Raw genomic sequence first — 142,464 nt, forward strand, 5'->3', positions numbered from 1 at the left:
GTAATCATCAAAATTAAACGAAATAAACATTTGAAATATATGAGTTTGTATGTAATGTATGAATATAATATACAAGTTTCACTTTTTAAATGGAATTACTGAAATCAATCTACTTTTTCATGATATTCTAATTTTATGACCAGCACCTGTAATAAACACCATTTCACCTTACACTACTAAAATATTACTTGTTGCTGTGTATTGTCTTGATAAATCCTCTAAAAAACATTTAATAGTCAGTCCTCAGTAGAATATTCTCTAAACTCTTAAACTTGTTTATGATGTGTCATTTTAATTATTTATTGCTGATGCTGTTTTCTTGATTTAATTTTATGTTTGTAATTAAACCTTAAAGCCAAAATTTAATTTTCTCCTTATTCTGGATAAACGTTACGACAAAGGTTTCCCAGTGATGAACAAATTTCATCCTTCTGTTGTTGAGATCTGATAAATTAATTCCCAGATTGAACTCCCCATTTGTTACATATACTACAATTTCAAACCAAAAACATTAAAAAAAAAACATATTTAGCACAGTTTTCAGGAAAGCAGATTGTCTTTTTAGGTGATTAATAACTGCTGACGTGGGTCTTTAAGTCCTGTATGTATAAATATATCGCTGTTGGCTTGTTGAATTGGCCTTTTTCCCCTTAAATGATATAAATGAGTAACGATTTGTTTTGTGACTGTTCTTAGAAATACGGCACAATACAAAAATGCTCAGTGTGTCAAAATTTTGCCCTTGAGTGTACAGCAACTGTGGAAGAAAAGATTAATGTGACCCTTCGCTGAATAAAAAGGGACACTCTGGTGTGTCTGAGTGTTTGTTTTACTGTAGGGAAATAATGACTCATATGGAGAGTCTAGTGAGACAATGAGGGCCGCTGGAGGATATCGCTCTGCATGTGTAAGCGCGCGCGTGTGTGTGTTTGAGTGCTGACTGAGGGAATGTTACAGAGCAATGAGAGGGAACCAGGCCAACTGCCACCAGAGTGCTGGCGGTAAATTTGGACGGACTGTCACAGCAGCTAGATTCATGTCCATGTCGCCTGCTTCCCCTGTTGCTCTCCAGTGCAAACAGTCTGGATGATCAGTGTGTAAGTGTGCGTGTGTGTTTGTGTGTGTTCACTGGCCTAACCGTGACATCAGTATAGCCTTATAGCCAGATGGTAATGATGCCCCGGTGCTTTCCATGTGGAACAGACACGCTGACATGTGAGCGCGGTGGATGTGAAGCAACAATGAGCAGTGACAGGACCAAAGCTTCTGCTGTCACCGCTGGACACAGCACGGACAGGCTGACAACACACACACGAATACACTTATTTTAGATTTTTGACACAATCAGTGAATTAAATGACTCGTTGAAATGTGATACAGTTGCCACTGAGCTGGGTTTTTTTTTTGTTTCTTTTTATTCCATTCACGTCTTCACTTTTCATAAGTCAGTTGCAAGTCTTTGAATCCTGACCTTTAAAATGAAACGTTCTCCAAACATTTTCCCTTCAGAGTTGTGTCACTGTCATTTTTTGTTCTGAGATTTTACCAGGTCAAAAGCTTCATTGTTTCTGCTTTTAAATTCCTAGTTGTTTTTTTGAAAGATAAAAGGCAGATTCAGTTTTCTTTTTTTTTTTTTAAACCAGATTGAAAACGCACATTGAAAGTGGTTTCTGTAATTGCTTTTCTTGCCTAGCAGAAGTGAATTGACCCATTAGCGATGAGAAAACCAAGCAGATGAGCGGGGCGCAGGGGGAACTTGATGTGATCATGCTAAAAGCATGGCTGTAATAATGGGGGAGGGACGGGGGAAGACAGACACACACACATTCACTTATTGAACCACCGTCTTGAAGCTCAGCCTGAAGATCATCTATGACACTTTTGATGAAATAAAATATATATTTTCAACATGTCAATAAGCTCCTATATGGTGATCTCATAAGTTCGGTTGGTATTAAAAGATGAATCACTACCACACAAAGATAATTTGCTGAAAGAAAAACACATCAACAGTTATTGGGGTAAACACATGTTTTGCTTATTGCAGCAGCCCCCCCCCCCAGCAATCGAATGGGATAAAAATCATTAGTGCTATTTTCAAGGACAAATGAAAAATTCAGCTTAAGGCTCGAACATTTTTTTTTACAAATAAAATAAAATAAAGAACATCTATAAAAAGTCTGATTTGGTCAATGTTAAAGTACTGAAAAAGCATTATTAGCTAGTTTCTGTGATCTACATAACTCCTGATTACCTGACTCCATACAAAGCAGGGTGATCGTGTAATTCCTGTCTGTTTGCAAAATATCTTATGAACCAGTGGACAGATTTGAACAATATACTCAGAAAGCAATCACTGGATGTACCTCTGCAACTGATTAACTTGAGGAGTCAACCCAATTCAAGACGTTTTCCACAGCTAATCGACCATGGTAAACACAAAAATGAATATGTCTCAGTCAATTTTACAGATACTGAGCTAAAATTTGGTGTGGTAGTATCTGGGAGTCATGCCCATCACATACTTTGAGCGCTAAAAGATCACTATCTGTATAACCCTAGTATGTGTGCTTCCTTCTACTGTTGCAACAACACATCTTCATTGTACTGATCCTTACCTTCAGCTTCATTCTCCGCAGAAATTTAAATACATTCTGGGTGTTTAGTTCACACAGTCAAGCACTAAGATTTACCTTTCACCATGAAAATGCATTTAAACTCTAAGTAGTGTTTAAACATTTTGCTTTACAACATGCTCACAACAACACAACCTTATTATTATTTAAACTCGTCAACACAATCAGTTTTTATTATATGGGAGTTTTGTGTCCCCTTCTCATCTCTTCATGTTTACTTTCCTCTTTATAAGCTGTTTTTATTGCTACTCAAGGGGATAAAATTAAACACCTTGAGAAAGAGGGTTTCTACTCTCTCTGACAGTTTGGAAAAGAGAATTGCTTCAAGTTTTAACATCGAGTCACAAGTCAAGACAGGTGTATGTAGACAAATCAAGCTGTCTTTCTGACAGAAAATCGACAAAGCACTGAAGAGCCCTTTATTTCAGTATCTTGTCCAAATACATCTCAACAACAGAAAGCTTGCAACTCATATGGTGATAAAAGAAACAATCATGGATCGGCTGATCGGATTTCTTACTTTGAAGGAGTTCAGAGGGAATGTTTCAGAATCTGCCGATTAGACTGAAGGTCTTAGTGCTCAATTCTGATTTTTTTTTCTCAAATCTGATTTTTTTGCGTGGTCGTTCACATTACATTTTAAATGCAACTTCCATCAAATTCCAGTGTAAACAGTCTCCAGATCCTAAAATGGCCCACAGATCCTTCTCCTTCATGCACAGGAGAAGATATGACATCACACTCCACATGCTGTGATTACTGAAGTAAATATGGTCGCTGTGAGTGTTAGCATGTGTGTATTGATTCTGAAGCTGCTGTCCAATCGGAGCCAACTGTACATCCAAATGGTAAAAGATAAAAGAAGACGGGGAAGAAAATGAGCGTAAATGTTAACAATGACCTTCTTTTGCGCTGTGGCTGCTTTCTCTATTCAGAGGCATGTGTGGATGCAGAGTCAGAGTGGTGAAACTTATCTTCCTTTAATTTGATGCAAAAGTCAGATGAGATGCAACATGAACAATCACACTGCGGTCGCTTTGAAAAACACTGGATATCTATCTGATTCAGTGCCAGAAACTGAAAGACCCGGGACAGATATAAAAAAAAATCTGATACGTCATGTTCAAACTGCCATAAAAAATTCAATATGTATTGCATAGGAGCAAAAAAATTGGAATTGGGTTGCAGTTGCCTGTAATGTGAATGTAGTCTTAACCAGCTCCACAAGGCTAAGGCGTTGCAGAGATGATGATTATCTCAGCTTTTTAGAGCTGGAAAGGCCTGTCTTGTTGTTTTATAACGCATATAGGATTGAATATTTCCTCCTGTTAATGCTCAAAATGTATGCCAAAAAGTAAGGAAGGAGTGAAATGAGATTTGCCCTAAAATGAAAAAACACAGCAATAAGTAATTCTATTTTTTATGTGTCTAAGGGTTTACAAGCTGATTTGTGCACATTTGATACTAAAGGTTTGTTCAAACTAACAGCATTCAGTAAGGTGAGCTAAAAAAATAGTAATCACAGAGTGTACTGAATGTTGCTCCATGTTTTGTTGTTTAGGCTTGTGTTTCTTTGTGCTTTTTATTCATGTTGCATCAGAGCAAATCCTCCTGGAATGACCTGAGACCTTGACTCAGAAGGAAAGGACCATGTCTCTGTGTGGACTGACTGAATGAGTGTGTGTGTGTGTGTGTGTGTGTTAGTTCAGGCTTTGTTTTTCCTATTCAACAATGGGCCACTGCAGGATGCACCAGGTGCAGGAAACACATAAATGGGTTAGGGAGACCTGAACACTTTGCCAGATTGCTCCCTGCTCTCGTTTATACCTTTTTAATTACCAAAAATTTCTAACTTTGTTGCAATCTTGATTAATTGTTATTCTCATCAGCCTTCCCTCAGTGCATCTGTTTGTGAGCTAAAAAATGAATTGGTGAATCAAAGGGACACAGCCCTTCCACCCACCACCCCTTAAAAAAACCAAACAAAGTGTGACATTTTAAATGTAGCATCTCCACAAAACTTAAAATCCTTTTTAGAAGTTCATTCAAAAGATGTGCGACTCACGATTACTGTGACATGGAGTAGAGTGCCCCCTCTGCTGAATAAACTCAACACCTCCACGAACAGATTTGTCTCCAGAGAAAACTGATGGGAAAGCATTCACAAGAAAACAGAGAAGAGGAAAGAGGCTTTACTCCGGTAAACATTGTCTGAAGTGATGTGCAGTGAGATAGAAGAGGAAAAAATAGAGGCTGCTGTCTAAGACAATCTCTCTCCCCTCCTTTTGGCTTCTCCTTCTCTCTCGATCTGAGCAGGCACTAAATAATTTAAGGCTTTACAGTTCAGCCTGCGATAAAGTCAACCAAACAGCTGAAGCTCCGACTGAAACAGAAGGAGAAGAAGGTAGACACAACTCTGCTCAATTTCTGACTCTTTTGTGTGAAAAGGACAGATTGTGCTCATCGTCTTCAAAAACAAAAAAAAAGAGGACAGTTCTTTTAGATTAAACTTTCAGAGAAAATGTAATGTTAGCTTTTGATGTCTCAATTGTATGCTGTCATTCACAAGAATTTTTTTCTTCCTGCTTGTGTGTGTTCCTGAAAACCGACAAAAAGTATTTTCTTATAACACAATACACGCACAGGCTTTCCAATCAACATTTAACCATTTTAATAACGAGGTAATAATGATCTTTGTGGAGAAAATTGTTTCCTATTTAGTCCAAATACAGAATGTAAGGGAAGATATTGACCTTCAGTACAAGCGATCTTAACTCTATTGGATTATTATTCACATTGTGTCAATGCTGTTGAAGGAGTTTGATTAATTTGTTTTTCTTTGTAGACAAGATTGGCTTTGTAGAATATATAGTTTGTACAGTGACATCATCAAGTCTGTATTTTTTGCCATGTTGTAGCCAACAGCTATGTCCATTTAGCATAGTGTTATACATAGTTGGTCCTGCACATATTATTCTTGGAGTGAGACCATAGTGCTGTACTAGAAATTGAGTTCTGATGTTTGAGCCCAGACTGTGAGCCACGGACAAACTGAGCCTCACAAACCTTGTCGAGCCCTCAGTGTGTCCGGACCTCATACTTTAGGATTGAGGCAGTCAGGAGGTACTTTCACAAAACAGTTCCGTGAGATGGCCGCAAATTCAAGACCGTCTTTATGCGGCCTCCGACCGTTTTTAAATCATAGATGGAGCCGCCCACGTCTGACATAGAAGTGAGCTTTCAGAAATGAAGTGAGCATAGCGGAACTCAAGAGCAGCATGGAGCAGGACTCAGCTGCGTTGATGTGGAGCGTGACCAATGTCTCTCTCATATTGTTTTCAAATTAGGATGAATTAACTCTGCTAAGTGATTCTCTTTGTGGTTAAATACGTTTTTAGACCAAGTTGTGCATCATCATCAGTCTTCCCTCTGTAAGAAATCTGTTTGTTGTTGTTTAATCCCGTGACCAGGTGGTCGTACAGACCAGATGTCATCACTTCATCACATTATTGAGCTGCAAAGCCGACTTACCTTTTCACATGTCGACCACTCTGTTTCTATCTCCCTTCATGGCACAAGGCCGCATCAGACGTGAATTGGCTTGAATCCCCTTGCCGCCTCGGTCCATTCAGAAATCCCACCAATGTGGCCAGAAGGCGTCGAAGTCCTGGCCTGAGGTGTTTTGTGAAAGAGCCTTGGGTCACATATAAGCACATTTGGTGAGTAGCTCAGCTCAGACTAAAGTCTCATTTTTATGAAGCATTTTTTGTGAGCTATTGCAAGTGTTTGTGTTTAGAATCAACACGTTATGAGCCCTTTGTGCCATCTTTAATATAAACGCCATGACATCTTTGGGGGCTCGTCCGGGATTGGAATTTGTGTTTTATTGTAAAATTAGTGGCGATCAACAAAGCCGTACATTTGAAGGTTTATGAAAGACTGTTTTTAAATATTTCTTAGTGTGGCAAAAAAGATAAAACATAGATCATATAGGACATTTGATTAAAATTGACAAAGCATCAATCAGGAAAAAAAACATAAAAAAAAAAAACAAAGAGAAAGAAAAAGATTGAAAACTAAACGATTGTTGACATCACAGGAACAAACCTCTTAACTGGGCAGGGTGGCTGTCTGAGTATAGGCACACAATGAATATTTCATTTTACAATTTGTATAACTTTGTCTTTGTCTTTGTAACATTTGGCCAGATATTTAATATTTAACTCCCTCACATCCCTAACTCATAGCCATCAATAATAATTTATTTACATGCAATCGTACATTTTACATTGAAGGTCAGCAAAAAAGAAAAAAAATAAATAAATGTGTTAAACATCTGGCTGGGTTTCTACCTCAGTAAGAAACCAGGCAGAGGAATAGAGGCGGGAAAATACTAACCTCTTATTACGGAAGAAAATTAATTATCTTGCCGCATTTAAGAAATCTGTCTACTGCGAAAAACCAAACAAAACAAAGATTATACATTTTTTATTTTTTAAGTATTAGCTGTGCATTTTGAACATGTGTATGTGGCGTGACCAAAAGAAGTGAAGTGTGAAGGAAGCAGACAGACTGACAGGGAGAGAGAGATTAGCTGTGATAGCAGGCTAACATGTGTTTGACCTCCTGGGTGGCTGTAAGCAGCAGATAAGCTAAAGACTTGATTGTCTGAGGACCTCTGCAGACTCACGCTGTAATTAGTTCATTTATCTGAACATGTAAGGATAGAATTTACACAAACCTCTTCTCTGTGCTCTAGTGACCCACAGGAGTCCAGACTCTTGACCAGAAATCTCTGCACAATTAGCCAAAGCGGCCATTTGGCTCTTTTCCCCAACCTCTCATTTCACTTTATTATAAATGCAAGCCGGTCAGGCGGGCATTATAAATACAATTAAAAAAAAAAAAAAGTGGTGTCATCAGAAGTCTAGATTTTTGAATGCCTAAACTCAGGAGGAGGAGGGAGGCAGTTAAACGTTATCAATACTGACTCCATCATGAAGCTTGTGTTTGAAAGTCAGGAAGACAGAGTCACAGCTAATCAGGGTTTCCACCTTCAGCAGCTGGCAGGAGCTGTATTGAATTTGGCAGCCTGAAACGAACCAGAGCACCAGGAAGCCAATGGCAGAGAAACACAGCTGCCCGAGAGCAACACAGCAGGAGCTCTGGGTTCATTTATCCGCTGCAAACACATCACAAGGGCACCACGCTCCTCTGTAGGCTCTTACAACAATAACGAGAACAAAATTGAGAGCTTTTTGTAGTCGTTGTATTTGCTAATTGGTGCTTCAGAATTACAAACAACATACTACAACTGATAAAATGTAAAACAGTATGTGAAATATAAATAACATGCATAACTTGTATAGGCTGTGAATTATGGATAAATGGTCAAAATAAAAGAAATTACAGAAAAAGTGAAGTATTGTGTAACCCTTTATGTTCATAAGTAATTTGTAAAGTCCCATAAGAGGTTGCGTTTACCGGGAAACCCAAATTTAGGCAGAAAGTTGAGAGAAATAAATATTTAAAACAAAACTAAAGGGGAAGAAAGATTCAAACTCTGTGCAGAGTGAGATGAAATAAATAATTGCTGACAAGGAACAGCAAAAACACTTTAAACTATATTTATACACTGACAGTATAATGATTGACTACAGAGCAGGTGTAACAATCAAAATTTAGGACCACGTGTGCAAAAGGGATCGAACAGAAAGCAAACCAACAGATCAGGAAAAGAGAAGGAAAAAATCCTCAAAACCAAAACACTGAACCTTTTCTACAGAGCCTGCCGAGTGCCAGAGATTGAAATAGAGATGGAAGTTGTGGAAAATCTGTGCAGTTTAAGGAATTGTGCACACAGCTTTGCAATAACATCTGTGTTCATGTGCAGCAGGTAATGATGCTTCAGATATTCTGGAAACGTTGCTCGTTCCTTGTATGAATGGGGAAACTGATGTTAACACAACAAAATGCAGGAAGTGAAACAAGGGTTTAGGGACTGTACTAATTCTAACATCCAGTTATGTTATTTAGTACTAATATTAGTTTTGTTTGTGGTTTCACCGAAATCACATTAAACACATTTCAATCAGATTTTTGTCTCCTGTTACTGTCATTCTAACAGGTAAATTGGAGAAACATACATTTGTGTAATCTAGGAAATTTTAATTCTTGTGTTACATTACTGATGGTTTCTAAATTGTCCAGTTTGGAGTATTACTTGTTTTGATAAAAAAATTAGGTTGTGGTGTTATTTTCTGCTATCAGGTGAAGGTGACGTTTGTGTTTTTACAGTGGCTGACTATTTGTTTAGAAAGAAATAAAATGATGTCTGTTAGCAAATCTGTGCACACATTTCTTAAAAGAACATATTATCATGACATCTGTCTTTATTTTGACACCTGTCATGTCCGTTATATCTTACCAAGGGTTCTTGTGTGCTTGATGATCAGGCACTTGTGTTTCCAGGAGCCTAACTCTACGAAATGGTCACATAGTCTAGTTTAGGTATGATCTTATTCTAGGCCCCTGCTTAAAACCCTTCCTTAAGGTTTTTATGGTGGATATACATTATCATCAACATCTTGCTTCAGGTATTAATTCTCAATAAAATGTAAATATGGGTTTTTTTCATTTTTTCCAGTGTTAACAAGATCATGCAAAACGTACCAAGCAGAAATTCATTTAACACTGTCAACACTGCTGTTGGAGTGGATGCACTTTTTCACTTTCTTCTTGTTTGTTGTCCTCTTTGGCATCACAGACCATTAGATCACCAAAAACAGTCATTTCAGATAACATGTCATAGTCTTGCTTTGGTTATTACCATGTTTAATTTTATTTCAAACCTGTAGCCAGGACACATTCTAAGCTACAGCATCATTCCTCATAAATAAGCTGCAGGTTTTGTAGCTTCTTCTGTTCTTATTTTGAAGCTGCAAGGCCAAACACATCCTGGAGCTCTGAGCTGCACAGACAGAAATGAAATCAGCTTAATATATTTTATTAGAATGTACTTAACAAAGTGACAGCAGCTTTTCTTCATATTAAAAACTAGAAGACTCCATCAATCTCCTGTGTCAGCAAAAGTGGTTTGTGCATCAACAAATTAAAATTGACATTCATCGTGCCTCCCACAATATGCACCCCCACCCTTACTTTGTTAAATTTCACATTAGTTTGTTTTATATTATGGCAATAAGTTTGAATCAAAGGACATGTCTCACTGCTGGATAGTATGTAAGAAGATGAGCGGGTGATGAGTTACAGAAACATGACTACTGGCTCGCTGGGCGTGCTCACAGCTAAAATAGAATGTAGTAAGAGATAGAAAGATGGCCAGACAATGTTTGTGCATGCAGCGTAGTATTTTTAGATCAGTGTGTTTGGATGAAATCCCAGAGGATGTCTCAGTGCACTTACAGAGCCCAGATTAATGAGAGACGCTGCAGAGTCCCTACAAAAGGACAAAGAATTGTGTAAACATTTCTCACAAATTAAAGAAAACTCAACGAGGTAACCAAGAACAAGGAAAAGGTAGCTAACTTAGCCTTTAAAAAGATGTTTTTTAAAAAAATAAGGTTGTTAGCAGTATTTATGAACAGTCAGTCAGTCTTAAACTTTTGATCAGCTGAAAAAATCATGTTTGAGTGTAAATGCAGTTTTCAATTAAATCCCCGCTCAAAAGTTTTTGTCTCTTACGCTGATTTCTTCTTTTAACATTGTGAAGCTCTACTTAGAACCTTCTTAAGATCCAATAGTGCAAAATGCAAATTCTTGCAATTTTTTGACTGGTCTTAAGATTTTGATCAGGAGTGTATGTGGATGTGATTGGACCATATGTTAGTTGGCCAAGCCCTCCAGCATCTGCACCATGAATACTGCATTTTTGTAAGTAAAGTAGACGCTACTTACCTGTCACCATTGTTTACTATGGTTTGCTCTTCTTTCAACATGTACAGCACAAATAGACTATTGCATTGTGTGTAGGAGTTTTTGCCTCCTAGTTCTCCTTCCTCTGAATGTCTGTAGCACTCTTTCAAACTACGTTTTAAACCAAAAACCAACCAAAACCCCACAACATACACCTCTACCGATGCAGTCCTCCCTTGCTGTTGTTGATAATAGTGAGTGCTATGAGCCTAAGCGATGAGGCGGATCCTCAGTGTTGCACAAAAACATGTACATTTTTATAGTGCCTTCATAGAGGGACCAACAGTCTTCATAACCTTCAGGGAGTCCTTTTAACAGCTTGGTCTGAAAGCTCCTGTTCTCAGGAGAAGTCAAGCTAACAGCCACTCAGAGCAATTCAAGAGCAACTTTTTGTCATCTAAAAGTAGTTCAACCAATTTATTCACAAAACACAGTGAAATTGAGAAGGTAACAAATCAAAGGCAATACATATTTTCTGGGGAGATAAAAGGATATCTTTATAAACCAGATCCTACAGAGTCAGATTGAACCCTGGCAATATTAGGACATGTTAGCGTAGCATCACAAACTTTAATGCAAAAGCGATGGTGTAAAAAATACTTGGAAGGAGTTTTGGATAAAAATCGACCACACATTTATTTTGTTTGTTGTTAATTAACACGACCGTTCCAGATCAAACCTAAAAATCTTTGAAAAGTTTTAGTAGGATTTGTTTCAAATGCTATTACTACCCTTTAGTGTTCCTTTGGGGAAAATTGACCCAATTAAACCTAATATAAATACATTTTTATGGTCCCATATTTAGCATGTCATAAAATAATGCATTCCTTTCAGTTGTAGTTTTTTTTTTTTAACTTTATTCCTCCACTCATTTGACAAAAAACCCAAACAAAAATGAGCTCTGTGGCTAAAAGCATCTGAACTTTTTCAGGTTGTCTGAAAACAGGGCCACCTGATCGGATACCACAGGTGGTGGGGGTCGGAGGGTGGATGGTCTTTGCAAAACTCCAGACATGAGTTTTTTCGGATTGGTGGAAAATTCCATTGGGGCATCATAAGGCAGGAGCAATGCCACTTTGTAAATAAATAAATAAAAACAGGGGAAAGCTTCATGGTCCAAAAACCTGGACTTAGAATTTTTCTGGAATGTTAAAAAAAACAAACAAACAAACAAAAAAAAGAATTGTGGAGTTTTGTCAAATTAAAGATCCTTAGCTAAAATTTAAAAAAGTAATTTAAAATTGATATATTTCAGGCTGATATGACTTCAAAAGCCTAGTTTATGGTGGAAAAACATTATTAATAAATAATATCTTTTTAGCAGTTATGCAAGGTGGTCAATTTTTTTCTTCCCAGGAACAGTTATTGCAATAAAGTAAAGAACCTTCAGAAGGTTAAGCATCCACAATGTTTAATTAAAAAAAATAAAAAACGTTTATGTCCATAGAATATTGCTCTTATTGGTCTGCTTGAAACAGCTTTATAAATCCCTCTCCATTTTTCCAAACAGAAATCACTGAGATCATAGTCTACAGCAGGGAAGATACTAACTGCTAATAAGTACTCATTTCTACTCCAAAAAATTAGAAACAAGTGTCTTAAAAAAGCCAGTAGTAGCTAGTAGTATTTGAGACAAACCTGCTATAAACGACACAAAGAACTGTGGCATCAGCAGCTTGTGATTTACATCAAATCAGCTGGATTAAACTGCCTTTTCTCACTTATCATGAATAATTTTAGAGTTGCTGCTGCTGCTGCTTTGTGAACAGATGTTGGGACAGTGTCCCCGTTTAGTCCACAACAGCATTATGCAGCATGGAACTCTTAAATGAGCTGACATGGTCCTTCGAGGAGATAAGTATGGAGAAATTCCCCACATTACTGTTTATCATGCTGTTAAAGAAAGCTGACGGTTGCTGTTTCTGTAAACACTTACCAACACGACACAGCCTAATGCTGCTGAATAAGATTATAAAGAGCTCACTCGCCTCCCTTCTCTGCCTCTGACAAGAAGTAAATAAGTGTGCAAAACTTCCAAATGCCCACGCTAACCAGCTTTGTGAATTCCCGGTTTCTGGCCAACATGGCCCACTGCTGAGAAATGATAATAATCCTCTGTGTTGACTTTGCTGAGATGTCTTCATCTTAAGGGCTCTGTAAGCAAAGAAAACATAAGCAAATGTAAACCTGCAAAGGGTGTATTTACAGGAAGGATTTGAAACAGGCTCAGATGATTTTAATCAGAGGAATGGCCATCAAGTCTGCCATTCCAGAGAAATACAATCACATCTGGGTCCTATTTAATTACTTAATTAGCTATTTCTATATAAAAGACCAAATTTACAGGGCAGATACTATATATGAGCTCTCATCTTCTGCCTAATTAATCCCTAATTAGCCATTAATTATCTGATTATCTCATTTAGTCTGTGTGACATTGGTGTATGTGTCAACTCATTGAATGACAAGTTTGCTCTAATTAAAGCCAATAAAGCCGTTTACAGTGAGGCGGGAGCAATAGATATTCATGAGACTGAATTAATCTGCAATAAAGACATAAATTCCCACCAGTGTTGAGAATCTGTTCTGATGTGACGCTGGTTCTCCCATCAGTACGGAAGCACTTCTGCCTGCGGCTGGACAGGACGTGTCCATCTGCCTTAAATGGCTATAAAGACGGCGCAATGTGATACCACACAGTTTGTAATTACCTCTGGGTGAGCACACAGGGATGATTTCAGCCATATCCGGAAGGTTTTTGACGCAGTTTTCTGCTTGTCTAAAGTGGAGACTTGCAGCTTAACAAATAAGAAAGATGGCGGTCGTGTCACTGAATGTCTTGGGAAGTCTGTTCATGAAGGGAAACGAGGCGTCTGGGGTGTACTTGAAGTGAAAATTTAAGGAGGAACGCGGTAAAGATTCATGTTGCTTGAGTAGGATTTCAACCTAATTATTTTGATCCATCCACATGTCTTTCAGCCCTGGCTTGTTGTATTTCCACTAAGGTCTGAGGTTCATCCAAAAACAGTGGTTAGGAAAGTAAAGCAGTGTTTTACAGGAATGAAGTTTTAACCTCTGACTCTTCCATGAAGCTGCCTGGATGGAGCCCTAATCAGACAAACACAGCAGCAGCTGCCTCGGTTCTTGCATTCAGATTTCTAATAGGATTGTCATAAAGAATGCTGCGGATGCTCAACAAATCAGAAATATTTAGTGATTTCTCATTAAAAAGCTCCACCTCAAAGGTTCTAGGTAGTTTCCAAAGTATTACTTTCTGCCAGGGTTGTTTTCTGAGATAAATGATTACCCAGGTAATCTGTTTTGGCCCTGGTTCCTGCAATCAAAAAAGAGGGGGGTAAAAAAAACAATAAAAACAAAACAAAACCCAGGAAGCGATTCCTGCAATGGAAATGTGCCTTGCGATGAATGAGTTAGAAAGGTACAAGGTGGACGTAAAATGGTGGAAATATTCAACCAGTCAGACACATTTATTGGTCCCCCATCACCCTAAATGTTCCAGGTAGTTTCAAAAGTACTACCTCCCTACAAGGGTTTTTTTCTGGGATAGAATTTCTTTTCCCTAAACTGTGTTTTGAACCTGATTCCTGCTGAGGAGAGGCCTCACAAAAAGACCCTGGTTTCTGGAATTTGTCAGTTCAACAGATTACAAGCCAAATGTTTTTCAGAATTTGTGTTAATTTGATGAAACCTTAGGGAGACTACGACCAAACGTTGAGAAATCTGAATAACCCAAAGCAGTCAAGTTGAATGCCTTTGACATCAATAGTAATGAATTTCAGTAAAACACACCCAGTTTGCAGTTCTGAATTGTGTTAAAGACTAGAGAGCAGTTCTGCAAGGTTGACTTGAATGTAATTATTACAATAACACACCAACGCATAACCAGATTCTACCATTTATTACACATATTACATTCTTAAATAAAAATGCTCCACTTAACAGGTCTTGCATAGATATCTTACAATACCAATTTAGAAAAGAATTATGAAACAGACCAGTAACAAAAATAAATTTTTCTTCTTCCTTAATAAAGAACATTACCATACTAACATCATATAATACAAATAATATTTTAAACACTTTGTACAGCAAAAAATCCAAAGTGAAACAAGAGAACTGAAAAATCAAAGAAATGACAATGACAGAAAGTTTGGGATGTGGGGTCATGGTTTATGAATGTGGCGTTGATATGAACCGTATCAGAGTTATAGAGCCCCTGTTGAATGTCTGAGAAGGGTGGTATGATGATAAACACACATTAGCTTGATTTTTTTTGTCTTTTTTCACTTTTTGAAATGTCTATCAAACCAAGAACACACATTGATAGATGTGATCAGTGTACACACACACACTGGATCATTAAAAGATAGTAAAATTCCTCTAGTTCGAATGAAAGTGTTGGTTCTTCTTATACATACATGACTAAAGGATTGGCACCAAATTAATTTTAGTTAGTGTCATTGTAAATTTTTTCATTGTGAAGGTTTTCTTCTTTTGTTGATCAGATTGAACCAAAAAGGTCTACAGCTTTTGTTTGGTTCTCGTGCTGAAAGAAATTTTTGAATGTTGTCTGAGTGTCGTTTTAACCAACATGTTAGTAGACATCAAAGTTGCACATTACTCAGTTTGTACATTTATTTTATAACAATTTAAAAAAAACTGCTGTTTTTGTTTAATATTGAAAATGTACACGAGACAGGATTATAAGTAAGCGAATAATAATGATAAAATAAATAAAATAAGGAAGCTGCTTATAAATAAACTAAAAGAATCCAGATTTTTTTCATGATGAGATCTTTTTAAGGCTTAGCTCTGACATTATCGACAAACTAACTGAGTGCAGCCAAGACTTAAGTGAACTGTTGCTGTCTTTAAACAACTACAATCTCAAAAATTGCATAACAGTTCATGCAAATGCTATTTTGTAAACCTAGTACCACTTCTGATGCAGCCTGGAGCACTTCCTGCTGGAATATCAAAAAATGTCATGTTTTGCATTTAATGCCACAATAACAAAAGTGGTATAAAGGTTTACAAAATAGTTTTTGCCTAAATTGCTATCAAATTTGGATTTGGTCTTGGCCCCACTTGGACTAGCTGTTAGCTCATCAATCTGGTCAGAGTTAAATGTTATTTCTTCAAACTGCGACTGTTTAAAGAGATATCTACAGCAGGTAATATATTGTGTATAACCTTTCTACAAAACCCCACTTCCAAAGAGCTGAACTACCCATTTATCAATAAGCTGAAGACGTTCTAATGAAGGATATTCAAAAAATAAAATGCATTGCATGAAGAGACTGAAAGTAGTTTCCAATACAGAGTGTGATGACCATTACATTATTTCATTTGTATAAAAAAAGCAAGCCTATGATCCATAAAATCTAAATTTCTGAATGCATGGTTTCTAATGTGGTGCAGCTTGAACTTAATATTAACTAGCACAATTCCATTTTCTAATGTTTTTGATCGAAAATAATCTCCAACACTGGTTTAGTGTTTCACAAAATGTTTCAGCAAAGGCAGACACTTCGATACCAATCCAATTTTCACATACTGTTAGGCAGAAAAAGCCAGAATAATAAAAAAAGAAGCACAAATCAGAGAAAGAGCACCTTCAGGCATAAAGACACAAAAAGTTAGACCAACTGTATCGATTGTGGAAATTTAGCTGACACTTTGAAAAGTTACTGCAGTCCAAAAAAACTGCTTGGAGCTCCCAAGCTGCGTAGCTCCTGAGAAAACTCTTGGAAACAGCTGGATAAATAAACATATAATGGGCCACAGAGGGCTCTGATGGTTGTGGTTTGGGTGGAGAGGGTTTAGTGTGGGTAAAGTTGAAACGTACAGACAAAAAGTGAAGGGTTAAATGTGTGAATCTTCCTATATAATGACACATAGAGCATGAACGAACACAGTAGTTACAGAGTCACTCCAGGATGCCAGTGATACCAAGAAGCATTGAAAGTTTTCTTTTTTCTCAGGGCGATGGTGGTGAAAAGAATATTTCACCAGGGGGGTAAATAGATGCTTCAGTCAGATTCTTGGTAGCAAAGGGCATCCTGGTGGTGTAACAAATGTTAAGTGGATAATTTGACAGAGTGCTCAAACAGACTATGCTAGCAGTGCGCGCACAGGAAGAGTGCAATAGCTAATAATGATCACGTAGTGCAATGGTTGCAAGAACTAAAGCAGATCTATAGAAATGTCTGAGACAGTGCTGTCACCACATATGGTTAATTTCACACAGAGTGGTCAGCAAGTAAGATCCCACGCTATTTACAAAAGCTGCCAGAGGTGACAATCTTTCTTCAGTACAATATGGTGGAATGCTGTGGAAACAAAACTTGGTCCCTCAGAGGAAACAACACATCGGGGCCACAGAAGGATGACTAAAGGCCGTTTTCTCTATGGGTTTGAAGGCGTGAGTCTGAATGTAAGTGATTGCTAGCTTCTAAACCAGATGGTCTGCTTTGGCTCTTGTTTGCTGATTTTAGAGCCTGTTTTATGGACGCAATTTGCAAGTACAGCTTAAATGCAGATTGCAGGCTTCTAACGAACAAACAATGGTCAATTGCCATTTTGGTTCACTACGTTTGTGCCACAGTAATATTATAGAATTCCTTCAAGAATCTTTTAAACTTTATATATGATGCTTGTATTTTTAGAATGTTGGATCAATAAAGCCAAGCATATGTAAAGGTAACAAAGCTGGACTAAATTTAGGGTCCTTAGAACTTCGGAATTCATCTGTGACCAAATTCATGTGGATTACTGTATGATTTGTGTTTTTGCACCTGAGACAGAGTTTTTATGACACAATCCCACATTCAGACTGACCCTCCAGAGTGCAAACCCTTTCAGAAAATGATCTTCCTCTCAACCCTTAATCCACGACATTATTGAAGTTCGACTACTGTTGATAATCTAACATGAGTTTAAGATTTCTGACTTCAGCCCCACATTTAACTTTGAAACAAGACAATGCGGTTCGCAGTATGCTAACAGGCTAACTTAAACTAAAGCTACTTTCCCTCCTCCTTTAGCGGCTCCCACCACTTTGCTGGGCACTCTATACGACAATGAAAACATTATTTTACATTTGTGAGCAATGAGTTCAGCTCCGGCTGAGACTGAGGAGAATGTTTCTGAGGCATGAAGAGTCAGAGCATGTCCATAATTAAGGATTTACTGGGATGGACATGTAAAAAAAAAAACAAAACAATAAAACCCTTTCCTTTTATCTTCCATCTTCCACCCATCACTTCTCTCCTGCATCTTTGCCACTCAGATCTTCCTACTACATCTACAACATTCACAGCAGTTAACTTAGAAATATGCAAATCTTTGGGCAAAATGGTAAAAGTGTGCGTTCAGCATTCCTGCAGCTGACAACTGCTGTGGACAGAAAGGGAGGGGTGGGGTGGGGATGGAGGGACGGAAGAGAATATTGGTAATTTATCTGTAGTCCATGAGATAAAATGCACTATAAGGTTTAAGAATTTTATATTCATGTGCATGAACAATTTTCCAATCCGTTTAAAGATAATTTAGCCTTTTTTATTGTCTCCTGGTGTTTCTATGTGCTAACAAGGCTTTCTATTTATACTAGATCTTTCCACTGGGTATGAACAGCTGCAATCAGTGTGGCTCAAGGTCCCTGTGGTTTTTTCTTCCCTTTTTTTCCTACCTCAGACCACTCCATTTCCCCTTGACCCAGAGCTATCTCATTAGCTCAACTACAGCTAGCGAGGAGGACCCGGGAGTTTTAATGCTAATCGGAGCCGAGGGATGGCAGCTAGGCGGCCCGGAGGAGCCCGAGAGACGACGGGGGACCTGCAGCAACGCTGTGACAGAAAACCTGCTTTGACAGGCTGGGAGACAGCAAGCGAACCAAATGTGAAACTGTATCTGAAGTGACTCTGATATCTGTCAGACGTCATGGGAGAGATTTTCATTTACGGAGAGAATGACTGAGTTTTAGTTGCTTACTTTTGGCTAGGGCTCAATTTATGATGTCACATTAGGGTCACTCAGAAAAAAAAAAAAATCGAGGAGGAAGAATGTTTTTTTTGTTTTGCTAATTTAAAGATTAAAGTGGAAATGTTGAGAAAAAAGTTGAAATTAAGTTGTCATTTTAAGAGAAATCAAAAAACAAACCATCATTAGCACAAAGACTTACAATTATTATAAATTTTGTAGTAACTTTATACTTCAGGATTGGTTTTAATAATAGCAACAACAAAAAAACAAAACAAAAAACTATGACATATACACAACTGTACAGAACTTGTAAATACATTCTCAAAAATTGTAGCTATCAAAGTAGGAGTTTTACTGGAGAGAAATACCTTTGAATAGTTTGAAGTCAACACTAAAGTGTATATGTCATATTCTTTGAGACTCTTATTGTGAAAGACCAAAGGAAGTTCGATGAATTCTGCTGCCGTGGCAGTGTGGCAGTAATAAACTGCACCTTGGACTGGTTCAAGAAAATGCTTTGTGTTGTTATTTTGTAGTTTCTTTAAAACATGTCCACTGTAACCCTCGGCTACAATAATAATAAGAAAACACGGAACGGATAAAGTTGAGTTTGGAAGCACAATGGGGTTCACTTCTTCTGACTTAAGGGTGAGTTACTATTTTGACTTAATTTTCAACATTTCAGCTTTAATCTTTTCAATTTATTCACATAAACAGTCTTCTTCATCAAGTTGCCCTAAATAAGCCATCATAGTAATTTACTGAAATGAGACTAGCTCTTGAAACTGAAAGCAAACTTTTCTTGGTTTCCATATAATTGTATAAATATTTAAACAAATATTGTGATTAATGTCAATTCCTCTGAGAAAACTGAACATAATGCAAGCGAATTTCTCTTTTTTAAGTCAGTCAGCTATGTGACCTGTATGAATGCATGGATAAATGAAGGGTCAGAACAAAAACCAAATAAAAACATCATTATTTCAAGAAAAGAAAAAAGAAATCCAACACCAATGGGTTTATTTTACTTCTCCCCCACATAGTTGCGCCCTTATTTTGAAGTTAAAAATCAGTACTGAATTACCACTCAATGGCTGCTGTTCTCACAGTATGCTTAATGGAGATAGACATTTCCGGACACAACACACATTTATGCCATTAAAAGCCTCACAGAAGTGCAACAATCTGCATTTGTCTATGATTGTACGCCTTGTGTACGAGGCCTTGCTTCTACATCTCTTTGCAGGAATGACATTGCATCATCCAGAGTGATAAAAAATACCCAACAACACTTGAGTTTGTGTTGGTTAAATAAAAAAAAAACATGAGCTGCTTTTTCAGAAAGTACAGGAAAAATATTTACACCCTCTTTCAAATCCAAGTTTTCTTTTGTCAAAATCTAAAGTTCAGTATCTTATAGAGGTGATCACACAGAATGAATAGTTAACCAAGCACTGCACATGGATGCTAATTAACCTTTAAATTTCAGTGGAAGCAGTAATAGTGCACACAGTTTGTCCAATCACTAATTTAGTGCATTTGCCTGATTTAGATCTAGTAAAGACCACGTTGTTGTGTTATAGAACCTCAGTCTTGAATGGGGGTGTACTTACTTTTTACTCTGTATTCAGCAAAAGGACAGAGTTAGTAGAGACAGCTGCCGTTAGAAACACAAGACTCATATGTAGGCGGTGTCCCGCTGATCTCCTCTGACAGAGGAGACTCTGCCCGTGGCTAAAGGGCAGTTCCACGCTGGAGGTTTTTGGTATCGATTGTTCAAAAGCTGCACCATATACCCCCCATTGAGGGGAACATTTTCACTGTTTCACCTAATGAATGCTGGCAAGGCCAACTGGCACAATGACTTGGCATGCTGAGATGAGAAATCCACCACCAGCTTCAGGAACCTGCACCTCACCCAACTGCATCAGCGAGTAGCAGCGAGCGTTGGACTGTTTGCGTGTGCTACGGGGCATGTAGGTGTTGGTGGGCGGATGGAGCAGGCGTGAGAGCGTTGGCGTTTAATGCCCTGATTGCAAATAGGTTTTCTTTTTTCTTTTCCTGCAACCATTGAGCAAAGGAAGCCGGCACTGAGAATGTATGTTTGAGTTTTCTCTCATCTATCTTTCTATCTTTTTTTTTTCCACTTTCATCAGTATTAATGACATTCAGGTCACAGGAAAAAAAAAAGTACTTGTTTTTATAAATGCATGAAGTAATGATTTAAAAACCCAGCAGGTGATTCAACAAACATTACTATTTATCTTCATGACAAAGAAAAGTGTTAGATATTCGGTGACAAGTGGCCTCATTGTTGCATATTTTGCAGTTGTCCACACTGTTTGAGCGAGCTGCTAGTTTCATCATTTTTAGCAAGCTTAAAAATGATAGGAAAAATTTTTTGCTTCACTTCCATAAATGAATTCCGTTATTGCAACAATTCTGTTGAAAATATTGTGCAAAAATGGCATAATTAGAAAAGCTGGAACATCACAGGGGTGTGTGGGGCTTAAATCTTCAAAATATCCTAAAATATAACCTCAACCGCTCAGAGGCTCTACATACAAATTTAAAACTCTTTTAAAATGAGATGAAACTCATTAAAAGTTTTTTTTCTTGTAAGCAATGTTTCACAGAAATGAATTTTATTTCTGATGAAACTAGGTAAATAAATACTTTCTATGCCTATATTTTTAAAGTTTGCCTGCAAAGGGGCATATGCATTTTGGATGGAAATTTTTCACTTTGTGACCCAAAGATTAAAACTGCCCAGTTGCAGTACTAGTGGAGTATAATTTCACTGATACATTTAGGTTTTGAGAGCATAGTGATAGTGCAGATCTTTTAAAAAGAGGCTCTATGGAATGTTATAAATTTCCACATTTTTAATTTGTTGCAAATAGCTCTGAACAGCCTCAGTTTGGAGAAATAAAGGTTACTTCAGACTAACGAGGTAGCAGTTAATTTGAGCAGATCAAGGTCAAAGTGGATCCTAGAACAACTCCAAGTGCTATATGATTTTAATATTTTACAAACCTCTACACCATGTCACTATCATATTACATGGGTTTTTTCACAGAATTCTCCAATTATTTGCAAGCGAAATAGTGGCAGCAGCAGCTAGCTGTCTGGAATGATTTTTTCTGTTGGACTAACCATGTAATGTCATTGAAAGCAATGTAAAGATTTATAAAAACAAGCATTTGCTCAAACCACTCTAAAACTTTAAAGATTGGAGCCGTTTTTGTACTTGGCTTCATTTGGACTAGCTGGTAGCTCGTCAATCAGGTCAGAATTAATATTTCTCCAAATGGAGGTTGCTCAAAGAGCTATCTAAAACAGATAAGATATTTTGTTTATAATCTCTCCATAGAACCCCACTTAAAAAAAAGAGCTATCATTTCAATGTTATTTGTTGAACCAAAACTGGAGTTTTCAGTAGCAGGTCGTTGTGGTAGCATGAAGTAACAAGAAAACAACTTATAATACTAATTACAGTCAAGTAAACAACATTATTTAGAGTTAACATCAATATTCAAGCCCATTTTGTCCTTTTTTTATGTTACTGTGACTAAAAATCTGATTTACCAATTAAAATGAAGCAGCTGTGCATATGCTTCCCGCTGCAAACTCATTGTACTGTAATTTTTTTTTATCGTTTAAAATTTTCAACTGCTTCATCTTAGCTGATTTCTGATAGAAACACTGACTAATACATTCTGTTGTAATCAGCAATGAGTTCTGAAGTTTAAAAAAAAAAGGATTAAATATGAGGTGCAAACATTAGCGTGAGTTATGTGGGTGATTGTTGGAACCAAGAACAAGCTGATTTCTCACTTCAAAGGATTTGGAATCGTTTGTTACCTCCAGCCGAGAGCTAAGATACTCTTCTACTAAACAACAGTTGCTAAATTCCTACTGTGAAAGAAGATTTGGGAGCAGAACATATAATTCCACAAAGGCTGTGCATGTATGTGTGTGTGTGTGTGTGTGTGTGCGTGCTCAGGAGCTGGAGTGTTTGCAGGAAAGCTGCCATGCAGTGTTTTGTTTTCCAACTCTGCTCATTAGTTTAGTAATTATTTTTTTATTTCTTATGAGTCTTATCTTGAAAAAGCCTGTAAGCATAAGAACTGTGTGTGTGTTGGTGTATGTGTTTGTGTGTGTTAACGAAAGTGTGTGCTTGTTTTGTATGCAAAGTGTAAAGTGAGAAAGAACTGTTTTTTATTGTATTTTTGAGTCTTTTATAATTTTTTTTTGCGTGGTTCTTTTTTTTTTTCCTTATTTACCACTGTAGAAAAAAAGCACAGATAACGTAAAAAAACAGGTAAGTGCAATTAATGGATACAAAAACAAGCAAAACCCACAGGTCTTTGTGACTGTATCTGTTCAGAACCAACACACAGATGTCGGTTGGCATCTTTAGTCCCACGTGAAGAACCAAAAAGCAGCTCTTCCAACTCAGATCTCACCCTGCAGTGCTGCCAGGAAGATGGGATCTTAGAGTTTGTGAAAACACACACAGATGATTTTCAGAATAAAAGACCTATAAAAAAAAGAGAAGAAAAAGTTTGCCAGTTTATAAATCAGTCCTCTTGACCGGTGGAGTGTCAGGAGGTCATCCCAGGGTTTAGTTATGTAGCTGCATTTGGTTGCAGGAGCAGAAAGAGAAGCACAGAAATATGCTTTTATGTGAGTCCAAATAGAACACAAATCTTTATTTTTTTCTAGGACTTGATTCTGTTTTTGTTCCCATCTATTGGTTGCTGCTAAACTGCAGATGCAGAGTCAGTGCACATGGGGATAAAAAGACCAACAACGCTCCGCTTCTCTTCCCACACATTCTGGTAAAAGTCAACTTAGATTTTCAGTTTTTTTGTCTCTTTTCCTCAAACACATTTCAGTGAGTTTTAAGACATTTTCTCTAAGAGAGAAAAGCACAAAGTGTCATTCTTTTTGATAACAACAATAAGAAGAATTATTGTTCTTTAAGTAGAAAAAAAAAAAGGAAGAAAGTGTCGCTGCGCATTTTCTGTCCGTTGGCCTGCTGGGGCGGCAGGCGTCTCTGTGAAGGTGGGAGATGCAAATGCCCTCTAGAGGAGAGCCTGAGAGCTGCAGCAGCATCCACTGACCAAGGTCCCACAGGCGCCCTGAAACACCCGGCGTCCAGCCCTGGGTTCGATTGTCAGCCATGCTAGGAGTCGATCCATAGGGTCTCCCTCCTGCAGATGCTGCATTGTTGTTTTCTTCACATAGATTACAGAAGCTGAGTGCGGCAGATGGTGGTTTCTTATGTTCCATGTATGAAAAACGGCAACAACGTAGAAACAAAAAGAGTTGAGTATTCAAAAGCACTGTAAAGCACTAAGAGTTGACTAAATGGATATTAACGCTTTTCCCACATGACTATCTCCTCACCAACATGACTCAATAATGTAAGCAGACTGAATACAGAGAAAGAAAAAACGGCGGTACAATGTTTCATCAAACTATTTAAGTGTGGATTGGCAGTGTCCAAAGCCCAAAAGCTGCATGAGAACAGCCAGGGTTCACCGGGATGATGGGTTAAAAGATAGATGTGTGAAGTGTTTACTGTTGCAAATGTGAATGTGTAATTTTAAAGAAAAACAACAATCTAGCTACTCCTCATTTCCTTCCTTCTCCCCTCTGCAATGGTTGCTTTTGTGCAGCCATTTTTCTGAAAGAGATGAACAGTTTGTAGCATGACTACCCGTCCCTCTGTCCTTTGACTCCTCCTCTTTACTCCACCCTTCCCACTCTTCTTTTCTCCCCTCAAATGTGCCTCTTCATGTGCAATGCCAGGTGGTCCGATCGAGAGAAACACCTGCAGAGAAGCAGAGAAACCACGTGTAAAGTTCTTATTTAGCATCCAGATTATGCATTATATATTTAGAACAAATTCAAAAAACACTACAGAAGAAGCAGGATCTAAAAAGAAGTCATATAAAAATGCCATCCATCCATCCATCCATCCATCCATCCATCCATCCATCCATCCATCCATCCATCCATCCATCCATCCATCCATCCATCCATCCATCCATCCATCCATCCATCCATCCATCCATCCATCCATCCATCCATCCATCCATCCATCCATCCATCCATCCGGTTGCAAAGTCAGCAGGTCAGGAAGAGAAGCTCAGACATCCCTCTCCCCAGCGACATTCCCCAGCTCATCCTGTGGAATCCTGAGGCCATAGAGACTATATCATCCCTACAGCGGGTTCTGTGTATGCTCAGGGATCTCCTACCAGAATGATTTCCACAAAACACCTCCAAGGAGAGGAAACCAGTAGGCATCATATGCACAAATCACCTTAGTTGCCTCAATTCAATGCAGAGGAACAGTGGCTCTACTCCAAGCTTCTTCCAAATGACCAAGATTCTATCCCAATCTCTAAACGTGAGCCTGGCAATCTTCCAGTGAAAGCTAATTTTATCAGCCTGTATTCAGAATTTCATTCTTTTGGTCATGATCCATATTTTATGTTCTAAGGTGAGGGTTGAAATGTGGATGGACCAGTAAACAGAGTTTTCCTGTTGGCACAGCTCCTTCTTTGCTAAAACAGACCAAATTAAAGTCTTCATTTCTGCAGACTAAGCCCCAATCCAACAGTTTATCTCTCACGCCACCCTCCCATCACTCATGAACGAGATACCAACATTAAATTAAATTCCTTCAGCCCCTCATCCCCAACCCAGAGAAAGCAATATATCTTTTACAATTAAGAATCATGGCCTTGGGTTTGGAGGAGCTGTCACCCACCCTGGCAGCTTCACACTCAACAGCAAATCACTTCATTGCATGCTGAAGATCAAGGTTTGGTGACACGAAACCTTCTGCCAAACACAAAAACGAGACCCTGAGATTACCAAACCAGACACCCTCCTTTTCACGACTGCATCTTGAGAGCCTAACCATGAGCGCCACAATCAGGATTAGAGACAAATGGCAGCCATGGCAATGTTCAACCTGCACCAGAAACAAGCTCAACTTTCTTCTGGGAAAGAAAACAGAACACTAGCTTTGGGTGTACAGGGACTAGATAGTCTGCAAGAGTGTACCGCATACTCCTACAGCACCCTTGCTCTCATCCTCCACAGAAACCTTTGAGGGACAGTCTTATATCTTCTCTAGGTATATTGAACACGTGTGGACAGTACAATGATCTCTCCATGACACCCTTCAGCAACTCTGATCTACTGTTTCATGACCCAGGAGAAAGCCACACTGGTCCTCCTCGGTTTAAGGTTTGACAATCAATTGGAGCCTCTTTTCGAATGCCCCAGGGTGAACTTCTCCTAGGACCCTTGATAGCTGGCGCACACTCTTTTCTTTACTCCCTCTTTTCAAAAATTTGTCATCATCACTCCAGTCTGCCATTCCAAAAGCATTGTCCTGGCCTTCCATGTGACATTGAATAAACATGTCAACCACAACACCATCTCAAGGAGTTACTGTTGCCCTGCTGCAGGAAAGTCTTCTAACTACCACTGCCAGGGCAGTGGACTCATCTTTCCCTGATTTCACAGATTAGTAGAAAGCTTGAAGAGCTCCTCAAAGTGTTTATTGCACTGCTTGACAACATTCCCACTAATTCCATATAATTTTTAGCTTTAAATCTCCAAAATCCAATGCTTCTTAAACTTCTCAATGGCAATATGCTGAAAATAGTTGACACTTCCAGCTGCCAAAACACTGCAACTCTATGTATATGACACGTTCCACACTGTTGGTCCTTCTAAAAAGACTTCAAGATTTTGTGTACTGGTTATATATATTACAAGCACAGGGGTTTATTTTTGGTAAGCACGAATGTAGACTTCATCTGCTCTGACTTCATTTGAAAAGGTAAAGTGTGCCTACTTGTCTCTTACAGCTCTTTCCCTTTAAACAATGAAACAGCTGTAAAATACAATTAAGCCCATTTATTTAGTGCTTTAGATAAATGTTAGAGTATGTCATACCTCTTTAGAGGCCTACCTCTTTGCACATACAGTTTTAGGGATATTTACTTAATATTTTAATTTTGTATGCAGCTACTAAAACTCTGTGATTTACTATCATTGAAACAGGATTTTGTATAAACAGACAAATGAATTACCTGAATGATATGTATTAATTAGTCAGTCAACAAATAATTCAATTAAAAATTCTGTTGCAAGCTTTTAAAAATATTTGAGTCATTTGTCTTTAGGTGTATCTTGATTTATTTCCCCCCAACTTCTCAACATGTAAAGAGCTCTACTTTATGTTTTAATATTTAACTATTTATTCTTCTGTGATTTGATTTAAATTTCAGGGCATTTCATTTCACAAAGCGGTTGAAAATGGGCTTCTGGTAAGAGGAGGCTAAAATCTACCGTGGCAATCTCGTAACAGCAAAAAATGACAGTCACTTCAGTTTCAAACTACTAAATTTAAGCTGTCCACTTTCATCATGTCACACTAGAAGAATGAAGATCTAAAGAGGAATAAAGTCCAATTCAGCCTCGGTGATTTCCTAAACACGACTCAGTCATGACCATAAATCAAAGCCAGACCTCCACAGCTCTGCAGCCATACCTTCAGCTCAGAGTAAAATACAGCTGGAGAGACTAATTAGATATGCAGTGTGAACATGGAGACTAATGCAGACAGGATGGCACAGCTCTCTCCATGCTGGCCCATTTAACTCAGTACCAACTGCACCTGACGACATAAAACCAGGTGATGGGTTTAAAATAAGACTCCCAAAGTCACGAGTACTTCGCTTTTATTACTTGCACTTTATGGGTTGTGAGTGAACTAAAGCTGAACATTCACAATAATATTCTGCACAAATGATGTGACTAAAAGAGTGTGGGTGAAAAAAAAAGGAAAATTAAAAATTGAATTTGCCACAGGCCTAATTCATTATTAATTAGTCCAGACTGGTTTTTTGTGTGTTTTTGTGAGTGTTCATGTGCTTAGGCAGGCTGTTGTTTAATTCTGATACAAATAGACACACAGATAAATACTAAATAAAAGTACAATTTTGAGTTTAAAGGCTGCTTCTGCTGTGAACAGTTCTCCCCATTTCAGCCTTTAGATGCTTCAGGGAATCCTGTAAGTACAATACCACTGGGTAACACTTCACACTGAGCTGCTTTAAACCACCAGCCCACTGAAATTTGAACAAGAAATCAAATTCAACTAAGACTTAAAGCAGAACTCTGACAGAACGGATTTGCTACCAAAAAAATTGCATCAGAACATTGAGGGAAGTATTGTTATGTGAACTCAGCAGGTACGGTGTTGAGTACCAGAGAAAATGAAGAGAGTGGAAGTGTGCAAAGGTGAGCACGTGTTTAAAAATTGCTTCTGTAAATCAAACTGGACATAAAGTCCTATTTCTCTCATTTACTGTTTATTGCAAAAGGAGTCTGAAAGCAGCATCTGAACACAGATGCTAACAGATTCGGAGAAAAGGGTCTCTGTTGTTCTGTGTTGTTTGCAAGCAGTCGTTGAAAATTGAGGCTTTGGTTTGGCCTGAGAAGTGTTAAATATGTTTATTACTGAATACATTCAAATCCAAAGCTCAGCCTCTAGGGAGCCCTGTGCTCTTTTAAAATATTAAAGATTAAGCTTTAAAAAAAATACAACTATAAACCTATTGGTTGACATTTCTAATGATAATTTGGAATGAAAATTTGGAGTTAATTTATGCACAGGATTGCAATGCTGTGCAAAAGTTTTAAAACACCCCAAAGTCCTTCATACTTTCCTTTCAAGTGGAGGAAATGTCAGGTCTAAAAACAACCCACATCTACAGCAGATGAACAGTATTTGAAAATCATGACTTTAAGAACTAAGAAAAACATCCAGACCTGACAGAGATGCATCATTTTTCAGCTGATCCTCTATTGTAGACCGGGTTTTTAGCTAATAACTCTTTGGATATCACCTTGTTGGTGCTTACATACTGTTTTATGTGTCAAAATGAACCAGCTTAGGAACTAAATATAAATTGTGTGTTTGTGACAGACTGATGGTAAGAAAGTGCCTGAAAATCCAATTTAAAATGGGTTCTTCATTAAGTTGTCTGTTTTGTTTAAATATAACACTTCTGAAAATGGTCAGGTACTGGACTGAATATGAGTAAAAAAAAGCCAAAGTCAAAATTCAAAGAAAAACTCTGAAAGACCTAAGAAAGGGATGACTGAAAAGTTTTGAGTTTTGCTGACATTTTTGCCTCTAACCTTCTATCTGAATTTTTTTTAAAATAAATTCTTAGTATATTTTTCCAAAAAAAACGCTAAATTTGACTGTCCAATAACACACATCCCTCTTTATTAAGGCCCATTAATTAGATAAGTGTAGATAAGCTTATAATACTAATGCCAATATCAAGTTGCAATTAAACTTGGCAAGCAAAAGATTAATAACTGTTCTAATAATATAATTATGTTCAGGTTTTGTTAAGGCACCGATGAGTGCTCAGGTCTTGGAACACTGCTAAGATAAAAACAAAATGATTAACAAGACAAAGGAAAGAGACTTGTTTCTGTTTGCGGTGTTTCAGAGAGCGCAGTAAGGTTTTCTGAATGCTAGCTGAAAACACATGTTGTAGCTCTTGGACGTGTTAATTCCCACAGAATCTCACAGTAAACATGGCGAGTGTGTAGAAATGATCTCTGCTCTTTGTTCTCTGTGTTTTCCTTTGGCCCTTTAGCGGGCCATGTGGTACCTACTGTACACCTTCACTGATCTCTGCTCAAGTGTGGGGGTGGACAGATGGCCGTGCCAGCTACTCTGTCACTGTTGGGGGGCGTAGCAGCCAGTCCAGCTGGTAACCCTACCACCAGCCTCACGCCCCTCCTGTTAAACCCCCCTCTCTCACACACACATTTCCTCCTTAAGCTTAAAACTCTCCTTTTTCCTTCTGCCTTTTTTATTTTTTTACTTCTGGTCCTCCACCCTCAAGCTCTATGGAAACATCAGGGGGTCTTTGCTTGATTAGTCAGAATTAATAACATACTCCCACCTCTGCGTGTGTGTTTGAGTGTGTGCCTATATCCCCTGGAGAAATTGTGTCAGATTGAACAATTTATCAAATGTTAACTTCTCCATGGCTGTCACTTTTTTTTTTTTTTCCATTCTCATGGTAATATTTGGAGGACTCCACCCACCACAGATGTGTGGATGGGTTTGTGTGTGTGCAAAGATGAGTGTGCTTGTCGACTACTGTACAAATCTAGGAGCCTGCTGGCATATGTTGTTCACTTTTTAAAAATGCCTTGTATTCTTTGAACACACAAAAACCAAAAACCCTAAAAGGGAACTGTAAGAAATATGAAAAAAAGAGTTGCCAAAACAGCTTGCAGTCATTTTAAGGTCTAAGGTCAATTATCATTGTAATTCAGGACAAACCTAACAGTTACACAAAGTAACTTTGACCAGAATTTGACCAGAAGAATTGACAAAGAACCACTGAAAAGAAAAACCTCCTCCAAACTGAGGTTGTTTAAGGAGCCATCTACAACAGGTTAGATATTATTCATTTACAACTTTTTCACAGAGCCCCTATTCAGTTTCTTTAATGTTTTTAGTTCTTTTTTTATTTTTACATAGACTTCAGCTGCTGACTTTATTATTTTTCAGTTCCAGCAGAGTGTCAAGATGTGCATAAATTTTAATGCACAATGAAAGGAAGGCAGAGTCTAAGTTGTGCTTACACAACTGAACCTTAGTGCCATTGTGTATCTAAACACCGTACCTTTGTCTGGACGTTTATTCTTGTGGTCCTGCGTGACGTTGCATGAGATCATCTTTTTGTTACCGTGTGCTCCAGAAAGTCCTGACTCTCAGCCTGGACAAGAAGCTTTCAGCAGGTTTCTTGGGGGTTAATGTCTTAAACCAAAACTAGACCTACAACAGCCAATTACAGTCTCTCTTAAGTAAAAGTGCGTGTATGAGATTAATTTGGAAGGTGATGCAGGCCCACACATCCACACACACGCACACACACAGAGAAAGAGTGTGTGTGTTCAAGTAGAGCTGGCATCTGGTGCCACTCAATTAGCTGCGACCTGCTTGCCAATAGCCAGAATCCATTTAACAGGGGCATGAGTAAGCACACACATACAAATTGCACACACACACACTCTCTCTTGCTACCTTAAGGAGCAAAACTCCAACAGCGACAGTGTGACCAAAAACAGACTCCCAACCATCTCTGGCTTTGGTCTATCAGGTTTTCAGTTTGTCTTTAGTTTATAAGATGCACACCCCTTCGTCTGCTTGGACTTTGCTTTCGTCAAGCTGCACAGGATGTGAGTCAGTGAAACACACACGTTGGCGCAGGATCAGTTGGCAAAACCCTCTATCGCCAAGCAGATAAAATGCATTGAGAGTCAATAAATTTCAGGTGGGTTTCTGAGGAGAAACATATCCTGCTTGTACATCTCTCTTTACTCTGTGATTTAAATTCATTTGGAAGAACAAACTTAATTTAAGGTAACACCATTCCTTATCATTAAACCGACTAAGCCACACACTGCAGTGTTAAATCTTTATTATCTTCCCAGAAACAAAACTCAAATTCTGTACAGCTGCTAAAGCGGCAAAGAATCTCAACATGCGTCCTTTCTAAACTTTTAAATATGAATAATGTGCAGAATTTTGTTTATGTTTGTGTTTGTTTAAGGGTGCTGAATTTCCTTATGCATAACAAATGAGATGACATTTGTTGTAGATCATTACAGTCTCTGAGCACCACATGAAGATTGATGCTGGAAGAAAAACGTTGTTTTATTTATCATTTTTTAGAGACACTGACTGATATCCTGCTGTTCTGAAGGCATTAAGAACCAATGTTCTGAGGCAGTTTTTAAAGATGAAAAAGTTGTTGTAGCACAGCAATATTAAGGCTGATTGTTACAATAAATCTATAGCTTTAATGAGAGAGCATGCAAAATGAATTACAACCTTTTAGCCTTATTTAATAAGTCAGTTTGACCGTGTTTTATTTTATTTCCTCAATAAAACATCTTGGTAATTAACACAAAAACTGTAAGCAGAAAAGGTCTATTCAAAAATGCTTAATTTAGAGCCCATCCATAATAATTACAATATTTTTAAAGAGCATATAAGACCGTGTTTTGATGCCAGAAAACCTGCAATTTTTTTAAGTCAAACTATAAATAAATCACAACTGAGCTTTTCACTTGTTTGAAACAAATAAGTAATTTTAAAACCTACTTTTCTAACACACCGACACCCGTAGTGGACAGGCCTTCATTAAACAAAACTGTCCTGTAATTATAGCTGATTTTGAAAAAAATTGTAGTTGATTATTACAGAGTTTGGGATGTGTTGTAGACAGAAAAGACCATTCCAATGGGAACATGCTGAATCAATGTATAGCTGTTTATTGCAGCAACACAGTAGAGGATGGAGGAGTCAGGAATGGTATTTTTCTCAAGGATCCAGCTTAACTCCCCTCACCGTCAGAAGAGCTCTACCCAAGCTGCAGGTGAGGATACAGCGACCAGGACGAGCTGCTGCTTCAGCCCGAGGGGGACTGAGCAGAGGATGAAGGAATAAAGCCTCTCACAGCCATGTGGAGGAAATCAAGTATATTGCTGTTTTGTGGAGTTGTGGGTCCTGTCCTGGGATTAGCCTCTTATTTCTACAGAGTTGAAACGAAAGGATCTGGCTGCTTAATTTGGCCGCACGGTTTGCCATGGAGCTCAGTGTTCGCAGCTGCAGTTCAGATCAGCTGAATGGCTTCAAGCTCTGCAGCCATCAGTAGCATCTGCTGATGGTTTTTGGTTAAAATGTGAGAAAAGCAAAAATGTAAATGGAGATAAAACACATTGGTTGGAAGAAATATCTGGTACATTGTAAATGGGACCTGTGTAATCCAAGTCAACTCATTCATGATCAATCATACTCTTGTAAAAACAGAAAAAGGAGATGCGTCAATAAAACCAAAGCTTACTCATTTGAGCTAATTAGCCACTAATTCAGATTTATTTACTGGCAGTTTAGAAACTAGCAACCAGTGAGTTACTAAACTAGTACATAACTAACCTCCAGCAGTTTTAAATGTTCATCTGTTTTGATAATAATTAATATTTAAAACAACTTGATAGATAGCAAGCTGTATGTGTCACTAGCTTGCAAGTCAGTCAAATGACAATTAGCTCCAAACTCAAGAAGCCAACAGTGACAAATTCTCCAAGGTTACTTTGACAAAGTTACAAGATTTTTTTTTTGTTTGTTTTCACACTGGCTTTTGCAACTTTTTCTTGTCAAATCAGGCTGAACACAATGTCATCCATGCTCAGGTAATGAGTTACAAAGTTCCAACTCAATCCTCATCCTGAATAACAAAAAAACTAGATTTGTTGTGCTCCGTCAAATGCTGCCAAATACTCCTTGAATGGATTGTAGTAAACCTTCATTCACTTCAGGTCATACAAAAATGGTATATATTATTGAGAACTAATCCTTATGTACAATAAATGGCATTCATAAAAAGTTATACATAAATACAGTATATCAAAAGTTTGTCAATTTAGTCAAAATTTCATGAATAATCTAATTAATCAATGAGAAAAAAATCAGGCCATGATGGTGCAGTTCAAGAAGGTCATCAGTTTGAAAGCGTGGGTTTTCTCCTGGGGTTAAAAGGAGATTTTGAACTAACTTTAGGTGTGTGTGTGTTGTGTTGTTTGTCTTGTATGCTTCCATGTTCGCTCTGCAAGGAACTGGCAACCTGTTCAGGGAGTACCACTTCTATAACCTGCTAAAGACAGGCACAACAATCCCTACTCTCCCCTTTGTGACCTTGAGCAGGATTAAGCAGGGACAAAAAAATGAATGAATAATGAAAGAAATTCCAGACCAGCAACTTTAAAAAGGAAGCCAATTAGTGACAAAAGTTCTATAACTGTAATATTGTATAAATGAGTTATTTTTAACTTAAGTGGTCTTGATGACCTTGCCATAAAAAATGAACTACAAAGCATGCTGCCTGTCCACATCAGGCAGCAATTATATCTAAGATTTGTATTTATTTTACCCTCAGTGTGCTTCTAAATGTATGAGTCACAATGGATAAGACACATTTCTTGGAAACCTTTTTATAAAACTTACTTCTTTGGTTTGGATAGCAAAAATCAAGCATTTAATTTCCTCACTGTTGAAGCATTTCCATAAGTATTTATACAGCTCTCATTAAGAATTCAACACTGTGTTAGTGTAGGGTAACCATTGATCCTTGCCATGTTAAAGGGCATGAATGCCCTACAAATGCAAAGTGTGTCTTGTGTTTGTAGTAGTTTTAGTGTACATGAGGATGCCTGTGTGTTCACCTGTCGCAGTGGTTGCACTTGAATGGCTTTGCTCCGGTGTGTTTGCGGTAGTGTCGTGTCAACTCGTCACTGCGAGCAAAGCGCCATTCGCAGCCTTCCCATGAGCACTTGTAGGGCTTCTCACCTGAGACAGAGCCAGAGAAAAAAGGGGAGAAAGAGGAGAAGGTGTCACATTTTATTACAATTTCTACATCTAATTTCACACGTCTAAACTACAGCTGTTCGCTAATATATAGGTTACCACCCCTTGTTTTTTTTTGGTTTTTTGTTTTTTTTCCCAAGCACACACACAGCCCAGGGGCGCCCAGGCAGAGCAGTTTTAACACAACAGCCATTTTAATGAGCCAACACAGTCAATTAGCTGTAAATGAAGTCTTTCAGCACTGCAGCATGTTAATTCATAATCCCAAATTCACCCTGAAATGAATCTCGTTTTGTTCCCTCTATTACCACACCTCCACCCATCAGTACACATGCTCAAACACACACACACACACACACCCGGAGGTGGGGTGGGGGTGGGGGGGCTCTGAAATGTAAATGAAGTTTCATCCTCCGGTTCACCAGATGGGAGAAGAGATGGTCTATTGTTCTCAGCCTGTAGTTATCTCGCCATGATAGAAAGCCTTCCAGCTGTGTGTGTGTGTTTAGTTCGAGATGTGTGTGTGGAGTGCAAGAGCAGACTGCCTTCAGATGGGACCTGATAATGTCTCACTGTGTAAAATGCTTGTATTAGTGTGGGTTTCCCTTTGTGTGTATGGGCGTGTGTGGGAGGGTGGGGAGGGGGGAAGCAGAGACAGGAGCAAATCAGTCCTTGAAACAAGATCTTATGTAAAGAACCCAAACCGTAACTAATAAAGAAGAAAACCATAAGTTGTAAAGAATCCTTTGTTTTACGTTTCTACAGTTTTTTATGTTGGGGATAAGTTTAAAAAAGGCCTTCAGTTCTATTTTCAAAGAGTAAACTGAGCTCAGATACAATGGGAGCTGATAAGACTTTGGATGTTCACTCTGCACTCTGAGGGGGTCTGAGTAAAAAGTCCTGTGGGAGCAAGGGACTCACTGGGTGAAAAAGAGACACTTTCTAAAAGTAATGGCACACGATACTTAATTGAGTCACACTTTTTGATGTATGTTTTGTATGCTTTTTCAAGGCTGTGGAAGAAGTTATAAACAAAAAATGTGATGGAAACTGATGAATAAGGTGCTTATGCATTGGCACCCTTAATTACCTAAAAATATAGTTTTTGAAAATCTACAACTAAACCAAAGTATAAATCATCCACTAAATACCATCTTGGCATTGCAAAAAAACAGCAGTGTTGCCTCAGGAACTGGTGAGAAGATATTTCAGAACGCCCACTTTGCAAAGTTTAACTTCTTAGCATCTTTTTGAAAAGAAAAAAGAACATACCTAATTGGCCAAAGCTGCTTTTTATTACATGTTTATACATCGGTATGTGGCAGAAGCTCAATTATTATTTAAATCTGTCTAATTTCAAATAATAAAACACAGGCCTTTGTTTATAGTTAACTTAAAAAAACAGTTTAAACCTAACTATAGACCCCTGCTGTGCCTGTCCATGAACTTGGGGTGGTTTCTATAATTGGGGTCTTAATGGCTCTTAAGTGAGAGTAAAACAGCAGCTTTCAGTCAGTTAGCCAGATGTCCCAGCAGCCCGTCTTCTACTGTCAGAATAAAAATGCAGAAATTTACAGATAAAAGCACCTAATGTGGAGTCTGAAGTATTGCAACATATGTTGGAAACCCAGGCATTTTAAAAGGAGGTGTTTTTTCCCCAGCTCTTTATTTATTATCTGGAATTTAACTTTTCCTACTGAAAAGACAGAAAGAGCCAGTATAATTCATCAGCGTTGACAGGGACTATGCATAAAATGTGTTTTGGACATCTTACTTCTAAATCCCACAACTGGCTTGTTGCACAGACCGTTTGTCATCTAATCCACGAGCCGCAATATCAGCTTACCCTCACATATATCGAGCATTTCAGCTCTGTGACTACCTCACTTGGTGGCTAAAAGATATAACAGCAGCAGGTTAAATTCAACCCCCAATGCCACCTTGGTCCTTCTATAAATCACACTGAGACAGAAAGAGGACATCTTAGGCTCGACTGAAGTGTTTTATGAAAAGGAGCTATAGATTCAAAGTGATCACTGATGTCATCCTAAACAAATAGCAGTCATGCCAAAGAGTGTTGGTGAGATAATTTAATTCTCTTTTTTTGTGTATGTGTCACAGCACTATAATGATAATTGTAATATTTTAAAATCCCTTAATATCTTCCTAAAACACAATTACTTCTACCAAACCCTACCATTGTCCATTGTAAATGCTGTTGGAACAAGAGACTCACTTACTTCTTGTGGGTTGGAGAAAAAAGATAAAAAATAAAAAGAGAAACGCAGAAATAAAACCTTAACAACAGGAAAAAGTAACAACATGAGTGCTGTAAAATTACAATGCCTTGATTCCACACTTAAACCATGATACAAGAATACACCATCCAGAAAAAACTGCACCTTCACATGGACTGAGACACTCTGACAGAAAGGTGATGCAACGACACGTAAAAGATGATGTTCAACAGGGACATCCCGCTATGACTGATGCCCTCTTCCTCTTTATTTCCTCACAGTTTGCTGGCTTCTTTGATCGCAGTCGACTTTTATCCACAGACACAACATGACTGCAGTTGCTCTCGGACTAAATGAATTCTGAATCACGAGCTGAGCTCCCCAGGATTTCCATATTTAAATTCTCCAGTTGAATCTCATGCAGTCAGTAGCTTACATTCACAATGGGGATCCTGGTTTTATTGGCATCTTATTGTGCACATCAAGTGACGATCAGTTTATCTTCCACCTCTCTGACAGCTTCAGTTGTGTTTGTGTATACAGTTCTGGATGAAAGACAGTATTATAGGAACTTAGGAGGGAGACTTTAATTCTGTTGCACTGCTAACTGTGTATTTGTGTTGTGCTTTGAATATTTCAAAAGACACTGATGTTCTCATGATAAATGGTAAGCAGCATTAAACTGCTTAAGGGGAACTTAAACATTTTAAAAGCATTACTTAAAATCTGTTGCTATGTGCACTTACAGACACTCTTATGTTTGGACATGGCGTTTGTTATGGACAAACTGTGATTAGCACAGAAGTCCAATAACAGAACACCAATCCGGTTCAGATCAGTGAGCCCATTCCTCTCAGTCACACCCCTCCAGGATACACTGTTGTTACCCACATGGATATTGCAGTCCCCCAGCAGAATGATGGAGTCCCCCACTGGAGCACCTTCCAGCACTCCCATTTAGGACTCCAATAAGGATAGGTATATTGAACTGCCGTCCAGTGCATGGACACAAAAAACAGTTAGAGCCCGTCCTCCCACCCGAAGGCACAGGGAAGCTACCCTCTAATCTATGAGGGAAAAATTCAGCACACAGGTGCCAAGCCGCTAGTTATAAGTACTAGCCCACCACCTCTCATCATGGGCAACTCCAAAAAAAAAAAAGAATAAGGTCCAGTCCTTCTCAAGGTGATGGGTTCCAGAACCCAAGCTGTGTGTTGTTGTGAGCCCAACGACATCTAGTTGGTACCTCTCAACTTTACACACAAGCTCAGGCTCCTTCCCCACCAGAGAGAAAAAAGCCAGATTCTGTAAACCAGGGTCAGAGCGCCAAGCCTTTGGCTGCTGTCCACAAAACATTGTACCTGACCTGTATGACCCTCCTGCAGGAGGTGGGCCCACAGGAGGCCATGTAGCTTCAAGCTCCTTGTTTTTTTTTTCAGTCCATACAAGTGTTGTGAATGCATGCCATTTCATTGTTGTGTTGTTGTTTTTTTTCTTTTCTTTTTTTTTTTTGGAAAGAAACAAAGTACTTTAGCTTACCTATAATGATACAGAGAGAAGGTGGTTTTTTGTGAAAATTTTACATTCTTCAGCAAAAAAAATAAGATTCTCTGTGATTCTACAGCAGATTACTTAGAGCTGTGTAACATCACCCATGTTCAGCTGCACTATCTGCAAGTGTGAATCCTCCTACTCACTTTACAAAGTCCTCCTCACACAGGACTGATATTTTCCGTGTTCAATAGCAAACCACTTGGCAGCTTATCATTTAGGAGAAACGCAGTTTTTAACCTATGCATGTTTGTGATAAAGGGTATGAGTGGGGGGCGCAGGTGCCAGACAGGCGGCCGTTTCACACCCGTCTTGAGTAATTGGCTACAAAACCCTATCTTTCCTCAATAGAAACCCACACACAGCTACACACCATAAGACACACACTGTTGGAGGAATGAAGCAAGGCCAGCTCAGGCCTAACGCCACGGCAACCATGACGCCAGCCAATTATAGCACAGCAAAGCAGGGATGCATGATAAAGTCACCTAGCAACTGAGAGAAAGAGAGAAGGGGGGGGGGGTGTTGAGGGGTGGTGAGAGACAGAGAGAGATTAACAGGCATGGACAATCTACCAGCCACCGACCAATTATGGAAGAGTGGGATGCAGTTGCTTGGCAACCCAAACTAAATAAGCATTTAGAGGAGAGAGCAGGGGGTAGTAGAGGGGTATGAAGGAGCATTCAGGTGTGGGGGGAGATCAGCAAGGTGTTATCCTGACTCCATATGAGGTCGAAGTGGTACATGCTGTTTAGTGGTAGCAGGGTGAGGACTGAGGTCTTGGAAAGTCAGACACAAAACTGAACGATCATCACAGCGTTTAAACCTGTGAGCTACTTCCCAAGGATTATAATAACCAGCAGTTTTGCAATCTCCCACGCCAGACTTTTAAAGTCAAAGTCTCACTCCCTTTTTTCCCCCCTGTTGTCCTAGGCCTGGTGTCTACCTCCAGCAGTCAGTGGGCGGGTGATGGGGGTACACCCTGTTCAGATCACCAGTCCATCTCAGGGCGGACACAGAGACACACTCACACCTAAGGCCTATTTAGAATCATCAGTTTACCTAATGTGCATTTTTTTTGGACTATTGGGGAAAAAACAACACCTGCCCACCCTTCATGGGGTTGAGCCATCATGTCATTGCCTGTGTCTGCTCGTTTATTTGTCTGTTGTGTTAGCAAAATATGTCATCTATAACTAATTAACCTTTGGAGCTAATTAACCTTAGAAAATGCACAAATGACTATAACCTAGTTATTTTTACAGCAAATGAGCTAAGATTTGGCATTGTAGGAGAGAAGTTTTGGTTGTGACTTTATCTCTGATTTACCATAAAAAAATGTTTAGAAAATGTAAAAAATTGTAATGTGTTGAATTAAAAAAAAACAAATTTCCAAATTTTGATCTCGACAACATTAAAGCCTGAAAGTAAGCATCAAAAACAGTGTGTTGTTAAAAGACAGAGTATAGTTTACTTTTACTTTGTTTGTACATTTGGTGCAAACCTAGAAAATAAAACTTTAATAATTAATGAGCAGTGTGCTCCTATTTTAACTGCAAAAGAGCTACACAGAAAACTTAAACCTTACTGTAAGACAAGATTTGAAAAAAAAGAGAAAAAATATAATAAACAACAGGTTCATGAGCAGGTTTACTTGTAAATGTGTGTTAGTGTCCAAGCTGGGTCTGATCATGTGCTGTTAGCAAGCAAACTAACTGATTGTGTTTGATTCATTAATAATTTAATATTTTGCAGACTTAATAGTGTGTACTATTACTTACATGTCAGTGCCAGAAAACCACAATCTATAAATGAATGGCAAAATACTGAACCAGGAATCTGGAAGATGTTTGTTGGAAGCTACAAAATGCATCTGGTAAAAGTGCACCACACCGAGGGACATTGAGTCATCATCATATGTGCTGTGAGTGTACATTAGAAGTTGTGCATATCATTTTGACCTTGTGCTGATGTCAGAAAGTGGCACATGAACAGGAGCATGTTTTCCTTTCAAAAATGTAAGTTGATCAATCATTTTAACCTTGAGAGAGAACAGTAAAAAGAGATAATTGAAGGTGCAAAATTGCAGTCATTCATGTTCAGTATAAGTGGATATAAACTTTAAACAAGAACTATAATCAGGTGGTTTTCCCTGAGCAGGTTGTGAGTTGCCAGCACACTAAGCTCACAGCTAAGACTTCTGACAGGCACTTCTTTCAAAACAGCCCACGGATTCTGCTGCCTTGGGTGCCAAGTATGTAGTTAAGTATATTATTTTGGACTGCTGCTCAAATAACAAGATATGATTAATAGCAATCCACTGCTTTTAGAGATCCAACTCCATCCAAGAAAGGATAAAAAATACAACAACTCTGGCTCAGACTCAAAAGAGCTCTGAATTGGGAGATTTAATGAAATAATTTCTACATCTATTAATGTTACAACTCATCCTTAATTGAAGATCTTCAAGTGAGCAAATCCTTAAATCTAATCAGCATCTCAAAGAAACTGTTTTCAACGCAAACACGGGGATATAATTACCAACCTAATGTGGTTTAGCAGCACATGCGCCATGCAGACGCTGACAGACATGAATATAATGATGCTTCTAATGGCCTCTGGTGTGCACTGTGTTACAGTAAGTGTGCTGAGACTGTACAGGCTTTCTGCAGCTGCTCCTCCCTGTAGGCTCTGCAACGTTAATCCCTGTCTACATGTATGTTCAATGATTTATGGTCATAATAACCCAAAAAGAGGATTAAGCTAATTAAACCACAGCACTGTGCTTGTAATGAACACATCGGGAGGGAATACGACACCCCCAACATTTATGCCACACACACTCAGAATGAGGAGGCTGCAGGGTCTTTAGAGCGTCTGAATTTTTTCTTTTTTTTTTTTAGGATATGATTTCACCTTTAAAAGCTAATCGTTTCTTAGCATGACTCGGCTGTTGAATCATCCGAAGATTAAAGATATTGGAGGTGGCAGTCATGGTCCCACATGACTAGCTTCTTTTTCTGGATTAGGTATAATAAAAAAAAGCTGCTGGAGTTGGTTTTCCCAGCTATTCCAGGTGCAACCTTGGAGAGTAAAGCTACACTTAAAGTCGTGCAATAGTAGCTGGGATCACATAAGCCTGTAACACGTTGGATTAATGATGCCAAAGTTGCCAGTATTAATAGAGTAGATGTCTGCAGGCTACGTACTGTGAACCTGGTGAGACTGCTAACACTGGATGATGACAACTGGAGGACATGAAATGCATTAGATGCTGTAAATTGATGGTGTGGTTAAAGCTAAAGTTGAATAATGCTGGCTTTAGGCAGTGCAAGTGTGCCCATGCCGCATGCTGCAGATAAGTGATGGATTCAGGCTAAAATCTTTAATCCAGGAGGTATTCCGACTTCTAATCAGATCAGTGGGTTTCTAAGAATGAACAAATTACCGTTTCCTGTCACATTAAAAGAAGTGTGCTGCTGTAGGTGGTAACTGTGACTCCAAACAGCCTCTTTTATAAATGATCCAAACATACATTTTCATACAGAAAAGTGTATCCTCGTGCAATTTTTTTGTGATTTTGCTATGTGTTTTATAGATATCAACTTCAATATAGCAGCACTGCCAGCAAAAACATGCCCTGATAGTTTTCAACAAGGCAGCTAAACAGTTTGAATCACAGAACGAGCATATGTTTCCAGTGGTAAGGAACAAACTTGTTTTGTTTACCTGCTGTATGTTGTGATTAATAATAATTAACATACTGCAAACTTACTGACAAGAGAAAGTTAAGCTCCCCAAATGAGTGGCAGAAAGGAAATGAACATGCATATGTTATGATGTCATGTGACTGTATTGCGATAATTACAACATCAGATCAAATGAATAGTAGAGTGGCAGTACGGTGACACTGCTGGTCCCATGTCATTAGTAGTGTGGCAACCCATCAGGCCTGGATACAAGCAGTATTTTGATGGGGAACAGAGTTATAAAGACATATCTTCTTCTGTGGCAAGTCGGCCCACAGTTGTTGTAACTGGCCCTTGAGATCTTTGCAGATTTGCACTGGATTAGAATTGATGTCCAAACTGATCTCATGCATGTTTGATTAGGGGAAAAACCAGGGGACCTGGCTGGCTTCTAGAAGACCTTAACATGAAGCAGGCAGTCCATAGACACACACGATCTCACTGACATAGCACTGTGCTGTCAAGTTCTCCTAAATCAATACCACAACTGATGTTAATCATACCTTATGGCTCTTCACACCATGATGTCAGGAGTAAAGTCAGTATGTCTCTTCAAAACATTGGCAGGATTTGTCCTATCTCCTTTGCACCAGCATACATGACGGTCATCAGTGGTAATGCAGAACTAAGATTTATTGCTGAATATGATGCTACCATTCATCATAAATTCATGTCTCCTAGTTAAAGTACAACTCCAAACAGAACTTTGCATGGGTTGGTGAACCCGTAATTTGTAGAAAAACAGTACGGGATGACATGAGGTGATGTGAACAGATAACAGATGCAGATATCATGGTGTTCTGTAAAGCTTGGCCTAAAATACAACATTTCACCCTGGGTGAGGTCTGTCTTAGGTGGCTGAATCCTTCACAAAGTGTTTGAGTTCCCTCAAACACCCACTCCTTTCATGATGCCACCACGTATGCTAGACGATGTGCCAGCTCCTTACAAAATAGGTATTGCTGGACTGTGTTTGTACTAAATTACATCTAATCACAGCATTTTCTCTGGGTGCCTAACATTTTTGTCATTAAGTGTATTTTAACATATTCAACAGAACTGTTCTGATGTAATAACCAATTATAAGAAAATAGACTTTTAAGTCAGTTTCTCTCTATTGCAAACACAACATTTCAAGGTTTAATTCAACACTGCCTACATTGGTCAACGCCACCTTTGCTCGTGTCTTTTTCACCATTCCAAAGCCTGTCTCCACATCCTGAGAGCTTATAGCTTCTGCCCCTGCACACATTAGCCTGGTCTGTGTTCTGTCTAAGGGTCACTGAGAGGGCAGCAGCAGAAAGACGCTAAACCTGCTCATCAGACCCAGTTGGACAGAGTTGAATTGGTAAAGTCATTTACCAGAACTCTATCAATCATCGGGCAATTACTGACGCAGAACCTTTTGACCCTTAGCTGGTACCAAGCCTGAGATAAATAGTTCTGGAGGATAATCTGAGAAGCAAGCATTGAGTCTCTTGAAGGAACTGAAACAATCAATGTTTTCCTTACAAATTTATCCACCAGCTTCCAGCAGCTCACATGGATAAGCAACTTTTGGTTTACATATATAATGTTAGACCAGAGCCAGAGACTTTATTAAACACTTATATAAGTATATCCATTAAGTCACATGGGCATCATATCATTAAGTTTAATGCTGATGCCCTGATAGGAACACACCGCATTTCTTGTTTGAAGGGTTTTGGCTTTCATTGGTGACAGAATGTTTGGCTATAAACTTCTTGCCTTCCATATATATTTTTTTCTACCACATCACCCTAAAACTACAAGACTGAGGAGAGAACATTGCAATTTGCAAAACTGTTTAAAGACAGACATTAAATAATTACAGTGCGCTTCATCAGGACAAGGTTTTATGTTCCAAGCTGCACATTTTATGAACAACAGAGCCTCAGGTGTTCAAAGAAAATAAAAGTCCTCTGGTGGGTGATGTGAAAATCCTTAATGTATACCTGAAAAGCAGCACCATAATCACCGTATCGTTTAGAATTTGAAATGGTGGGAATCATTAACGACATCAGCATTCTGTCTTTTAATGAAGGCATAAAGAATTTTACCTGTGTGGGTCCTCTGATGTGCCTTCAGATGTGAGCTCTTGGTGTAAACCTTCCTGCAGCCATTAAACTGGCACCTGTGGACTCTCTTCTTGTTCTCAGGAACATCTCCTCCCAGACTTCCCCCACCTCCCTGCTCGCTGTCGCTCAGGGCTCCTCCTCGGCTTGGCGGGGAAGGTAATGCTCGGGCTGCCACCACTTTAGCCGCTCCTAATCCAACCTTCTTTGCCACCAGTTTGAGCGTTAATGTACCGTCTGCCGTTGCCGTGAGCGTTTGTGTGGGTTTGATAAGGTGCCGGCCAAGCTCTGGAGATGATGGCGGTGTTAGGGATGTGACAGCTGCACTGAGCTGCGCTGCACTGACTCCTCCGAGTATCTGGTCCTTTGTTGTAACATTTTCAGTCCCAGCTACTGCTTGACTCCTGCTTGGGTTAGGGACCTGGAGGATTTTGGCCTGGACCTTTGGGAGGGCTACAAGTAGCGGAGGTGGGCTGGGCTGGTCTGGGAGGCTGGGGAGGAGTGGGTCCATCAGGTCTTCATCGCTGTCACCACCCTGCATAAAGGCCGGCGTTAGGAGGCAGTCAAGCTCCTCGTCAAAGAGGTCTGAGAGTCGCTTGGGCTCTGTCTGAAGATACCTCTCCAACTCTAGACATGTCTGCAGGAGAAAAGCACACCAGCAGTCAAACAACACAATTTTAATATTTGATTTTCAAGAGAAAGAACACTCAGAGCTTGTCAATGAAAAATTCTCATTTGTACCTCATTTTATTTGATGCCAATCAATTTCCTCTTTTATTAACCTTTTAGCCACAAATAAAATTTACTGGCTGTAGGATGAAAATAAAAAGACGCGCAAAAATGTGAAAAGTAGATCTATTGTTGGTTTGGTTTCTCGGGCACAAAGTGATAATGGGCATGGGGAAATAAGGATGCTACATTATATTTTGTGAAAAGCTCTATAATTCAATTCCACACAGAGATACAAAGAAATAATGCACACTTTTTAAAATCTCAGATTTTCTCACCAAAAACCCTGTCAACGTGATGGGAGATGCGAGAGCAGCAAAAAATGTTTGTTTTTAAAAAATAACTGTAGTAGTGTGGGTGTGGCCTGGATGCTGGTTGAAAGATAAAGTATATATATTAGAATATTTATCATTTTTAAGTAGCCATATGAGATTAGTTTGGAAAGACAAAAACAACAACTTGAAACTTCTGTAACTGAGAAAACATTCTCAAATGACTCAAAGGAAACCTGAAATTTAGGTAAAGTGGCATTTTCCGGTTTTCTTCTTCAATTGTGGTTAAAATTTCATCAAGTTTAGTAATTTAAGTTAAACCAAAAAAGGATAACTGATATAAATATCTATCTATCTATCTATCTATCTATCTATCTATCTATATATATATCTATATATATATATCTATATATATATAGATATATATACTAAAAATGTTTTTTCCAGACCAAAGAATAGCCATCTTATATGTAAAATGTACATCGTAAATTAACAACCATGCACCATTTTACCACTGCTCTCCCAGTTTTCTTTTAGTTTTAGTAACGACTGTATACATTTTCTAATTCTCTGTGGTTTACCTCATGTGACTGATGTTAGCATGTCAAGAAAACTATGCCTCATACAGTCTCTCATCACATCTGTATACTCACTGGTTTCCCAGTCTATCTAAACTCCGAGAGCAGCTGTGGGGCGTTATATTTCTCTGCAGCTTCTGACCAAGTCACCTGGCACACAGCAGTCCTGTGAGAGGAGGGATTTACTCAGTGATTGATTGCCGCTGCCTGGCCGAGCTCTCCGGAGCCCTGAACTGTGGAGGCCTTGCCTGTTTCCCTTTGCTCAGCCAAATCAACCAGCCATGGAAGTTAGATGGAGAGACAGACGAAGTGAGGTGACAGAAGGAAAGCAAAAGAAAGAAGAAAGATAATGGAAAAAATAAAAATAGATACAGAAATTATTAATTTATCCAGGCACAAAAAGAAACCTGTGTATTTTTTTACTTGTTGGCAGCAGCTTAGCGTCGCCACAGTTGTCGCTCTGCTGGCCTTCAGCGCCTTTGGCCAAGGGCACCAGCATCATCACCTCAAGGGATCTGAGCCAAGAAACCTTCCCGTGACTAACCCAATTTTATAACCTCAAGTGTACGTTTGCCTCTCTAAACCTTTATATTTTCTGTAACTCCCACTGGCGCTCAGTTGAACAACACTTTTAAGGTCTACAAAGAATTGTTTGTTTCAGCCTTGTTCCTTCTTTGAGTTTTCCACCCATAATATCAGATATGATCAAAATTCTGTCTAGTGCCTGCAGCAACTTTTGACAACTTTGGTGTAAAAGAATAAAAGTAAAGTTTGCACAAATGTCTAATAAAGATGTACATTGAAATCCATATTAAAAGTTTAAAGAGTGACTGTGATACTTTAAAGAAATGTAGAAATGAAAGTAAAACAGGCATTTGAACATAGCCCTTAGTATGTTAAAACATTGCTTTGAATAAATGTATTTACATCTGAGTTAAACATTTTAATGTACTTTAGGCCTTGCCTACACTACTACTACTACTACTACTTTTTTTCTCATCTACATCCTAATAAAAACATTGAAATACCCATGCCACACAATGTCAATTAGTCCACATTAACGATATACCAAAAATTAAAAAAGAACAAGTTTAGCCTGGTTATAAATACTTCTAAAACTTGTTTTAACTTCCTTTAGTAACCATTTGAGCATGATCAAAGTTTGACAACAACGGGATCAAAGTTAAATAAGACACCCAGTATTCCTTTAACCCATATTTGTTTGGGTTTCTGGGGCACATAGTAAAAGTGGGCATTCCCAAAAAAGGCTTCCACATCATTGTTTCAGAAAAGCTGCGTATATAAAGTATACAAGGATCCACCTAAAAACCACCTTTTACAAATATATTTTTCCCACCAAAAACTGTGTTTGTGTATGGATGAGAGATACAGACACAGCAGAAAATCACAGTTTTAAAAAAAAATATCTAAGTAGTGTGTACAGGGCCTTGGCATGGGATTCATAGCCACTTATTGCTGCTCTCCTACTTGACAAATGTCGGTTCGGAACCGCTAGGTGCCCCTGTTCCAACATCAGAATCCTCAGAGGTTGAATTAATAACGATATAAATGTGTGTCAGATCGGCAGCGTTTAATCCTTCAGAGAGTTTTTATGTTTTGAGTTGGGACACTGAGTTGGGGGGTGTGGCCAACAGCAGCTTATTTGTATAATAGTGACGTAGCCCTAAAACCGCTCAAAACAGGCAGAACTGATCAGGTGAAATCTTATTATCTGAGAATGATTTTGTGTATTAAATTTAATGAAGATGTTTTGTATAGCCCACAGACCTAGCCTAACTTGTTGATGGAAGCATAATAGGTCCACTTTAAAACTGAAATCAACAGACAATATTCACTAAAATGTGTTTCTCTTTTATTGTTTGACAGAGAACACATTAGGGCTCAAGACACCTCAGGCCGGGACGTAGATGCTTTTTGGCCGTCTCGGTGTGATTTCTGAATGGACAGAGGCGGTGAAGGGGGTCAAAGCCAACCCACTCCTGTTGAGCCTTTGTGCCACGAAGCGAGGTAGTAACACAGCTGAAACAATCGACATTAGAAAGGAAAAGCCATCTTTGCGGCTCAATAATGTGATGAAGTGATGCTATATGGTTTGTGTGACCATCAAGTTGCTGAATTAAACAACAAATAGGCTAGGGGAAGATCAATGATGATGCACAGCAACTTTGCATTTAGCTTTAAAAAAAGTTAAACTGCAAAGAAGAGCGTTAAACTGAGTTAATTCGTCATGTTTTGGAAAGGATATTTAATGTGTTACGTTCCTCGTCAACGCAGCTGAGATCTGCTTCATATCTGTGAGGGACCTGGCTCCGTCTGTGATTTATGAATGATCAGAAGCAGCACGAAGTTGGACTGGTCTGTGCGGCCATTTCGCAGAACTGCTTTGTGATAAGAGCCTATTGACTAACCATGAACTGCTACCTCACCCATCATAAATCCTCTGCATTTACACTCTTCAGCACACATTTACACACAGCTGTTTGAAAAGTTTATTTGCCAACTAAAATAAAACAAGATTGATCTAAGTCAGACGGTAATTTGCTACATTCTGTTGAATGGATAAAAAGCACTAACTGGGACACCGAGCACCATTGTTCCTGTTTCACTGCACCAGGCTCCCGATAATGTGATTAGGGTAACTATTCTTTGCCAGTTTCACAGCAGTTTACAACCCACCTTTTCTACCCATTTATTATCATTTCTAAACCAGAATTTGAAACATTTATGACTACCAGCAAAAAGATCTTATCTCATCGCTGTTAATGCTGAAAATCTGCACATAAATGCAGTTAATTATTAATGACAGGCTGTAAAAAACAATTTTTACGAGTTCCGTAGGAGTGAACATAAAATACAATGAGTATCAGAACAACTGGCCAAAGAGGGCACTTTGAAGTCAATAGTGATACATTGCCTCTGGTTTATTTTTGCATGTCCTGTTGGTCTCAAGCAAAACAAAAATAAAAAGTCAGATTGCTTTATAATCAGGCCTTAGTAGTACTGGATCAGAAATCAGTATAGCATCATCATTGGAATATACTCACCTAATATAGGTTTTGATAATTTAATTGTGCTGTGTGATGTTCAACTTGTTTCTATTATCCAAATGCTATATATTTTCTAAATTAGTTGTTGTGTACATGGGTAGTAAGTATTTAAATGTACTTTATCTTTACCGGCCCAGAAAATTAGACAAATCAGGAAATTAGCCAAAGGTTTAATTGGGCACTTTAGATCTTTAAATATTATGTGCATTGTTCCTTTGAATACACTAAACTTGAAGGATATGTTACAGTTTGGAGTCAAGTATCCTCGTTCTGCTTTAATATTCAAAGATATAGTTAGCAGAATCTAGGCCTGTTTTAGACTTCAGATTGATTGTTTGGACCTTTTATGTAAATTAGTTTCCAGTACTAAACAGTTTAAGTAGCGTACTAGAATGTAAAACATTTTACAGGTGTTGTCGGGCTTATTTGGCTCACATTTGATTGGCATAGCAGTTTATGTTTTACTATTACTTTTCCTGATTAGCTAGGTATATACTGTAGAAGTTTTTTTTTGTCTTTGCTATTTTAGTATATAGGTATGGCCGACATGTAGATGAACACTATGTTCATGTAATGTTCGACTGATAACATGAGATAGACAGGTTTCATTAATAACTTTTCTGAATTTGTGTTAAAAGTACATATCATAACTGAAGGACAGCACCAGTCAAAACTGTCCATGAGGAAGATAGTTAACCATACACTCCAACCCCTAAGCGCTGTGTCGGTGTGTGTTTAATAACAAGTCAGTCACTCAGACATATGGGGTCACAGTGTTACAGCCTACAGAGTAAGTGTTTATTATTAGCTCTTCAACAAGGCAGGTTCACCCATTCATAAAGTTTATTTTTATTCTACACACTGATGACACATTCCAATCAAATACTCAAATTCTTGGGGTAATGCAAATATTATGATCAAGAACACTGAATGGAGCTGCTTGATTCAGTCACATGAAATAAAACTAGCATTCTTTGAAGGAATATATATATTGCATGCTGCCTTTCATGCCAAAGTTTTAAACAGAGATCTCACAAGATCAGTTAGTGCTCAGAATATGTGTTAGGGATGACGCTCAGCTTCTACCATACCAAATCTTAGCTTAATATCTGTAAAACTGACTGACCATGTTTATGTTTGCAAGGCTGATTAGTTCATCCTTATCTTTAATGGAAGTATATTCAATGACTATTTTCTTATTGTTTCATTAAAATCTGTCCACTGGTTCATGAGATATTTTGCTAACAGAGAGACAATTGAACACACAAGGACTACATGACTGCCTACCTTTCATGCCAGCGGGTGATAATAATGCGGCTAAAAGTGACATTTAAAACCAAAAGTCCGACTGAATAATAAAAAAAACATGTCTAATAAAAATGTAAAGAAAAATGTCTGTGCTAGATCATTTCTGTATGTCTTTAAAATAAATAATTACTTACTTTTTTTCAAGATTTATTTACTACATAGATTTATTTATTTATGGACATGGACACAGTAATTGGTTTGGACTTTTATCTACTTATTTAATGTGTAATATGATGACCTTTCATGAAGCAGGAATATGTAGATGCAGCTTTATTTTAATTAGTACACAAGGAGACTCTCTGTGGGCATGGCCACCCCAAGCCACCTCTTGGCTCCAGCCCTGGAGATCTTATCCACTTTTGTTTTGACAGTTAGCTCTCAAAAATATTAGTCCTTACTGTTTGATCTTAAACTGTCATCATTCTGGTCTGCATCCGTGTCCATTCAGCCCGTTCTAAAACCTCCCCAGCTCTGCTTCTGTCTGACAGCTCATCTCTGCCTTCACTGTATCCTCTTGGAAAGTGAATTTCCTGGCCAAAGGCCTTTGGCAGCTGAATGTTTTCACCCTGATCCCCAGGCTCTTTCTAGCTCTACCACTGAAGCAAAATGCAGCTATTATACAAATGTTTGGGGGGGAGTTCTGGTCTTTATCTACAGCTGGTTGACTCTGTTCATTCAGACAGGCCAGTTCTGCAGCTTTGCTCGCCTTCATTGATGGGACAAACCATACGTTTCGTCTCTACATCTGCTGAATGAAGATAAGATGAACTTCTTTTCCCTCCTTTTCTCCTTTTTCATATCTCCTAAGAATGCGCATTAGCATATGAATATAAATCAAGGATATTTCTTATTGGCGTACACTGCTCCATACGAAAATGTAAAAATGAAAAACATGAATGTACCAATGTTTTTAGATAAGTCATACTAGGGCTGTGAAGAGAGCCTGCTGAATCTTTTGTCCAGGCGACTGCTTTGTTTTGTTAGGACTTATGTTCCTTTCATTAACTGAAGGATATTACACAGTATCTAGTCTAATATACAAGAAATGAAAAAAAAAGCTATTGAGTTTGAGGTTGTTCTCAAAGTAATGGACCTGAAATTTAATAGTTAAGATGACTTATTAAAAGTCAAACAATCTGGAGTCAAAGTAATAAAAGCTTCCTTAGAGGACTTGGTAGTTTGTTGATCCCTCATTACAACAGGCTTCTCCAGATGTTGGGAAGGATTTACAGTAAACCCAGCGTCAAAGTGGTTTAGTTTTAGACTTCTCAACATAAGATGATCTTAGACTAAAACTCTGGCATGAAAGGCCTTTAATTTTAATACGCATCATTATTTATGTATTTTTTTCCTACTTCTGTGTTGCAGCTGATATTAAAAAGTTTCCAGAAGTAAAACCAAAAGTTTCCTTTTTGATCATGTGCAATATGATGTCAAAAACTGTTGTAGTTCTCCTTTAAGGGCCTCAGAAGAATAACTTTTGCCTACAGTAGTAAATATGTTCTATACATAATTCATCACTCTCAGACACAACTGCAGCACCATGAGTATTATTGTGCTTTGATACACTAAATACACTCTCTGTCAGTGATTTCTGGAAGAATACCGAACCATTGTTTTAACTTGGACTAGAAAATATAAATAGAAACGTCTCTGTGTCTCCTGGCGGGGGCTGGACTGATGCTGAGGATTGTAGGAGGAGGGTGGGGAGGACAGGGTAGAGGGAGCCCGAGGCTGTGATAGAGGAGCGAGCGCCAATCAAGCCCAACGACCAGCGGTGAACGCTCCGGCTCTGACTTCATGGGTATGACCTTCTCCTTCGTGTGTTTCTCCTACACACCATAAATATCAGGTAACAATGACATGTTGGGCCTGCGGCACAGATATGTGTCTGTGTGTGTTCGCCATATTGTTGGAGTCCAAAACACTTGAGTATTGTGTGGATCCTAGATGTTTAAAGGGCTTTGTGAGGGTTATGACTTAGTTCTAGGGTAGAATTAAGTTATTGTGGAGGTCTGAAATTCACGTCCCCATATGGATAAGACTACAGAGATGTCTGTGTGTATGAGAGTGTGTGTGGCTCCTGGCCTGGCTAACAGATCAGACTGATAGCATGTGTAGAGCTCACCTCCTGTTACCCTCCTCAGTCTCATACCATATGGAGAAAGGTCAAATCAAATAACACACACACACACACACACACACACTCACAGTGGATTTAGACACTGCAATGGATGGGAAACTCTCCTTCTTGCATCATCAGTGCAATAAATTCTGCCTAACTCAGTTAAAGACCGAACTAAACCATTTAAGGTCCAACTAAAAACCCCAACAAACAAACTCGATGACTGAAGGTCAAACTGAAGTTCAGACAGAATTTTGTGTTTGATCCAAGATGGTGAAATCACACCAGCTTTTATCTTCTTTCATCATGATGATTCACAGCCACATACAACTACAGTAGGCATTCTTTTTCTTACCTAAATGCTCTTTGTGATAAAGTATTATTAGACTAAACTTCCGTTCAAATAATAAATAGCATTGAGATCTATCAATATTGTTGTAAATGTGAACCTCATGTCAGCGCAATTTTAATTATTATATAACCCTTTACAAACAACACAAGCTTCACCAAAGTGCTGAACAGCAAAGATTTAAACTAAATGAACTGCAATAAAATTATATCTCAAAACACCAGGGCTGACGGCAGCAATAATTAATAAAACAAGCAAACAAAGTAGTAAAAGATTTCCATATAATACTGTAGAAGCACAATAAATAAAATTGAAGTTGGCTCTAGTTGAGTCAAACGCCAGTGAGTAGAAGTGGGTCTTTAATGGAGAGATAAACTATTCCACCAAATAGGACTGCAAAGATGCAACCACCTTTACTTTTATATTTGGATATTACAACACCTAAGATAATCTAACGCTTTGACCTCTGTTTCTGATAAACTTTGATGTAACAGATCCTGAACCTAAGATGGAGCCAGACCATTAAAAGCCACAAAAGCTAAAATCCTAACACAATACCCTAAAAGCAACCCTGTAACAGACAGGAAGATAGCAGAGTGAAGGCAACATTGCAGATAATGCTCCTGTTTTCTTGCATCTGTTACGAGACAAGAAGCAGAACTTTGTAACAGCTGCAGATGATACAAAGAGGACTGAGCTATGCCCTTATACGAGGAATTTACAATAATCTATACCAGTGGGAATATGTGCCTCTTACAACCGGTCTTTCTCTACCCTACTGACACGCAAATTCGCATATTGATGAAACTGGTCTAAGTTCAGGAGGAAGTGTATTTAAGAAGTAAGGTAGCATCCGCAGGTGAATTCATTGTATGTAAACTGACAGCGCAGCCACGCAGCATGTTGACTCCTCTTTAAAGACATCTCACAGCACAAATCTACTCATATAGATCAGTAAACGTTTTACATTTGTAAACATGCTCATCAAAAAAGCAGACCAGGTCAAGATGCATGATATGCAACACACATGACAAATTAGAAACAATTGTGAAACAATGGGTGTACAGGAATTATGATAGGCGGGTAGGAAGATTGGAGGGTCTAGGTACAAAGTGATAAGAACTGCAGAAATGGCAGCCAAAAATAAACTCTTTTACTCACTTAATTATTACTTGAAAACCAAATTCATCCCTATATCCACGTAAATGGCAGCTTGAACAACATGATCTACGCAGACCCAACACTAATTTATCTTGTTAAATACCTGCTCAAAAACATTCCAGTCGATAGCATGATGAATAACCAGGTTAAAAACTCATTTAGATGTTCGATTTTTTTAAACAAAGCAGTGCATTAGTGTTTCTTTACTTTGCACGCAAGAACAGATTTTCTCAGGAGTTGCCTTATTTGTCAAAAAAAAAAAAAAAAGAAATAAACTAAAAAGATAAAGTTGGCTGCAGCACAGGGGTGGTGCATATTTGGATTTATATCCACGGTAAGATGAGATCCAGGCCTGCTCCTGTGGGTCTCTGGATGCATTTAACATAACATTAAGTGTGATTGGGTGCCCAGTTTTCCTTGAGAACGTGTACTAGAGGAGTTTGTGCTTATCTCCAAAATATAGTGGAGTCAAACTCTTCATTTAGAAGTGGGGTTCTGTGGAATAAGTATGAATGTTTTTTTGTTTTTTTATCTTACCTGTTGTAAATAGCTCTTTGAATGACGTCTGTTTGGATAAATATAATTTATTTTTGACCAGATGAACAGACTCATCTGGATGATTACATGATCTATTCTCGTTTCTTTGAAATATTTTGATACGGTGATTGTTGCCCTGAGATGACCTGTTTTAATGGAGGTTTCTGTGAAACAGCTAAGGTTCTTACAGCCCCACTTAGCCGACTGCATCACTCCCAGTTGATCAGTGAACTACTAATGAATAATAGGTTTTGAGAGTTTCAAATGTTGAATAGCCTATTATATACCAAAGTCCATCAAAAGCAACAATAATAATTTTACAACAATATCTTATCCACCTGTTGATCTTTTCAGTGTAGCTGAAGACAGCCGACCTGCTCTAGCTATGGCTCCTACGTAAATCCCTCTGAGGCCCCGCCATCCCTAAATCTGGGGGAAAATCTAAAGAAAATGCCCTCTGGCTAAACCTTCAAATCTGATTGGTTGATCAAACTACCTGGAGTTACTCTGTGATCTGTTTTAATGGTCAGGGACTTGTGTAAAAGTAACTGAAAAAACACGTTTTTGCAACTGAACTGAGTTGTTTATCAAGTTTAAATGAGCTGTAGAAAATTATACGAAGGTTTTCAACAAAAAAGAATAGTAGGATGTACTCAAGTGCTACAGCAGACATTAATTACATCCTGACTGTTGTTTTTTTTAATATTGTGGCAAGTTCACATAGATTTCCCAATTATAACTTATCACAAAATCAACAGTATGGGTGTCTTTTTTTTTATTCAACTCATGTATAAATAAAAAAGTATTTCATTTTTCTGTTAGGAGGACTATTCTTTTATAATCTCAACATCATCAAATTATTAGCCAAACAAGAGCTACAGAAAAACAAACAAACATGCTGCTCATAAGCAACCACAACCTTTAAAGACAAGTTGACAAACTGTGAATGAGCGAGTATATCTTTAACAAGGACATTTCATTAACAGTTCCCATTTTGAGGGTAGTTTCTGTATGATTATACGAGAAGCAGTTTTAGATGCAGTGTTTTGCAACTGATTGCAAAGAAAATAATGAAATAATTTCAAACGGGAGAGCTGCACAGCTCAATAGTTCAGATTTTGAAAAGTGGGGTTCTGTGCAACAGGTTAGGGACAATTAATATGTTATCTGTTGTAAAAAGCTCTTTGAACAACCTCCATTTGGAGAAATAAAGTCTAAACTTGATCAAACTGACGAGTGAACAGTTAGTCAGAAGTAGGCTAAGACCAAAGTCAATAGATGGCATCTTAAAACAACTCCAGTCTCAAACATTTCACAGCGGCTTGTGCAAACACTGTTTAAGAAACGTTCACATTGCCAGAATCCTGTTGTTATTTGCAAACAAAAATAGCAGCAGCAGGAGGTAGCTGTAGCACCTTCGCTGGATCCTGTGGCACTTCATGCAAGAATATTAATGTTTCTGCCAGAACAACTATGTAAAGCAAATCTGACAGAGTTGTAAAGGTTTATATTATAGTGTTTAGATGGACCTTCCTGAAATGTTTGAGGCTGAAGCTGTTTTAAGACAATAGCAATCCATTATAGTTTGGGCGCAGCTTAAACTAGTTCTTAGCTCATCATTTGGATTAGAAATAAACTCCTTTGCTGCAAACTGATTTCGTACAAGAGGCTATCTACAGCAGGTAAGATATTAGTTGTCCATAACTTGTTCACCAAATTCCACTTTAAAATCTTTGAATTGTCCTTTTAGGTTCAAAAAAGAAATAATATATCTTAAGACTACACTGCTACATTTTCAGGAAGAGCCAAATGTTATTTTTTAAGTGGTAGAAAAAGTGAATAATGGCACAACTCTATCAAGCACTGGGCAATATAGTTTTTTTATTGTTTTGTGCTTTTTTTAACAGTGCCTTTTATGTTCAATAGTAATTTATTTCTACATGTAACGGTGTACAGTGAGATGGTGAAAGTTATTTCATGTTTGACGAGCTGTTGAAAGCTGACTATAAACACAAAAAAAAAAAAAAAAAAGAAATGATCTCATTCTGCATCTTCTCTGTTTTTTTCTTCTTCTTCTCCATGTGAGTACTGGATTAAATATTTTATCTAAAATAGCTGCCAGTGTTGAGCGGGCCCCTGCCTCTGTGTGTGTCCTCGGCCTGCTGGGGTCCATTAATAATGAATGCAGAGTGCACAGGGCTCTGGATGGGAGCGCTAAGAGCTTTTGACAAACAAAGGATGATGGAGGACGGAGCTCCACAAACAAAGTGAAGTGGATTCAGCAGGGGAAGCACCGTCTGTGTTTACATGCAAACTGTTATGTGACTATTACCAGCACTGCCATTAGGACAACGATGAAATTAAGCCATTTACATGATTGTGTGAAGTGACACTTTTTATAAGCGTCTGCTTCATGTTTGGTTATTGCCATGTAAATGGCTGCTTGAACAACATGATCTACGCAGACCGGACACTGATTTATCCTGTTAAATACCCGCTCAAAAACATTCCAGTCGATACCATGATGAATAACCAGGTTAAAAACTCATTTAGGTGTTCGATTTTTTTTTTTTAAAACAAAGCATCGTTTCAGTGTTTATTTGTTTTTTACTTCGAACACAAGAACAACTTTTCTGAGGAGTTGCTTTATTTGTTAAAAAATGAAATAAATTAAGATGACAAGGCTGACTGGAGCACAGGGGTGATACATATTTGGATTTGTATCCAAGGTAAGATGAGATCCAGGTCTGGTACTGTGGGACTCTGAAAAGGAAAACTGGGCACCCAATCACACTTAATGTTAAATACATCCAATTTAACATTAAGTGTGATTGGGTGCCCAGTTTTCCTTGAGAACGTGTACTAAAATAAATTGTGCTCATCTCCAAAATATAGTAGAGCCAAAGTCCCCATTTAGTTCTGTGGAATAAGTATGAACATTTTCTTATCTAATCTGTTAAAAATAGCTCTTTGAATGACATCTGTGTGGATAAATATAATTAATTTCTGACCAGATGAACAGACTGGAGCTGACACCAAAGCAGATTTCTTCATTGCAGTGCAAATAGTGGCATCGACAGTTAGCTGTAGCACTTTCAGTGGAGACTGGGGCAGGTCTGACAGGAATATTGAAATACTTCTGTATTTTTGTCACTGTAGGTCTAAAGCACAAATGGATCTTTAAAAACAAAACAAAACAAACAAACAAAAAAAAATGTTAAACAACTGATAAATATCCTAAAACAATAAAATACAGTTATGGTAAAATGTCACATATTCTGTTCACTTTGAATAACCAACACCCAGATCTTTTATTTTTGCTTATTTTGCATGAAGCTTTTTAAAATGAATAAATGTATCTGTTAACGTCTACATCTTCCTTTCACTCATCACACAAATGAGGACTAAGAGAATTCAAAGGCTTTATAATGACTTTTTTTTATCTTGATTTATATAAAGTTCTGTAACCACTTTTTATTTCCTATGAACCTTCTCTGTAGCAGAACAGACAACTGATGATTGTAATTAGATTCTCTCACACCTCTGCAGAAAGCCTCCTTATGCTCGTCTCATTCTTTCTAACCCTTTCTATTTTGTTGCTGTCTCTTGCTATCTGTATGTATTAGAATTTGTTTATTTCCCTCTGCTTTATGCAGCTTTTGCTTCAAATTATGTTTTTTTTTCCTTGTTGCTCTTTTTGTTCAAATAGGTCCTAATTAAAGTCTTTTGGCTTGCATAAACTGCTCTTTGAAGCCGTACCTCTTGATGGATCTCGCTTTCTCCACACTGAGGGCTCTGATGGCTAATTAAGCACTCAAAAGAAAAGGCAAAAAGAGGCTCTTTTATTCAGTTAATTTGCTGATGTGGATGTGTACACAGAGGGTGTGTATGTTTGTGAGAGCGAGAAGAGCATAATGACTTTTAACTGATGTGTGTGAATATGAGAAGCCTGATGGTTGGGAGTGTGTACATATCAAACAGGAGCAGCTGGCCTCAGAGCTGCAGAGAACATGTGTGTTTGGTGCTTGTTAGAGTCGTTTTCTGTGCAGATTACTGCAGCGGAGTCACACCAACTCACGTCTGCAGACCCTGTGATCTGATTACGTCTGAAACCAACTTGCATTAAAAATATCCTGAACTTTATTAAACTTTACTTAGAAAAATCATTACTTCCAACATAATGTTAGGCCCACCACAATATGTTATGCTCTGACTCAGTGCAGAAAATGCTCAATTTTGAAGGTTCAAAATAACATTTGCAGTGTAATTTGTTCAACTACTTAGATTTTTCTTAAAAAATATATGATGAACAAAAACATTTCATCCAGAAAGTGAACATACCAGAAAAAAATGACAAACACGTAAACACAAATTTTAATTAAAAAATAACATTTATTGAAGGAATGTCTATTGCCTGCCGCCTTGCATGTTAAAGTTTTAAACAAAGATCTTGTGTTACCACTTGGTAGTATGTGCTGGGGATGACTCTCAGCTACTACCACCCCAAGCTCTTGCTCAAAATCTGTAAATGAGACTGAGTTATAGCTATATGTAAGTGTGTTTGTTAAGGTTGTGGTGACCATCCTGATTTAGGTTGACTCCAAATGTTAATAATTTGTAGCCTAATGATTAGTTTCTGATTGTTTCATTACAATCTGACCAGTGGTTCATTAGATATTTTGCTAACAAACAAACAAACGAGCACACACAGACACAGTCTTTTATGGTGGCAGGTAGTAATGGGATTATTTGATGAATTCATTAAAATGTCTGTTTTCATTCATTCAGTACAGTTCAGTTATTTATCATACATAGTGCCAATCCACAACAAAAGTCACTTCAAAGCACAAGACAACAAAATAAGTCTATTCGAGTCAGATTCAAATCCAATTGCAGTAAAACCCAATCCAATTCTCAACAAGAGGCATTTACATACAGTGCATTGTGAGTCAGTCTTCACTTTGTTGCAATTCCATGTCCTGAGCAAACATGGTGGTGAAAGTGGAAAGGAATGACTCCCTTTCAACAGAAACCTCTACTATGTTAGTTTTCCAGGCGTGTACTTACAACCAATACTGTTATTCATACAAAGCCTGATTTACACTAAATACAGGTTAACCTTTGAATATCTATCACTCTGTCCATCCATTTTCCAAAGCTTACCAAGGTCAACAGCTTAAACAGAGACTGAGCTGCTGACTAGACCTCCCTCTACCCATCTATCTCTTCCAGATCATCTGAGGCATTCCCAGACTAACTGAGAAATATAATCTGTCCAGCAACTCTTCTCTGAAGTCTACTCCAAGTAAGAGAAGTTGGAAACACCTCACTCAGAAGGTGTTCCCTCCATGAGGAGGAAAACACTTTGTCACGGTGCTGGGGTTAGAGTGTTAGACTGTATGAGTGAAGCCCAAATGTTTTGTTGTCTGGAGCAAGGAGTCTCTGCCTTGGTGATTACAAAACCAAGGTCTAAGATACTTTGCCCAGACAAGGGATACAAGTGTTAAAACTTTGAATATCTCACTGCTGATAATCTGACTCCAAGGGGTTCATTATTTATCTGCCATCATTTTTATACTTTGAAGTTATCAGAGCTTGAAAAACAGCAACAGCTAAGAAGTTTCAGAAGATGGGGTGTTGAAGGGGACCTTCTTTGAACAAGTCAGGATAGGTCTGTGGGCTATACAAAACATGTTCATTACATTTAATACACACAATCATTCTCAGATGTTGAGATTTAACCTGATCAGTTCTGCCTGTTTTCAGCTCATTTCAGAATGAGCAGTTTTAGGGCTGCATCACTATTTTGCAAATAAGCTGCTGCTAGCCACGCATCCCCAACTCAGTGTCCTGTCTCAAAACATAAAAAATCACTGAAGGATTAAACGCTGCAGATCTGACGCACATTTATATCGTTATTAATTCAAACTCTGAGGATTCTGACTTTGGGATAGGCGCTTAGTGGTTATAACCGATATTTGTCGAGTCTGCCACCAGCAATCAGCAGGTCCAAACCCAAAAAGTGTCCGGACGGCCGCCTGATAAAGATCAGTTTTATTTTTTTTCCAACTTTTCTTTTTTTTTATTACCATAGTTCTAATGTTAGTTTAGGCAAACCTGCCGTGACTTTACCAGAGACGTGTTTCTGGGACAGGTGAGCTGTTTAAACTACAACTTTCTTTGGCGATATCGCGGGGACGTTGCCATCAAAAATAAAATGAAGCTACAGCTCTGTTCTTCATGACTGGCAGAACATGCATGGACACATGTTCTTAATTCAAGCCGACAACAGAACATTTTCCTTTTCCAGCATACATTGTTCAGCGGTAAAAACTGCAATGTAATGAAGTGGGTGGAGCTACACTTGAGTTGTTAGGTGAAGGCCTAATTCGGCGCAACAAGGTTTTTGAAACGGGTTGTTTTGCAAACACCAGAAAACATTTACTTATTGTCAAAAAATGGCTGGGTGTTGTTGTTTTTTTGCACTTGGTCTGTTTCTAAAAGCAGTAGATACCCTAATGGAAGTACAAAAACATGCAGGGAGTAAATTTTGCATAAAAGGTCCCCTTTAAAATGCATTTTGCTGTGTCGTGGAACTCAGCAGCAAAGATAATCCAGCCTAAAAACACTGTGAGCTCCTGGACAGATGGTATTCTTAGAGACACCAGTTTGTACCATTCACATGCTCTGTCGTGTTCCCAGAGATATCTGTTGCTATCATTCCCTCAAGACCAAAACCATCTGATGTTTTATTACAATCAAACTACAGCAGACTTCTCTTTGATGCTGCCAGTGTAGTTAGCTTGGTTTTATTCATCTTTTACTGCAGTGATGGAGTTGTATAAGCAGTTTAATATAATTCAAAACTCAGCTTAGAAAAGAAGAATACTTCACAAAATGAATGAGTATTCAGAATTTCAGATTTTTCCCACTTTTGAATATATGAAATGCTAAAACAAGAATGTGTACAAGATGATGTTGGATAATTATAAAGAACTGAACAGTCATAATGTTGTTGATCAAAACTGCAAAAGTGTACATGGAAATGTTTTCTGCATTATTGACTGATTATGTTATGTCTGTAAAAAGATTTTCCCTTGTAACGTAAAAGGACAGTTCAGATCTTTTTAAGTTAAAAAATGTTATAAACAATTAATATATTACCTGTTGTAGATAGCTCTTTGAATTAATTTAATTTGGGAAAATAGAGTTTAATTCTGACTAGATTGAGGATTTTGTGGGTAATCCTAGCAGGGCCAAGACCAAAGTGGATTTTAACATAGAATTTTGTAGTTATTTGCTACAGCAGCCGCTAGCTGTAGCACTTCAGGTGCAGTCTTTGTCACTTCCGGCAGGAATATCAGAAAATTTCTGCTGGATTAATGGTGGAATACTATATTGACAGGGATATAAAGATTTATAATTTAACATTCTTCTAAGTGGCTGTCAAATGTTTGAGTTTAAAGTTGTTTTGAGATGTTAGTGATCCTCTTTAGCCTTTAGTTTTTTAGAATTAGATAGAATTAAACTCTATTTCTTCAACCTGACGTTGTTCAAAGAGTTATCTTCAAGTGAGACAGTAATTGCTTATAACCTTTCTGCAAAACCCCATTTCAGAAAACTGAACTATTGCTTTTAACAACTTTAGGTCTCGACTAATCTGCTCTCATAATCAATCTTTCCCGTACATATCCTTTCAAGCGCGCCTAATTATTACTGAACAATAACAATGAATCTATAGGATTTCTCAGGTTATTCTAGCTCAGTGATTCCCAGACTGGGAATTGGGACCACACTATCTTTGATTTGTAGAAATCAATTTAAATTTAAAAATAACTATCAACACATAATTTTACTAGATTTGTTACAAAAGAGAACAACTTAAATAATCCTTGAGTAGAAGTGGTATTATTGTTGCTGGAACTCTGTTTTCATTTTGCTTTCGTTGATTTGTTCTATTAGCAGTCTTTCTCATTTTTAATCAGCGATAATTGGTGTCACAACTATCTATCTGTTATTTTCTTGCGTGACACTCAGCACAGTGACAAAGAAAAAGAAGAAGAAAGACAGTATTTTAATGGCGACAAAGCTCTTAGTGTTACTGTGAACCTGTGTGTGCTCTCGGTGTCTGTTCCCCCTGCTCTGCCTTGATTGAAAAAGCAGCACAACAAACAGAGAGTCCTGTGGGGTCGGATTTGAAATGCAGGTGAAAGCGTCAATAAAAAGAGGTTAATGGAGACAAGACCTGACGGGGAAATGTGTTGACAACCCCGAAACCGCTCCAGACAAACTGAGCATGGCTGACACAGATGCAGGCTGACTTATGTTTGTTGTCTGTGTAACTCAGTTATCAGACAAGTTCAGAAAACCACAAAAATACAAGGAAACAATATCTTCTGTAGGTTATTACTGAGGACTATTTTTAAACAGTAATGACTAACTGTGTCAATAGCTAGCTTGAGCAAAGCCAGATCAAACTGGACTGCTGCTGTCTTAAAAAAACAACTTTATAACAACTCATTGTTATATAAGCATTTGAAATAATTTTTTTATCCTGCTCTTTCAAAGTAACTACATCCACGTTTATTTGCATTTAAAACACTCATCATAATGTTAAAAAGATACTGACCTTGACACGACAATATCCAGAGGAGATGATACTTAAGAATTTAAATATTCAAGTATATAAAATGTAATTAATCAGTTTTCAATTTGCATAAAAGCTTTAACTGAATGCCAAGCCGAAACATATAATTGTTTACTTAGAAAGGAGCACAGAATTGATTTATGTTCAAGCAACCAGTTGAAGTGAATGATTACTAATTCTAAATTGAACTTTTATACAAAAGCCAGACATGCTGAACCAAGTAAATCAACGCTTTTCATCAAAAATAAGGACGTCTGATAGGAAAAGGTACCAGGGAGCCAATTAAAGACAGTGACCTCCAAACGACAAAGGAGGAATAATTAGAACCAATGGGAGTGATCGTACAGGAGGGACTGAGTGTATGAAGACAGAAGGCTTTGAGCTTTTATTGCTCTTACACACACACACATTCACACACACACATTCACACACACACATTCACACACACACACACAGAGCTTCACCTCCAACCTCGAGCCTCAGCCAATGAAATTTTAATCAACAGTCTCTGATGGAGGAGAGCACTCAGACTCTCCTGCTGTGGAAACGCCTTCTCTCCCCCATCTTTCCATCTTTTCATGCCTTTAAGCACCCCCAACCCACACATACACCACCACCACCTTCCCCCGGCCTTCTTTTCACCTCAATGAACCCCCTCATCCTCATGTTGCTCTTCCTCACACACACTACACACACACAGACACACCATTTCTTCCTCCCTTCATTCAGAAAACAAAGGTCACATGAACGCCTCTCTCGCAGGCTTTCTCGTCTGCATTTTATCTTCCTATTCACTCATTCATGTCTTCATCTTATCCCATCTTATCACAGTTTTCAGGTTTTTATAAAAGTGGAGAAACATCTCATTGTGTGTATTATAACATGATAAACTGTGGGAAGGGTTTTACTTTGTTAAATTTTAAAAAAACAGCATCATTCAAGATCAGCAAATATTTCTGACAACATTCTGATTCTGTTTATTTATTTAAAAAATATTATTTAATTAATTTATTTATAACACACGGTTTATTAACTAGTAGTACATGAATCAGTGTAATGTTAAGTAGCACAATGAGAACATTTTTCAGAGTCAATATTAAAATATGATACAACAAATCATTTACTGTTTCTTGATGTAATGATTCCAGTGCAAATTACAGATTGATATGAGTGCTGAGTTTGTTTATTTAAACCAACCTAAGCTTTTAGAAACTTCAGCTTAAAAAAACTTAAATATTTATGGTAAAAACTTGATCTGTAGTTGAATCTCTCCAGTAAATGTTTTGTTTTACATGATGATGTTTTCTAAATATATAATGTAGCCAGAAAAGAACTTATACATAACACTGTGTTAAAGTAAAAGCATTAGCAGATGATTACAACAGGAAACTGTGTGTCATCGCTGATGTCCTGTTAAATACAGAATAGTTTTAAAGCGTTTTTTAATCTTTGCATGATGTGGCTCTGGTATAAACAGTAAATCTGAATTCCTCTGCTCTTCTATTACCAGATCTCTTAGGTTATCTGATCATCAGCTGCTTTTGGATGTTCTTCATTCTAGATTAGTCCAATAAACAATGTCCCTTTCCTGTAATGCCCCCAAAGCTGTGATTGTAAAAAATACTTTCTAGGGTTTACCTCCTACACTACTGCATATAGTAAAGTATATGATAAAAACCATAAAATCAAAAGGAAACTGAAACAAATATCAGTAGTCATGCAGATGGAGCCTAAGAGAGGCGTCTGCTACTTCAGCACCAAGGACAGCACCATGGATTTACCAACACAGCCCAGTTTTCTGCTGACAGATCAGTAACATTGACAAGGAAATGATTATAATATAACCAAACATTTGGTTAGACAGAGGTCATTGTGTCGGACAGACAATACCAAAAGGTTTGGCTTCATTTCTCTGATTGGACACAAACAGAAGGGAGAATTTTGATCATTTTGCTAAAAACGGGAATGACATCCCCCTCATCCACGATCACACTGTCAACTAACATCATAAAAATAGACAGATAAATGAAAATTGTGAAATAATGAATTTCAAAGTGACCATTTAAAACTGTAATCCAAACTATTTTAGCCATGAATATACATGCAAAACAAATCCAAATCAACAAATAGAAGAGAAAACATGAAAAGGATGTGAGAACTGCGGCAGGATCGGGGGTTTTCAGAGGCAGCCAGAATAAAACAGAAAGAAGTGCTGCAGTATGTGAATTATGGCCTCTTTCTAGTGATTAAAGTTATTTCTTTAAGCCATACAGAGCCTGACACACATCCTCACTAAAACCAGCAAACGTTTGGAAAAAATGTAAGTTACATTTTAAGAGAAATAAAAAGTATATTTAAACAGAGATTCTGTTTGAATTTTTAGATTTTCACAACAGACACTCAGCAGAAAACCCCTCATCCAATCAGCATCTCTTAACCAAAATATACACGCACACACATACACACACTCTATTTTTACTGTCCATGATAATTAAATACGAGGACATAAAATTAATTAACAGCTTAATCACGCACATCTCCACACCCATACACACACACTGAGGAAGGCCAAAAGCCCGGTTAAGCAGCATTAAATTATTCCTCAAATTAAAAGGCTGTACCTTCCCATGTCAGAGCGCTTTGTGTTTGTGTGTGCGTGTGTGTCCTCATCATTTCATTAATTGGCTGAAATGGAGAGATTGAAATCCGTGGCACAATCATCTGGCCCTCTGTCTGTTGTGCTTTCTGTTAATGAGGCGACTCTCTCTGACTGTCTGTCTGCAGGTTATTTGTCACGTTGGACGGCCTGTCCTCCACCGTGAGGCATTTGTCCAGGCTGGGAAAAAAATTATGGGCATATATCCCCATGTGTCTCAGTCTCAGATGACTCTCAGCTACTACCCCACCAAATTTAGCTCAACATCTGCAAAAATTACTGAGTTATAGCATTGATTGTGTTGGTTACAGTTGATTAGCTGTGGGGGCCATCTTGAATGGGATCAACTCCAAAAGATAATCAGCTGTGGAAGTACATACAATGATTACTTTAAGTGAGTTTCAGTAAAATATCTCCAGTTGTTTATGAGATGTTTTGCAAACAGACAAACTGATTTGACTCCAGTTGTTAATGGCAATGTTTTAAACAAGAATTTAGTGTGAGCTGTTAGAGCTCAGAGTGTGTGACGGGGATGACGCTCAGCTACTACCACACCAAATACTAGCTCAACATCTGTCAAATTGATTTAGTTGTTGCCATTTTTGAGTTTTCTGAAGTCAGTTAGCCGCAGCAGCCATCTTGAATCTGGCTGACCCCAAATGTAGATGTAAATGTAAATTAATAAAACAAACAAAATAAAAATAAAATAAAATAATAGTACAACAAACATATAAAACTCTCAGTTTACCTGAATAGTTTCAAATGTGAATACATTTTGTTCTATTAGCAAAATATGAAGAAACTGGCTTGAGCTACTTGAGTCAACTTTTTGTTTTCTGCTTCTGCTTTTTACTTCTGTTAAGAAATATTCAAATCATACAATAAAATTTCCATTTAAGTCCAGTTTTACTCATCATCTTTTGTCTGCTGGTAGTTTTAGTTTCATCTATCCCTGCTGGGATCATTAAAGTCTGCTTTGATCACATTCAAGAGTAAAACACTAAATAAATCCTCTGTGTTTTTCTTGTGTAAATACAGTTCTGTAAGCTGAAACGTTTTGGAAGCTGGAAGCCCTGAATCGGATTTGTCTCTGTGTGCTTTAGTTTGCATCTGTTAACAGCACCGACTGAGAGCCACAAACTAAAACCAAACCCTGAACACTTGACAGCAGGAAAGCCATCGACTCCAACACTTAAACGAGAGGAAATGTGAAAAGGTAAAGAGACGCTTGTGCCGAGTGGTTTGATCGAAGTTCAATGCAGTTAATGATGGAAAACCAAAGTTGAGATGGAAAGAAACACGTCGGAGCTCACTTTAAATTCATTCATGTTTAGGATGAATGGGTTTCGACAAGGGGCTGGGTTTTCACATCATTAAACAAAAACATGTTGAAGTATGACAGAATTCCGACTGTTCCCATCACAAAACTAATTACATTTTTTTTTAATGACTATAATTTCATAAAATAAACTTGCTTCCACCTACTGAGGCTTCATTTCAAACTGTCACAACCTGCTGTGACTCTGGAGTTTTTGACAAGAGCTTAATCACATCTTCTGAAGTGTCAAAACTAGAAGCAAAACAAACTCTTATCCCCCCAAGAGCCATGGTTCTACTCCTGACATGCCTCACTGGACATATTATGATCTAAAAAAGCCAGCCTGTACTGCAGGACACCACAGTAACAAACTGGTGTCTTGCAGGTGAACAAATGCTATAGTGAATATCTGCCACCCTAAACAGCAGATGTTGAGGCTCCATCTTTGTGTGAAGCTACATGCTTGGTTTTCCTTTGGATAACTATGTGGCACTGCTATCTAGGAGGTTTATAAACAGGGCAAAAAGTTGGAAATGCTGTATTTTATATTATGATTTAGTCAATGCCTGCACTGTACATGTTAGTCTTTATATATTAACCTTATAGTTCTTTTGTTAAAATAAGCTGCATATTAATAAAAGCCATAATAAGAACATATATTAATTACATATTAAAATAATGATAATTTTTGAACAAAGAATGATAATTTTTGAACAAAGAATATGAACTATAGCAATATCTAATGAACAAAACAGGCATGTTGGTCTGATACTTCAAACATGATGGTATTGAAAGCTTTGGAAACTATTTTCAGTGTTACTGACCGTAATGTGGCTGTTTGTAGTCTTTTTTTTAGTTCGTGCTTTAAAGTGGTCACTTTGTTAGCTCAACGAGGCTCTGTGGTAGTATAAGGAGATGTGTTTTGTCCACATATTAACATACATTGATTGGGTGAGTAAAGTAAATAGTCTTCCAGCACCTGAACCTTTAAAACTGCTTTTCCAGTCTAAACTAGAAGCTGCATCATTGTCTGCTTGACGTGTGCAACCCAAGTGGACTGAATCTTGGCTTCTGTAACTCCTTTTTCTGAATGTATGTGCTCTTTCAAACTCTGCTTTTAAAATAAACCAAAGACCCACATCACACAGCTCCAACTACAGAGCCCTTCATTGTTGTTGTCGTTGTTGGTAAATATCATATGCATAAGTGACGTAACCGTGTCTCCTGTAAGTGTGACGTACGTCTATATAACCACTCCATAGTGGATCTAACAGTACCTATAACCGTCAGAGAATCCTTAGAACTGCTTGGTCCAAAAGCAGATAATGACCCAGATGAGCGCTGAGTATGAGCAACGGGTTGGCCAAACTTTTTTTTTTTTTTTGCCACATAAAATACGTAAAAGCATTTTAAAGATTTCCTCACAAACTCCATAGACAGGAAGCCATAACTGCAGTTGAAAGAAATAAAATAAAAATCTTTGCTAGCACAGCACCTTTCACGTGATTTTTGTTGGAAAATCCCAAATTATAAACATTAAAAAACCAAAAAAAAATTAAATGCGTCAGTAAAATCTAACCCAGCACTGGTTTCTTTGTTATGATTCACCCTGCTGAGTTTAGTGAGTCATTAGAGCTCTACATTAAAACTGCTGCTTTAACTGAACTGTTTCATTCGAATGCTTTTCTCTGAATGCACTGTCAGGAGCAGAGGAGAGGAAAAAAAAAAACTGTGCTACAGTACCTGATCCGCTTGCTTTTTTTTTTCTAACTTTGCAAACTAAAAATATCCTCCTCTGACTGCCGCAACAACTCCCTGAGGGAAACGGCAGAACTGCAACACAGACGGTGCAGAGGTTGAGTTTATCTGCGTGTGTGAAACAGGGAGCAGCAGCTCAGAATCTGTGAGAGAAAGGTGTGTGTGTGTGTGTGTGTGCAGGACCAATGGGGTTTTTACTTTGATCAGACCTGCAGTCAAGCTTTTTTTGTTTTCCAGCTGATATTAATTATTTTTTCTCCACTAGTACCAGAAAATGAAATGATTTCTAATAATCTTCAGCCTTCTAAAAATACTTCCTCTCATAAGTTAAAAACCTTGTGGGGAGGTTTTACATTTCAGCATTCTAAATCTGTCTGCAAAGAGTTTGTTGATTAAAGCCAGCAAAAAGAACAAATACTCCCACTTCACTTTATTAACTTGACTGTAAATTAAGTTTTTGGCAGCATAAGCGTGTAAGAATAAATATCGCTGTACTGCAGGTCTTGGCAGCTTTTGCTACAAAACTTTCAATAAACTTTTAAACTATGCTACACTACAGCAGACAAGGTGAGGCATGTTTAATACCTAGAGTCTGGTGCTTTACTGAGTCAGAAACATTGTGAGCTCAAGTCCAATAGGATCACTGAGACACAACGTGGTTAAAGAATCAGTCGCAACACCATCAATCTCTAGTAAAGGAAGATTAAAATGGATCTTTTGAAGTAGGGATTTGTGAAAGAGTCATGAACAGTTAGTGTCTTACCTGTTGTAGATAGATAGCGCTTTGAGCATCCTCAGTTTAAGTCAGGCAAATACCAAAGTAGATTACTGCTGCCTTAAAGCAACTCCCTTCTCAAACTTGATTCATGCAAACACTGTTTAATGAACATTTTTATCTTAGCCAATATAACATCACACAGTTATTCCAGCAGACGTATTATGATATTCTTGCTGAAAGTGCTGCAGTTTGCATAGGGAGTGTTACATCTAAATGTAATTGTTATTTCTGTTTACAAATGACAAAATGATTTTAATGTAAATATTCATGTGGTGTCATAATTGATGGAAAAGTAAAGATTTATAACCAGTGCTCATATCTGCTGCTATGAAAGTTTTGAGAGTATTTTGACATTAGAATTTTTTTAAAACAGAAGCAATTCTTTTTGGTCCACAACAGGTAAGATATTAACTGTTTTGACATTTCCACAGAGCCACATTTAAAAGATCTGAACTAAAATATCCAGGATGATCACATGTTGGACAGACAGGGACAACTAACAGTTTGTTGGATTTAAATGACATCATATCATTCACATATAGCAAACTTGTTATCTCACTATTTTCTTCTGAACACACAAATCATAAATAAATATTTAAAGTGTCTTGCAGCTGTTTTGCTTCATAAACTTGGTTCAGATCGTTTAAAAGAGCACAAATCAGTCCGCATTAGTTTGACTAAACAACACATTGAAAACGCACAGTGGCGCGGTGGTTAGAGCTGTTGCCTCCCAGCAAGTAGCTTGCAGGATCGTTTCCTGACCTGGGGCCTTTCTGGGTTGAGTTTACATGTTCTCCTTGTGCACACGTGGGTTTACTTCGGGTACTCCGGTTTTCTCCCACAGACCAAAAACATGCATGTTAGGTTAACTGGTAACTCTAAAACTGTCCCTAGGTGTGAGTGAGAGTGTGAATGGTTGTTTGTCTCTATGTGGTCCAGTGAGGGACTTGCGACCTGTCCAGGGTGTCCCCCGCCTCTCACACAGTGACTGCTGGAGACAGGCACCAGCTCCCTGCGACCTGGAATGGAGAAGTGGGTAAAGAAAATGGATGGATGGGACACATTAAAAACCCCTGACAGCTTGCAAAGGTAAAGTTGTTCTGAGCAAATTCTCAGTCCACATATATATATATTTAATTTTAGATCAATATTTATTAGGTTTTGAGTGTGTTGAGATGCATTTCTGCTGGTCACTGATTTGTTATGTGACATAACCACCCCCCACCCTCCCCACTCCAGGGCAGAGTCATCTTGATATGTCTAAAGATGAAAAAGGACAATCGGTCACACCGGCAGTCAGCTGTGTAAAAGGTAATAAAGAAGGTAAAAAGATGGATCCACAGAGAGCTCATTTTTCATAAAAAGGATGTCAAGTTTTATTATTCGGCCTGAAATACTGAAGTCCGGAGGAATCCCAGGTGACCATTTGGACAGATATTATTCTTTCGCTCATAGTTAGTCACGTGTTCATGTGAAATAAGACAGAGCTAAGTGGTGCTTGATTGGCAGCATTGTTCAATCTATTTACATGCTCATCGTGTCGACACAGTTCACAGCAGTACAGCTCAAGACATTACAGACAAAAGCGGGCTTAACGTTGTCAAAATCCTACCCAATCACATTACACAGACACACATGCACACACTCACCTAACCTCCCCTATCAGACCTCCCTCTCCTCTCTCCCATCCTAATTGACCATGAAAGTACCCCTATAAATCGAGTTACTGCATTGTGCCTGTCTGCTCATATAAAAGTGCTTTAATGGTTTAGCTAGGAGCTCTGTTGGGAACATTAGGCAGAACTCTCCACCTTCATTAGCCCATTAGCCTGTTTCAATATTGACACTGTCTCATTTGTCCCCTCCCCCCAATCTGCCAGGGCCGAGACACTCTGGGACCAGGTCTGAGATCTGCCCCTCTGGTTCTGCTTCGGTCCAGTTCCGCTGGTTTTGTGTTTTTTGCGCAGCTCTGACCTGTTGAATCCAGATTCTGTCCAATACAAATACACACATCTTTGAATTTCTGGTTATGTGGAATAATTTGCGTAAACTTTTAAAGCTTTTTCTTTTTCTGTCACTGGAAATCTGCATATACGATTATTGGCCAGTGTCTCCTTTAAGGTCTGTTTCTCACTGCGTTGCCACTGTCGGCGATATATTGCAAACAGCATTCGCGAGGGAGTTTCTAAAATGTCTCGAAACATTCAGGAGGAGTCTCAGTTTTCTTGCGTGAGACACATGGCCACAATTTGAGGCAGGATTTTGAATTTAACACCTATAACATTTACTGTTATAAGTGTTAAATTATTAAATCACTCATTTGATTGTGGCTATATGTACTACTGCAGATCACAATTTGATAATCACAACAATTAAACTATTAAATAATTAGTTACATTTATCAACCTGTTAGCATATCATAGGTCTCACATTAAGATACACTTAAATATGTTTTATTGTTTAGATGGTAGATAATACTTAAATGGAAAACCTCAGCCTGTAAGCAACAGGTACACCTTTGTTGGAAGTCCTTTTAGTAGTCTCTTATACCTTCTGTGCTTCCTCTGACTATTTTTAACACCTTACAGACATCACAAATAACTCACATCCTTGACTGAGTTTAATACACAACATCCCATTATTTATTTCTTATTGAGGCCAGTTAGTTAAACTTTGTAGAAATCCTCACAGAAATCTGGACAACCAATGTTTACCAGTAATATTCAGACTTTTTTCCTGAATGTAAACTGACTTACGATCAGAGGTGATGTCTTCAACGAACAAATAGGAATAAATTCAAACCCACAAAGCTACAAACTAATTTTACGCACAAACAAATCAACTACATTGCTCTAAATCTTGAGAAATAAGAAATCTAAATAATGTATAATTTGCTGTAAACTTTGTAAACTTACACCTAAATTTAATCGTGGGAAAGTGGAATGCTGCATTATGACATGAAATATCAATGCGCCAACAAAAAGAAAACAGAAATCAATGCTTAGAGAATGAAACACCAGCCTACAATAATCTTATATTTGCTGCGTAGTTTTGTGTGCAATAACATAAAAAACAAATAACACTAAATAGAGATTGTACACCAAATAAAGTTTTAAGAACACAAGCGAAGAAGAATAAAATAAAGCCATCTATCCTACAGAGACACACACACTGCATCCAATAAGCATTACTGGAAAGTGCTGCATTGAACTCAGTGAACCCAGCAAGGCAGAACATCCTGATAACGCTGAGATATGAGATGAGACAGCATGCCTGTGGTCCTATAAGAGCAGAAACATACACATTTTATCCTCCTCCTATCCAAATCCGCAGGGAGATTCAAGCTGCATTTAGGTGTGTGAAAGTCTTACTGCGGCGAGAGCACAGCAGCTGCTCAAATCATGATAAATACGCAAATTTACAGTTGATTACTTTTACACTCATGCTTAGGGGTCTGAGGTGGGTTTTACCTCAGTATCAGCTGCTGTCAGCAGGTACCTCTGCTTTTAGTCCTGCTTTGGAAACTGCTGATAGGACTGCCGTGTTTCCTTCGGTGTGTGACAATATGACAGTCTGTGTGTGTGTGCATGTGTGTGTGAGGGACGAAGAAGCCACTTTAAGTTCAGTCAAGCTGTGCTGAGCATGGCCTTTGCCTACCCGTCCCACTGCGAAAGGTCTTGGCAGAGGTGGAAGGGAGGGAGGCAGTCTGTGTTGCGTGACCGAGTTCACGGACGTGTTTTTCATCCAGTGTTAGTGTCAAGAAAAAAAAAAAAAGTGAAACACGACGCCGTGCCACATTCATCCTGTAGAAGCTTGTCGGGGTGCAAGCCAGTGTTTCCAGCAAAAAGTAACCCTATAATTTTAAATCTGTGACCGCAGCACCCCGAGCGGCTGATTTTAAGGATGCCAGACTCAAATATATAAGCTATTCACGCCACACATAAACGATTTGTTGCCCTTTAACCAGACTGAGTGGGCAAGGACATACAGCCTCCAGAGGTGAGAGGTTACAAACTCATTGTGGGGCTCTGATACAGTAGCACATGTTAATAAACAAACAAAAAGAGTTACTCAGAGCTGATAACAGACTCTTAATGTACTGTAGGTTCTACAGGGGTCAAACCAAATGGTGAATTCAAAGTCTTTGCTTTTTTCAAAGCGTGAAAGATATCTGAGTGTGACATCTTAAATACATTATATACAGTACAGGACAGACATTTCAAAAAATATTTTGGAAAACAGAACCAGAACTTTTTTATTTCAGATTGTTTTGCATCCTCTGAATGCTACTCTGTGTATGTTTCTAAAAATGTTATAAAGCTTTGTTTTATTATCATACTTGTTGTATTGTTGTCTTGATTTCTGCAACATTTTGGCTGCTGTTCGGTTGTATTGGTTTCTGGTTTTGTTTGATTTTTCTGTGGTTTTTTATTTTGTCCAATTTATGCAATATTTGTTTGCTCAGAAGCATAATTTTGCTTTGTGACTGAAACAAACAAACAATTAGCTTATGTTTTAGGGTCAAAGTGCAAGTCGAGGTCAATGAAAGAGGGTATGAATTTTTATTTTTTAATGTATTATTTATGTGTACAAATTTCATCTTATCACTGTAATGCAGCGGATTGGACCTCGAACTCTCATAATCCACATCCCAGCTGCAGTGTTTGGGGCATAAATAAATCAGCGTTATTAATCCATTGTTCTGCGGCTTTGAATGCTCTCTGCTGTGCCACGGGGGCAGAGAGCTCATTAGCTCACCCCGCAGTTATTTGGTGAACTGTCGCTCGTCGGCCATTTCTCACTCAGTTAAATGAGGTTATTGTTAGTGACAATCATTTAGTTTAAATGGCTGCTCCTCTGAACAACAAGGCTGATTTTATCACCCACACGTCTTCCACAGACACCACAAGCTGTTAAATGATGTTCTGCATGATGATGGTGTTTATATATGATGTCAGCAATGTGCTGCTCAGGCGGTGTTTGTGTGTGTGTGTGTGTGTGTGTGTATGTGTGTGTGTACTGTAAGGACACACTGTATATTACAGCACACATGCTGACTTTTATCCCTGATGTATTCCTAGTATATTGCTGACAGCCTGCAATCTGAGGAATACTTTTATTTAATGATTGCTGGGCATGTGTGTGTTTGTGTGTGTGTGAGAGAGAGAGAACAACAACCTCACAGTTCAACGGACTTAGTAGCTCCACATATGGAGGTCGAAAGGATCAGAATAATTTATTTTACTGTTTGTAATAAATAACTGAGAAATACGCAATGTGGTACAGTAAGGTGAATAAAAAACTTTAATTTAAAACAGTGTTTATTTCTGAACTCCTAGTATTTCAACCTAATTTCCTGAAATATGCATTTATTGTGAAAGTCAGGCAACAACACATCCCACAAAAGTTTGGTGAATTTAGTGCCAGTAAAGAGGTAAAAGAAACTGATTTTGGACAGGTCAATAGGTCAGTGTAACAGTGTTTATTGAAGGCTGAGTTGTTATGAAACAAAGAGGATCTTGAGTTTGCAATAAAAAAAATCATTAAATGTTCCAAACATTGCTCCTCCAAGAAATATTGGAAAGGAGTTGTTATTGTCTCTAAATATAGGACATGATGTCATTAAAGTATTCAAGGAATGTGGAGGAACATCAGTGTTTGAAAAGAGAAAGGGACACCTGCATTCACCTATAATTCATGAATACCTAACAGAATCGTGAGATATAGGATTCCTCTTGACAAACTTTAACAAGTAAATAACAAGGAGATAGAGTCAGAAAGGTTACCTTAAAACTTTACTGCATAAAAAATAAAACCCTTAAATTGACTTTATTTAGAGGCAGCATTGACTAGCATTGATAGATCTAGCAACATTGTGTGAGGTTGGGTTGTGCATAATGTTCACTTTAATTTTTGACTAAAGCAGCAATAACCTTGTCATTTCTTAACAGAAACTTGATCTTAGTTTGAAGCTTTGGCCTGAAAGGCAGAGGGCAGTATGTATTTCTTAAAGGAATGCTGTGTTCTGTTCATTTTTTTAATTATTAATACTAAATCAGATAAATAAAATGGAAATTAGAGGACAAAGCAATAAATATTTTTAATGTTTAGTATCTGTAGTAAATAAAAGTGAGGATTATGGCTTTCTTAATTACATTTTACCTTCGCATACTGTCCTGACTTTTGCTGATTTCGGTTTGAAGTAGCTGCTTTGTAGTTCGTGGAACGTTAGATCTTTGAGCTGAGACGTCTCTAAAAATATACCCGAATTAATCACACCTATAAAGTCACTGATGCCCTCCACACGACTGTAGGAAACACAGATTCTCAACAATCCCTGTCGCTTTCTACTGTCAGTTAGTACCAAAAAAACCAAAAAACATAAATGCAGGAGTTATAAAAAGACATCTATTAGACTTTGGAGAACTAAAATAAATAGGTACTGAGCGTGTGTGATCATAAAAAGTTAAATAAATAAATCATCTAAAACTTTAAATAACACAGAAACACAAGCAGGTGAAGGAAATATAAAAAGGCAGAAGTGTGAGAGAAAAACAAGGCATCATTTATTTCTTTAAACTTTGCTTCCACTTCAATTTGATGAAAGGGCTGCAGACAACATGTGGGTGCGTCAGTCTGCGTGTGTGTAATCTGTTTAGGATATGGAGATTACCTTAAATCGTCCGGCAGGGATTACACTCCCTTTCACCGAGCTGATTTACAGGCCACACTTCTAAACGAGGGGTTAACAGCTTGTTATAAGAGTCGGGACTGTATGTGCGCCCGCGTGTCCCACGTGTCAAGCTAATCTTTGTCGCTCGGGGCGATGAGAGGGCCGAAAGAAAAAAAAGCAGCCGACGCGGCGAACAACGCTGAGACAAAGACGTGACAAAGGATGGGAGGAGGGAGACAGAGAGCAGAACAAAAGAAAACAGAGAGAACGGCAGACGCACTCAGGCAGCAGAAACACCGAAGAAGTCTGTCATCGTTTTCTCTCTGTGAAGCCAGCACCAACAAAACAAGATAGCGTCGTCTGCACAAAGTGTGTCACCATATATGACTTAAACTTTACAATAAAGGAACTATTTTCTGATGACAAGGAGGCTGAGTGAAGATAAAGCCTCGAAAAAGTTACAAACTTTATTTAGACAACTAAAGTCTTGATAAGTGACTCCTCAGGTCACGATTATTTGTAAGTAAACTAACTTTCAAGCCTCTGATTTTGACACAGTATGTTATCCACAGTGGCCTCACGGTACATTATTGCCCACCGCCTCTTATGGCAAATTTTTAAAGTAAAATCTTCTTTCTGTGTCAGAAAATTAAAGAATTCTGTGCATTTTGGTCAAATCTTCAAAGTAACAATATGTGCAATAACATAAACCCAACTTGCAATAAATTTAAAACCGCTACATTCCTTAATTTTTTAACACCGGATTGCTTTTTAAAATGTTTTGTTATTTATCAAAAAGAGTCAATTTAATGCTGCAATATGAGCTTTGTCTAAACCTAATCAAGTAGTTCTGATGCCTAAACTTAACAAACCAGCAACAAAAAACTAAAGGGACTATTGATAAAAATTCAGTAGTAATACATAATACAGCGCAGTATTTATGGGGTATCAGAAAGGGTACTTCATAACATACAGGGTACTTACTGGGTAACATACAGGGTACTGATGAAGTAACATGCAGGGTACTTACCTTGCAAATACTCGGCTGCATTATGTATTGATGTATTGTTACTGAAAATTATCTTCCAAATAAACTAATAAACTATAAACATATGAAGTCCTAAAGAGTATTTCTTTTTGAAACACTGGGCTGGACTTGAACGTTAAAGTATTTTAAAATTTGCTTGTTTGCTGTTGGGTTTATTTTCCATTTATTTTAATATTTTTTTAGTACTTTTAGCTTTATTTTATTCAGCTCTGGTTGGTTTTTTTATTGTTTTTTTTGTCTTTTATTTTGGTGCTTCTTTGAGTCTATGTTGGCCAAAACAATCAAACAGAGAAGAAAAACAGACATATACTGGGCTCCAACTATCTCTTACTGCAGCCTTTTCCTCCACTTTGAATGAGAGCAGATAACAGGGGAAGTGTGCAGAGGTTCTGCTGATCTGTATCAAAGGCAGAAAGTCAACAACACTGTTGACCCACTGATGATGCTGTTTGCTGAAATGTTTACTGATCAAAGAAAAGCCGAGAGAGAGAGAGAGAAGCTTTGAATCAACACTCGACCCAAGTGGAAAAGTGTTAGATTACCGTTGAGCTGGAAACCTGAGTGAATTCATTTTCAGCACTGTGCTACAGGACATTTTATTATAATCAACAGCAAAACATATCTGGTCCCACATTTGTGTCCTGATTCGGTCCAGGGCTTCATTCCACAGCATCACCTGGCAGACACATGCTGCTGCTGGTCACCCAATAACAGGAAAACAGATTTCCCCCCTCAATTCTAGTGCTACGGCTGAAAATGTAAGTGACACTGATGCCAAACATTTGAAAAAGACAGTTCAGATCATTTAAGGTGAATTTTGTGGAAAGGTTATGACCAGTTCATATCTTACCTGTTGTAGATAGCTCCTGGAACAACCTCAGTTTGGACAAAATAGAGTTTAATTCAGACCAGACAGATGAGCTAATGGCCAGTTCAAATGTGGCCAACACCAAAGTGGATTACTGCTGTTTTAAAACAGCTTTAATTTCTAAAATGTCATGATAGCTTGCATTGTCATCAAGTATTTCATTGTTATTCTGACAGAAATATCATATTCCTGCTGCAATTGACCCTAAGATGCATCGAGTGCTACAGCTAGCTGCTTCTGCAGCTGTATGCACTTGCTAATAAACAAATGATTCTATCTAAATATTTATATAAAGAGGGCGCATATTCCATTCGCTACAAGAAAGGTTACAGAAAATAATAATTTTCTAAAACCAGTCAGATCAAAAACTTATTTTACTGCAGTTTTAGAGCACAAACATTTGTGCACAAATGTCCAAGAACTAAAGAAAAGTCAAGTTTACGCTTGAAGGTGTAAATACCTCTAAATGGGACTGAAACAGTACAGATGTGAAACAAGTTAAATGACATACTGTGTGTGTTTACAGCAGCTACTTAGTGCTGCATGTAACAGTCTTCTTGTAAATAACATTTTACCATATTAACTTTGACATCATACAGGTGGTGTTTCTGGTGGCAACATCAGGGAATAAAACTTCATACTTTACTTTTATCTTTATTTATTTATTTTACTTTAATTGAGGATTCATTATGTCCATATTCTTTCAGTTTTTCTTGTGAGCTGTGTGGGCAAAGAGGTTTTCCCAACATTTTGCTCTTTTCACTGTCCCAAAAACTAAAATATAGTAATGTTGAATATTTCTGATAATAATAAAAAGAAGAAGAAGAAGAAAAAAAGGACCATTGTTCAAAAGTTGTGGCAGAACAGAGTAAAACAAAGCAAACATATTTCTCCTTTTAGTTTCCTCCCTAAAAGCAACACACACACACACGTGCACACACTCATCGCTGGGGGGTGCAACAGAGATCATAAATAAATTCATAACGAATGAAGTCATCACTTATACACACACACACACACACACACACACGCACTCGCAGCACCCTTTTATTCACACACACAGAGTCACGCATGCTCACACAACGCAATGACCTCATCCCCCTTGTTATCCCTCCTCCACCCCACATCACACACACCTCAGACACAGAAAGGGTCAATCCATTAAGACGCAGCAGCAGCTGATGCCGCGCTTCATGTCCCACTTGTCTCACTTCATTGTCTGCGATAGACTTGTGTAAATATATCAAAGCAGGCCATTAGAGGACCAGGATTAGTAACTGAGTTATTACACTCGGCATCGTAGCGTCTGATCTCTTAAACAAAGTCAAACCTGGTATCAGGAACTGGGTGTGAAGGAGTGGGGTTGATCCGAGCAGCAGCTGTTTTTCTTGAAGACCTCGACACTAATAAGCCCAGAAATATAGACTAAATCATCGAAATGCATCACAGGCTTTAAAACGTTTTTTTTTTTTATCATCTGAAATGTTTAATGGATGTCAGCTGCGACGTCAATTAGAGGTCCAGACATACTGAAGTGATTGGATAAAAATCTTATCCTAAAGCACATAAATCAGTCACGTTATTTCAAACACAAGAAAAACTGTTTTATTTTGCTCCTTAAGCCATGTATAGTTATCTGAAAATAGAAAATTTAAAAGAGGAAGCTAAAAACTTGTCTTTGATTATACTGGCTGTTTGGTTCTCTTTATTTTAATAATAGTAAATGTCATTTAGTACTGCTTTAGTGTAATAGTCTCCACAAGCTAGCCAGTACAGAGCAGGTGGGACCAGACTGTTAAAGTCTTAAAGACATAAAAACACAATTTGTGGTTCTTGTATAAAACATAGGCACGCACTGTAAATAATTCAGTGCATAAATGCTGATAAAACATCCTTCTATAAGTCAGTGCAGTGCAAACATGCAAGGTGACATTAACTTTCAGTGTGTTGAAACATTTTATATCTTTAATTCAGTGTTTTGATCATAGTGAGGAGCAGCATCATGCACATCAAGATATTCAGTACATCTCCAAGCCCTAAGTCGAAACACTTTCATTTGTCTGGATTGGATTTGAAGTTTTAGGATCTTCAGAATCTTCAGAAGTGCTAAAGCAATAGTTTGAATTTTCTAATGTAGGCTTCTGTTGAAAGGTTGCTCTAACTGTTAGCAAGTCAGTCTGGTCAGATTTACACCCAAAAAGCAATCTGCAGCAGGTAAAATGTTAATTGTTCACAAGCTTTCCATAGAACCCCAATTCAAAAGATCTTAACTTGAACATGTAGAGAAATAAGGAAAAAGAAAGTCTTGTGTTTTCAGCAAATTATTCAGCAAGTTGGTGTCAAATTCACTATTTTAAGTGTCACATTTCAGATGCTTCTTTAACAAGTTAATGAGGGTTTAGACTAAAATAAGAGTTAGTATGAAGGTCCTTTTACTGTAATGAAGCAAGAACCCTCAAAAGGTTATGTGTCCAAGAGTGTGTGTGTGTGTCTGTGTGTGTTTTTCAGACTCCAGGGAAGCTACTGTCATCACACCTTTTCCCCTCTTTTTCTCTTTTAAACACACCAGGATAGCTTCTTCTGTACCTCAAGAGGTTTTGGTATTTTGAGGAAGTCACTGATCTCATCGGCCTCGCTAGACAGCAAAGCAGGTGGACGAATGACTCACTGAGCTCTAGTGTGAGTGTGTGTGTGTGTGTGTGTGTGTGTGTACATTAAAGTGTTGTGGGTGAAAGAGAAACACTCCTTTTCTCTGCTTTTCTTCCTCTTGCAGTTCATGCTTAAATAATTCAGATGGTTTCGCTTCTTCCATGGACTCATGCTCACACAAAACACACATTTTGTCTACAACTGGCATCAAAGGAAAGTTTGCTTATCACCTGGAAGGATACTGAAACCCTGTCGACTCTAACGTGCATGAATGGGGAAATGTTTTCTTTGTCTGCTCCGACAGTTTTGAATCATATTCCATAACAATATCCAAAGTCAGTACAGACCTCATGTTTGATAGGTAATCTGAACAAAACAACCCACACCGCATAAGGCAGAATGCGCTTTACTAGGACAAAATGATGATTTTGATCTGTTGATTTAAAGCAGCACAAGTGAAAGTGTTAACCTCAAAGCTACTTGTCTTTCACTACATTTGATGGCACACTGACAATAAATTCAACAGTATTTTACGAGCTGATTAAAGATCCAGAGCTTATCTTGGAAAACTCGCCTCAGCTGCAGCAGGTTGTGAATCAGAGGAGGTTAAAGGATTAGACAATAAAACTAATGAAAGAAATGTTAGAAGTCAAAATCTGATTTGTTGCTGCTTTTATGCGGAACATTTCAATGCAAATGCAGCATTGCAGCGTGTTTAGAGTTTTTATTTACTTTATATATTTTATGTCAAAAGTGACTAACCTATTGCTATCATTGCTGCGTCAGAGATGAAACCCACTTCCTATGCCTCCATTTTGTTTGTGAGATTCAAATAAGTATTTTTATTGTGTGTGTGTAAAAATGTTCAGTTTTTGCACATGCTGTCCCAACGTCTTGTAAGTTTGCAATGTTTCCAAAAGTTCTGTTTTAGCTTTTGATATCTGACACAAAAATGCAAAAAAAAAAAGAACGCTGTACCGTTTTCACACACAAAGCATTGGAATTCTTCAAATGCATATACAATGAAAACATTTTTAGTTTGTTTCAACACCAAGTGATTTCAGATCTAAAAACACAAAATCTTAGTTTTGAGTCACTAACATTACACTGCATCACTCTCTGACAATCTTGACTGCTCTCTTGGTGACAAATTTGCTTTGTTTTCTAAATGAAAAAAGTAACACACCTTCCATTTCCCTGTAACTTTCTCAGAAAGACACAGCCTTTTTCTGCTCCCTGCAAACACAACCTGGGTGCATCCAGAATGGGAACACATCCATCCACACACTCTGCAGCACTTGTATATTCCCTCGGGTATTCCTGGCAACATTGTGGATTAAAATAGCCGGCGGCCCACATATCTCTGTATAGCAAGTGTGGTGTTGTTGGGTCAGACAATAGAATGGGGGAAAAAAACAGTTCAAAAACACCACAGCTGGCCTGATTTAGAACTTTTAATTATAACAAATAATAAAAATGGTGACCTGACTGTCAGCAGCTTAAACACTAAGGAATAACAATTTTTTTGCCCGACTAAACACTGAATGATTTTTAGACATTGTTTCATGCTTGATGATGACCCTGCTATGACATAAAAATCCACCAGAACATAAAAAGTCTTTGCAGGATCTTAGTGAAGTTTTCAGGGGTGCATTAAGAACACAACTCCTCATTATGTCACAGAGCGTGACAGGTCATAGACAACGCGTCTGTGGCAAGGCTGCGGTGGTTTATTGTTGTGAATGAAGCATATCGGTTCTTTGAGGGGGACCTGGCAATTCTTGATCATTGAGAATATGAAGCAAGATTGATCATGCTGGCTGTAACCATCATTGTGATAAGATCATAGAAACAACACAGCGCAGACGTGATACCCATATCTGCGCCCTGGCTCAGTCTGAGAGAATTGTGCATGAACAGCTGTGACGGCAGAGGAGGTCATCTCATGGTTGCAAAATATAGCAGGAAAAACCTTTCTGGTGAATACTAAAGCCTGTATCTCACTGGGCTGTAATTTCTGGTGACAAATTACAATTTGTCACCAGAAATTACATTTGCTAGGGAGTTCCCAAAAGACCTCAAAATGTTCACAAGGGTTCTAAATTGCATCACTCTTGTGTTGCAGACATTTTGAACATGTTCACAAAAAAAATCTGCGAGACAACTTTTCTCTCAGAACAGTCCAAGCTGTTGCAGGTGTCTGAACCTTTTCCAAATCCTTCTCAATTTAGTTTCTGTGAGTCAGAAAGTGCAGGAGATATGAGACAACTCTGGGAAGGTTTGGTAACCTATGAAACCAAAAAGTGAGCAACTGGTGACAAAAAAAAAGAAAAAAAGAAAAGAAATTGCAATCATAATGAGACATAATAAAGACCCTTTGTGACTGTAAGTACCACTTCAATGTAATTTCAAGTGAAAATTTGCACATTCTCCCACAATTTTCTGTTTCTAACTAGTCACCGGCTAGACAGTGATTCAAAAAGCAGCCGCGCCAGAAATAAACCCAACAAAGAAGTTTCAAAGTACTGACTGAAAACAGTAATACTACAGCACACACTGACGTTTTAAAGAATTTAAATGCTTTCATCTTTGAGTCAACAGTTTGACAGGGTGGGGTGGGAAGGGAGGGGCTCTTTTTCTGTCAACAAATGGCTGCTGTCCTCCCAACCAGAGACAAAGACGTGAGCGGCAGGGACGAGAAAAAAAAAGAAAAAAAAACCGGCAAAATTCCCAAGGTCATCCTCCTCTCCGCTGCATCTGACCCAATTACTGTCCCATGCTGCACACACACACACACACACACACACACAACAATCATGCATGAATAAAGGCGGCACTCTCCAACCGCTCAGCAAATCCAAGTCTCATTGTGTCACCGTCACTCATGTACATCCACACACACACATACACACAAACTGTAGATTTTAGTTGTGTTGCTGGCATCCGAAATGAAACTCCTCATCACACTCTGTGCCTACACAGAGGCCTGAAGTACCTCCTGGAAATAATTCAATATGCTAAAGCAGCATTTGAGAAAATCTTTGTCCTAATGAACAGTTTTCAAAATTAAAGTTTTGCTGTGTTCAGTTTTTCCTTTCTGTTTATATATGTCATATAGACATGAATATGTTACTGTGACTGTAAATTCAGACAGAAGTCAGATGTTTCCTCAGCATTTCCAGAAAGATCATTTTTTCTGCTTTCTTCTGCCGTTTGAGACACTGACACAGATTTGGACTGATCTGATAGATTTTTTTTAATCATTTCTCTTTAACTTGCATTTCCTGTAATCATACAGACATCTGTTCACTTCACTACTGCAGAACAGAAACTTCTATGAGCTTCGACGTTTGGGAATTTGTTAATAACTAAAAGTGCTCTGAAAACGATTTGTTACCAGTTTGTCGAGACGCACCAGGAGCAGTTTTCTAATTACTAATTTGATTTAGTCCAACCGAATAAACTGATCGCAAGGTTTACTGCATGATATATAATCTGAATTTATTATCATTTAATAAAACCTTTTAATGTGAAAGAAAAGCCTGGGGAAAGAATTTGGGTTTCTTAGGACATCAACATCTATAATGTATTATAAAACAAAAAGACAAACTCACTAATCTGCCAGCTAAAGTGAAAACTGCCCGATCCTGGTCATCAGCCAGTCGATTTGTGTTTCCCTATTTTGTGGTTTAACTTGAAAGGCAGTCCTACTGAATCTTTGTTAAGCTAATGGGAAGTCCACATGTGTGTCCTGTTTGCCTGGGAAAGTGAACACACACACATGGAGTCACTTCCTCTACTACTGTCAACATCCTCTGCTCACTCTGAATGATGTCATGGTCCAAACACTCACTCACAAACACACACACACACACACTGTGCTGTTGGTTCAGAACAGCAGCTAAAACCCAACATGCTGGGAAGAGGATGTGCATTTGCCATAAGAAAAAAAATCATAAATAACGTCTGTAAGAGCTGACATCAATTCTGATGTCACTTTCGTCTTTTCTGGTCAGAACACGGTCTGAATTTCTCAGCAGCAGAGCTTTAAAGGGGTATTTATACTCTTACGGTAGTAAGAAGAGGAAGAGGAAGCCCCTAACACATTAACATTGTTTATTTATAGATCATGTTCCTATAATCTTTTACAAGACATATTATCTTTCCGTTTCCATGAAAAGAAGACATCTTTCTGTAGTTTTCAAATGACTGCAATTTCTGCTTTTTAATGTACCAATTCAAAGAAAATGAAGTTTGAAAGAAAGAGAGGATGAGGGCAGAGAGGGAGGAAGAGCTGGATGGCTGCCAGGTCACAGGACTTTAAACCCCTGAGCCAATTGATCTGCAAACACTGGCTCAGCAGGATGTGGAGACAAAAACACACACAACACACCTGAGTGTGTCTCATCGCGGCTCCGCCTGTGATCACTGAGAGGATTTCTCATGGCAAAAATGAATACAATTAACACTTCTGGCTGTTCTGTTTTGAAATAAATGTTGGAAATGAGTGATTCTGATCATTAAATGTCAGTCTTAAAGAAGAAAAATAGATTGTAATAACATGAAAAATAATTATAAAGTACATTTAAACAGTTTCATTATTAATAATACCTCACACTGCTACAGTCAGTAAAAGTAGATAACTTAAGTGTTTTACAAATGTAGAGATTTTCCACTAGAGTTGGGCAGAATCCACTTCTTCATATCATTAAGCTTTCCTCAAATTATACTGCAGGGTATTTCTGTCTGCCAAAAAAGACTTGTGAAACTTGCTTCGGTACTGCACGTATATGAAGACATTTTAGTGTTTTTCTAATACAGTGTAACCTCACTTTTTCAGATAATGGAATAAAACCATTTAAAGAACAACTAAATAGATGAAAGCTCAAACAAAAAGTTGATAACTTTACAGTACATTACAGAATCTTATTGTCTATATTGCATTTTTGCATATTTGTCCATGCAGGGGACAACAAACCTTCAAGCTTAACACCCGATCTGAAGGTGTGTTTGTAGTGCACACAGAGGAAAGTAGTTGTTATATTTCAGCCATCTTTGTAGATCACAGGCTCTCCACAATAACCAGCCATTTTTTTTTGTTCTTCTTTCCTTTACTTCCTTCAAGTTTAAGCTTGCTTTCAAGCTTGCAGTGTTTCTTTTGTCTCTTCAGCCTCTGACAGGCTGCAGTCCTATCAATAGCAACAACACGGTTTTGGTAGATTTGGCTGACATGGTATATAAAGTTCTGTCAGTGAGGACACTTTTGAGTCATCTTATCAGGCTATAAAATGAAGAGGTCGTATATTGGTGATGGAGCCGTCTACATGGCAGCTCAGCCGTTTATTAGTGCTACACTTCCTGCAATCCCCCTGTCTGACCGTAGGTGTCGACATAGAGAAAATATTACAGCCACACTGCAGAAATGGCAGAAAGAGAATTTTACAGAAAGTACTCTTGCTGTACACAAATGTAACTGCTGTCGTAACTTATTTGTGCACAGCTAGGTGCATACATAAGCAGAATTTTTATCTACAGTATTCAAAGCAATAATGTTCCTAATTCTGGGTACCCTCGTACACCAAATGACTATCTTACTACCGAGCCTTGTTGCCCGCTGAAATACATGTTGTTAGTTAAAATCAAGTTTTTTTATTTTAATTTTTACTATTTAAAATAAATGGAAACATGTCAAGATTATGCATTCATATTTCACATGCAAAAGTACAAATGAGGGTCCCCTCATGGGACCCTTGTTTGAGCTACAGCAGCAGTTTTCCCTCACTACAAGCCTAAATAGGTTCCTATAAAAAAGATGAGAGGAAACTCACAACAGTTTTCTTATCTAACAAGAGGCTGCAAAGCAAACAAGCACAGTTCCTAAAATGCTCGACTTTTGGTTCAATAAAAAAATGGGAAAATCAGTAACACATGAGACTTCTTAGGATGAGTCACTACACAATAACAGACACCCAGTGTGTGCTTGAAGCATGCAGGGTTGAATGAGAAAATCTCCTTGTAAACTGTAGTAATCGGGGCTCCATGGTGAATACAGCTGGAGAGTTTCTTCCCATAGAAAAGCACTCATCTTGAAAGATCAGGGCTCTGGCTTTCACAGTGTAAAGCTCTCTCTCCATCACGAGTGCAGTTCATTTGTTCTGCTTTCCTGCCGAGGCAGTCAGACTGCTCAGTTTCTTATCTAATCTCTGCCTTATTCACTTACTGAATTATGGCTTCCCAGGACACCGTCTGTGTGTTTGACTTGAGTGGTTTTAATTTATGAGGTAAAGACAATAGCAGTGCGAGTTCGGGAGCACAATGCTGAAAAGTAAATTAAAGAGATGAATGAAAACTGTGATTAGCGCAGATTATAATGAGAAGAAATCAAGACGCTTGTTTGTGTCAAAAAGGTTTCTTTCTCTTCGAACGTTTCACTTTCCTGATTTGTGACTTCCACTTGACTACGTACATGAGCTGACGATCTTCTTGTTTGGACTTAATCACAATTGAAAATAAATAGTGCATCCTTATTACCTGCCCTGAAATGATGCTTTATTTCTTATTTTATCTTATTTCTGTAATCTTGGTCCTGTTTAGAAACACAGTAATCTAGGTGATTTGCCACAACTTTAATTTCTGCAAAGTGTCATCTAGCATTTAAAAAAATCTGAACTTTAAACTAGTAGAAGCACTAACACAGTTGTCTCAGCAATACATTTTCTCAATCAGTCAGAACAATATCAGCCATTGGAGCAAGTGGGACTTTTGCCAATCATCATCTGATTCTTAAACAAACCTTCATATTGGTATTATTAGACCTCAGTGACACAGTCAGTCTTATAAGCATAGGGAATTATTCAACTAAAGACTATACACAAATGTGGAGTTCCATAGGGTTCAATTTTAGGTCCTGCACTTTTTTGACCTACACATGCTGCCACTTTGGAAATCTCATCAAGAGACACAACATGGATTTTCAGAGTTATGCTGATAATACGCAGCTTTTTATCGCTGAGTTTGATTGATGCCTTTTTAAACTGTATTTTAATTATTAGAATTTTTCTACAACTCTATCAGGGCAAAACTGAAGTTTTAGTTTAGTTTGTTTTTCACACTGATCTTCAGGGGGGAGGGACTTAGACTAAAAATCAAAACATGGCAATGAACTCGTCAGAAGATATTGATCTGCCTCAACAAAACAAGTCAATCATCTGATTGATTGATCGATATCATAAACCTTGGTAATGCCAAATTACCAAAACTTCAATAAAGTCTTGGACAAATACATTTTACATTGTAGACAATACTGTTTTTTATCCTAAAAGCTGGGAAGGGGAAATAAATTTAAAAATACAACTTTACAGCCTTAGACTTTCAGCTCACTGTCCTCCAAACAGATTAAGCTGAATATAAAAGTGTCTCCATTGCAGCCATAAGCCATTGTTTAGTTACAGGAAGGTTTAACTTTTAAAAGCCTTTAAGATTTAGTAAACATTTAGTAGCACATTGTTAGCTTTGACCAACAAAATCTAATCAATAATAATTTACCTGAAAAATGATATGCCTCTTGTTCTTTTTAATGGCAACTTTGTAATGTAAAAGTTCTGTTGTGTTTATTGTCAAACTGTTTAAGATTCACTTTGATTTTTTTTCACCCTTTTTCAATTGTTTGTTTTTATTACTGACACTGAATAAATGCTCCCACCATCTAAAACGACCTGCCAGAGGACTAACATTTGCAGAGCGGTCAATAGGAAAAATCTTGTCTCCAGAAAGATTTATGAATGGCCAACTTCTAAGCAGAGGATTTTTTTTTTACCTGAAAATAAAGCAAATAGGAAATAAGGAAGTCCAATTTTTCTCAAGACTATTTCTAATTCTAAAACAAACACATAGATCCTGAGTTTTTTTTTATTAACAAATTCTTGCATATGTTAACTTTATTTTAGTAAACTTGTAGATTATCTGACTTATTTATGACAGATATACTGTATATATTGTCATAAAACATGGAGGAACAAGTGAATAATGGTAAAAGTTTTGTTAAAATGATGACTATTTATGGTTTACCTGTGTTTAAATGGCTATATTTTCTTGAATCCTCATCAGTTATTTCATAAAAGGCACCTATAATTCTTAACCTCTTTAACTCTGTTTTGTGTTGCTGTCCTTCTTCTATTATCTCGTATTTTTCCCACCCTTCTTTTGTTTTTGCTCCCTTATCTTTGTCTCTTTTTGTCTGCTGTGACTATGAGGAAGCAGCTGTGCTCCGTAGACAATTACATAACTGTGTGTGTGTGTGTGTGTATGTTAATGCAGGCCGAATGGTGAGCGACACAAAAAGAGGGAAGGAAAAAGGACAAGCGTCTCATCTTTTCCGTCTACGTTTTATCTGCGCTTTTATTGTGTCTGCTGGTGTTTCGCGTCTCTCTCATCCTCTTCCCCTCACCGCCTCCTCATTCTCTCCATCCTTCACTCCATCCCCAGAGTTACTGGGCTGTGAAATGTGAAAAACTGCAGCATGCATGGCAATTCATTATCTTGTCAAACTTCCCCAGGCCTGCCTCAAGCCATGGGCAGTCGGAGAGAGAAAAACAGAGTGAGAAAAGGAGAAAAAAAAAGAAAAACAGTTCACGTGGTGGTCACTGCAGCAGGTCAACGGGTTACCAAACAGACAAAAAGCAGAGGAAAATACCAGAAAGTGTGCATGAGTAGATGAACAGCCTGCAGCTTGGATTATCAGCTGGTGTTGCAGAAACGGCTTTGATTTCTTTTTTTTCTTTTTTTGTATGTTTACAGACTGCAAATACGTCTCTGGTTTATGTCAGACATTTTGTGAAAAAAAAAAACCAGACAAGAATGAGCAGACATCCTTAAACAAAGTATGAACTAAAAACACCTCATCGTGCTCAATAGAGCTGCGATGTCTCAGATGTCTAAAACAAAACCAAAAGAGAAACCTAATTTAGCGTACGTTGGCAGCTTCTAGACCTCTTTAGTTCATGGAAAGAAAAAAGCAAGCAAACAAACAAACCAAAAAAAAAAAAAAAACAAGGTTCACTCTTGTTCTCTTTCCCTGCTTCTGAGAGGCTTTCAAATACAAGAATATTTTATTTTTGGTGGAGGAACTCACATGTAGTAAGAATCGGAGCAGACGAGCTTTGATTTCAACAATAAATTAAATATGCACAAAGTCGGCGTGATGTCAGCCATCGTTTTGTGAAATGCTATTTAAAGCCTCAAGTTAGGCGTTTGGTGTACACTAACTTGCTCTGAAACAGCCACATTAGGGGAACAAAAGTAGTGTTAAAGACAAAAACTTAAAAGCTACTTTGACAAAACTATCCATCAATGACGTAATGAACTATGGAAATATTTTTAGAAGAATGACTAATTGAAAGAACTGAAAAATAAATGTATTGTCTTGTTAAGTTTTTCCACCACATTAGCTTAAAAGCTGACAGTTGAACAGTTTGTTTAATTGTGTTTTTTCTACGCGAATTGTAAATCATTCTCTGGTATTTCTGCACGACACACTTTTTAAATATTTCAACATTTAGGTCTACTGATTTATTATGGTGGAAACTCGCTTTCTACAGGGTTCTGAACAACTAAAACAAGCCCTGCTTTATTTATATCCAAATTATCTGATGTTGTAAACAAACTGTTCCTAAATTTCCAATGTTGAACAAATTCTGATTGGATGTCATATTAGCATCATGTGAAACAAAACCGACTGTATCTTGAAAACAAGCTTCTTTTAATCACATAAATCTAACAACGTTCAAATTTTCTCACTTCTCAGGTGCAGAGGCTTTTACTAAATTACTTCTTAGTTGATGTTAGATATGTTGAGTGTTTTTTTCCCCTGAAACCCAGAGGTCAGGTCTTAATGCAGCAGTATTTACTGAACACAGTTGTATTTGTAGCAAGTTTCAGGCCTGAAGCCTATGAGCAAAAGGAGACACTGTATCTCAGTAACATAGAACTGGTTGGTTTAGCATAGTGCTGTAATGACTCCACAGCAAATAAATCAATATGCTTGAAAAGAACTACAGACACACAGAGCATGTAAATGAGGAGCCGAGATGAGAAAGAGCGGTTTGAGTCAGCCGCTTTAAAGCACTGTTTGACTTTTAAACAGACACGTTGTTCACAATGTGTCTCGGCCTGTAAATCCAGCTCTGCAACAACCACACAAAACCAAAACCTCTACTTCGATTACACCTCCGTCATCCATTTGCGCTCACCAGCTCCATTTTCCCTCTTGTTCATCAGGCTTCGGAGCAGCTCTGCTTTGAAATAAATGGATTATATCTAATTGGGAAGTCTGGGTTTGATCCTTGACCACTCCAAACGCACACACGCAAATCCCTGAAGCCCATCACGTCCATCCTAACCTAAAAAATATGCTGCAATTATACAGAGAACATGGGCTCATACTGTCAGGTGCAACTAGAATGACGGACAGGACAGACAAAGGCTGTTTTTATCCGCATGTTTAGTCGTGATGCAAAGCAGCTGATAAAAGAAGCCTCTATAAGGAAACAAAGACCAGGAGCATGGACAGCCCGGAAAGATAAATGATACCCACAAATCAGGCTGCCATTGTGCACGCGCAATTTTTGTGTGTGTGTGTGTACGTGTGGTTCGGTCCGTCTGACAGCAAACGGCCAATTACTGTCGAAAGTGGCGGGATGAGTCCTGCCAGACCATAGCTTTCCATTAGTGCATGCCAGCCAAGCATGTGTGCATGTGTGTGTGTGTGTGTTTGTGTGTGTGAGATGGAGTGAATGAGGGAATAGAGAGACAGAAGGAACAAGGGTGGAAAAAGTGAGGGCGCGCCAGGCCTCTATGTGTGAATGTGTCTGCCTTTTTTCTATTTTCTGAGACTCTGACGCAGCTACCGCAGATACGTTGGACAAGTTGAACATTTTCTTCTCGGTTTTCCAACTACTTCAAAGATGTTCCTGCTTAAAAAAAAATAAATAAAAAGAAACTCAACTCACATCACAAACAATGTAACATTCAAATAAAGTCCTGGACATTTTAGATGCGGGTTTAATGTTCCTGGAATCAGGTGACTCAGTTAAACAGCTTCATGTTTATAAGTGCAGCCCAAAGAGCCATTAAGGATGCTGTTAGCTTCACATTAGCATCATAGCATGAGCATTAGAAGCAGCTTACACAAAAAGAGTTAGCCTGTAATTTGCATCTTGTAACAATGGAAGATCAGACATTAGGCACTTATTCCTAATGAAAGAAATATTAAAGAGGCTTTAAGAACACTCAACGCAATAAATGTATAAATGAGGTTGTTTGAGAGCAGCTTTGAACTTTAATGTTTATGCTAAGCTAAACTAACATCCTCTGGACTAACCTCTGTAGTGGGCATTGAAAGTAATGTAGGTTATCATTGCAAAGTCGTGTAAGTTAAGGTTAACAAGCTCTATGTTACCAAGCCGATTATGAATGTACAGACTTAAATATTTTAAGTTCAAAACATGAGGCACGTTTGTTTTGTTTCTACTGTGGTTAAAACCATGCCAATCAAATGGTCATGTCAGTTTGTTGTGAAGAATATCCAAATAGGCCTATTCCCTAACTTACTTATAGCATTTGTTGCATGATTTGTCGAAGCGTCAGCAGCTCCACACCTTGTACATGTCAGCAGAAACAATGAATGAATTCAAATGGTGTAAATGCCCCATTTTTAGAGTCAAGCGTGAAATTTACCCACCTTCGACTAATTAATCATTCAAGGGTCGTTTCAATGCCAAAATCTAAATGTTGTCCTAAAAGTCAGTGAGTTTGTTGATTAGAAGTTTCAGACTTGGATAACCAGCAGGTGATTTCTGGTATTTTCTGCTGTCTCTGTTGACATAAATGTCTAAATGACATAAAAACTGGATCGCTCCAAAGGGTCATCTCTGATTTAAGGTAACACCTCAAATCAGGCTAACGCTTTTCCCTCCATTTAGGAAGGAAACTCCTCCTTCTTCGCTGCTTGTCATCACTTTCAGGCAGGTCACATGCTGGCTGACTGGTATGGAATGAACCCGTTGACTTCTAGTGAAGACATAAATAAACAAATAAAATGAAACTGGCTTGTGGCTATTGTTGCTTACTTATGTCTTTAACAAGTGTAGTAATATTTTAAAACAGAGCAGCCTCAGTTCTCTTCATATATACATATTTACACATGTTTTAAATCTTGAATGTCTGTAATCCAACTCTTCAGACTAATCAGTGGCACTCCAGAAGATCCTCACTCAATTAACATTAAGATAACAGGCAAGAAATAGGTTTAAAAGGGATAAAACTACGCAATTGTGCTAAAAATAGGTTGAGCCAGCATGAACTGGTGTCAATAAGACTGAGGGGAAACAGTTTGTGCTTCATTCAGCACTACAGGAATAAAACATGTTTCAAGTACACACGATGCACAAACCCACCATCTCCCAAGTAGATTTATTGCTCTGCAAGCAGGGATTCTGCAGATATTTAAGATAAAGATGGGTTTGCATTACCAGCTTCTGGTTTTGAATAAAGTAAAAAAAAAAACAGCTTATATGTTCTACAGTGAGTGATATGCATTATTCAGCAGGATTATCCGCAAACAAACGGTGGCAGATGTGGATGTATTATTTAAGGAAAAAGTCAATTCCCATTAGGCAGGTGTCCATCTTGCATGGCTCCTGTGTTTGTGCCTGTGCGGATAATCCAAACAAATCAGGCTGACCGACTCCTCTATTGATCCCATCAGAACCCTCGGAGCAGGCATTGCTCTCCAAGACTCGAGCAGCCAAATTTCCCATCATCACTTTGGAGCACAATCACTTCACTTTCACCTTCAACCTGCGCCCAATTAGGAGACCGAACTCCGTCACATCCAGTGACAGGAAGCCCAGGATCTGACCAAACCAGCCGAAGAGCTACAATCGAAATTAGACGAAGAAAACTGGGCTTTAAAAATCTCCAAACTCCCTGAAAAAGTGGGGAAAACATCCAACTCAGACTGTCGTTGTGCACTTTATGTGTCTGTTTCTTTGCATTTAAAACTATTTCTGTCTTGAAGACAATCTGTTATTTTAAAAACAGTAATAAATAAAAAATTTTTAGCTTTCCTGTCTGTGTTTGAAGGATTTACGCATCAGAATTGGATGGAATAAAGTCTGGATCTCAATGTGGGGGACATTCCACGGCGCAATAGCGTCACGCTCCTGCTTTTAAATTCATCATTAAGAGTCTTAATCAAGCTTTATAGCTATAAGATGGTGCGTTTAAGGGATAATTACTTTAAGCAGTGTGCGTAAACACCAAAAACGTGTTTACGCACACTTTTTTAAGATGTTGTTTTCCAGTCCATGCCATTAGTGCGCAGAGATCTATGTATCCTCCCTCTTCTCCTCCCCCTTCTCACCCTACTGCCTCGTGTGTGTGTGTGTTTTCTCCTGTCAGCGGACCTCGCCGTGCTCCATGTGAGCGGAAAAAAAGACGCAACTACACTGGGCTCTAAGTGCGCGTGCAGAAAAAAGACAGAAAACCATCAACTAGCGGCACACATGAGGTCTGATTCTAGTTCTTTAAGTATAAAAAAGAGGAGATAAACGCCTCATCTCTGACCTGCTGCCAGTTCTCCTCCAGGGAAGGCATCGCGGAGAAATAACCAGTGTCATGAACGAGTTGGAGTTCCTGGAAAATACTGTAATTCGCCAAAACATCCATAGTTGAGGTAAATGAAAAAAAAAAATTAAAATAAAAAAAAGAAGTCAGTTTAAAAAAGTCCCAAATTTAGGCTTTAGAGACGCACTTCTTCTTCTTTCTTTTTCTTCTTTTCTTTTTCCAAAGTGGAGAAATGTACAGAAAAATAATTAAAAGCTGTGGTGCAGATGAGCGCACCAGAGCTCTTTGATTTAAAAAAAAAAAAAGCTATGAAAATGAAAGAAAAGTGTGTGTTAATTTGATCTTTGTCAGTGAAAATCCCCCTGTTCTCCCAGCTCGCTCCGTCACGCCTCTCTCCTTAGTCCGGGTTTTGGAGGGAGGAGGAGGAGAGGGGTAGGTGGGTGTGTGGAGGGGGGGGGGGTGCCAGATCTATTTCCGCATTGCCAGATTGCCAAGCAGTCTCCAGGTTGCCAGGTTTGCTCCTCCAGCAGCAGCAGACTGTACCCCGCTGCAATCCGGGCACAGCCGAGAGAGAGCGAAAGATGGAGAGAGAGGGAGGGAGAGAGAGAGAGAGACAGAGGGGAGAGGGGGAGGAGCCAGCTGTCAGTCAATTTCATGCGTAGCCTTTTAAGGTAAATAGGGTTGATGATGTCACTGGCGCCTAATTGAGGAGGCGCTCAGACAGAGGGAGTGGGCGGAGCTTTCGGGACCGTCCCGGCAGGCTATTGGCTGCAGGAGGCTGTCAGTCCGGCTGCGGGCGGCGGTGAGGAGTGAGTTATTTTTAGAGGCCTATATAAAAGCAGCGGCGCGCCTCTCTCAGTCAGAGCAGGCTGCACAGGCAGAGGTGAGGAGTGGTGGCGGCAGCAGCTGCAGGGGAGCTGGGAGAAATGGTGGCAAAAATAAAAAAATGTGCAGAAAGAAGCAGGTGTGTTAGAGGAGGAAGAGGAGGATGGTTATTTGTTGAATTCATTGTTTTCTTTTTTTAGGTGTGAGAGCTGCACCTGAGAGAGCACGTGGTTCTAGTTCTGCATGGAGAGCAGGGATGCAGTGAAGAGAGCAGCTCAATCCGCCCACCTGTTCAGTTTGTCCCTGTTTTCACGTTGGTTCAGTAAAAACTAAACACTAGAAACACGTTTTGCTGTCACCTTTCGAGAACATATCCTATGTTCTTGTAAATCTGCCCATTTCTGATGGCAAAATGTGTCAATATTAAAAATGGGTTTGCAGATTTTGTGTGTATCGTTATCGCTAGCAGCCTTAAATTTCAGGTGGTCGGGCTTGTGTTTGTTCATTTGTCTGTATGTTAGCAAAATATATCAGCAACTGTTGGAGCGTTGACTTTAATGAAACTCTACAACTGACTAACTTTTAGATTCAAACCAGTTCAACACGGCCAACACAACAATTCAACCTCAGCAAACACAAAAATGGCTATATCTCAGTCAATTTTACAAATATCAAGCTAAATTTTGGTGTGGTAGTAGCCGAGAGTCATGCACAACACATACTCAGAGCGCTAAAAATTGTGTGAAATCTTTGTTTAAAATTTGGGGATTACCTGTTGGAGTCAACTCTGTCTGTTAGCAAATAATCTCATAGACCACTGGATAAATTTTATTGAAACTTTCAGAACGTATTCAGTGGATGGACATCTACAACTGATTAACCATTAGAGTCAGTAGGATTAAAGATGGCCACGACATGTACACATACTGAGCTACGGTTTGGTGTGGTAGTAGCTGTGAGTCATCTCCAACTGCTAATAGATTGCTCAAGATCTTTATTAAAAACCTTGGCATGCAAGGTAGTAGGGTTTAAGCATTCCTTAAAGAAATGCTAGTTTCATATTTAAAGCTGCGTTTTTTTACATTTTTTTACATACTTTACCTTGTTTGCCCAGTGGGAACACAGTGATTACAAATCTTCCTTTAAACAAGTGTGCCAAGTCTTGAATGCGTTGAAATAAACCCAGTTACTGAAAAAGTCACTTAGTTTACTCAGTCTTGTGTTTGCACAAGTATAGAGTAAAAAAAAGAGCTCCTGGGATGATTCATTCTGGTTATCGTTACTCTTGTGAAAAAGAATGTAGTTTGACCTTCGATGTTTTCTTCCAAACTGGGTGGTTTTGATGCAGCGCCCATCACACAAAATAAATGATGTGTTCCCCATCACAATCAATATGGCGGTTTGTCAAGATAACAAATAAAGCAGCTAATTGGAAGTGTCCTAATAATGCAGCAGCTCCAAAATCTTTCCACTGCCTCCAGAATATAAAAACGTTTTTTTTTTTTTAGCAATTACTGGAATTCAGCTTTGGAGACAGTTTTTCTTTTTTTTCGTTATCAACAAGTGGAATAACAACAAAATGAATGGCCTCCAGCCTCAAAGGAGCAATGTGCTGAGGCTGAGCCAAGAGTAACTCGCGTCACGTGAGTTACTCTTCTGCAGGCACAGCTTTGTATCCACATGGACCGAATGCACGACCCACAGGTCGATGGTTTTATTTATTTAGCTTTTTGTTGTTGCCACGTACAAACAAGCACATTACTTCCTATTTTTGTTGTAAACGCTACTCTTTTCCTTCATCATGCTGTGGTATTTTTGTCCTGGTATTTTCTGTCAATGGAGGCATTTCCATGTCAGTATTCAATGTCTGAATCAGTCCCCCCACATCCAGACAGAAACCATGAACATCTGATTAGCAGGCTCTTCACATTCAGGATCAGTACACATTATGTCTTGTATCTGCCGCAGCAACAATCACCGGTGATAAAAATGTTTCATATGGAAATTTCCATTATTCATCAGCTAAATTTAGGTTGGCTGGAAGTTTGGTCTCAGGTCCAGGTGGGTAGAAAACAGTGGAAAAAGCTTTGAAAAAAGCTTGCTGAAAGACAGGAGAGGGATCTGGGTGATGGGAAAGATATATTTTAAGAAATCAACCCAACTTCTAGTGAACAAAATGTCAAATTAAGCTTAACATACAGCGTGCTGTTGTTTACATGGAATTCAGTGCTTTTAAGCACAAAAGGTGTCAGAAGCAACTAGCTGTAGCTTGCGGGCATTTCAAAAGGGATCATTTTTCTGCCAGAATACTCCTGAAATACAAAACTGATGGCACTGTAAAAGTTTAAATAACAGTGTTTGCGTGAACCACAGAGGTTTTGAAGAGTGAAGATGGAGCAGCGACCTGCTTTGGAAGTGTGTCCGCTCAGACACTATTGTTGAGCTAATAATGGCTTGTCTTCAGAGTTTCACAGTGAATCATGCAGATTTTAATTTCTAAAATTTTTCATTGTCATCGGCCTTTCAATAGACGCATATTTATTTCAGCAAAAATGTTGAATGAGGTCATTCAAAGAGCTATGTACTAAGGGTAACTTAGTCCCCAGCTCAAAATAGCTTGAATATCTCTTTAGGCTCCATAAACATGTTGAATACTATGTGTTTACATGTAAATGAAATGATAACATATCAGATATCATATATACATGACTAGCTCTGATATATATATCAGAGCTGTGCACACTATAAATCACAATAAAACAAATTGGTGTATCATTGCTGCATGTTGCACCTAAGAACCAGACCAAATGTTCCTAAAATAAGCTTGAAAACGTTTCCACCTGTCTCAGTCTTATGTAACAGCCACATGATGCTAAGCCCATTATGAGAATTTATGTTATTGAGTTAACAGTTGCTTTGTGTTGCTGTGGGCTTGTGCGTCTTCTCACTCCCTCAGCATTTTCACCGAGTGTCTCGTCTCTGGGGACGAGCTGCTTTTCTCTGAGGACCTCCGGGGGCCAGATGGCTTCCAGATCGACTGTTTTAGGACATTTTCCTCATTGATTTTTTTTCTTTTCTTTTACAGCTCAAGCTGTCACTAAATGAAAGGGCAGAGGGGGGGGGGGGTATAAGGTGTGCAAATACGTACCAATCAATAAACTACTATCTACCATTAGAAAGGCAATGAGAAGATTTACAAGCAAAATGAAATAACATATTATACAAAAGTATAAAGAATTGTTCGCAGATTTTACTCCTAATATGCTTATGTTCTTTCTGCTGTTACAACTACTACATTAGATAACTTACACTCTTACAAAATCAGGAAATACACTGCTGTTTAAAGGTTTTGAAACACCCCTAATTATGTATATTTTAATCTAAACAACCAGACTTTCTTGTGATCTTAATTAACAGTTCTTCAGGCTTTCTGGAGGTCTTGCACGGTTTTTCCTTCAAAACTGTGGCTGCTTTTTTCCATTTATTTTCTGTTTAGTTTGTTTGTATATGAACATAGTAGCAATTTATGCAGCTCGAAAAATGAAGCAGATTAAAAGGTTAAGGACAGAACGGCAAATGTCAGGTTAAAAAATTATCCACAGACGAACAGTGTCTGAAAACCACGTTTTTATGAAATAAGAAAAAAAAAAAAAATCTAGCAAAGACCTGACGGGAGCTGAGGGATGCATCAACCTTCAGCCGATTATTGACTGTATGACAAGTTTTCAGATAATACTGTACTCTACTCATTCTGTATTTTACACTATTTTATCTACTTGTGAAATATTTCCTGTCAATAAATAAATCATCAAATGCTTTTTATACAAATTTGGAAGCAATAAGTGTCATGAGTTACACGGCTTATGTGAAAGTGTTTATGTCAACAGGTTTTTTTTTTAAATTTGTGTTACACACTCAGCCTGACTCTAGTTTTGTATCATTTCTGTTTTTGTTTTATTTAGTCTACTGTCGCTCATCTGCCAATCAAATCAATGTGCATCTTTAAATGAACAGTCAACTGTTTCTTAGACCAGCTGACAAAGCAGACGCTGTGTAAATGGTTATTGGACTGCATTCATACAGCCCTTTTCTAGCTATATTAAAGCACTCAATATGCTTTAAAGCACCCACTCATCCATTCAAACACTCATACAGCGTGTCCTTTTCTATTATGAGGTTCCGTATCTTGCCCTGGGAAACTTTAACATGCACTCCACAGGAGCCAGAAGCAACCACTTTAATGGCATTTTAGTCAATACATTTATGTAGATGTATGAAACCGAGAAATGTTGTCATAAGAAAACAAAGTAAATTCAGTATATGAGTGTACATTAGAATGGGAATACAAACACTGCCTGTTTATGGTTGCACGTATGCACAGTTTGATTGGACTGGTAGAGCAGCTGTGTACAAATGCAGTTTTGGGATTAAGATGCATCAGTTTGTTACATCTTTGTAAAGGCTGAATCATATCTTGACTAAATTGCTGATTTGTATCGTGATGAAGAGTTGAACTGTATCATGATGTATTAGTTTTTGCTGCTCATGCATCTTTAATGAATTGGATTGATGTAACAAGATACTTACTGTATTCATCCCACACAACACATGTACAACTTTAGTAGAAGTGTCCCTGTTATTATGTTGAATATATATATATATACATTTTTTTTAAAATAACTCAGTAATGGAGATACAACCTGGTCACCAGTCCATCAAAGGGCCACATAGAGTTGAACAGCCACTCATGCTCACACCTAGGGACAATTTAGAGGCACCATTTAACCTAACATGTGTGTCTTTGGTCTGTGGGAGGAAACCGGAGTACCTGGAGAAAACCCCCAGATGCACAGGGAGAACATAAAAACTCCACACAGAAAGGTCACAGCCAGGAGTTGAACCTGCAACCCTCTTGCATTAGATGGTTTCTAAAGTAGAATCTATGCTTATTTACACTGAAGACTCACTGCGTTTAAATGGTCTGTTCCAGCAATGTTTTGTGAAAAACTGAAATGAAAAGTATTAAGTGTAACCAGGCACAATTACTGTCTGATGGGAAAGTCATGCAGTGTAAAGAACACAGAAAAAAAAAACCAAGCAAACACAGATTTATTTCTTTTTACGCTGCTTTGCTTTTCCACTCTGGTCCAGCATATTCAACACACTCGCTTTTGCAAAATGTTTTACATGTAACATTATCTGAAGCGTGCCTTTATTATCGTTTATACTTTGTTTGGACATATCTTTAACAGTGTCAGAAGGAGCCATATTACACAATATTTGATTATTCTGGGTCATCCTTGCACAAAAAGCTTATATAAATATTAATTTATTACTTTATGCCCATACACAGTTGTTTTCTGTTTATTTGTGCTTCTGGGCACAAAAATAATTACAGAGAAGAAGACTGCATCACTATGCAAAATGCATCGCATTTAAAAAGTAAGACGCTATGAAGCCCAGTTCATATCCTATACTGACCTTTCATATTTACAGAAAACATTGAAATGGCTTAAGTTTCTGTTCTTGCCCTTTTGTTACTGTTTTACAAACTACCAGTAGCATGATTATCATTTATATAAAAAAACAAAAACATTGTTAAAGATTGGACTGTACAGGAACTTTAGCACCATTCTAGGATGCATTTTAACTTGGTTGATGCTTTTCCTCAAACTCTACAGATGGTGTTGATTTGTTAATCAGAGATTTGGAATGGAAGATGTGAAGCAAATGTAAAACTTTATTATAACAGTTCTGTCTCTTTTTGGTGAAAATTGTGCAGTTAAACGTGTCCCAAGAATAATTTAGCCTTATTTCCCCATTAAAAAACACAGTTTCCCTGTGTTCTCTGCCTTTGTTTCCTCTGCTGCTGATCAAGTGTTTCTAGGAAGAGAAAATGAGAGAAATTATTAAAGAGGCACAAAAGGGATTAGGTCAAAAGAAAAGAAAGAATTTCATGGTTAATTGGATCTCAAATGTAATCTTTTTCTTTTCAGTTTCTGGCTAAATTCACCAATAAAAATTCTAGAAAAAATGCATAATTTTGTAATACTTGTGTTGTGTTGTCACAAAGGAAGATTATAAAAAAAAGAGAAATTGCCAAGATTTCATTGAAAAACAAAACAAAACACAACCCTTCCTGTGTGTCAGTGTGGTGAATATTACCAAAGTCAACACAGAAGTGTAAAAACCCAAAGATGACTGTAGGTTGGGTAAACGACTTTGTAGTAATCAACTGCTATTATTATAATACCCTAAAACCACCCTGGTTATTTGGTTTTAGAGTCCGTGCTTAAGTTTGCTCAGAGGATCCTTTAATCTGTCCAGAAACTTAAACATATTGATTTTAAGATACGTGCTCAGTTACTCAGAAACTGTGTTAAGTGTGGATGACTGAGCCGGGAGAAGTCTGACTAAAGAGATGTTGTTTTTTTTCTGTGTTTCGTGGTTGCATATTTAAAATATTCAATAGTCTACATTGACATTTACACAAATTCTAGGATAATTCAAACCAAGGCCCCCAACTGATAGTAATAATATCCATCAATATGCAAATTATTTTCTTTTTTTTGCCTTGACAGGTAGAATTGACCACATGTTGAGTCCCATCAGACAACCCCTGCAGTCCTGCTGAAACAAAAAGTCATTACCAAATCCAAAAAAATAGAAGCATTTCCAATCAAACTTAGGATCAAAGCAAGAAAAGGGCAAATTGAGACCTGAATGGAGTGAACATCAGCTATGAAAGACTCCTTTTAGCAACAAAAAGTCAGAACTACAAAATGTCTTAAGTTTTTGTTCTTTTCTGCATCTCTGTATAAATCAAGGCATTTGTTCTAATACATACATTTGAAGAAAAAAAACCCATCAACATAACTCAGTTTAACATTTGTTGTTTTATTTTTTTGCACTATGTTACACAAGATGTTGTAGGAAAAGCAATATATTGAGATATACAAAATTTCCTCTGTGTAAACATGTATGTCGATGATAGCTTATTGATATTGTTAAAAGAATTATTCTAGTTTATATGACTCTTTAAAATAAATAAATTAAGCAAAAACATGCATCAAAGGCCACAAAATCTCTCACTGATCTCCCACAGCTTCTTTGCTGCAGCACCGTTCTTGGCTCTGCCACTTGTCTTTTGTTTAGATTTGAATAAACTGCATGAAACACTTGCGCTGGACCTAGTTGTAAAAAAACTGCACAACCTAATTCTACCAGTTAATTACTTACCTGGGTGGAGATAACTCTACTATCCTGCTTGGTTCACATTTCTTCAGTCGTTCTAACAAAGGTTAGTTAACAGGAAGTAACCAAGATGATTAACACCAAGCATTCACCCATGTTTGTCTTCTGTTCGACTGCATCTAGACACCTAGGATAAAGCATGGAGAAACCTTTAAGGGAAAATCTGGTGATTTTTGAAGTGATGTTTTGTCGAATAGTTATCAATAGTTAGTACCTTATCAGCTATAACTTGAATCATGGAGCACAAAGTATGGAGGAAGAGGCAGACATTACTTACTATTAAACCTCTACACTTTTGCATTGCAATTGTGTAGTAGTTTTTGCTGTTTTTTCAGCCGAACAATGTTCATTTTACAACATGAATGTATGATAGACATGTGTTTTTCTGTTTATGCCAATGGCGCTGAGGCGCGTCTAGTTAGTCCAAACATTTACTCAACTCCTGGCGGACTGATAGATTCAGCAGCCTCAGCACCATCAGCATAAACACTGTCTGTCTATGCTCATCACACATATTCATGTGGTAAGACAAACGTTGTTCGGTTGAGAAAACAGCGACAAACTAAACAAATGGTGTCATCCAAAAGTCTAGAAGTTTAACTTTAGTTAATGCAGCATTCTTTTACACCGATATGTTGTTTTTGTAAATAAATGTATTACTTAAATTGTCCAGGATTGTTTTTAAAACTAAAATGAACCAACAACAGGAGCAACTACATTGTGGAATGACTGTAATGTCCAGTTTGGGTTCAGACTTCAGGAAGGTCTCTACAAAGCTGTGAACAGATTTAAAACTCCCAGATCCAACTGTATTACCATCACCTGATTATTGCCACTGTCCTGCAACAGACACTGAGGACTGACTGGTCAAAACCCAGAGATTTACATGTGTTACCAAGGAGCCTGGATTTAGTAGGTCTTTTGAAAGAAAGAAATGACTATTCAACATTAATATCCATACATAACTGAGTAACTAACAGCTGCAGCAAAACAGTCTCCTTCTGTTGTTTGCTTGTGAGAAAGAAACAGATCACCTGAAGATACTCAACCTTTTGATTTCCTGGAGCGCAGCCTCTCCTCCCCGCTTACCGCGACAGGCCAGAATAACTGTGGCTCCTCTTTTAGCCTGATCGATGGCTGTGGTCCTCCCTATGGTAGTGCTTCTGCCTGCAGGACAAAATACAAAGAGCAAAACGTTACTGCAACAAAGCATAAGCTTTACTCATCTGTCACAATCACAGTTTTCCCATGCAACTTTACCTTGCTTTTGCATTACTTTACTTTCACCATAATATGATGAAAAAAGTAAACAACTATACCAACACCAACAATCAGGCAAAGAGTACACATTGCTTTGAACTGCAGATACATTAAGTTTTACTGATGCAGCAATCTGAGTGGTTTTTGCTCTCATGCTAACCTATTTCTACAAATACACCCACTTCCTGTCAAAGTGTGACTGTGTTTTTAATGTTGTCAGATTACAGCAGTTTGTAAAACTGCAATTTGTAAAATGTCTGGTATTTAATCTCCACTTGTTGGAAAAACACACAGACAACTCCATGGATTTTGCAAAGTTTAACATTTGAAGTTAGCTCCAGGAGAAACCCTTGTATATTTTGATGTCACTTCACTTTTTACTTGTAGACTTTCATCAAGCAGTGGAAACCGTCAGAAAACGACTGCTACAAGACAATGACTTAAACAACAGGACGAACTTCACCCTAGACCAGATCTGCACTCTGCTGGACTTCTGTCTTTCCACCGCTTTTTTAAAGTATTGTAATGACGCAGAAAAGGTTTTACCGGTTGAACTCGGCTTTCAATGAAGAACTGAGCTGCTATTACGGAGGCTACAGCTCACGCCTCTACAGAGTCGACCAGACCGGGCGCTCGCGGGCAAAAAACAATAACACACTGCCCCTCTTCTTCCGTCCTTCCCGTGTCCCGGACCTGGCGCTCTACTGCCCCCACGGTAAAGCTGTTACCTGGCGGGAGTCAGCAGCGTCAAACAGGAAACCCACAACATTCTACATAACACAACAAGGAACACAGTGCAAACTTATAACAAATACACACAACCACATAGGAACTAAAACACCAACTCGCTACAGAATAATGACAGTTTTTACAGACAGAAGCATGTTTGTGCCATCAGTTTCACAGATTGTGACCAATTTCTACATGGAGGAAGTGGAACAAAGAGCCCTGAACTTCTTTGAAGAAACAACACCGAGCCACTGGTTCTGATATGTGGATGATACCTGGGTCAAAATCCAAGCCATGGAAATAGACGCATCAACTCTGTCAACAACATCAGGTTCACCAGAGAGGATGCTAATGACATCAAGCTGCGTTTTTTGGACTGTTCGATTCACATGGAAAGAACGGACAGCCTCAACATTGAGGTCTACAGGAAACCAACCCACACAGATCGGTACCTTCTGTTTGACTCTCACCACCCACTGGAACACAAACTCTCTGTCATGATAACTCTACAGCATCAGGCTAAACACGTACCCACAAAGACAGAAGGAAAGGAAAAGGAACAAAAACACATCAAAAAAGCTTTACAAACATGTGGATATTCTAATTGGGCTTTTGTCAAGTCAGCAAAGAAATCTACTAAACACACCACTGAAGAGAACAAGGAGAAGAACAGACGGAAAAACATTGTCATCCCTCATGTTGGAGTATCTGAGAAACTCAGAAGGATTTTCTCCAAACACAACATCCCGGGACATTTCAAACCCATAAGGACTGGTACACCCTAAGGACAAAACACCCAAACACAAACAAAGCAGTGTCTGCAGTTTAGAACAGCGAGGAATGTTCAGACCTCTATATTGGAGAAACTAAACAACCTCTCCACAGATGTATGGCTCAACACAGGACAGCAGCTCTTCAGGACAGGACTCAGCTGTTCACCTTCACCTCAAGGATAAGGGACACTCCTTTGAGGACCAAAATGTTCATATTTTGGGCAGATGATTTGAGAGGGGAGTAAAGGAAGAAATCTACGTCAAACTAGAAAAAAACAACTTTAAAGGCAGGAGGAACTTTCTAAGGCCATGAGAACAATCTGTTTACATGAGAACAATCTCTGCAAACATTTTTTCAGTGTTTATTGAGGTGAATAAACAAGAAGAAAAAAAAAACAAAACACATTTACATGGATACAGCTGTGCTCATTGAATCTGCTGTAGTTTCCATGCCAGGCAGGGTTGCCAGAAAAGAAATGATGAACTGTCATACTGTCACTTTAAAATTATTGTATTTTGACCCAAACTATCATATGTGCTGAGTGAGGTGTGCTTTTTCAGAGGGGGGAGATTGTAAGATTAGCTGTGTTGTGATTGGTGAACATGTGCACAGAAAAGGAGGGACTTGACTATGTTATAAAATTGTAATTACTGTATATCTGGCAACACTGATGCGAGGCTTTCATCTAAAATGGTGAAACATAGATGTTTGTTTGGACTTACAATGAGGTTGGGTTGCTGCTACATGTTGAAAAGCATGAGCAACACAAACAGCACTCTGCTGTCTGCTGTTGTTGATCTACTCGTGCATGTGCAGAACAGCTATTGACTGCAGCCATCTGTGGTGCGCATGTGTGATTTCACACCACTGCCGAGGGTCACCCGAAAATCTTCACTCTGAGACCTGGGTTCAGAAAGCTTTGGTTTCAGATTACAACAAGCACTGTTGTCATGTACCCAAACGGCTGAAACTACTACTTCACTCAAAAGCAGCGTCATAAACAGAAATGTCCCGGTTTCACTGAAAAACAGGGTTGTGTAAAACTGAGCCTAATTCACATCTTTATGCATGTGACCCAACATCTCTCTGTGAGCCAAGCAAACAAAGACCCTAACAAATCTCCATTGTGGGGGGAGTTTATTCTGTATGTGAATTTAGCTTGTATGCAGCTAAAAAGTTTGGAATTCCACACTCTTCTGCATTGAAGTGAAAAAACTTCTTGGATGAGGAACAAAACATGTTCAACTACAGACCTTAAGTCCACTTGTTTTGTTTTTTGAATATTCTTTAGATTAGTTGATGTCAATGTTTTAAACACACATCTTGCATGATCAGTAGCTCTCAGAGTAAGTTGGGGACCAGCCTCAGAGTTTTAGATCAATATCTCTAAAATGTTTGTGTTTGCTAAGATGACCATCCTGAATCAGATTGGCTCCAAAAGTTAATCAGTTGTAGACGTCAACCCAGTCACTTTCTGAAAGTTTCATTAAAATCCATTCAGTGATTCATGAGATATTTTGCTAATACAGAGAAACAAACACATGTGCACAGACACCAACAAAAAACATTACCACCCCGCAATAGCCCTTGGCGATGGGGGTTTAAATATATTTTGAACTATTTAGGGTTATGGTTCTTTTTCCAAGCAACTTCACTGAGTCCTAGATGTGTGAAGATCCACAGAGGAGGTGAAAATGCAACCTCAGTCAAAGTAGAAAGTATAATATATTATGGGTAGCAGTAAAATATTTGGTAGCAGTTTTATGGATGCCCCATAAGGTTGAAAAACTACCCTATGACTTTCTCTAATACGTGTTTCACTGTCGGTCACTGAGGGACAGCCGCAGCCATCGCTCCCTGTGCCTTTACAGTGCAGCAATACCTGTCATTATTGCCATATTTCACTTGTAATGTCTCTGACTTCCAGAGGATCTAAACGCTCTCATTTTGCACCATTTAAATATACAGTAGATGCACAGAGTTGTGTCTTCAGGGGCACATGGGCAGAGATGCCTGTTTGCCTTTCAGCCACTCGCAGAACACATCTCCCAGCTACCACTTTCTGAACAACCTATATTTCCTGCCCGCTCCCCTCCTCCAGCTCTTCTCCTGCCTGGGATATTTTTAATAATGAAGAAGAAGCAATATATCCTTGAGCTGAGGGAGCGATACAGGGTTAAGCATATTCTGCAGCTAATTGCGCTTTCTGGTTTTTAATAAAGAAAAAACACACCCCTGCAGGCCTGTTTGTGTGTGTGTGTGTGTCCATGCACACTTGTTTGTCAATGCAAGTTTGTGTTAAGCCATTTTATGGATTTCAACCCGTCAGTTAGACCTTCAGTCAATAATTGTCTTCCTTCCCCCAAAATATCCCAACCCTTTTCCCCCCTCAGTTTTTAATCAACATAACGAGACAGCCCTAATTTAATCCTAATTTAATGACATATTTGAAATAGTAATATAGAACTGGGGGAGAATTAAAATCTTTTATTCAGAATTTGCTACTTTGGGGTTTATTTGATTTTACTGGACTTTACCATGAGAAATTATATGATGTGAAATATTGTTAGAGGCATACATATCTATTCTTCTGCTCTCAGGAGTTTTTACACCTGAGTGTTTGAAAATATGACTAACTCACAATAAACCACAATAAAGGCTAAGGCAAACGTAATTATTTAATGCTTTCCACTGAAATCTACAAGCCCAGTAAATTTTAGCTTACAGTAGATCTTAAAAAGATCCAGATCTTTTAATGTGGCATTCTAGGAAACATTTATTTATTATTTGACCTGTTCTAATGTCTCTTTAATTTACCTCAATCTGGAGAAATAGAGTTTAATTCTGAATTGACAAGCTAAAGTCAATCCATCTCCAGCCTCATAAGTTTCACAACACTGCAAGCAAGTGTGGTTTCATAAACATTTACATTGCTGATAAGTCTGTATTCCACTGTTTTTCAGCTGAAATGTTATAATAATCCAAGCTGTTTTGGAAACACTACAGTTCACTGTTGCTGCATCTTTTTGGGGGTATGCATAACCCTAGAATTTAATGTAAATATATATATAAAATGCAAAATTATCAGCAACACAAAGCAGTCTACACAAATAAAATACTGCAGATTACCATTCCGTAGAATCCCATTTCAAAAACTGAATTATTGCGTTAAAATTTTATTTATTTCTTGAATTTCATCATTTTAACTAAAACTTAACTATGCAAAGAACGAAAACCTAAGTGTTGTCCAGATGTATCTTTTACCAAAAGACATCTGGTGGGTAAATAAACTAAAACTAAAGGAAAAAAGACAAAAACAGATGAGTGGCTAAGTGGAGCAGCTTACATAGTTTTATTTTTGCCTTTTTTTAAAAAAAAAGTTTTTGTTTTTTTTTTCCCCCAGCTTATTTGCATCTTCTTCTGTCAACTTTTCAAACATTTTTTTTTTTCAAATTTGGTTGAGAGCTCAAAACAGAGAGATTTTGCAATATTGTTGCAACTTGTCTGGCTTTTCAATATTTATGACTTTAATTGATCTGGTTACTGGTTTTATAATCCATTGGTCAGAATTAGACATTTTCTGACCCTAACCACCCTAAAATATTTAGGAAAATTGTTTTAAAAAAGATTTAGGGCTTGAAACTTACATGCTGTAGCTGCTCACTAAGGGCACAAAAGATCCTTGGACTTCCAAGGAATCTTTCGGACTTGTAGGTTTTTTCGCCTGTCTTGTGAACTTAAGCTGCAGTTTTATCTTTAGGGAAACCTATGAAACAATAGGGGAGAAAAGACGAGTGTGGGAAAGGAAAAGCCATCAAAGTGAATGGTGGGTGGATGTTGGATGGGTGAAGAGCCCGTAGAGACATTATGTTCTTTATGAAGCCATAAAACAAAAGGCTGCTGCCGTTTCCTCCATCCCATCATCACAATGACCTTCATTTGATGACCATCTCTGTTCACTGGCTTCTTAAAGGCCAACATAAAGGATGTTTATACATACCAGACATATACCAGCACACATAACAACATCATCAACCCTTATGATGGCACATCACACCGAGCAATAATCAGCCTCGGGCTCCAGGTTTTATGACTGACACATCTGAATTAATCTGCTCATTTGGATATGCTGCGACAGGAATTAATTACCAGGCAATTGTGTCTAACATATTAATTTAGAGAAGATTATACAATGCATTAGCCCAGGCACTCATTAAGCATGGTTATGTACGCCTGGGTTTGTGTATTGAAATCACACAGGCGGAAAATTTAGTCCAATTTGCCATGCTTGGCTCCCGTCAACACGTCGTTGTGTTTCGAATCCACTTCTCATCTCCTTCTGTTCCTTCTCTCCTCTATCGTTTACGACTCTGCAGAGTTTCACCCTCCGATTTCCTGTATGTCAGTAGCAAAAATAAGGTGAAACCCTTGTTCAAAGTAGTGTCTGATTGACAAGAAAAGGTTAAAAAGAAACAGAAAAACTTCTACATGACTTTTTCTTTCTTTTTGAACAAAGAGTTTGCAGCTGGTAAAAACAACTTTAAAAATGCTGGGGCTGCTCTTAAGGCACATCAAGACATTAAAAATGTTTAAATGTTAGTTAGCTAATGGTTAAAAGATGCAACATTTACAGCAGTTTTCTCTTTTGGACGCAATATTCTTTAGTTGGGTTCTGCCAGCACATAAAACTGAATTGACAAAATGGTAAAAATAGAAAAAAATAGAAATCAAAAAAGCCTGTTTTAATCAAAATACTGTATAACACAGAACATGACTTTAAATCATTTTTCTTTTCTTTTAGTTAGCTTAAGTTTTGTTGGTTTTTATTGATTTATTCTTTTTTTTGTTTGTTTGTTTTCACTGAAAGACATAAAGGGCCTCAATGAGACGGTTCAATTGGTCAGAGCTTGCTTATGTGTGACATAGACTATATTCAAGAGGGAAACACATGCTTGACATGAGGGCCTCTGTTTTTTTTTTCTGTCATTTAAGTGTCACATTTTGTCCCTGCTTTTGACATTTCCACCAAATCCACCCAGTGTGTGACTGAAGACTGCTGTTTGCCTTTTTGTGATTCTAAATGTGAAAGGGCTCCATGTTTCATAAAAAACAATAAAAGGTCAAGCTTAGAGAAAGACTCTCTGTCCCTCTCTGGCTGTCTCTGTCTTTATTGTCGGTGTTATTTTCTCCTACTGACGACATTATGAAAGATTTTTATTTAAAAATAATTCTTTCATATGAAGTTTCTGATCAAACCACATCTTCCTGGTACAAGAGTAATTTTCTGCTTATTGTGTACACTTTACTTTGCTGAATTATTAATGAATGTCTCATTTTCTTTTCTCTACTAATAAAAAATACCCTCCTCCAACATTCACACAAACACACACACATACACATTATATATAGTGGCAATAGAAAGAATCTTCTTAAACTAAGATAAAGCTACTAAATTTTGCCTTTGGTTTACTTTTCCTAATGCACAAGATCTCTAATATGATCAAGGGAAGGTACTAAATTGTATCTATTATTTTTAGAAAACATTTATCATAGTTTTTTGTGGCTAAAGCTTTCATGAATTTCTGAATTTCTGTCTAAAACAAATACAAAGTGGCCCCTACAAATTTAAAGATAGGTTTGCATTTAAATGTTTTAAGTGTTGAAATGTTTTTCCTGGCTCTTTGTTTTATGTGTTATGCGTTTGTTAAAAAGATAGTTTGGACATTTTGAATTGTGGAAGAAACCTGTTTTAAAGCTTCCCGGGAGTTCTGAGCCGAATGTCTTGTGGACTATGAAAGACATCATCTCCCCACCGTGTGACCACGAACTGACATCTTGACATCCTATGGAGTATTGTGGAGCCTTTACTCGCCCTTTTCAACAGGGTAGCAGCAACCCACACTCACTATAGTTCCAAACAAACACCTGTATATTCATCATTTTGGATGTAACTGTTTAGTGTCTGCACGTGTCAGCACCATTTATTGGCCTGGCATAGAAACCACAGCCTGGTTCAAGGAGCGCAGCAGCATTGTGTAAACGTGTAACTTTTTTCCAATCAGCATCTAACAATCTCTACTGTTTCCAGAAGATCAGTCACATGCAAACAGGGCCAAAGCTGTTATAAACTTTTACACCATCTGTTTTGTGTGACATGGTTATTTATATAAAATTTCATAGTTATTTGCAAGTGCAAATTTACTTTTTTTTTTTTTAATCGTAGTACCTAAGTATCATTTTTTGGGGGGGTGGAAAAATTGTGATTTGGCTTTAGGATCAAATTTGCACATGGAAAAAAAAAATACTCAAAAAGTCTTCACCCATGCACTTCACTTCCACTTCTACTGAAGGCAGATTAGAAGTTTTGATGATAAACAACTGCAAGCCTAGAAAACCTTGACAGCATTTTAGTCACTGCTGATATTATACCGCTAATACTGTGCGTGTGCGAAGCTTTGTGGTAGGAATTTTAACATTCCTTTCCCTTTGGCCCAAAGCATTTTGTTGCAAAGTTCTGCTGTATTCCATCATGTCTCGGGAGTAGTGCAGAAGTCTAAAGCTAAGTTGCTGTTCAGATGAGTTCCTGTCAATTTCACAACAGACAAACAAATGAAGGGACAATTGGAAGCGCTGCTCATACTGGGAGAAGGCTGCTGCATCACTGAATACATTAGCTGTTAGAGGCTGTTGCTATGGTGTACTCTGCTGGGATGTGTATGGTGTGTGTTGTCTATTGTGGATGTTTGTGTTTCCACAAGTATTCATATGAGTGTGTGTGCTCTGCATTTTAGTGGATTTCTGTGAATATTTGTGTGAATATTTCAGTCTTTCTGTTTGTGAGTTTTTTTTTCTCAGCCTGCATGCTGGTGTGTGTGTGTGTGTGTGTGTGTGTCCCTGGTGTTTTGCTTCATAGCATGGCATGTAGCTCTAACAGGCTTGTCCTCCATTAGTGGCTCAGCACTGGGCTTAAAACTGAGAGAGTGGAGAGAGAAAGAAGATGGATACAAACATGCACACACACATACACACCCACGCACACACACACTCACAAACACGCACTCATACACACATCCATGAACACATGCACATTCTTAAAATTCTACTCAGATAAAGCAGTGGGGTAACTGAACCTCACTGCAGCTGAGCAAAATAGTGCTTGCAGTTTTATTTAAATGATTTAAACTTTAGTGGAAATTATATTTTTAGGACACCTGAATACAAATTGTATTGCCTCATTATTAAGCTAAAGCCTCAACTAAAATCCTCAGATTTTCTTTTTTTTTTCACTTCAGTTCAAACAATTTAGTTTTTTTAGAAAGTGCAAAATCGCACAAAATGCCATCTTTGGGCACTATGCAAAGAAGTAACAAGTCCAAACCATAAATGTAATTCAGTTCAAAACAAATTACATTGCAGTCTGTTTAATCCAGTTATAATTAGTAAAAAGTTGCCTATTTAAGGAAACCAGTAGGTTGCATTGAATGTTTACTTTGGCACAATCCTCCATTCTGAGCAAGTACAGGGCGACAGTCAAAAGGAAGGACTCCTTTTTAAAAGAAAACATTTTTTTTCTTCTGGTTTGTAAAAACTAAAAAAACAACAACAGAAATATGTTAAAAAGCAATGCAATGCTCATGCCAGGCCAGTAGGTGGCAATAAAATAATCATTAACAACACATTAAAGCACAATAGAAGAATATTCTTGTCCCGGTTAAAGCATTTCACAATGTCAATGTCAATGTCGATTTTATTTATATAGCACATTTAAAAGCAACAGTAGTTGACCAAAGTGCTTCACAATTTACGCCAACCATCAAACATAGAACGAGATTAAAACAAAATAAATAAAACACAGAAATTTAAAGAGTAAACGAATTGAGTAAAAGTATCATAAAAACGTAATTCAAACTGTAATAAAAGCCAGTGAAAACAGATGCATTTTTAAAAGAGATTTTTTTTAAAAAGGAAGCGATGATGCCTGTCTAATGTCAGAGAGCAGGTCCTTCCAGAGTTTAGGTGCCACAGCAGAAAAACCCTATCTCCTCTGAACTTCATCCTGGTTTTTGGGACAACCAATAACATCTGCTCAGATGATACAAAACAATTGTAACGTCTTTTTTTTTTTTTTTCCTTTCGATTATTCAGCATTTCCTCTCAGGAAAAAAAACCTTCCCGTCATAAAACCCATGTTTAACAGTGACAGGATTAGGATGAGCTACACAGAAATAAAAATAATAAAAATGGCATTCTTGTTGATGCATTTCCCAGTGCCTGTACAATACACAAAGCAGGGGGCAGAGGAAAAACCTACATTATTAATATTTTTGCTAATTTCTGTGTTTGTTGAATGAACAAGGACACATTAAAATCCACTGAATGGATCAGGAATGGTTTTAACATAACTGTCTTTAAACTTAGATTGTATATATTACAGACAGACCAAGTATTGCTGCCTTTTCTTGTTTTTGGGAATTGAAACTAGCAGGACCTGATTAATGGGAGCTGCCATGCTGTATTTTTAAAACCAGAATCTGCGCACAAATAATGTGGAGCTTCAAGTCCCACCTACTGCCCCGCACCCAATCATGGTGTCACATGACACATTTCTTTGGAGCACAAAATAACTAATTACAGCTAAACGTGTTAGAAAAAGGAATATTTGAACATATAGCAGCAAGGTAACCGATGGGGAGCAACTTTTCAACGCTTCTGCTGTTCTGCTCTGCCTCATCCTGCTACCTGATCATCTTTAGCTGTAAATAATTGAGTCAATGGACCAAAAGCCAAAGGGTGAGAAAGGTAACATACTTTAACAAACTCACATAAATATATACAGGGTACTGCAGTGCCCTGAGTCAGGTACTGTGCTCCTTAAATCCTGTATTTACTCGCAGCAGGGAAGCTGTCAGTCAGACATTTCATAGCACCAATACAAACAACTGACAACCCCCACCGAGTGTGTGTGTGTGTGTGTGTGTGTGCAACCAGGATGAGGAGGTGTTATCACTGTAGATATTTCAAAGGAAGACTAAGGAAGAAGAGGCAAAAACAACTCAAATTTAGATCTGCTTCCAGTGAGTCATTTTGTAAACCAAACTGCCTAAATTTGTTCTTGAAGTTTATTTATTCAATTTTAAAAAGATTGTTTTCTGAAAACAAACGCTTTTCCTCAAGTTGATTGTTAAAAATTTGTTTAACTTTGATGGAATTGTAAATTTAATCTGAGATGACGACGCTCAAGTACAAACAGAAGCTTCTATCTCTCATAGAGATACCTGATAAAAGCACATAACGTGTTACAGGGTTTAAAGCAATAATTCAGATATTTTGAAGTGGGGTTTTGTGGAAAATGTAGAAACAATTATTAAATTACTCATTGTACAGTGCTTTGAATATCCTCAGTTTGAAGGAATAGAGTTTACTTCTGACCCAATTGAAGAGCTAATGGCTAGTCTTAGTGGGGTCAAAAACCGAGTGGATCACCGCAATTTAAAAATATCTCTCATTTCAAATGCGTATACTGGTACACATGAACCCCATTTTAAGAAAATTTGACTTTACTGACAGTTTTGCGTTATTTACAAACTTCTGTATTTATTCACAAGCACAAAAAGCAGCAGCAGCAGCTAGCTGTGGCATTTCCAGTGCAGTCTGGGGCACCTCTGGAAGGAAAAAGACAATATGTTTTGTCAGAATAATTGTGTTGCGTGGAACTGATGGTGACATAAAGGTTTATTAAATAGTGTTCACAGGAACTTTGAAATGTTTGAGACTGGAGTTGTTTTAATACGACAGCACTTTGGTTTTGGCTCCACTTGCATTAACTGTTTGTCAGTTCTTTCAGAATAAGACTGTATTTTGGGTGGCTGTGGCTCAGTGGTTAGAGCAGTCATTCTCCAATGACACAGCTGGAGGCTGGGGGTTCAATTCCACCAGTATGCCATGTCAAAGTGTCCCTGGGCAAGACACTGAAGCCCTCATTGCCTCTGATGTGTGCCCCATTGGTGTAAGGATGTAATATAAAGCACTGATTGGACTTTATAAATTATTTATTTAGATTATCTTTGTAGAGCTGTAGTAGAGAGCTGTACGACTGTGTGTATGAATGGGCAAATAGGACACAGATTGTGTTGTAAAGTGAGGCTGTTTGAAGAGCGATCTCCTTCTATTGTTCATAACGTTTTCACAGAACCCTACTTCAAAAAAATCTGAAGCAGTCTGCTCCTATATTATACCTATGCACAAAGCATTAATTTTCACAAACTATGACAATCATACAAAGCAAAACATCAAGGCAGTTATAATTTGTGACCTCATCAACAAACGCAGGAAACAATTAGATCTGCTATGTTCAACAGTCAGTAATTTTTATACGCGTCTTCACTATCTAATGTAGTGTTAAGAATTTGTATTTGTTTCAGCGTGAAAAGAAGTTGGGGCTGCACGGTGGAGCAGTTAGTTAAAACTGTTGCCTCTCAAGGGAGAGTGAGTGGTTGTCTGTCTTGTTTGTCTCTATGTAGCCCTGTGATGGGCTGGTGACCCGTCAGGATGAACACCACTTATTGCCCATTGGAGACAAGCTTCCTTAACAGGACCAAGCAGGTAAAACAAATATGGATGGATAAATGAATGGATGAACAGAAGATATGTTTATCACCTGCTGTAAAAAGCTGCCCCACACACGTCATTTGATTCCCTGTAAAAGAGTGTGTTTGTTTGTCTACTTGTCTGTCTGTTCCTAAGATATCTCTCAAGCCAGAAGATGGATTTTAATGAAACTCTTAAAAAGCCGTCACTGAATGTGCATCTACAACTAACTAACTTTGGAGTCAACCCGATTAAAGATGGCCACTACAACTAGCTCAACTTAGGAAACACAAAAATGACTAAAGCTCAGTCAATTTGACAGATATTGAGCTACAATTTAGTGTGGTAGAAGCTGAGTGTCATCCCCAACACATACTCAGAGCGCTAACAGATTGCACAAGATCTTTGTTTAAACTTTGGCATGCAAGATGGCCGGCGATACATATTTCTTTAAGGAATGCTACTTTCATTTTGAGTATACATTGTAGTATTTCCACTTAGTTACTGCTGTATATTCTGTGATTCAGAATGTGTGGAGCTACCATCCTCTAAGTCACCAGTAAACTAATGTTTGCTTTTGGGGGAGGGGGTTGTTCAGGATGTTTTCTCTTTTGCAACAAAAAGTATTAATTGATGTTTATACATATGCCAAACTGTGGTTTGTTCCAATCCTAATAGTTACTGGGAGAGAATGTTTGGTGTGCTTCTATGAGCTTTTAGTATAATTCAATGTGCTTACTATATAAGGAGGGAAATTGTTTTATAGCTGCCACAAAATCATGCAAAATTAAAGACAGTTAAATTAACATTATATGTGATGCACAATAAATATTTTCAACTTTTTAAGGATTCTGCTTTATGTACTTTGATTGATGTTTCCTTTCTAAAACAGGCAGGCAAATAAAAAAAAAGAAATGAGTGGAGGACAAAAAATGAAAAATGGGGAGAAGAAGTGTCTCAGTTATTTTGTGGCTGGAGGGAGATAAATTTTAGATGATAGATGATGACAGAGAAGAGAGAATCATAAAACGTGAAACATACAGATCCACTTCAGGAGGAAGACTAAATGACAGACAAATAGTGGAGATGAAATTTAATTTGACCACTTTTTTTTCCACTTAACTCACACACTCGCTTAGGCATTTTAAATATTTTTTGGCTACTGTGAACAAATCTCTTGGAAAAAAAAAAACAAAAAACTGACACTGATGCTGCCAATTTTGCTCCTATATTCAAAACCAATACACTTCAGCAGTGCCACAGAGCTTTAGTGATGTCTAAAAACTATGAAATGTAGGAGGTATTTGTACTGCATTTATTGGATCGGTTGGCATGGATTGGTAATCATAGCTTCTCCAATCCTATTGGCTAAGGCAGTCACCATTGAAGCATTGCTAATGTGGTATGGGGTCATAACCTAGCATAAGGCTAAAGTGGCCAGTCCTACGATAAATTATGACATGCTCCTCACCATGGATTTGCTGCCACCACACTACCCAGGACCCTAATACCTTGTCACCATGATGAAAAACTACCACTACCTTACTACGGATGTTAGGGCACGCTCAAACCCATTCTGGACCAGTCAAGCTCTGTCAACATAATGGGGAACCTGCACTCCTAATATTAAGATCTCACCAGAAAACATGCAAATAATCCACACAGGAGGCCGTCATCCAGTGTGAAGGGGGCTTCAGATAGATGGACAGTAAAATCATTGGGATAGAATCTCAAATCCTGTTGTCAAACTGTCACAAATCAGGTCTTTACTAGTTTAAACATGTGTGCATAAAACAATTATAACTGTTTAGGAGGGTTGGAGAGGTGGCACTGATGTTGGATGTGTGTCTCTTACTCAGAAGACTTCTGTTCTTTCCATGTTCAAGCCAGGGTTTTCATTTCCCTTTAAGCATCAAATACAAACTAAGAAAATACTCCTTTAAATTGTATTCTGTTTAGCTGTTATTCTGGCATTAACAATTCAGCATCAAAATGTACAATGATTTATATGCTACCTTGAAAAAAGAAGACAAACAAAAAACAACACCACTGTTATCATGAAAAAAACTTCTCTGTCAAACTAATATCACACCAAATGAAGCAAAATAATTAGCACAGTGAAGCAAAAACAACTAATTGTAAAATTTAATTGCAATAATGCACAAAGTTGATGAGTGTTTGTGCAAATTATCAAATAAAGTGCAATAAATAATGAAAAAAAAATCAAGTGCTCTTTCAGGTAAATAATTTAAGAGTGGGTTGAAGGTTAGCCTGTACAGCTGCTTCTGTAAATAGTATTGTAAATAAAAATAAAAGTTTTAATCTCACCTTTACGTGTTTTGGGTCAAGTGAGTTCAAAAGTAATTTCGCCGACAAAAACAAACCTGGACATCCCATAAATCTTGTTGGGGTGTTGTGGAAAAGGAGTACCTGAAACCAGGCTATGGACTGGAAGCAGTTAGGTGACAAAACTGAACTTTATGTGAAACCAAGAGCAGAACAAGACTCAAAACAACAACAACTAAAAAAGGGTCAAAAAAACAAAACAAAAAAGTAAATAAATAGAGACAGAACAAATCTAGAAAAATAGAATTAACAGGAATATCCAGTGCACAAGAAACCAAAGATCCTATCTAAAGGAAGTCTGAAAACTTATTATTACCGGCATATCATTTGCTGAACAAGTAAACACACACAAGTTGTGATCAGAGATCCGAACACAAGACCAGAGACAGACTGGGGATCAGACGAAGAAAATTAAACAAAAGCAATACAGCCAGGATCAATGTTGTACTAATTTATTGTTTACAAAAATGAACAAATTCAAAGAAAATGTATTTGTTTATTTGGGTAGATATAAAAAAGAGTAGAGTTTGTGTGTATATATAACTATCAACCTACCTCTCCAAACTTCTGCAGGTTGAAGTTGGTGGTTTTTTTGTTGTTGTTTTTTTTTCCAATGAGTATTTGTGCAACCTTCCCCAACAGTCTAACAGATTGTCACATTGCTCCCCTACTCAGTCTGAAGTAGACATGGAAGAGGATGTTGTACAGGCACAGATCCTGAGCAAGCTTAAATTCTCTGAACTCTGAGGATATTATAAAATTCTGCAGCCGCTCACCTTTTGGTTCTCATCAGTAATCACAACCTCAGGTCCTGTTTCTGACATTCTGACAGATACATGGTCCATTCGAGCTGCATCTGGACCTACGTGTTTGATATCTTTTCTGTCTCACAGCAACCAGCCTCTGACCTTCGGCATGATTTGTGCATGTGCCCTTCTCACCGGTTCTGCGCTCTGACTTCACAACAAGCACCATTGCACACTTCTTTCTATGTGAAAAGGCCAAAAAGCTCCTCTAAAATGGTAGTCGCCTACAGTCATTCACATAAACAAGGAGGTACATCAAGAGGTTTGATTGCAAAAAATACGTATCGACTTTCTCTAAATAAAATGTTTGAAACTATGACTTAATATTTACCAATTATAGTGTGAACCTTCTCCTGGTAGAATGTCAGTCATACATTATCTATATTTTTTTTTACAAACCCTCCATCTAAGAAAATCACAATTGTTTTTTGCATCCTCCTCTGCGTAATGTTATATATATTGCTGTGTGTATCTAATTTAATTGTTTCTATTAGTTTATGTATATTTCTGATTGGAAATATATACTAGAAGCACTTAGAAAGCGCAACCTAGATCACCACTAGAAATTTAATTGCTTCCTATAACAACCCCAACATTTCCTTACAATTTCATCAAAATCTGTTCTTTAGTTTTTAAGTGTTCTTCCTAACAGACAGACAAACCAACACTACTGAAAACATAACCTCCTCGGCGGAGGTAAAAGAGATTAGATATTCCTTTATTAGTTTTACAGTGTGAGAGAATGCTAATCACTAAACAGCCAGTTGGTGCTGGATACTAATTGTGAAGATCAGTAGTACTGTCATGAGAACAGAACAAAACCTGATTGAAGCTAATTAGGGGGACACTCACAGTTTCAGTAAAGGATACCAGTTAAAAATGCAACAGCTCTCTAAATTAAGTGTTTTTTATTTCACATTAGAAACCAAGAATAGCTGGAGAATTAAAAGACGAGAAACCTAAACTGAGGACTCCGTTTAAAGTAAACAGGATTCAGTGTGAGCTCCTTTTATTGACTCAAACAATGAGAAGTTCACATCTCAGAAACCACTTCACTCAAAATGTTAATTTTTAGGAAAACATCTTTAGCTCTTGGTCCTGAAGAATGAACCTTCCCAGTAAAGATAATTAAGAAGGATGTTTGCGAACCTCAAATGTTTTTTGTTTTTTTCTTTCAGGTAGGAAAATGTGGAACGAGGGTCCAGGTATCAAAGGAGTTGACATTTTGGTCGTGGTGGAGAGTGAGCAGGCAGGTGAGTAGTAGGCATTCATTTCTTCTTCGCAGATATAGATCACCGTCACTGGACCACTTCCACAGATGAAGTCTGAATCATCAGGATACAAGAGCACCAAGGTGATTGTCAGTGTGGCCATCTTCACATCGGAGGAGGATACTACAGAGGGAGAGCACGGGTACAGGGAACTGTCAATGTCACTTAGAGGAGTCACAACAAGCATAAAAGAAGCACTAGAATGTGGTCACTGATCACCAAGTTGACTGTGGTCAGACATCAAATGATGATCTGAGCTGATCTTAATTAGCAGTAAGTATTGAGATCGTTAGCAGCAGGTGAGATGGCTGGACAGAATGCGAGCTGGAACCAGGAAGTGAAGAGTAGCGGTGCAGCCAGTCCAAAGCTTCACCTAGAGGGGAAATGGAGGTAAAAAGGAGGAAGGCAAGAATTGTAACATTTTGTGTCTGATTATTGCTGATTACTCAAATTAAATGAACTAATCTGCACACATTTAAAATTCCACAGCAACTTCCTACAGACACTAAATAATTTAGGAGCATTTAGCTCCTCGTCAACCTGGGCAGCAGAGTTAAACTAGCTATGTTCCGCTATACACTTATTGAATTTCTGAATATCATTTGATCAAATAGTCTTGAATTCAAATTTGTAGTTCAAGCTATAATAAGCTTCAGAGTTCACTCTTGTTTGCCTAACAGTGGGTTTTTCTATCTGAAGATGTTTGCTTTGAAGTAATTAAAGATGCGTGGCAGCCATGGATAAGAAGTGTTGTAGTTGCAGGATCATTATTAACATCGGATCAAAGTTGAAGATTTGGACTTTGTAAGTAAACCTGTTTTCCTTTTCAGGTGTTTCCATAGTGAACTTCTGATATATTAATAATCCTCATATGAAATGAGCAGGATCCCATTGGTTTAATCAGATGTGTCAAATGCAAAGGTTTTAGGCTGTGGCATACTGTGTGGGGTAGTTAAAGGAGGGAAGGACGTGAGACACAGAACAGTGAGGGAGAATGCTGCTGAAAGTGAGATGTTAGTTTGTTGAGACTGTGATGGAAAAAATATTGGCATCTCTGTTTGCTGAAATGAATTGTGATAGCCTGAGGGTCCTACATCTTATCAGCTTGCCAGCATTACCTGACATCACACTGACATGAGGACCTCTACCTATTGCATAGGACTGCCGTGAAAAGTCGTCATAATCAATGTTATTTATTATGTAATCTTGTCACCATCCATATTTTTATTTAACATATTTTTTTTTAGGAATTTTCTTTTAATTACTTGTACTTTTCAATTGATAAAACAGTTTCTTTCTGTCTACTTTTAAGACTAGACTTAAGACTCCTTTTTGATAAATCCTATAGTTAGGGTTAGCTTGGGTTTCCTGAGCTGTCCCTTAGTTATGCTGCTATAGGCTTATACTGACCTCATTTTCTCACTCTGCTGCTGTCTTTACCTGCTGTACTGTCCATGTTTTCATTTGTAATTATTTCTATCATTAACATGTGTTTTTCTTTGTTTTTCCTTCCAACAGAAACGACACCTGGACCAGTGATTCTATATTTGTCTGTGTCTCTTTCCTGTCCTCTCAAACCCCAGGCAGTCAAAGCAGAAAGCTGCCCGTCAGGATCCTGGTTCTGCTTGAGGTTTCTTCATGTTAAAAGGGAGTTTTTATTTTCCACTGTAACCAATGTGCTGCTCAGGATGGAAGCCTGCGACAAAGTGAAGATTTAACGCAATCTGCTGGCTTCCTTAGATAGATAACTTTTACTAATTGGCTCTTTATAATGAATGTAAACATTTTTGTACCCTGAGATGACTTCTGTTGTGAATTGGCACTAAATAAATGGACTAACTCAAAATGAATTGGCTGCAACAGTGTCGAACGAGCCAGATTATAAAGGTTTCAAAGGCCCAAAGGGTCTAAAATATTGCAGTACATCAAGCTAGCGGACAATGAAAGGATGGTTTGTATTCTCTGTAAAGTTCCCTTGGCTTTCAGCAACACAACAACACCAATACACAGACAGAGTGGCTGTTAGGAGCCATCACGAAAACCAAAATCCCTGTCCAATGTAGTCCTCAATCTCTCTTCTGTCTTTTATTTTCTTCCTGGCACCGTAAATTAACTTTTCTTTTTTAAAGTATTCTCACTCTGAAAGCAGTGAGCAAGTATGTTTTAGAGCTAGCAAGACCTTGCTAGCTTGTTTAGTTGCACATCAACAAGTCCCTAACTGTGTTATGTCGCTGCTGAAGGAGAATGGGTACACGTGTCCAAACCAAGTGGCCTGTGTGTTGATTTATAACAAGACTGCTCCTGTTCTCTCTCTTTAAAGTTTCCTTCAAAATAATTTTGATTCTATTCATTTTATGTAAAAAATACCACCTACTTTATGAAAAATCCTACCAGTAGGACTTTCCTTTTTTTTATGTTACTAGGAGACTCCCCCAGATGCAGTCACAAAGAGTTAGATAAAAACAATTATTTTCCAAATGCAGCAACATGAATTTATTTCAGGGCTATAATATATATGTAATAATGTATAACGGCAATGAACTAGTTGCAGTGGTTTGGTTCCTGGTGCTTCCTCCTGTATTGCTTATTCAGTGTCAACACGCCAAATGAAGAACGGAAGTTTTCTTGTCATTTCTGTAACAACTCCAAGACTTACGTGCGGCACCTTTGGGCTGTTTCTTTCCTCCATCAAAGTTGTTCACGAGTACATTTACAATTTAATTTTTTTATTTATTTATTTTATTATCCACCCTGAAACCTTCCTAGCACAATACTTCTTTGAAAAAGTTTAAGACTCATGCCTTGGTATCGCTTAGCTGGCAATGAAAAAAGGTGTTTGGAGCTGAAGTATCATTAGCACTGACCTTATCAGCTGCCTCCTCCAAGGCTCTAAACTATTAAAACTGCTTGGGTTTAAAGACTCTGTCTGCATAAACAGATCTTTGAGAAAGATTAGGTGACAGTAACAAGAAACAGAGTTGCAAACGAAAAAGTTCAATCACATCTGCAAGAGATATTATGAAGCTGGGACTTCACTTTACAGTACTCTTTAAATTTATAATAATAAAATAAATACAAACATAAATACACACTCAAAGACCATCCATGTTATGGCTGATTTTTTTGTTATAGCAGGGTCATCCTTTAGTGAGATGGGGGGCTTAAAGGCAGTGCCAAAAAAGAAAACTAATATCCATCTTTTTTTAGAAGCACATTTCATAAATTCTCAAAATGTGCTCCTTTGAAGCTCTAAGAAACAGCAGCTTTTCTGCAAAACTGGTCAGACCGCCTGTCTGTATGCACATGAAGCTGTAAGATGAAAGTAGGAATACCAGAGCTGATTTTAAAAGGATTAGAGGGTCCGACAGAAAACAGAGGACTTCCTCCAAAGCACATGGCAGTGTGCACACATGTATAAATGTCTGTATCCTGTAATCTGTTTCAAGTGTGGCGCTACAGACTGTTTGCCCATGTAATCAGTGCAGCAAAATCCATGAAAGCCAGTGCAGTAGACAGAAATGAAACAGGGAAGGAAGAGGGTAACAGACATACGGAGAGTGAGAGAGATTACTGTGGAGAGCAGAAGTGAAAATCATGCGACTTGAAATGGTGTGAGATTATCACAGAGAGAACAACTACTGTTTATGTGACTCGTGAGGCTGAGGATGCCCTGGTTGAACGTTGCTGTTTTGTGGTGAGGACATCAACGTATGCTGTGGTCTTTAAAAGCTCTCCTTGTTTTTCACTCCGAACCTTTTAGCTGCTTTTCTTTTTTTTTATTGGAACAGATTACAGTAAAGCTGTGGTGTCAAACAGGAACATCAGTCACTTCATTTTATTTTTAGCTGCTTTCACAGTGACTGAAGCAAGTCAGAAAAATGACACTTTTAAGTTAATTGTAAGTACTGAAAAGGATAAGTTTTTTCATGTTTTGATCTGTTTGGATGTTTTTTTTTATTCCTTTGGAGAAATGGAAGAGGAAAATATGTCAAATTAAAACATACAATCAATTGTGCCCTCCCTTTGCATCCACATTTTAATTATTGGATTTGTTCTGTATGAATCCAAAATATCTTCAAAAGTGCAACTGGAAATCCATTCTTTGAATCCCTGTTAACACAAAAAAGGGAACGCTTGAGGATTTTTAAATCGATATTTAGCTGATGTTTAACCAAGTTTATGAAACGTTGCTGAAAAACAGACTTAAAATGCAGGACTGTTGAAGCAAAATCAATACATTTGCCCGACTTCCAGCAGATGTTTTTGTTGTTTCTTCATCTACAAATGTGTTTTCAAATCTAACCTGTTTGGGGTGCCATGATGGAGGCTCTCTCTTTATGCCTGGTTACATCACCATAGTAAAAGAGGCTGAACTCGTAACCTGCTCCAGAGCACGTTATGAGTTAATTAAGAGTCCAGGGCTTTTGGCTAAATGCATTAAGTGTGAGAACCAAGGCGTGTCAGTAATTTCACAGCATCTCTGCTCATCTAAGGTTGCGTGGCAGAGGTAAAAGGTTCAGGAGGGAAACGCCGACTCTCCTCCTGTGGGATCCCAAGGCTTTCCCAGGCCAGAGAAGATATGTGATCCATTCAGCGAGTTCTGGGTTTGCCCTGGGGTCTCCTTCCATTGAGATGTGCCTGGAAAATATCCAGAGGGAGGCGCCCGAGAGGCATCAGCTGACTCTTTTCCATGTGGAGGAGCAGCGGCTCCCCTCCTTATATCCTCTGTACTTCATTCAGATAATGGTCTGAACGGTCGTTAAAGGTTTTCAGACTTATTTCACGCTTTAGGATCTTGAGAATACTTCTTAGTTGTAGCTGTCTGATTGCGCTCAAAAAATGAGTTTTTTTTTTTTTTTTGTGGTGGCTAACCAAAATAGAGGCAGCTCAAAACTACCAGAAGACCTTTTTTTTGACCAGTTGATAAATGTACAGTGCTTTAAAAAAACAGCAGTGTTTAATATGCTTCCATCACATTTTCAAACCCAATTTTTTAAGAATCTAGTAACTGTGTTGTGGTTTTACATGAGTACAAATCCAACTGTGATCGTCTTTGTACTGTAAAAAGTTTTAGCACCTTGTGATTTTTGGGCCCTTTCTCAAAGGGACTCCATGTTGGAAATCTCTGCAGCGGATGATCAGATTAAAGTCAATGTCTTTCCTTTTTCCTGGTTTAGTAGGTTCCTGTTTGATAGGACTGTGTCAGCACTGATTTCCAGTAAATGAAGTATTTGTGACAGACAGTGGAACCTGACTGAAGCCAGCTGGTACCTGCAGCTTGAAGCCAGCGCTTAAATCATTCAGATCACCACTGAACCGTACATTCACTCACTCACTCCCTGACTCTCCTCATTGGCTGGCTGCTGCTTCACAGCGGGCGGTGAGGATAGGAGGGGGTTTCCCTCGGGGTGGAAAAATCTTCTCATCGCCATGGCTACAGGGACCGGGGATGACAGCGACAGCATTAATTATTTTAGCATCAGAGGCGATGGAGGCTGATGCCTGCTGGGACAGCAGTGAGGGCCAATAGTAATTAACCACTGCCTGCTCTCACGTGTCACTTCCTGTGTCCCCGGTGTGTAAGCAGGCGGTGGTTACACACCTGTAATTACTGGTTTTTTTCTGTTTCTCGTCTTTGCTTTTATCAATTTGATTACTACTTGAGGAAAGCTAGCATTCCTTGAAGGATTTCATATCGCCCACCGCCTTTCATGTCAGAGTTTTAAACTAAATTCACCTTTTGCTCTGAAGGGACGGATTTATAGATGTTTCGATTAAACCTTGAACATAATGATATGAGCAGCTGCTACCACATTAAACTTTAGCTCAGTATCTGTGATTAGCTGTGGCAGTCATCTTGAATCAGGCTGACTCCAAAAGTCAAGGATTTGTAGAGGTATATCCAATGATGACTTTCTGAGAATTTAATTAAAATCTGTCCAGTTGTTCACAAGATATTTTGCTAACAGACAAAAAAGGTTTACTCCAGCAGTTAATGACTAAGTTTTAGGCCTAAATGTTGTGCAATATGTAATGTTCAGAGTATGTGTTGGCGGTGACTCTCAGCTACGACTGAGTTATAGCCATTTCTGTTTTTCAGAAGTTTAATTGGCTTTGGCCACCTTCCTAATTTGGGTTGACTCTAAAAATCAGTTGTAGATGTATATTGAATAATTACTTTGTGAGAGTTTCATTAAAATCCATCCTCTGGTTCATGAAATATTTTGCTAACAGACAGAAAAGGTTGACTTGACTAGTTAAGTGCAAGGTTTTGAACAAATAGTTTGAGCAATCAGTTAGTGTTCCCTGTATGTTTTGGGGCTTACTCTCACCTGCTGCCACCCATAATTTTAAATCAGTATTTGCAAAATTAATTGTGTTAAAGCTATTTTTCTCTTTGCTGAGGTGCCTTAGATGTGGCAGCCCTTTTGAAAATGATTGACTCCAAAAGGTATTCAGTTGTAAATTTCCATGCAGCGATTGCTTTCTGAGAGTTTTATTAAAATCCATCCAGTGGTTCATGAGATATTTTGCTATCAAAACAGACAGATGAACATTTACAGACATGGGCAAGGACATTTTCGGTGGACAACAATAATCATTCATAAACATGCCTAAGTGATCAGCTTCTTTTTAATGACAATTGTCTTTTTTCCCATTTGTTTTGATAACTATTTAGCACATTTAGACATGCACAGCTTGGTGTCATTTCACTTTCCTCATAGATTTGTGGAGACAGCTACAGTAAACGGCTTCCCGTTGCTTGTAGATTTGTATCTTCGCTCAATTCTTCTCTTTTGCAACATTTAATCTTTATTGGCTGTTGTTTTGCCATCCTCATAGGTTTTTTTTTATCCTTGGTATTTCATGGCAGTATTTTCCCAGTAATACACACGATGTGTGTAACACTATCAGAGAGCATATCTCTTCGCATACGGTGGCTGTTTTGGGTCCATTTCAAATCCATCCCTGAAAGTTTATTTCAATAATGTTTTGTTCGTTTGAAATGTCTTTCTGTTAAATCTTTACAGGTAACTGAGATCACTGCATTGATCGTTTATCTGACATTTTGTTGCCGCTGTAACATGTTCATTTTTGTTCAGTTTGTCCAGTGTGTTTAGAAAACTACACCAGAAAGCTTCTGGCAGAGTATGTGCTGGCAAACAAATGTACATACTGACTTCACATGCCTTTGATTTTTTATTAAAAGGTTACAAAGAATTAAAACCTTACCTGTTGCAGATAGCTCTTTAAAAGGCCTCAGCTTGGAGCTATTAGCTCATTAATCTGATCAGACCTAAAATCTTTTTTTTTTACAACTCAGGTTTAAAGCAACTATCTACAACAAGTAAAACATTATTTGCTCATAACTTTTTCCACAGAACCCAATATTTGAAAACATCCAAACTAATGTAAACAATGAAAAAATGAAACAAAGAAAAAGTAGTTTAGACAGGTTTTTGACAAATGAATGAAACAAGCAGGTTAATTAGATTACACGTGACCTGACTGCACTAAAACCAGAGTGAAATTTAAATGTAATTGTATAGAAATGAAATTACTGGAACAATGTTCCTAAAAATGACACATCTACCTGTTTGACATAAATCTGTAGCTACAAGGCTGTTAGTTTGGATGCACATAAAAATGAAAACAGGGACACTTGTTCAGCTGAAGATATAATAAAGTTTCTGAGCACTTTGAAACAATCTGACATAATGTAGGATGTACTGTTATGATTTTATTATGGGCTATGAGTCACTGTATGTTCAAACGTGTGTAAGTGCATGTAAGTGCCTTTTAATCAAGTATATTTTTAGATCTGATGTGATATGGCATGATGACACTGGTATTTCAGTCTTTTGTGCTAAGCGGAGTTTTTTTTTTTTTCTTTCCTGTAAATGAGATGAGATCATTCATCCAGCAGAGAACCATTGCTTCTACTGCAGCATGTTTTATTCAGGGATGACATCATGTTTTGGGAAGACTTTGGGTCCCTCTTCACTGAAGGTCACGTGATCCCAAAGCTGAAAGCAGAGAGTGTGACTGATACATCTTATAAAAAATATATATATATAAATTAATAAATAAATTCACTTGAAGTTTTTCAGTTTGTGTTTATGGTGCTTTTCTTAAAACTTATCAGATCCAAAAAAAACGTTTTCACACATTCTGTACCCGCCCACACATTCCACACACACACACACACCCGCATACACACACACACTATTGACAGCTCTTAGCTTCCCACATGGAAAAACACAATGTCGATGGTACATGCCGAGTTGCCCCACTGAAACTCTTTGCTGTGCCGTCTGAAAGCTTCCAAACTGCTTACCGCCCCCTCACCTCCTGTCCATAATCCATCTCCATCTAGCTTTGCCTCCTCCTATCCGTCCTACAGTCAAACCATTCCTCATCTGTCTTCCTTGTTCTCAGTTTTTAGTTCAACTACTGATTCAAAACATGTCAGGGTCTTTTAGTTTGTTAGACATTTTGGCAAATGTGGAACAACGAAGTGGAGAAAATGAATGATAGCTCTGAAAATGCAGATGTGTTGACCACATTTTTAATAAAACAAAACAAATATATTGACCTGTACCTGGTGTGGTTTGACTTTAGTTGCAAGCGGTTCTTTTCAGCTGAGAATTTCTCACAATTTCAGGTCACCAACTAGTGTCCAAGAGTTGCAGTTGGAGTTAAAACCATTTATATGTATAAAGCACTTCACTTTTTGCCTGAAGACAGGACTTATACTTCCCTGTCTGTTTGAGGTCAGCTTTTGTAATCTGTACCTGTAGAAGAGGCTTCACCACCCTGAAAGGGCTGTACACGTCGACGGTGAAAATAAAATTCCCATTCAAAAGTAGGTGCCAAACACACCACAGACAAGATGGCTGGAAGTCAAACCACAAGCAGAGGAAGAAAAATAACTGGAAGAATGTGTGCGAGGGGATCGCTTTAATCTGCAGCTGAATAATGTGTCACTCGGCGACCACAAGGGCACAAATTTGCATTAAATTCCTGGTGAGAAATCACTCAAAGTTCCTTTTCTTCTCCTTCATTTTTCTTTTTTGAAAAGACAGTTGTCAACCAGAGCTTTATAGCTACCTATTAGACTAAAATGAAAGCTATAAATCCCAGAATGAAATGTTGTGGCTCAGCCAAAAATAGTGCGCACATCTGCAAGCACGTCAAGTTCTTAAGGACAGCTGATTATCACAATTTCCTGCCTGAAGTGACGTGCGCTGCAATGCAGAGAAAACTTTATCATTAAAATACTTTAAAAGAAGAAGTCATGCCCCCTCCCCCTTTCATCAACTTGAATTCGGCATCAAAAATTTCCCTGAAACATAAGAAACAGGTTTTGGGGTAAAACAGACATCTCGAGCATTAGGGTGTGTTTCAGTGTCTGGAAGGTGGATGACTCAAAGGCAGACAAACTATGTAAGAAGCTGGTTGGAAGTCAGAAAAAAAAAGATATTAAGGTTTCACAAATTATCTGAAAGCTGCTCTTCTTTAAACTGGCATGCGTACTGTGGTAACTTGGAGCCGGTCCTGCTCCTAAGGAGATTTTGTATATAGTCTTAGATGTGACATTTCTAGATTCTGTTCCCTATAATGTGCTCAATGAGGGATGTAAATTCTCAGCAGAAGGAATGAGACATGTAAGCCTAGTGAGCTGCGAGTGGTCCTGCCGAGCAAAGCTGGGCTGTGAAAGTACCTCAAACTGCGTGCTGAGTTGCCACAGGCACAGACTGCAGAAAATCCAAATGTTTTTTATGTTTGGTCCAGATTTACTCTCAAGTCTGTTTTACACCACTAATGCTGCATCAAACAGAACTCTAAGTTTAGGCCCAACATGCTTTTCTAACAAATTAATCTCACTTCGTAGTAGACCCCCTGAATGAGGCGATAAATAGAAAACATAAACAGGACTCAGCTTTGCTGTGACCTCAAAACTCTTCTAGCGGTTCAACCGAGTGCCAAATTTGATATTTTTGAACGCTGTCAGTTTTGCATGAAACCACTTTTTTCGCCACCATTTTCTCACTCACTGTTAGTGTTGCTATGTGTAGCTGCATTGTCGAGTCAAATTGATCTATAAGCACATTTAAAAATAAACAAGTTTTGTACATGTAAAAGATCCTATACAAAAGAAACTAGCATCTAATAAGCAAGACACAATAACAGCAGTTAGTATGATAAGTGGTAATTATTTGAATGGGCAGGCTGTTACAGTGTTTAAGTGAAACTACAACCAGAAACACAATCTTCTCTGTGCTTTAATCTGTTCCGAGGTACACGGTGTTCATGCTTTTTGCAGAGCATGTCCTAACACTAAGCTGAGTCTGCCTGGGGTTAGTTGTTCCATGTCTCTAAGGCCCCTTTCACACTGGGTGACGACCCGCCTGGAATGTAAGACATCAGACAAAATGTGGATGGTCTTTGCAGAGACTCTGCAAGGTTTTAAAGTGTGGTGGAAGCAGTGGCAGTGTGTCATGACATGGGGCTCATGCACACCAACGTGGCTTGGATGTTGAGAATTTGAAGCAGAGTTAGCCATGCTGGTCTCATCTATGCAAAGACTGTGATTGTAAGAAGGTCATGAAAACAGTCTAGGGCAGACATAACACCACATCATGCTGGCATGACACAGACTTCTAGATCGGACCTGCATTCTGATGTAGTTCGATAATTGTGCAAGGGTGGGCATATAGAGCGGGTGAGGGTGCAGGAGAGCATCTCAGGGAAGCAGAAAAAAGCAAATATAGCCTTTTTGGTGAGTACTAAGAGCACCATATTGTCATGATTGCCTTCACACTGTAGGAGGTTTTTCAAATTTGCCACATTCTAACAGGTCATGTAACCCATGGAGATTGTATCCAGTGTGAAGGGATTCTAAACAGCACTTTATTCCTTGTATAATTTGTATTCAGATGGTCTATTTCATCAGAAATAAGCTTTGCTGTTGTTGCTTTAATATTTTGTTAATTTTACTGTTTTGTAGTTCTTTAATGATTAGACTAATAAAACTGCAAGAATAACAAATACTTTTTTTAACTGGCATTTATTATTTTTTTACTTTTGTTCTCATAAAATTATCATCTGGTCCTGAATGTCTCTTGAACTGCCTGCTATCACATTGAGGTGTTTAGATCAGAACACCAAAGAGACTCTATGGAGTTTCCTTATCTCTCCTCTTTCAGCTGTTCCTCTATCTGCCCTGAACCATCTGCCATCCATTTGAATAAATACTACAAGTAGTTAGCTTGTATTTTTGTATATCTCTGTTTAAATTACAGCCACTGGTCTTTTGATTTTTGTCTTAAGTCTGAGTGCTTCACGGAAAACACTATCAGGACATAAAACCTCCATCTGCTGCTCTTGTAAGCACAGGGTACATAACATGTACAGTGGTACAAGAACTGTGCAACTTTATTTAGTGTCATGGGTTTGGTGTGGGCTGCAGGTGGGGACCTGATCAGGGTTTGTCAGATGTATGTTCAATCACATTTGGATTTTCGGAGCCTGAAAGCAAAAAAAATACTTTGACAATTTGTGCTGCTCCTTGAGCTGTTTCTTAGCTGCTATGGTTGTAAAAGACAACATTGTTTTGCTGGTTGATGATTTACTTGATACACTATGTATACAGAGCAGATAGACAATGAAGTCTTGAAGTCTGGTTTATATTCCATGAGAAGTGCTGAAGTTGTGTCTCGCTGATGTGGATTTGTGACGAAAATTGCATATTTTTCTACTTGTTCCCCCTGCTGACACCCTGGTCTTGTGCTTTGCCCCCAGTCAGAAGTAGTTTCTTTCAGGGTATGTGCTAAGTACTGTGTGACTGGTCAGAATTTTGTGGGTGTGTTTGTATAGCACATGCTGCCATTTCGTTTCAACTGGTCCGCTCCTAAAAGCCTGTTCCTATACTAGCAAGATGAACAGCTTCATGGAGCAGCTCGCAGATTCTGTCAGGAAGTACACCCATCTTTACAACTGTTCTAACAAAGACTATGAGGATAGTCAAATGGTGAAGAACTCATGGAAAGAGGAGTGTGCACAGAGGAGTGTGTCTGTCGGATCGAAGGACGCTGTGTATCTGCGAGCGCTGGATAAAGTGGGTGATCTGGTGGACGAGTTCATCAAAATGATGTTATCCATCTCCTGCATCGGCTGGACAAACAGAATGAACTTGCCCTGCTCAGGTCTGCTTTTATTTAGTGGACGATTGTGTCACTTATGTTCACGTCTTCTTTCCATTTCCCATTTCCTCGTCCTCCTCCTCATCCAACAACATGATCCTCCCTTTCTCCATCAGATACACCATCAAGTGGAAATAATAACCTCTATATCGTGCTGCAGCTGCATTCATTTTTACGTGCTTTATTATGCGTGTGACATGTGTACAGTCAGAGGGCTTACTAGGACTTCCCTCATGCAGTTACTCTTTGAGTATGAGCTGTCCATGTGAAAAAGACCGTCTCACATTCATGTCAACGTGATGCAATGTTTTACGTCACGTGAATTATAGACTAGGCCTCTGTAAAACATTGAATTCAGGCCATTACTTCCTTTTTTATTGCATATGGGTTGATGTCAATTTGGGTGTCTGACAATAGTCTTATACACTTTGCAAATTTATGTAAGTTGAGTCTTTTGCTTTGTGGAAACTCTTGTTTTTCAGTGGTAAACCCCTCAAGGTATAAGAGCTCGACCTGCAACACAAACATTTTTGTCTTGCTTGAAGCTGTTGTATATTAAGAAGAAAAGCCTCTAAACATAATTTAGCAGTAAATGCAATTACACTTGTTTATTTGCTTAACAATCATCAGCCAAGGGTGGTTTCAGTGTGGTGTTAGGCAGGCAAAGAGTCATCTAATAAGGGTGTGTGTGTGTATATATGTGAACCCCAAGCTGAAAATCTGCCAGTTTGGTAGGATCACTGGATGTTAAAGGAGGAAGAAAGAAAACCTACTAATTCCATCTGAGACAGAACTGTTATTTTATATGTGCATTTTTTACATTTTTTTGCTGTTTTACCCTCAAGACTTTACTGAAATTAGTGTGTGTGTGTGCGTGTGGCCACCTGCTGAGCGGTGCGTAGCAACTACACTGGGATTTGGGCGTCAAAACTTCAGGGTCCGTTTGATAAGCTTGGCCTACGGAGTAACAACAGACCAAAATAACAACCCAGAAAGAAAGACAAGGCTTACTGTCAAAGAGGCAAAGAATTGTCAGAATCCAAAGACAAGACAAAAGAAAATTAAATGTAATGCAAGCTTTGCTACTATACTTCCAAAGAGCTCTGATCATTTAGACTTTTTGCCATTTCCTGTGAGAAATGAAAATTTGGAACATAAAACTTTAACTTCTCTTCAGGCTAGAATGGTTTTAGATAGTTGTACAACCAGTACTTGTGTGCACGCTGGTTGTGTAACCCTAAACATAAACATAAACACATAAACTCTTTTGATTGAGGCACCTTTTTGCTGGTATAGAGCTCATCCAGGAGGTGGTAATCCGAGCAAGTTTAGTTGAAAGCAACTGGACTTTCTTTTTGATCCTTGAAGGTTTTTTGCTTCCTATCTGAGGAGCTTTCTCAGTTGAGCACGGTTTGTAAGCTTGGAACTTTGCATCTTTAAGTCTATAATGAATAAACTTCCCCAAATGAGAAACAAATTTCTTTAGAAATCAAAAAAGTGGTCCACGGTTTAATTAAACTTATTAGGAATGCATCTTTTTTCTAGTCAAGAACTGTGGCCTCAGATTTGGAGGAGCTGACTTTCCTCCCAGAGGACAGTCTGGAGAGCTGGAGTTCTGGATTCAGCTCGTACTGGAGTGAACCTGCCCAGTGTGTACCGAAGGTCATGGCTTGTGGATGTCAACAGAACAACATAAAAGTAAGTAAGTTCTTTCAGTTGCTCCCTTTTCAGGGGTTGCCACAGCAAGCAAAGTCCCATGAACAATTTGGCAACTGTTTTCTGCCGGATGCTCCTCCTGCTGCAACCTGGGCTTGAATGGGCAACCTTAAGATTACAAGACCGCAGCACTGACCACCCAGAAGTTCCCAATTCAGACAACTACTCTTCATGACTGTTCCTTGGGCATGAACACCATAAACAGGATCAGAAAAAGGGCTGCCTTGGCAGAGTTTAACCTGTACTGGAAGACAGCTCAGCTCTATGCCGGGAATGTGAACACAGCTCTAGTTTTGATTATACAAGGACCAGGTAGCCTGCAAAAGCAAACTTGGAGCCCTATATTTCTGCAGCACTGTCCTACAAAATGCCTTGGGGGCGAGGTCATTAAATCTTCTCCAGATCAAACTCCATTGACCCCTTCAGCAGCTCTGCAAGGGTGAAGATTTGGTTCACTGTTCAACAACCTGGACAAACTCCACACTGCTCCTCCTGAATGCAAAGTTCAGCAATTAGTTGGAACCTCCTGTATAAGAAAGACATCCCGCTCTCATTCACTCCGAACTGTGAGGAATACTCAGATGCAGGTCTTTGAAGTTTAACTCAGTGTGCCATCATCTGCAAAGCAGAAATTAAAGAATATAGTTACATAATCCATTATCTATCCCTCAACAGCAAAATTTCCATTGTTGCAGCAACAAAGGCATAGGTTACACTATGAAAAAAAGATTATGAAATGGAAGTCGGAGTATTCAAAATAACTGTTTATCAATGCATCACAGACACACAAATATGAAAAAAAATCAAGTTGGACGAATTTGAAAGCTTTGATTTGCATTTTTGATTTATGAGTTTCACCTCTATTTTAATCTTTTTAGATGCTTTGAAAGTTCTGAAAATGGACTGTGTGTGTTAGTGCGTGTGTCCGTGTGTGTGTGTGAGAGAGAGAGAGAGAGAAAGAGAGAGTGAGTGTGTTCGGAAGAAGGGGGTCTTACTGAATAATTCAAGTGTTCTGTCCAAATTCTGTGGTGAAGCCAAGCAGAAAGAGGACAACATGCAGCTTGTGTGTGTGCGTGTTGGTGTGCGTGTGCATGTGTGTGAGGTCACAAATGTTGGGGGGGTAGGGGGTGTTAAAATGGGATTTCTCTTTCTTTTAGCTTTGAGAAGGTGCTGTGCAGACAGCACTGAAAGTGGGTCAAGGAAATGGGTGAAGGTGAGTGTATCCCTTAATACCTCTGTCCACACACAGGCACCCCCCCCCCCCCCACACACACACACACACACACACACACACATACACAGAGGATCTGGAGAAAGCCCAAACTGACAAAGAGATCACCTCAGAAATGATTGTTTATATATTTATGATTTGAGAAGAACAATAAAAAAAGGAAACAGCTACAAAATTATTTTTGTTTTGCTTCCTTGTCCCAAGATGCTGATATTCTTAAAAAAAAAATTAAATCGTACTTTTACCAAATTCTAAATTAAACAAAAAAATATCAAGATGACTTTAATCGATCTTTGTTGATTTTTAATTGTGTTTTTGTGTCTTCAGGCTGTTTTGCATGATAGAGTAAAACAATTAAGCACCTTCACTGTTGCCTGGCCAACAGTATCCATGGATGCAGTTAGAAACCTCAGTGAGTCAGTTTTTATTTATTTATTTTTTTTGTGATCTTAAAAAAGACACACCTGTTTTAAAATCAACAAAACCAGATTGTGTTTACCTGTGTTCTGACTTAAATTTACCATCCCAATGATGAGGACAGAGATGAACCAGAGGACTCAGCAGACCGAAGATGTCTTGAGAAAAATGGCTCAACATGTCAGAGCGTCCCTGCAGCCAGATGAGCCTGAAAAGAACACAAGTTTATCCCTTCTTTTAAATTAACTTTTACAACAATTTATGATGATAAAGTGGATCTTTGATTGATGTATCTGTGCAGCAGGATAGGAAATACAGTTTTACTGGTACACAGACAAAATTTATGAGTTGTGATTAATCACGATTTGTCTCCCATCTGATCCTCTCATGAAACTGAAAAAGGTGTAAAAGAGAACAGCTGTAATATAAGCTTGGCTGAATAAAACGGCAGTGCAGTGATGATGAAGCAGGAGATGAAGGAACTGAGGTTTAATTAGCAGAAAAATCTGAAAGTGGTTTCTGGTCTTTATAGAACTGGCTGTAGTAAATGCAAAGCAATAAGGCTTCATTTTACTTTTGCTCATGTCTTTAAAAGTGAATGAAGCCCTTTCGAGAAATCTGTAAAATTATAGCTCAAACTGTTGGCAAATAAAATGTTGCTCACCATCTTCACTATTCCAAATGTGTTTTAAGATTAATGAGACATTGCCATGTTTTTTTATATTCACTCAGTGTGAACCAGCCTGGAACAACTACTAAGTTATTGGGTTTCCAAAACAAAACTATAAAGATCTCTGTAAAAAGAACTGTAAAAATACTGAATAAGATACAGTCATGGTAAAACGAAAGTCCATCCATGTTCACTTCTAGGGTTTTACATATTCAGACATAATATAAACAATTTTGTCTTTGCTTGGTTTTCAAATTTCTTAAAACTAATGTTAAGTGTACAAAAAAACATCAGGTTTTATCATGTCAGTATTGAGTCAACAGGATAACTGTCCTGTTGACTCATGACCCAGTTTGGTCCAAGCTTCAGTTGTTGGACAGATGTCCTCACATTTAACATCCTTTGGTCTACAGAGGAGTTCAGGGCCGACTCAGTGACTGGCAGGTGCAAAGGTCCTGTTTCTGCAAGATAAGCCCTAATTATCACCCCTTCGCCACCGTGTTTGATGGAGCTGGTCACACTGATGATGAACATTTATTTAAGTCTATTTGATCAGCAGGACCTGGCTGATCATTACCCTCCTAAATCCCAAGGAAACACAGCTTTTCAACTTGTGGTTCATTTTTATTGAATAAATAATGACATGATGAAATCTGAGGTTAGATTTGAACATCTTTAGTATCTGGTAAATACCAGATAATTTTTATTATGTCTTAATATGTAAAACCCTAAAAATATAAGTGGGAGAGTAAAGCAGTGCAAGTGGGAATGTCAGATTTAATAAAATTACTGTCATTTTGCAGCTGATGTTCAGTGTTGAAAGTCATTAAGTACAATATTTAAAAAAATATATTTCTAAAGTTCAACCAGGACATTTTGTAGTTTCACACTCTACCAGAGGGTAAAGTGTGTTAGACTATGTGGGAGCTGACAGGTTCTCTGTGCAGAGAATGTGGCAATGTTGCAACCTTGACTGTAACTTGACTGTTTCTCACTTAAACTGGCGCCTTGAATTTTTCTCAATTTTGCTCAGAGGAGGCGAATGTGGGAATGCAAAAATGTCCAAGCGTCAGCCGAATCAGATTTTATCATGCCAGCTTTCTTTTTAACTGTTTCATCAATAATGCAAACAAGGCCAAATACACATTGGTGCATTATTAAAAAAAATCTGTATATAAATGAATCATCACTACAGATAAACAGGGGCCCTTATTTGATCTTTTTTTTTTTAAGTGCTGCAAACTGAAATCTTTACTTTTTACCATTTGTAAATGTTGCAAACGTGATAATTTGGACTGTTTCCAGTTTTAGTTTTTAGAAAAGCCATGTAGTAGATAGTAGTGAAAGTAAATATTGACTTCCACCCCAATTCCAAAAAGGTTGGGACTTTGTGTAAAATGTAAATAAAATCATAATACAAAGATTGGCGAATCCCATAAACCCATATTTTATTTAGAATGGAAAGTGGTAAACTTATCAAATGTTTAAACTCTAAAATTTTACATTTTTTAGGAAAAAAAAAAGAATTTTGTATTTGATGGCAGCAATACGTCTCAAAAAAGTTGGGACAGGAGCAACAAAGGCTGTAAAAGTAAGTAGTATGATAATTTCAAGAAAGGTTAAAAAACAAAATGGCCTGGATGACTGAGAATCTACACCTGGTATGATGAAGAAACAACTGGAGGAGCATTTTGCAATGAATTAGATTAATTGGCAACAGGCCAGTAAGAGGACTGGGTATAAAAAGATCATTTTAGAGAGGCTGAATCTCTTAGAAGTAAAGATGGACAGAGGTTCACCAGTTCACTAGGTTCAGTTTTTATGAATCCAACTGTGGGAAAAAGTGCTTAAATAAGCTACATGAAAAGATATACACCTTAATTCCAATCTCTCAGAGGTAAAGATGGACAGGGGTTCACCAGTCTGTGAAAAACTGCATCTATCAATGGTGGAACAACTTCAGAATAATGTTCCTTAATTAAAAATTAGAAAAACTTTAAAAATCATATCATTGACAGTTCATAATATCATCAAAAGATTTAAATAATTTGGAGAAATCTTTGAGCTCAAAGGATGAGACTGAAAGTCAGTATTAGATGTCTGAGATCTTTGGTCCCTCAGGGGCCGCTGCATTAAAAACAGGTCTGATTCTGTTCTGGACATCACTGATGGACTCAGGAACACTTCCACAGATCACTGTCTGTAAACACAGTTCACTGTACCATCCGCTGATGCTGCTTAAAGCTCTATCAGGGAGAGAAGAAGCCAGATGTGAACACCATCCAGAACCTCTGCTGTCTTCTCTGAACCAAAGATCAGTTCAAATGGACTGAGACAAAGAGGACAACTGATCTGTGGTCAGATTAATCAACTTTTTAAATTCTTTTTGGAAACCACAGACTCTACGTCTTCTGTACTGAAGAGGAGAGGGACCATCCAGCCTGTTATCAGCACAGAATTCAAAAGCCTGCCTGAGGTATTTGTGGAATTTTGCAAATAGAAACATTTTTGGAGATCCTATCTGACCTGGAACAGGAAAGGTTTAGTCTGATTTAATGTCAGGCAGTGAAAGGGAAAGAAATAGTCATGTGTTGTTCTTTACAGTGGATGCAAACATCTGGTTTTACTGTACATGCTAAAGCCTTGATTATTTTCCTGTCTGTCCTGAAACAAACTGCACACATTGCAAGCAACAGTGAATTAGGTTGTGTGTTTGTGCTTGGCCACTTGTTGTGGAGTGTATCAGTTTGTACGTGTGTCTATTAGTTTGTGTTTTCCATTCTGTGTCTGTGACAGTGACAAATGGAGGCAGTCTCCAGTCCATCAGCGAAGTAGCTCCTGCTTGGTGTGGCTGATAATAGCCAACAATAATTGCCATGAGACTTAAAATGACTTGTAATTACATTGAGCTTTTCATATTCTAGGTCCTGGGCTTGTTACGGCAAGATTTGTTTTGATGTCACCTTAACATCATCACTTCTTTGGCACTGACGAACGACTGAGCCTCCAGAACGCTCTGCTTGGGCAGGATCAGCACAAGGTCTAATTCAATTTAGTTCAAATTTGTTCTTGTGAGCTGGTCATTATGTTAGAGCTTTGTTAGTCTTCAGACAACATCAGCTGAAAGGAGCTGCGTACGCTGTAATTGAGCCTGTGTGTAAACCAGGCAAGCGCAAACTCATCATTCAGGGTAATGACTTTTTACCTTTTTTCTGATAATATCAGATAAGACAAGAAGGCTGCAAGGGCTAGCACTGACATATGAAGATAATTAAAGTTCCTATGAAAAATAGTGTAATTGCCCAAAACACCTGCACAGCTGCATAGATGTTGCTGCTGCCCAAAGCCTCAGGCCTCCCACAGGCTTCTGTTGACTCAAACAAATCAAATTAAGGTGATTAACAAAGGTAATCTCTCTCTGTTTTTTCTTTTTCTTTTTGGGATGAAGGATGTCATGTCTAAAGTAGATTTAATGTTTCCAAAAGTTAGGCAACATTTCAAAGTTTAGTTGGCAGCCAAGAAAGTGCTGTGTACTGAGTGAAGTTGGTTGAGTGAGCAGCTCCATTATTTTTGAATACATTTTTTTTGTTATTTTTTTGTAAGACAGCTGGATCATAATCCAAATCAAGAAAATCAATTTTAACTTGGCATCAGACTTGGTGTAGATCATTTATCACTTATAGCTGAAGTTAAGTGCATTTCTTCATTAAAAGGAAAACAGAAAGCAAAACTTAAGACTTTTTAAATGAAAAAAGAAGCTTTTTCTCTCACCTTGACTGAATTGAATTGTCTTAAATTGTCTCAATAATACATTTGTGGCAAAATAAAAAGGTTTGAACATGCAGACTGAATGGCGAAAAGAAATGAACCTGTACATGTTGAGAGGTCATGTGACTGTGTTGCAATATTTAATATTTCAGATCAAATGGATTACAGTTGGCAGTATGGACACACCAATGTGGCACCCCCTCGGGCCTGGATACATGTGGCAGTTCGGTGTAGAATAAAGTCATGCAGCTGTTGTATCCTCTCCTGTGGCAAGTTGGCCTACAGATGTTGGAATTGGCCCTCCAGATCCGGCAGATCGACACTGTGTTAAAGCTGTCTGAGCGGCTCCACACGTTTGATTTGGGAAAGATCAGGGATCCCGGTTGGCCACAGGAGGACCTCAACATGATGCATGCAGTCCACAGACATTGATGTGTGTGGATGAGACAGCACCCTGATACAGACGTTCAACAAGCCAACACTCATCCACACACATCATATGTATGAATTAGTGCTGGCTTCTTGACAGACTGTACGAAGGTGGTGTCTCAGGAGGGGTAAGACCTGCAAACGCAGGACGTCACTGATGTAGTGCTGTTCCTTTTAACCTGAAATCATACCCAATTCTTTCCCTACCTCATGATGCCAGCAGACACAAATCGTCTCTCTACTGTAGCAGGACTGGTCCTCTTTCCTCTGCGCCACAATATGTGCACATGATGGCCACCCATAGTATTGCAGAATCTAAATTCATCACAAAACACGATGAAATGTCACTCAACATTCATACCAGTTATGGCACCACTTTAAATGTAGTCATCTCTGCTCTGGTTGGGTGCCATTGTGCAGCCCACATGTCAGACAATTACTCAGTACCACCCATATCAAACTCCATCAGGTGGCAGTAATGCTGCCTGATGTGTCTGCAAAATATTATCTGTGTCTGGTGATCTTCACTCATTGTTTTGACTAACTGACGGACACTTCAGCAACTGCCTGATAACACTATTGCTCCACTTGTGATGCTACCGCTTACGTCCTCTGGTGCTCATCTTAGACATGTCAGCTCATTCATATCCTTTACATCCAAATCAAATCATTCTTCAGCTCTCTCCCGCTCTCTCTCTCTCTCACTCTCTCTCTCTCTCTCTTTTAATCAAATTTGTATTGAATAATAAAAGCAAAGTTTTTAATTTGTGTTGATGAAATGTTAAAAAAATACAATAAAACCATTCAGCACAAACAAGTAAGGATGATTCAGTGAAGGGGATTTAAATGACAAAACAGTTCCTAAATTTTATGGGGATGAAGCGAATAGTTTGACTGATCAAAATGCCTTACTTTGTTGGTTTTAGTGATATTTTTTTAACCTTGACATTTGGTTAAATGACAAGTATTATTGTAATTGTAATTTTTCACGAATTAGTCATTTTTCCAAACATTTCCTAAAAATAATAGTGTTGTGCAACAAACCATCTGGTTGGCATTTTATAACAATTCACAGCAAATTTTTGTTATAAGTTCTGTGAGAGTAAATTTACACACTCTGCTTCTGAGGCTGAAAATGCTGTTTATTACACCATTTTCTTAAAACCAAATTTACTGTGCATGAAAGGGCCTTTTAAAAATATAATTATACCTGTTAAATGAGCTGTGTATTTCACAAAACACCCTCATCTTGCAAAAAAAAAAAACTAAACCCAAGACATAACAACAAATACATAAATAAATGTACGTGTAGTGCTTATATGTTGTATTTGTATTATTGCATATTTTAATTTGACAAAAAAACTGCTTCAAAACAATTTTTTATTTGTGTTGCTCAAAAGTTGTCTTTTTCCTACTTTATTATTTGATTTTCAAGTCATAAATAGCCTGTTTAGACAATTGTGGGTGTTTTTGTTGTTGTTGTTGTTTGTTTTATTTCTAGGTACTTGGAAAAAAAAGTTTAAAAACAGTTTGAAACAAAACTATTACTACAAAAAGGATTATTTTACATATGTTTATTCAAAAATAAAATATGTGAATGGAATTACTAATAATACTGACAATAAGTAGGTTATTCTGATTTAGATGTTGGCAGATACATATTTTTATACAGCTCCTATGTATTTATTAGTTCCAAAGCATAAGCACAGAAGCAACCTTATGTCTATCACAATTTTTGATGTGCTTTTTTTTTGCAGTTTTCAAAAGACATAAGCAAAACTTACTGGGAATATTGTGTTGTGACAAGAACATACTGAAATCTTTTCTTTGCAAAAATCAGCCCATTTTGGCGCTTTATGGCTCAGACATACTGTACTTCACAGCAGAAACTTTAAAACAGATCACAGAAAACGGGGCGTAATATGGCTGAACTAGCATTTTAATATTTTTTTAACACTTTTATTTTTTACACATACTTTGGGTTTTATGATTTTTTAAGATTTTACCACATCCACACTAACTTTAGAGCTGCCTAAACCGTCCCACATTATTGCAAACAAAATCTTCTTATTCCCACAAAATGCTGGTGTAGATTCTCAGTCATCCAGGCCATGGTAAATTAAAAAAAAAAGTTAAAAAACAAAAACAACTGGACTTCTATTATGTAGTTGAAGACGTTTCGCTTCTCATCCGAGGAGCTTTCTCAATTCAGAAATAGAGAGTGTGGAGTTGAGCTTTTAAAGCTGAGATGTGATGTAAGCTGGATTGCTTGCAAATTGTTCTCACTCTCCTAACAATGGAGGCTCGTTAGAATCCT

General features: G+C 38.2%; 1 protein-coding gene across 1 annotated transcript; it reads right to left on the reverse strand.

The window, feature by feature from the left end:
- Nucleotides 1-14,475: 14,475 nt before the first annotated feature.
- klf7b (Kruppel-like factor 7b) lies at nucleotides 14,476-94,420 on the reverse strand. The gene is made up of 4 exons (XM_017421154.3): nucleotides 93,859-94,420; nucleotides 43,699-44,350; nucleotides 33,939-34,062; nucleotides 14,476-24,417 (listed from the first exon to the last, which is right to left on the reverse strand). Exons 1-4 carry the CDS (start codon nucleotides 93,958-93,960, stop codon nucleotides 24,366-24,368), a joined length of 930 nt encoding a protein of 309 aa, XP_017276643.1. The 5' UTR covers nucleotides 93,961-94,420; the 3' UTR covers nucleotides 14,476-24,365.
- Nucleotides 94,421-142,464: the final 48,044 nt, after the last annotated feature.

The sequence above is a fragment of the Kryptolebias marmoratus genome, linkage group LG6 (assembly GCF_001649575.2).
Source record: "Kryptolebias marmoratus isolate JLee-2015 linkage group LG6, ASM164957v2, whole genome shotgun sequence".
Taxonomy (NCBI): domain Eukaryota; kingdom Metazoa; phylum Chordata; class Actinopteri; order Cyprinodontiformes; family Rivulidae; genus Kryptolebias; species Kryptolebias marmoratus.

Coding starts and splice junctions, on each gene's coding strand:
- klf7b (XM_017421154.3), bottom strand. CDS start 93,960: ATGGATGTTTTGGCGAATTACAGTATTTTCCAGGAACTCCAACTCGTT. Junction 44,351..93,858: donor TGGAGGAGAACTGGCAGCAG/GTCAGAGATGAG, acceptor TTTCTCCTGCAG/ACATGTCTAGAGTTGGAGAG. Junction 34,063..43,698: donor ACATCAGAGGACCCACACAG/GTAAAATTCTTT, acceptor GCTCTGTCTCAG/GTGAGAAGCCCTACAAGTGC.